Source organism: Myotis myotis, unplaced genomic scaffold (assembly GCF_014108235.1).
Source record: "Myotis myotis isolate mMyoMyo1 unplaced genomic scaffold, mMyoMyo1.p scaffold_m19_p_14, whole genome shotgun sequence".
In the NCBI taxonomy this organism is placed as follows: Eukaryota; Metazoa; Chordata; class Mammalia; order Chiroptera; family Vespertilionidae; genus Myotis; species Myotis myotis.
Window position 1 is genome coordinate 165,199 of NW_023416318.1, and position 143,515 is coordinate 308,713.

Consider the following 143,515-nt stretch of genomic DNA (forward strand, 5'->3'; position numbering starts at 1 on the left):
TCCCAGACCTAAAGGTGGCTGGTTCAATTCCCAGTCAGGGCACATGTGGGAGGCAACCAAGTGATGTTTCTCTCTCACATCAAAGTTTCTCTCTCTCTCTCTCCAATAAAACAATAAAATAATACATTTATATTAAAAAAAGAACGTGCACCTATGTTCATAGCAGCACAATTTACAATAGCTAAGATTTGGAAACAGCCTAAACGCCCATCAGCAGATGAATGGATTAGAAAACTGTGGTACATCTATACAATGGAATACTATGCTGCTATATAAAAAAAGGAATTCTTACCATTTGCAGCAGCATGGATGGAACTGGAGAGCATTATGCTAAGTGAAATAAGCCAGTCGGAGAAAGATAAATATCACATGATCTCACTCATTTATGGATAATAAAGAACATTATAACCTGATGAACAAAAAGATAGATACAGAGGCAGAGAAGCATCGAACAGACTGTCAAACTACAGCAGGAAGGCTGGGGAGGGTTCAGGGGGGAGGTAAGAGATCAACCGAAGGACTTGTACGCATGCATATAAGCATAACCAATGGACACAAGAGACGCAGGGGGTGGAGTGAGGGCATGTGCCAGGCGGGTAGGGGAGGCCGGGGGAAGGTCAATGGGGGGAAAAAAAGGAGACATATGTACTACTATCTGTAATACTTTAAACAATAAAGTAAATTTTTTTAAAAAAAGGAAAGAAAAAGAAAGTGCACCCACCCTCCAAAACAAGAGAGCAGTGGGGTCAGAAAAGGCAGGAGAACAAAGGAGGCTGGCGCTGAGGGGTTAGCGGTGGGAAGGGAGGTCCAGGACGCAGGAGGCGTGAGTAGGCACAGCCTGGCGACAGGATTCTCCCTGGGAGAGAGGACTGCTTGCTGTGGGGCTTCCCCTCACCTCGGCAGGGGCTTGCTAAAAGCGAAACTCTGACTTTCCAAGGGTTCTGAAGGGGTTTGCCCTGGGGGCGAAGATGTTCCACTTGGGGGTCCACACTGACTTCAAAACAATCCCCACGTACTGTTAGGCCCTGCTGCCCTGGGCCCATCCGGCTCTGCACTGCAGCCTGGGCCAGGGAGTGAGGGAGCCCTGCCGTGTCTGACAACGCCAACACATCTACTCCTCACCACCACACATGACCACCTCACATGACCACCACGTATAACCACCATGCATGACCACCTCACATGACCACCTCGCATGACCACCACGCATAACCACCATGCATGACCACCTCACATGACCACCTCGCATGACCACCTCACATAAACACCACACATGACCACCTCACATATACACCACACATGACCACCTCACATGACCACCATGCATGACCACCACGCATGACCACCTCACATGACAACCTCACATAACCACCACGCATGACCACCTCACATGACCACCACGCATGACCACCTCACATAACCACCACGCATGATCACCTCACATGACCACCACGCATGACCACCTCACATGACCACCACGCATGACCACCATGCATGACCACCACACATGACCACCACGCATGACCACCTCACATGACCACCTCGCATGACCACCATGCATGACCACCACACATGACCACCACGCATGACCACCTCACATGACCACCACGTATGACCACCTCACATGACCATCACACATGACCACCACGCATGACCACCACACATGACCACCACGCATGACCATCTCACATGACATCACACATGACCACCATGCATGAACACCACACATGACCACCACACACGACCACGACACATGACCACCTCACATGACCACCACATGTGACCACCTCACATGACCACCACACATGACATCACACATGACCACCTCACATGACCACCACATGTGACCACCTCACATGACCACAACACATGACATCACACATGACCACCTCACATGACCACCACATGTGACCACCTCACATGACCACAACACAAGAGCATAATATAGCTCCCATTTTCCCAGTGCTTCCCAGGCACCAGCACCATCCAGGAAGCTGTGCATTTCTTTTTCATTAGCTTCTTTAAATATATATATATATATATATATATATATATATATATATATATATATATATATATTAATTATTGATTTTTAGAGAAAAAGGAAGGGAGAGGGAGAGAAAGGTCAATGAAACATCCATCGGCTGCCTTCCGCATAGCCCCTAACTGGGATCGAGCCCTACCCAGGAATGGAGCCCACAACCTGGGCATGTGCCCTGATTGGGAATTGAGCCAGTGTGACCTCTTGGTGCATGGGACAATGCTCAACCAACTGAGCCACACCGGCCAGGGCTTTGTTTCTTCACAGCCAGATTAGGCAGATATTAGTGGCCCCTTTAACAGGTGAGAAAAAGTCTCAGAGTGGCTCTGTGGCATGATGGAAATCACAAAGCATTTAATAAACTGGAGAGCTAGGACTCAGTCCCAGGCTGCCTGACCCCAGCACCTGACCCACTCCCCACCCAGGAGCCAGAAATAACCCAGCTGTTGCTCCATGACTCTTCGAGGAAAAACAAGTCTGTGAGTTTAGAGAAAAACTTAGGGGATGGCCTGTGTACCCTGATAAAAAGTCTGAGTTATTGGACTATTTGAGGAGGGGAAAAACAAATAAGTAAAGTTGGTTCTTTCAGGCCAAATAAACCCAACTACACAGGAGTAGAGGTGAGGCTGGAGGAGGTTGGGGGCACCAAGTGGACAGACATGATACTCAGTAGTTAGGGCAAAGGCTGGCATCTGGCATCCGTTTTATTGAGATATAATTGACATACAGCATTGTATTAGTTTAAGATGCACAACATAGTAATTTGATATATGTATATATTGCAAAATGATTACCACAAGTCTGATTAATATCCATCACCTCACATACCATATTTTTCCATGTATAAGATGCTATTTTTTTTAAATCATTGGACTGAAAATCTAGCGGCATCTTATACATGGAAGTCAGCCAAGGAGGGGGCCCCGTGGGTGCGTAGCTGCCCGTATCTTGTCAAACAGGCTTCCTTCAATCAAGAGCCTTATTGTTACTGATGTCAGCTGATGCTCTAATTGGAGGTGGAGGTGGAGGTGGAGAGTGTGCAGATGCAACAAGGACCAGAGCTTTCTGAGCCCATAAAGATGTCAAAAAATAAAAAGTTAAATACCTGTAAGCGATTGTCTTACTCTGCAAAATTCAAACTGAATGTAATGAGCTATGCGAAAGAGCATGGAAATAGAGCTGCAGAGAGACAATTTGGACCTCCTCGCACTGAGTGTATGATCAGACAGTGGAGAAAACAGGAAGAACAACTCCTTAAGATGCCAAGAAAAAAGAAGGCCTTAAGAGGAAAACCAGCAAAATGGGCAAACTTGGAGCAGAGGCTTAAGACTTGGATTATGGAGCAGCGCCAGAGTGGCTTATGTGTGTCAACCAAGCTTATTCAGTGTCAGGCAAGAATGTTTGCAAGCGAAATGAACATTGTTGATCTTATAGGAAAGGCAAAATGGTGCTTCAAATTCATGAGGAGAGAAGGGTTGGCCATGAGAACACGAACAAAGTTAGCTCAGAAAATGCCACCAGTTTATGAGGATGATCTCACATACACAGACAGGATTCAGAAGACAGCAGTGCTACAATAGAAGTTGAAGAAATCGATACATCTGGAACTACGGTAATAGAGATGAAGAAGAGAGCAGTGATGCAACAGAGGCTGAATAAAGTGATATGCTGCATAGTATCATAGTACTGGTATGTAAACATTACCTACGGCAATTACTAAATAAAAATGTGTTCTGTTTCATGTTTAAAATATTGATTTCTTAATTTTGGGTTGGAAGAGTGGGGGGGGCGTCTTATACATGGAAAAATATGGTAGTTACCATATTTTTCTTGTGACGATGACTTTTAAGATCTACTCTTCTTACCGACTTTCAAATATGCAGTCCAGTATTATTAACCGTAACCACCATGCTGTACATTACATCACCAGGACCTACTTACTTTATAACTGGGAGTTTGTACCTATCAACCCCCTTCACCTATTTCCCTCACCGCCCCCCACTGTCACCTCGGGCAACCACGATCTGTGACCTGTTTCTATGAGTTCAACTTTTTTCAGATTCCACAAATAAGTGAGATCACGCAGTGTTTGTCTTTCTCGGTTTGACTTGTTTCACTTAGCATAATGCCCTCAAAGTTCATCCATGTTGTTGCAAATGGCGGGACTGCCTTATTTATGTGGCTGAATAGTGTTCCGTTGTCCATATGTGCCACTTCTTTATCCAGTCATCGATCGATGAACACTAAGGTAAGTTTCCATTTCTTTGCTGGTTTAAATAATGCTGCAATAAATATGGGGCTGCAGATATCTCTTTGAGATAGTGATTTTGTTTCCTTTGAGTATATGCCCAGAAGTGAAATTGATGAATCACATAATCGTTCTTTCAATTATCTGAGGAACCAGCACAGTAGCTGTACCAGTTTACATTCCCGCAACAAAGATTCCCTTCTCTCCACATCCTCCCCAGCACTTATCTCGTGTTTCTCATGACAACCATTCTACCATTTCTGAGGTACCATCTCGTTGGGGTTTTGATTTGCATTTCCCTGGAGATTAGTGATGTTGAGCACCTTTCCATGGACCTGTTGGTTATGTGTGTGTCTCCTTTTGGGAAATATCTATTCAGTTCTTCTGCCCAGCTTATGATTAGAATTTTTTGGTGGTTTGTTTTTTGTTTGTTTGTTCATTTTTTGCTATTGAGTTGTATGAGTCCTTTATAACTTTTGGATACTAACCTCTTATCCGATATACGGTTTGCCTGACTTTTTCATTAACAATCTAAATTTCACTCTCACTCAAGACCAATAAAAGAATGTTTCATTAACCTGGGAAATTCTACTACTGTTGATCCTTGAACAATGCAGGGAATATAGGGCACCAATCCCACACGGAGCCGAAAATCTGAGTGCAACTAGCACTTTGGCGGTGCCTGGAATACAGCGGGTGCTCATTACATGTAATGATTCTAGGAACCTTCTAAAGAGAACAGAGTTTTAAATCTTTTCTTTAAACTATGAAATATGTCAGATATAAAGAAAGTACTGAACATTATATAATAGATACTCAGATACTCCCGTGTGATTTACAAATTTTAGCGTCTTGTCAAATTGTCTTCAGTTTTTTAATTTCATAAAAAATAAAATGCTGATACTTACTTCACCTTCATTCCATCCTGCACTACCCCTCACCACCCTGGGAACCCCTATCCTGAAGTTTGTGTATTCTACCTGTTCAGGTTTTTATGCTTTTATATCTGTAATACTTTTATTAAATAACCATGTACTTATAAATAATGAGAGTAATAAATAATATGCAGCATTATTTTGTATGTCATTTTACTTTTTTATAAGTGATGTCAGGTTGCATGTACACTTAAGTACTTTGCTTCTGTCATTGAACACCACACTTTTAAGATCTATCCATTGATACCTGTGGATTTAGTGTATTCCTTGTGTTACTTAATGTATCACCATTGACGTATTCATCTGTCTAATTTTTTCTTAAAACATTCTTACCCACAGTGTTGTATGAAGTCTAATTTCTAATTACATTTTGAGAATCTGACCCAGAGAGTTTGTAATATAATATACATAAGATAGATAGGTTTATTACTATAACACACACCAGATAGATTTTACAGCTACAGAAAGAATATCAGAGCATCAACTATGAGTATTTAATGAAGGCTAATGTGCTAAGGGAAAATACATTGAATCAATGTTTAACAAACAAGTATTTTACTGACGACATGAAGAATTCAGAATTATGGTCTCAAATAATGAGTTTCTTGATATCTACCCCTTCCTTTGTATATACACCAAATTCTAATAAAAGATAAAAATGGAAGTTGTAAACTTACCGACTAGCCAAAGTCATGCATATTCCAACTTTAACTTAAATATTTTCTATTCAGATATATGCTGCAGAATTCATGGACTGTAAACTAAGGGCCTTTCCCTTTTTTCTTACTTCAATTAATCTGTACATCATAAAAGTTCTAAACACAATACTTTCCTATCATGTAAGTTAGCAAAATAAAACCAAACAGCCAAGAAACTTCATTCCATATCCTTGCTATATGTAGTAATAAATAAATGAAATTAATCATCACTCATTCTCATGATGTCTTTCAACTGGCAGCCTCTAGACAAGGCAAGACTAGACCAGGAGTGGGGAATGTCCCACCCACAGGCCATATAAGGCCCGAGAAATCATTGGGTCTGGCCCTGCCAAGGCATTAGGGTGAGTTAATTAAATGTTTGATCAAATGCACCAGGCTAATTTTTAAGTTGATAATTTTGTATGGCCCTCAATTGATGTTATAAATATCCAAATGGCCCTTGGCAGAAAAAAGGTTCCCGCCCCTGCTCTAGGCAAACTGATACATCTTTTCATTCTTAGGGAATAAAAAATATATGTTGATTCTTCTCTAAGAAAATATATGTTAATAAACATATTCTCAGGGAATATATGTTAATAAAGAGTGTGTGCTATTCTTTAAAATACTTTTTATTGATTTTAGAGAGGGAGAAAGAGATAGAAACATTAATGATGAGGGAATCATTGATGGGCTGCCTCCTGCACGCCCCGCACTGGGGACCGAGCCCGCAACCCAGGCATGTGCCCTGGACCGGAATCAAACCCACGATTCTTCAGTCTGCAGGCTGACACTCTATCCACTGAGCCAAACCAGCTAGGGCCATGCTAATTTTCTAAGTATGTTTTATTGATTTGAAAGAGAGAAAGAAAGAAAGAGGGAGAGAGAGAGAGAGAGAGAGAGATCAATGTGAGAGAAACATCAATCAGTTGCCTCTAGTACACACTCCAACCAGGGACCAAACGCACAACCCAGGCATGTGTCCTGATCTGAAATCAAACCGCTGACTTTTCAGTGCATGGGATGACAATCAACTGAGCCACACTGGCCAGGGCTATGCTAATTTTTAATATAAGGCACATTTTTAAATACAATAAGCCTATGCTTACTATACCCAAAAAACTAAGTTTGTGTTAGACACATTTATGACTAATTTTTTGGGGATTTACCCATTTATTACCCTTTTCCTCTCCCAAAGCATGCACAGAGGTGTTCTTATTCTCAGCTTCACAAAATGGCTAAGTGGCTGGTCCAAGGTCACAAGCGATGAAGTCAAGATTTTAACTCAATCTGCCTGACACCAAGCTTTATTCTAATTCTTTATGAATATAAAGAATTTACTCCCTTTTTTAGATGCAGGGGATGAACAGAAAGTCACTGACTGGACTCTGGTACCAGCTCTCACAGTAACGATGCTCCTCTTCCCCTCCTGGAACCTCAGTTTCTCTATCTGTAAAATGGGAAGATTCAACTGAATGATCTTTAAATTTGCCCCGGCCCAATCATGCTCTGAGCCTTTGCTTATCAGAGAAGGATTCTTAACCAGATACCTTAGACAAAAGCAGGCTTGGTCCAACTGTGCACTCATGCTCCCCCTCTTTAAAAACTTCCATGTAACTGGCTTTACATTTCAAATAATGCTAAAAGGCATGTAATTACAAAAAGAGTCCCTTGCTCTGTACACTCTCTTCTATCCCTAAAAGAAAATCTGGTGACCAAAGCTAATGCTTTCCAACCCATTAGGTTTTTTTGTTGTTTTTGTTTTTTATTGCTTAAAGTATTACAAAGGGTATTACATATGTGTCCTTTTTCCCCCCACCCTTGACAATCCCCTAGCCTCCCCTATCCCCCAGTGTCTTATGTCCATTGGTTATGCTTATATGCATGCATACAAGTCCTTTGGTTGATCTCTTACCCCCCTCCCTCCTGCCCCCCAACCCTCCCCGGCCTTCCCGCTGCAGTTTGACAATCTGTTTGAGGCAGCTCTGCCTCTGTATCTATTATTGTCCAAAAGTTTATAATGGTCTCTATTATCCATGAATGAGTGAGATCATGTGGTATTTTTCCTTCATTGACTGGCGTATTTCACTTAGCATAATGCTCTCCAGTTCCATCCATGCTGTTGCAAATGGTAAGAGTTCCTTCCTTTTTAGAGCAGCATAGTATTCCATCGTGTAGATGTACCACAGTTTTCTAATCCATTCATCTACTGATGGGCACTTAGGCTGTTTCCAGATCTTAGCTATGGTGAATTGTGCTGCTATGAACATAGGGGTGCATATATCCTTTCTGATTGGTGTTTCTGGTTTCTTGGGATATATTCCTAGAAGTGGGATCACAGGGTCAAATGGGAGTTCCATTTTCAGTTTTTTAAGGAAACTCCATACTGTCTTCCATAGTGGCTGCACGCCAACCTATTAGTTTTACTTCCTGAAATCCATCTGTTTTTCTGTATCATAAATGTATATTGTTATTTCTTGATTTATAACTATTAGACATTACCTGTTGATTTTCTGTTATGGGAAGTGAGGGTTTCTTTTGCACATGTATACAGCCTTTTCCTTCTCTCACTCTCTTAATATAATCATCTCCAGTTTTTAGCTGTGTCCATGCGATGTTTTTATTGTCATTGCTTTGTATACGCTGTTCACTGTTAAGTGTGCTGTACAGTTTTTTAAACATCAAGACTTTCCCTACCCCCTCTTGTGTTGGATACTACTTATTTCTTTTTCTATTTTGCTCTCTTGTTTGGTGTGGCAAATCTTCTAGTAGTTTCCTGACCTGAATTTTTCTGAAACCTTGAGCTTTCATTACTTTCACATGTGATTGATGTATAGAATTTCACATGTGATCAGGTATAGAATTTTAGACTTCACCTCACTTTCTTCCACGTTGCTATTGAGAAGTATGATGGCATTCTGATTGCAAATTTTTGTCTATGGCCTTTTCTTCATTCTCTGGAAACTGTTAGAAACTACTTTTCACCCTTGGTGCTCTGACATTTCTCAACAATGTGCCTTGGTATAGATCATGTTTCAATTGAAAGAAAGACATTATTTTTTGACACGCTTTCTTCTATTAGTTTTTTTATATATATTTTTTTTCCTCCCCACCATTTTGTCTGTTTTCTCTTTCTGTTCCTCCTCTTACTGAAGTTTTGGATTCCATGGACTGAATCTCTAATTTTTGTTGTTGTTAATCCTCACCCGAAGATATTTCTTTCATTGATTTTTAGAGAGAGTGGAAGGGAGAGGGAGAGACAGAGACAGAGAAACATCGATGCGAGAGAGACACATCCATTGGTTGCCTCCTGCACGAGGCCCCAACCAGGGCCAAGGATGGAACCTGCAACCGAGGTACGTGCCCTTGCCCGGAATGGAACCCGGGACCCTTCAGTCAGTGAGCAGATGCTCTAGCCACTAAGCTAAACCGGCTAGGGCATGAATCTCTAGTTTTTTTCAAAAATAACTTTTTTCTAGTTCCTATTGCTTTGTCTTTTGGGGGATTTTTTTTGGTGTTTTTTTTTTCTTCTATTTTTTTTTCAGGTAATGTTCTACATTTCATTTTTAGGTTCCTACGTTTTTATTTTGTGCCATCCATCTATTATTAACTATTGAAGTTTTTTCCAATTTTTGTTATTACAAATTTGCAGTTTCTGTTCTCTGCATCTCGTGAGCATTCCCATACTTCAAACTTCCTCTGAGAGATGAACCTACAAGTGAAAGCGCTGGGGTTGGGAGTCTGTAGAAATTGAGCATATTCATTTCCTTTCTTTTTTTTTTTAACATCTTCATTTTCACTAGATATTGCCAAATTGTCTCCAATGTGGTTACATTTACATTCCCATCAAGTGTACAGAAAAGTTCTTTGCCCATTTCCTCACTCGTGCTGGATATTATTAGTCTTGTTCATTTTTGCTCATCTGGGTATGAAGCTGTTGTTTTCATTTTCATTTTCCTTATTTAAATAACGTGTAGTGTCCTATTATATGGATATTGACTTGTTCATGTACTTTGCTCCTTTTTAATTGTTATTAGTGTTTATCTTATCAATTTGTAATGGTCTTATATATTATAGGTAACGATCTTTTGTTGTTTCCATGCATTGCAAATATCTTTTACTAATTTGAGATTTGTTCTTTAGCTTTGTACTTACTGGGTTTTGTCCCACATTCTTTTTCTTTTCTTTTTTTATTTTTTAATATGTTTGCCACTGGTGTGGCTCAGTTGGTTGAGCGTCATCCCGTGCACTGAAAGGTCATTGGTTCGATTCCCGGTCAGGGCACATACCCAGGTTGCAGGTTCAGTTCCCATAGGTTGTGTGCTAGACAACCGATCGATGCTTCTCTCTCACACTGATGTTTCTCTCTCTCTCTCCCTCTCCCTTTCTTTCTCTCTAAATCAATAAAAAACGTATCTCAAACTTTTAATATGATAACATATTATCAGACCTTTGTGGTTTATATTTTCTGTTTGATCAAGAAATTCTGCTCTTATGTCATAAAGATCTTTTTTCACAAAGTTAAAGCTTTGCTTTTCACATTCAGCCTCTATTCTCCCTGGAATACTGGCATGAACGGCTGAGGGCGAGGTCGAGTCTTAGATTTTCCCCACACGGAAAGCCGGTGTTTACAGCACCGCAGACCAAACCCATCCCCACTGACAGGGACAGCCGCCGCCAACATTTTCATGTTTGTCTTCTGAGCTCCCCTCTCTCTTCCAGTGTCTATTACTGTTTAAATTACTGCAATTTACAAACCATGGTATTTGCCCCCTTACCCTTCAGCAAAATTACCTTCGCTATTTTAGGTCTTTTCCTTTCATATACATTTGATAATCAGCTTGTCAAGAATACGTGGTGGACATTTAGAGTGCACTGCATCTGTGTGTTACCTGGGGAAGCTGACAGCTTGAAGTTTGAGCCCTCCCGTCCAGTTTCCATCGGAACAAACTCACGAACATTTGGGCCAGACAGGCCTGTCCTCCAACTGAGCTGACAATATCAACCCTCCTCACAACTCCACTGGGAGAAATTTAAAAAGTAGTGAGGCTGTATCCTGCAGCTATAGACCCTCACACCCTTGATTCCAAACGTCAGGAGCCTAACTTATAGGTCACGAGCTACTGAAGTTCACCTTGACTAACCACAGCGACAAAATCCAGAATGATACCCAAGCGGGAGGGGGAGAACGCTCAGCCCACTTCCCCTGATGAGCTTCACTTGCTTAATTTGGGGGCATAATTACAGGAAGTGATTCTGTGTGTGCAATTTCCTCTGTCTGAGGATAATTCAAAAGAAACAGAGTTTTCTGTCTTCAGGGTCCCGAACTAAATGAGCTGGATCTCATTGTAACCCTGGGCCTAGTAAATGCGATAATCCTGGCTCTTTCTATGTGTAAATCGACACAACGTCTGACTAGTCAACTGTGTAACCGAGAAGATCATCTATCCTGTGACCAACAGACTGTCGCCGACTCGGTGCATGTACTGAAGCCCTCTGGTCTTGGCAGGGCCTCGAAGGGAAGGTATTTCATTAACTCCTGTCCCTGCTGCTGCCTGGAAAGCACACCAGAGCTGCTTGGCCCCTGGGCCCCTGAGAATCAGGGCGAGAAGCACAGGCCCACATGAGTGAGCTTTCACACTTGGGCCAGATGCCCTCCCTCTCCCATCAGGGGTCCTCCAGCCTGTCCTGTCACCACCACCCCAAATCCTAGGAGGCTCTCCCTCCGCCCTGGCGAGCCCTGTCTTTGTGAACTACAGGGTGTCCACCTTGACTCAGGTGCCCCAAGTCCCAGAGAATGAGGAAAAGGGCAGCAGTGGCATTGGCAAGAGCTTGGGAGCATCTCCGCTCCCTGCACCTCTGGCCTGGACCCCCAGAGCTGTGGTGCCCCCCTTTCAGATGAGCAGTCCCAACACTGAGGTCAGAAGGTTGCTCATGTCAGACACCTCCTTCAGAGGAAAAGCACTTTTAAGCTGCTTTTATTTTTTTAAGAGTTTAATAAACACCTGAGTGCCATATTGTCAGGGGGGGAAAGTAGTCGTTTTTTGCCTTCCCAAACCCAGCATCACCACAGCTGTTTGCAGACCAGAGCTTTCTCTGTGCATGTGCACACAGACATGCACTTTTTATGTAAAAGAAGTATAATGTCTATATTACTCTGCACCTTATTTTCCACTTAACAAGTGTTAGAGTTTGTCTTATTCCAGGACATGTGAATGTATTGGCTTACTTTTATCTTCTGCATAGTATTCCTTTTGGTCAATGAACCATCATTTAAATTCCCACTGCCCCATTGATGAACACTGGCTTTTCTCCCAAAGTTCATTTTATAGGCAGTGTCGCATGCACATGTTTGTCCCTGCCTCATTGTGTACAGATGCGTATTTTGAAGCATAGAGCTACACACAATGTCGCTCAGGCAAGGACTGGAAAAATATTGATAAACAATCATTTATATGGATGGAGCAGACAGGAAAAAGAAACAAATAACCCAATTATAACTATAACAAATAGAAAACAGCTACAAACCTGATAGAAATTAATCCAACTACATCAATACTCACTTTTTTTCTAGTATTTGATTTCTTTTTTTCCTTTTTTTGTTTCTTTGTTTGTTAATCCTCACCCAAGGACTTTTTTCCATTGATTTTTAAAATATATGTATATTTTTATTGATCTCAGGGAGGAAGGGAGAGGGAGAAAGATAGAAACATCAATGATGAGAGAAAATCATTGATCGGCTGCCTCCTGCACGCCCCACACTGGAGACTGAGCCTGCAACCCGGGCATGTGCCCTGACCTAGAATGGAACGGTGACCTTCTAGCTCGTAGGTTAACGCTCAACCACGGAGCCACCCCGGCCAAGCCTGAACAATCCTTAGCAGAGGCTTTAATCGACATTTTAGAGTATGCCACTCAACAGCAGCAACACACACATCCTTCCCCAGCTCACGTGGAACAGGTACCAAAACAGATTACATTCTGGGCCATAACACCCACCTTCACAACTTTAAGAGACTATAAATCACACAAAGTGTTCTTACACCAAGTGGAATTGAGCTAGAAATCAATGACAGAAAAATATCAGGGAAAACCCCATATTTGGAGATTAAACAATGTATTTCTAAATAACACATGGGTCAAAAAGAAAATACAGCTCAAGAAGAATTTTAAAAGGTTTTGAACTAAATGAAAAGGAACACACAACTTACCACAACTTGTAAGATGCAACAAAAGCAGTGCTCAGAGGAAAATTTATAGTATTAAATGCATATGTTGAAAAGGATGGATGATATAAAATCAATAAGCTAAGCTTCCACCTTAGGAAATAAGAGAAAGAAGAGCAGCTTGAGCCTAAAGCAAGCAGGAAAAGAAGAAGAAATAAAAATTAGAACAGAAACCAATGAAATTGAAGACAGGGAAACAAGAGAGAGAATCAATGAAACGAAAAGCTGGTTCTTAGGAAATAGCAATACAATTGACAAATTTCTAGCCAGAGTAACCAAGACAAAAGGCGAGAAGGCACAAAGTACTCATATCAGAAATGAAAGAAGGGCCACCGCCACTGATCGCATGAACACTGAAAGGAAACTGTAAGAGAATGGGCGGCGTGTGTGTGAAAAGGTGGGGCAGTTCTCCTCTCTCTTAGTCCTGAAAATAGCAGAGACTTCAGCATCCCACACCGTATCCTCTCCTCCTTCCCACCACACTCCCTTTATCTGACCAAACAATCATGTGATCTCACTGGGCATCACTTTCCCCCATACTTCAACCCAATCTCCCTAAATTCTTCGCACTCTAAACATAGAGTTAAGGAAGCCCCAATTTTATAAGCTTTAGACCCCTCCAGCCCCTTCCTTCTTTGGGGGTCACACCGAAAGGTCTGCTCAGGTCCAGGGGCAGCAGAGAGAAATGCAGTCAGGGTGAATTTCAAGTACCTAGTTGGATGGGCTAATTTTTTTTCTTTTTGACTAATGTGTTTTATGGTAGAATAAACATAAACATAATTCCTAGAATGTAAGAACTAGAAGAGATGAACCTCCTCAAGTTAAAAGTTAGAAAACAGAAGCACAAAAGTACAAGAACAGACAATCCAAACCTAAAAAAAATTCAACTGATTATCAGACCTTCGGGGGCGGGGGTCAACTTCAATAAACATCAAAGAAAAATTTTAAAAGTATCCCCATTTCCTACATCTCAAAACAACACTGTCTTGTTTCTGTTTTTCATTTTATATTTTATACTCCTGATGGCCAGGGTTCCGTGAAGCAAGCAGTCTCAGGTGGCAACAAACAGTGGGCATTCTTAAGAGGCCAATTTGACTTTCAAAGCTATTTCCTTCTGAAGATCCAGTTCAAAAAAATAATTCAAAGTGCATAAAAAGATATATATTCCAATATGTTTGTTTGTTTTTATCACCTTAACAGCCTTATGGTTTTTACACTTTACAATATCACTTCAAAATATGGAAATAAATGGTCAAAGGTTCACACTTCCCATTATAAGATGTGATGTCAGCATGGGTGACGATAGCCAGCAATACTGTATTGCATGTTTGAAAGGTGCTAAGAAAGAAGATCTTAAATGTTCTCAAGTCACACACACACACAGAAATGTAACTATGTGAGGTGGTGAATACGTTAACTAACCTTATTGTGGTAATCATTTTGCAATATACATGTATATTAAATAATCAAGGTGTATACTTCTTAAATTTATTCAATGTTACATGTCAATTACATCTCAATAAAGCTGAAACATTTTAATAAATAAATAATGTAAAACACAAACTGTTACAAATATAACAGTTAATGGAATAATAAAGAAAATGGTAAATCTACAAACATATTCTGAAAACTTTTACAATTCTTTCAGAAATTAACAGATCAAGTAGATAAAAATAAAGAACATAGCAGGTTTGGATAATATATTTTACCAAGCTTTATCTAATATATAGAATTTTATACTCAGTTATGCATTCAAAACTATGCTTAAAGTTATATACAAAATCAAAAGCTCAACACATTACAAAAAAAACATAAATACAGTCCACATTCTCAGACCACAGGGCAATACAATTAAAAGCAAATGGGGAAAATCTATTCACCTAAAAAACTGAACACCTTTTAAGAACTCTTAGGGTAGATCCTCTATAATAAAAGCCTAACATGCAAATCGACCGAACTGTGGAACGACCAGTGGAACAACCGGTCGCTATGATGCACACTGACCACCAGGGGTCAGACGCTCAACACAGGAGCTGCCCCCAGCCTGCAGGCCCCAGGCCAGCCAAGGCGGGTGTCAGCGGCCCTCTCCCCACCCCCCCCATCACCCCGTCAGTCGCCCCACATATCGGCCCTGATCGCCAGCCAGGCGTAGGGGCCCTACCCATGCACAAATTTCATGCACCAGGCCTCTAGTAAGAAATAAAAAACTAAAATTACATTCTATTTAGAAATCACTGTGTCATAATGAAAAAGTAAATATGACCTAAATGTCTAACTAATTGGGAATTAAATGGGCAAAATATGAACAGAATGCTATGCAGATACCAGGTGAGGCTACTGAAGAACATGTTACATGTAAGAGAATTGTATATGATGGAAGGATTTTTTAAATTTTTATTGATTAAGTTTTTACATATGTGTCCTTATCCCCACATTACCCCCCATCCCTCCCACTCATGCCCTCACTCCCCTGCTGTCTGGGTCCATTGTTAGGCCTATATGCTTGCATATAAGTCCTTTGGTTGATCTCTCCCCCTTACCCCCACCCTCCCCTACCTTCCCTCTGAGGTTTGACGGTCTGATTGATGCTTCTCTGTCTCTAGATCTGTTTTTGTTCATCAGTTTATGTTGTTCATTATATTCCACAAATGAGTGAGATCATGTGATATTTATCTTTCTCTGACTGGCTTATTTCACTTAGCATAATGCTCTCCAATTCCATCCATGCTGTTGCAAATGATAAGAACTCCTTTTTTACTGCAGCGTAGTATTCCATTGTGTAGATGTACCAGAGTTTTTTAATCCACTCATCTATTGATGGACACTTAGGCTCTTTCCAAATCTTAGCTATGGTGAATTGTGCTGCTATGAACATAGGGGTGCATATATCCTTTCTAATTGGTGTTTCTAGTTTCTTGGGATATATTCTTAGAAGTGGGATCACTGGGTCAAATGGGAGTTCCATTTTTAGTTTTTTGAGGAAACTCCATACTGTCTTCCATAGTGGCTGCACCAGTCTGCATTCCCACCAGCAGTGCACGAGCGTTCCTTTTTCTCCACATCCTCTCCAGCACTTGTCGTTTGTTGATTTCTTGATGATAGCCATTCTGACAGGTGTGAGATGGTACCTCATTGTTGTTTTGATTTTCATCTCTCGGGTGATTAGTGACTTTGAACATGTTTTCATATGTCTTTTGGCCTTTCTTCTGTCTTCTTTCGAAAAGTATCTATTTAGGTCGGTTGCCCATTTTTTGATTGGGTTGTCTATCTTCCTTTTGTTAATTTGTATGAGTTCCCTGTAAATGTTGGAGATTAAACCAGCCGTGGGCAAACTACGGCCCGAGGGCCGGATCCGGCCCGTTTGAAATGAATAAAACTGAAAAAAAAAAAAAAGACCGTACCCTTTTATGTAATGATGTTTACTTTGGATTTATATTAGTTCACACAAACACTCCATCCATGCTTTTGTTCCGGCCCTCCGGTCCAGTTTAAGAACCCATTGTGGCCCTCGAGTCAAAAAGTTTGCCCACCCCTGGATTAAACCCTTATCGGTGATAACATTTGCAAATATGTTCTCCCATGCAGTGGGCTTTCTTGTTGTTTTGTTGATGGTTTCCTTTGCTGTGCAGAAGCTTTTTATTTTGATGTAGTCCCATTTGTTTATTTTCTCTTTAGTTTCCATTGCCCTAGGAGCAGTATCAGTGAAGAAATTGCTTTGGCATATGTCTGAGATTTTTCTGCCTGTGGATTCCTCTAGTATTTTTATGGTTTCCCGTCTTATGTTTAAGTCCTTTATGCATTTTGAGTTTTTTTGTGTGTATGGTGTAAGTTGGTGGTCTAGTTTCATTTTTTTGCATGTATCTGTCCAATTTTCCTAACACCATTTATTGAAGAGGCTGTCTTGACTCCACTGTATGTTCATGCCTCCTTTATCGAATATTAATTTAATAGAGCATAGTGGTTTGGGTCGATTTCTGGGTTCTCTATTCTATTCCATTGATCTATATGTCTGTTCTTGTGCCAGTACCAGGCTGTTTTGAGAATAGTGGCTTTGTAATACAGCTTGATATCTGGTATTGAGATCCCACCTACTTTGTTCTTCTTTCTCAGGATTGCTGCAGCTATTCAGGGTCTTTATTTATTCCAGATGAATTTTTGGAAAGTTTGTTTTAGGTCTGTGAAATATGCCATTGGTATTTTGATATAAGGACTTTAAAAAGCACATGAATAGGAAATATAACAATGATGAAAAAGATGTAAGTTTAGGATTGAAACAAAAAATAATACAAAATAAATACACCCAAATGTTAGTTAAGAGTGATTATAGCCCCAGCTGGGTGGCTCCATTGGTGGGGAGTCCTCTCCTGCACTGAAAAGGTTGTAGGTTCCATTTCCGTCAGGGTCAGCGCCCATACCTAGGTTGTGGGTTCCACCCCCGGTCCGCCCCTAATGGAGGCAACGCATAGATGTTTGTTTCTCTAAGTAAACAAACAAACAAACAAACATACATATCCTCTGGCGAGATTTTTTAAAGCAATGATAGTTCCATATTGCCACTGTGAGCAATTATTTTTTCTTTTCTGTTTTCCAAAATATGTTTAACCTAAAAACAAGGCGAACGTTTTTAGGTTAAATATCGACTCTACACAACCTGAGGCGGAGAGGGATTTAGGGATTTGCTAAAATCACAAATTCCGTGCAGGTCCCAGGCACCCACTGCACCCCCACCCGACCCCCACCCACCTCCACTGCTGTGTCTAACGAGCTCAGGGCTCCTATGAACCACCGACATCCGCGATTCATATCAGCAGGAGGAGAGGCTGGGCTCCATGGCTTCTAGTGGGTGACAGCAGGACGCGGTTTGACCAAGGGGCTTTAATCCCAAGCACCACCGGGGTCAGCACAGGGCGGGTGACAGCCGTGCGAGACCAAAGGGACCTCAGAGGGGCCCGGCCCCTGTACGTCCGAGCTGCCCCTCAGCCAGGCCCGCCGGCCCGCAGCGCGCGAGGCTGGACCCGCCTGGCACCTTGCTCTTCGCAGCACGATCAGGGCCGGACACTCCACCTGCCCCTGGGGCACCCGACCCCGTCAGCTTCTTGCCGATGCTCCCCTCTTGCTCCCCAGGCCCCCGCCCCAGGGTCCCACTCTCGGGGTTGCAGGTCCGGATGATGGAGGGAGAGGACCCGGCTCGTTCGAGCGCCCCCGCCGGGGGACCCGCAGACCGCGACCGGATCAGCCCGCGCGGGGCTCCAGACGCCCGGGGACACATCTGCAGTCCGGTCGCCCCGCATCCTCAGTGGGTGCCTTGTGGTTTCTGAGAAGTGACGGGGCGGGGGCGGGGGGGAGGTGGGAGAACTCCCAGCCTGGCCAGGGAAGAGTCCCACAACTGGGGACTCGTCCACCAGGAGAGCGCTGACATTCTCCTATCTCCACGGATGGGGCGCGCACAGGCGCTTTAGGGCTGATCGTCAGAGACCGAGGGCTTGGGGGAGGTTGGGAGTCTACCCGAAATATCCTCCCGCCCTCTCTTGGGCCAGAAATCCCAGTTTTTTATTAAAGTCCTTGGATCCCGTCAAAATGAAAATCCCGTTCTATCCCACCCCCATCCCACCAACAGTCAGCTCGGCCGCCAAAGAAAAGTTGGACTCCCCGGGGCGTAATGGGACAGGAGCGGGGAACCTGAGAACTCAGGCCCGCGCCCCGCCAGGTGGGGAGCGAACGCGGCAGGTGCCAGGGCCCGGGGGCGGGACTGGGGGCGCGGGGGGCGGGGGTGCTGGGAAAGGACCTGCACGCGCTGCAGTTCGGCCTGGGCTCGGGCGCCGACTGCTTTCCGATTCCTCCGCACCTCGCGGGGCCCAAACTGGAGCGACGGCGCCACCTGCTGGGCGGACCGCGCTTTCCTTTGACTCAGCGCGGGCACGGGGTGTGGTCGGCGCGTCCCGGGCAGCTAGTCCCCCTCGGTCAGGGCCTCCCGAGAAACTTGCCAACGGCTCCCCCTGCCTGGGCCGCCGTTTCTCTTCCTCTAACATGCAGGTGTCGGGCTGAGCTTCTCTAAATTCAGTGCCAAGTCCCGATTCCAGATCCCTCCTTGCCCTCCCCCTGCCAGGGGCCCTCGGGCGCTTCTTCCTCTTTCCCCGCACCCCGTGGCCCTGCCCACCCCACTCCGGGACCCCAGCTTCTGCCTCGGTGCTGCACGCTGAGCTCTGTGCCCTGCGGGCGCAGCACCGTTTCCTGGGGTGAGAGAGGAAATGCTCGGGCTGCCGCCGGCCGCTGGTCGGGGGCTTGCCCTGCACAGAAAAATAACTTCCAGGGCGAGCGGTGGGAGAGACGCAAGCCTTGGGTCCACCGGGGTGGGCACTGCAGACCGGTGCCAAGGCTGGCCCGCAGGGCGGTGCAGAAGGAGCGGCTGAGCGGGGAAGGGAGTGTACGCCCCTTACGTGGGCTGCGGGGAACCGGCCCCCACCCCCCTCCAGCATCAGCCAGCCGCATCGGTGCTGTTCCCCGAACACACTGCGTGGCTTCTGGCCCTCGCGCCTTCTCAACAATGCCGGGCTGCAGCCTGGCTCCCCACCATTCCTCCTCCAGGCCTCCTTTAAGACTGAGTTCAGCTCTAGCCGGTTTGGCTCCGTGGATAGAGCGTCAGCCTGCGGACTGAAGGGTCCCAGGTTCGAGTCAGGTCAAGGGCATGTACCTTGGTTGCGGGCACATCCCCAGTGGGGTGTGTGCAGGAGGCAGCTGATCGATATTTCTCATTGATGTTTCTAACTCTCTACCCCTCTCTCTTCCTCTCTGTAAAAAATCAATAAAATATATTTTTTAAAAAAAAAAAAAAGACTGCCTGACCGGTTTGGCTCAGTGGATAGAGCGTCGGCCTGCGGACTCAAGGGTCCCAGGTTCCACTCTGGTCAAGAGCATGTACCTTGGTTGCGGGCACATCCCCAGTGGGGAGTGTGCAGGAGGCAGCTGATCGATGTTTCTAACTCTCTATCCCTCTCCCTTCCTCTCTGTAAAAAGTCATTAAAATATATATATTTTAAAAAAAAGACTGAGTTCAGCCACAGTGGCTCTAGTCGCCCGCCCCCCCTTCGCCCCTGAGGGTGTCAACCTGGGCTGGGCTCCTTTTGTGCTTGTCCTAGCTGCCCCACCACATCCTGGCATCCCTGGGCGGGTGGTATCACGTGTACCCTTGTCTGCCCCCACTGCCTCCACCCCCCTTCCGCACTGGCACCTGCAGAGTGGAATCGGCTGGCCATGAAGTAGGACACCAACTGCAAACCCCACCCGGCACCCAGCTCCGCGGGCTGCTCTCCACCTCACATCCGCGGGGTGGGGTGGGGGGTGTGGAAACTATTCTGTGCGTCCGGGTGGGAAGCTGTGGGGATACAGGAGATCCCGGTTCATGGCTCTGCTCTGGGCACATGTAGGAACATTCCAGATGGGCAGTGTGCCTGGGGGTCCGGGGTATGGGGGAAGCAGCTCAGTTCTCTCCTTGGCTAACTGGGAAAAGTGGGTATCATCCTGAGAAAGTCTCTAACGCCCTCATCCCACCCCGCCCAAAGAGGGAGAGGGGGGAGCTGCAGGACTAGCTGAGGGGGGAGGGAGGGGCAAGGGCTTGGCTTCTCCACCTTCTCTTCTTTCCTTCCCAGTTGCTCCTTTTCTGCCCTCCTTGCTCCAGGGCCACCGCCCCTCCTCCTCTTCCAGCGGTGAAAGCTCCGAAGTGGGTCGCTGTGCTGGGGAGAGCCGGAGCCCTTCCGCCGCCCGGGGCCCTGGCGGTTAGCCGGTGGAAACAATTGCTCTCCCCTCTTGCAATGTTTCCATTGCTGCGTCCTCCAGCTTCCACGCTCGCCCCACCGGCTCCAGAAGAGAACGGCTCAGATCCCCTCAGAAAGTTGCGCGGGGTGGGGAGGGGGAGGGGGGAGGGGAGGGGGGAGGGGGAGAGCTTCCCACCTGCAAGGCCACAGTTTATAAAATGTGCGGGTAAAAACCTTAAAAGCTTTATGGTTGACTTGAAATTACGTCATGGCTCCTCAGCCAGCACCCACTACAGAATGAAATATTTTGTGTAAAATATATGTATATCTATTTCCACTGACTTTTCTATTTGGGGTAAACTGTTTCAAGACAAACTCTGAATCTCTCTCTCTCTCTCTCTCTCTCTCTCTCTCTCTCTCTCTCTCTCTCTCTCTCACACACACACACACACACACACACACACACACACACACTAAAAAGATGAAAGAAATGAGCCTTTTGACAGGTTTATTTTATTTTGTCTCATGATACTTTTGCCAGAGCCTTACCTGTAAATACAACAGGACTCAGGATGGCTCATGAACAAAAAGAGTGGAGGCTCATTTGGTTGTTGAAATTAGTAGTGCACACTCAGGAGCACATGAAAGTGTGGGCATATTTTTTTAAAGGTTTAATACTAAGTTAGTCTTCCCCCTCTGCTTTCTGGAAAACTTACAGAGCTGCTGGCTGGTGAGTACGGGCCAAACCTGGACTTCCTCTTGCACAGATGTGAGCAGGGAAAAGCATCGCTCAGCTAGCCCCGCTGGGGCAGGACTTTCCAAAACTGGGGTAATTCTTTATAGAAATGTGAGCACTGAATTTATATTTTTAATAATAAGAATTTTAATTTTAAAAAAAACTGGAAGAAAACTTACATGTATATCCATCTTAAAGTGAGTGAAGTGGCTGCATACTTTTCTTCTTCTTTTGGTTTGGTTTTTCTTTTTTGTAGAAGAGGTTTGAGATGGTACTCTATTCTAATCAAAAATAACCTCTTGCCCCAGCTGGTTTGGCTCAGTGCATAGAGCGGCCTCTGGACAGAGGGGTCTCGGGTTCGATTCTGATCGGTCGAGGGCATGTACCTGGGTTGCGGGCTTGATCCCCAGTGTGGGGCATGCAGGAGGCAGCCAATCAATGATTCTCTCTCATCATTGATGTCTCTCTCCCTCTCTCTCTCTCTCTCTCTCTCTATCTCTATCTCTATCTCTATCTCTATCTCTCTCTCTCCCCTTTCTTCTCTGAAATTGATAAAAATACATTTTTTAAAAATAATAGTAATAATCTCTTGGCCCTGGACGGTTTTTCCCAGTGGTTAGATCTTCATCCCCTACCCGACTGAAGGGTCTCAGGTTTGATTCTTGCTTGGGTTGCAGGCCTGATCCCCAGTCTCATTCGGGGCGAGTTCAGAAGACAACCAACCTATGTGTCTCTCTCACATCCATGTTTCTCTCTGTGTGTCTTTCCCCCTCCCTTCCACTCTCTCTAAAAAAAAAAAAAAAAAAAAAAATCAATGGAAAAAATATCCTTGGGTGATGATTAACAACAACAACAAATTATAATCAGACCACCCCAACCCCTACCCCATCCCAACCTGATTCTACTCGATTGAAAGTCCCAGACCTGCTGTCAGGTCTTCTGCTTGTCAGACCACCTGGTGCCCTTGCTGCAAAATGCAGAATGTGCAGCCATGAACTGAGGGCGAGCCTGCAAGCCCTGAAGTGCAGGCCCCACCCCAGGGGAGCCGGCAGGTCCAGCACCCAGGGATCAGTGGTCAACAAACTCATTAGTCAACAGAGCCAAATATCAACAGTACAACGACTGAAATTTCTTTTGAGAGCCAAATTTTTTAAACTTAAACTATATAGGTAGGTACATTGTTATTAACTTATTTAGGGTACTCCTAAGGCTTAGAAAGAGCCGCACTCAAGGGGCCAAAGAACCGCATGTGGCTCGCGAACCGTAGTTTGCCGACCACGGATCTAGGCTAAAAGCAAAGTTTTCATCTCAGCTATGAAGGCAGGAGGAGTAGGTAGTGGACGGATTCTCACTCTCTGCTAATCTGCCATGACCTGGGTCTCCGGACAGACCCTCGTGGTCCCAGGTAAATGTGAATGGAGATAGGTGTGTGAGCCTGTCCTCAACCTTGCCGTCCCCAGCCCCCACCCCACCCACCCCAGGTCAGGGCATGCTACCTAAGAAAGTCTCCCCCCCTTCCTGTCACCCGCCCCCCCCGCCCCCCCCCCCCCCCCCCCCCGGCCCACACTTCCCTGGTCAGTGATCATCAAATTGGAGGAGGGTCCCATAGAGCATGTCAATGTGAGATAAAATGTCTTGATTGAACCTGTTTGTAGTTTCGCTTTGTATTTTTTAAAAAGGAAATAAACTTGAAAATTATTTGTTACCATAAAAATAAAACAAAAATTAAAACATTTCTTGCCAGGTGAGAAAAAGAAATTGGTAATGCAGTTGTTGGGAAGAAATCAGGTTCTCTAAGCACCAATAAAGTTTGTATTTCAAATGATGTGAGATCTGGTGTGTGGAAGTTACGTTGCTGATGCCCAACATGAAGGAGAGGGCAAAGGGTACACACAGGCACTTTGCAGAGAGGCGAGCTGAATGGCCAGCATGTGACAAGATGCTCACTCTCGGCCTTAATTGGGGAGATGCAAGTTTAAGCAACAGTGAGATACCACGAACACCTATCAGACTGGAAGAATTGAAAAGACCGACAAAACCAAGAGTGATAAACCGTGTGGGCAAATAGTAACTCAGTAGCTACAGGTTTGTTTGGTTGGTTGGTTGTTTCATCTCCTTGTTTTATTAATTAGGCACAGGCCACCTAGGTGAGAAAGTTAGTCTATTCCTGTCAGTTTAGTTTTTAAAAAGTATGATTACCATAACCTAGCTAAGTACCAGCTACGTACGTACATTAATATATTCCTTTCCATAGGCTTCTGTGTTTTAAAGGTTACTGAAGTATACTACAACCAGAATCTGTGATTCCATAATAATTCCCAGGTCAGAAAATACATTCTCCTTCCAACATCACGATCAATACACAAATAGTAAACGCAGGCTGTTTAGCAAAAAGTTTCCCTGTAAAATCCAAACAGCTATGCCAAGGTCGATCTCTGGTTTGGTTCTGCTTATGTAAAATGTTACCCTGGGGGGAAGCTGGGCAAAAGGCACAACGGATGTCCTGTATTATTTTCCCAGTTTACTCTGAGACTATAATTATTTCAAAATAATTTAAAATAAAAACAAAAAATGTTACTCATGAAAATGAGAGTATAAATTGCAGCTCAGAATTTAAAAAGAAGCCCTAACCGGTTTGGCTCAGTGGATGGAGCATCGGCCTGCGGACTGAAGGGTCCCAGGTTCGATTCTGGTCAAGGGCATGAACCTTGGTTGCAGGCACATACCCAGTAGGAGGTGTGCAGGAGGCAGCTGATCGATGTTTCTCTCTCATCGATGTTTCTAACTCTCTATCCCTCTCCCTTCCTCTCTGTAAAAAAATCAATAAAATATATTTTTTTTAAAAAGAAGAAGAAAGAAAACCTGTCTGGCTGTAGGAGAGCTTGGGAATCACCTCACAGACAGGATGCCTCAGTGAGGGGACCGTGAGGCCCAATGAAAAGGCTTGTTTATGGATAACGCTCATCACTGACTCTGGCAGGGACACACGTACATGGTCCTGTGCTCTGCTCTCCCCACTCCCAGAACAAGAAGGCTCTGGATTCGCTCCAGCTGCCAAGGAACAATGTGAGAGGGAGAAAGGCCCCCTAATTGTGTGGAAACCCAGCGAGAACCCTCTGCATATGATTTATTTCAGTTACTCTGCGCTTGAGGCTCATTCACACCAATTACACACTCCCAGGCGAACAGTCCGCCAGGCACCGGCCAGGGCTGGGAGCTGGGCGGGACCTGGGCCTCACTGGGTTTCATCTGGGGCCCTGCGGACTGACTGCCCCAACGAGTCGGGCCTGGCTCGGACCAGCTTGTCCTTCTCCCTCTGCAAGGCCTGCTCCTTCCATAGCACCTGGTCGTCAGTGAGCACCACGGGCTGATACTTCTCATGGAAGACCGCTCATAGGCCTCCGCGTGCGGCCAGGGGGCCCACGTGCAAATGTGCGGGCAGGTGGAGGAACTCACCCACCAGCGGCCAACAGAGCCCACGTCCAGGATCCGGTCCGGGATCTCGGCCCGGGGCTGCAGGTAGCGGCGGCGGGGCTGGGAGAGGCTGGCCGGGGCGTCTTAGGGCGCCGAGTGCACCGGTGAGCAGGGCGCACGTGGCGCGGGCGCCCGCGGCCCCGCAGCCGGGCATCTGCTGTAGGGACACTTCGGAGTCGCGTTTCGCGTGGCCCGCGCCAGCAGCGGGAGGGTCCCCAACGCATCGAGCCGCGCCTCCTCCAAAGCGCCGCGCCGCTCAGCAACCCCAAGTGCACGGCCGCCGCCGCCGCCGCGTCCCCTGCAGCCGGGCGGGCATAGTCCCAGGAGCGCGCGCCCAGGGACCCAACCGCGCCCACACGCCTGGCATCGGGGCTGCCGCGTCCCCGCCTCCCCGCAGCTTCGCTACCAAGGAATCTCAACAGCTACAGGTTTGAAGAAAACTGTATGGACTCGTTATGCATCATTCTTTTTACTCCTTAAACTTATGGATCCTACCCCATTTCCTCCACAGAATTTTACTCTAATGTAATAGGTTCCTTTTTTAATGTTTTTCTTTATTTTAGAGGGACGAGGAGAGAGAGAGAGAGAGAGAGAGAGAGAGAGAGAGAGAGAGAGAGAGAGAGAGAGAGAGAGAGAGAGAGAGAGAAATCTGTTGGCTGCCTCCTGCACATCCCCTACTGGGGACTGAGCCCGAAACCCAGGCATGTGCCCTGACAGGGAATCGAACTGGTGACCTCTTGGTTCAAAGTTGATGCTCAACCACTGAACCACCCCCAGCTGGGCTGTAATAGGTCCTTATGCTTGAAGATCTTTTATTATTCATGCTTGTCTGCCAAAAATGTATATAAGTTGAAATTTTAATTTCCTGTAACCATAAATTTCTAAGTTTTAAAAAGTTATTTAGATTGCACCATCATTACCACTATTAGTAGTGCACAACTGTTTAAAAATAGCATACATTAAGAATCTCAAAAGTTAATTATTAAACATAAAAAGTAACCTTTGGTGATATTGCACTGTAGTTAAGCAAGATGTTACCATTGGGGGGAACTTCAGGATCTCTCTGTACAATGCTTATAACTACAATGTTAACCTACGATTACCTCAAAATAAGGGATTTCAGTTAAAAAGTAACTGAGGAGAAAGTCAGCTCTTAGAGAGTTGGATAGGGCTGGGTCGGGATGAGTGGTAGAGGGACGGAGACCACTTTGGGCAGTGCGGACGCCACGGCACCAAGGACAAGAAGAGGGACTCGCTGGGGACCATTATCAAGGATCTGGGAGAAATTCATTCAAGGCTGTTAGGTCACAGATAAGCTTTTCAAGGTGTCACCCATTATTTTGTGAAAGAATTTGAAGAAAAACAGGGTCTTCGCGAAATGTGAGTTCTTAAAAATTTGAAGAATATAATCCATGAAACAAATGAACCTACTCTTCCCTAATGTAGAGAAACAACGCAAGACAACTTAAACCTTGCTCCAGCTGGTTTGGCCCAGTGCATGGAGCGCGGGCCTGCAGCCTGAAGGGTCACGGGTTCAATTTTGGTCAAGAGCACATGCCCAGGTTGCCAGCTCGATCCCCAGTAGGGGGTGTGCAGGAGGCAGCCGATCAGTGGTTCTCTCTCATCATTGAGGTTTCTAGCTCTCTCTCCCTCTCTCTTCCTCTCTGAAATCAATAAAAAAAAAATTTTAAATCTACATTCAACAGTCTCATTGAGGAACTAAGTTGACTTTTTATTTGCTATAAACAAAGCAAAATTAAATGCAATAATTTCAAGAGGTTTATGGCACATGGATTTGAGGTATGGATAAGCCTTTCAAAAATTTCTTATTGCTCCTCAATGAAGAAGGCACAAGAAGGAAAACATACAACTCTCTCACGTCTCTCAGTGTGGCTGGTGCAGAAAGGGACAGTGCTCGCTCATTTGAATGCCTGGCTTACTGTCACAGCCGCATCCGTGGCCGCATGGTGAAAATCTGTCTACAGTTAACAGAGCAGATGAAAAAGGGAGCTGAATAGATCCAATTCGTTAATGAATCCACGGCATAAAGTTATCCCAGCTTTCTCTGACATTCTGGGATGCCTTTCTCTCTTTGCTTTTGATGTCTTGTGGTTCACTTTGGAATGTTCTAGAAATGGATATATTTTCACTTATTCTATTTGGCACTCTGAGAACACTTGTGTCTTTAATTGTGGAGAGTCTTCAGCCATGATCTCTTCCAATAGTCCTTCTCTAAATTCCCTTTATTCCCCTTTTTCTGAAACCCCACTACACATTTCACAGTGCTGAGCACATCTCAACAGCTTCACAAACTGCTCTGTCTTCACTGCTTCTGCGTGTACCACCCTGCTTTGCGTTCTCTGTGAATTCCTCAGTGCTAGCTCCCATTTTACTCATTCTCCCTTCAACTCTGTCCAATGTGGAGTGCATGTTTATAGCTAAAGTTCTCATTCCCAGTATGCTCAATATTTATCATCCTTCAATTGTTCCTGTTTGATTCCTGCATTTTCTACATGCTACTCTCTTTATTTTAAACTCTGTTCAGACTGTTACATCATTTGCATCTCTTCTGGAGTGAATTCACATCCGAATTTGAGTTACATATCCTTTTATACGCTATTAATGCATCTACCTTCTCCTCTTCCTCCTTCTTTTTCTTTCAACCATGTCATGACTATGTATTAAAGCATCGTATCGGCACCATCTTGACCAAGTCCCATGCCTCATTCTAACCAACCTCTCTCCTAATTCTAACCTTATCTCCAAACCAGACACTTTGTAAAGCCTTTCATGACCCCACTCACCTGAAGCCGACCACCTCTACCTCCTCTGGCTCGCTGCACCTTCTTTTGCTCTCATTTAGCATTTACCAAACAAGGGTTTCTCTGAGACCAAGAGGGTGCCACACCCTCTGTTAGGCACCACTGTACATATATGAGCAGGACAAGGTCTCTTCCTCGAGGAACCAAGGGTCTGGTCATCAAGATGATGAACAAAGAAACCGTTGCTATGCAGCATAAGTGCTGCAGTCCAGGGATGCCCGAGGTCCAGGCAGTCTATACCGCACAGGGGCGGGGGCAGGGACAAGGAGCTGAGCCCCGTAGAGAGCAGAGGCTTGAGCTGGGTCTTACTGAGCAGAGCTGAGGGCGCTCCTGGCTTAGAGAACAGCTTGCACAGCGGCATTGAAATGGAAAGGAAAAAGGACCCTTTCAAAAACACCAAGACGCCACACCCACTACACGTGAAGAAGGCGAGTGGGAAAGGATGGCGTTAGGGCTGGAGAGGGAGCATGCAGGGCCTCGGGCAGCTTTGGGGACCACCCCATGTTCCCCTAGGGCCTGTGAAGCCCTTGCAGGTTGAAGCAGGGGGTTGGCAGGACAGGGTTTCCACTGGAAAGGACCAGAAGCAATGGAAGGGACCAGAGTAAAAGTGGGGTGGCCGGTTAGGAGACCACTGCAGAAGTCCAGGCAAGAGATGGCAGCAGCCTGCCTGAGCTTGGAGGTTCCCAGGGTGGAGGGAAGTGCGAGTGGCAAAAGTGAGATAGAGTTGACAGGTACATATTTATGGCCGAGATAAAGCAAGGCCTTTTAAAGCCTTTGTAGGGCCCAACAAGCATCTCCTTAGGCAAGGGGAGAGAGACAGCAGGCAAGTTAGCCATCGGTTCCAGGTTGTCCGTCAGCATCTTAGGGACTGTGACACTGAGCCCTGATTACTTTCCTACCACTGCCCCACCCAGTTGTGCATTCTGAATATGTCTTAAAGTTGTGTAAATTAAAGTTATTTTATTTCCATGTTTTAAGAACAAACACCTTGAAAAAAACGAAGACCTGTTTCAATTCAGCACAGAAACTGATTTCTCTCTCTCTCTCTCTCTCTCTCTCTCTCTCTCTCTCTCTCTCTCTCTCTCTCGATGCTTTTCAAAAATAAGGGGCTTGCTGGGCGAGTGCAGCTGCTCTCATCTCTTCACGCCACCCCGGGTGAGTGCTGCAGTGTGGGGGTGGGAGCTCACCTGGAGGCGAGAGGCAGGCCAAATCCAGCCCTCTGCACACCTGGCCCCAGCGCAAGCAAGCACCCCCAAAACTTTCGCAATTGCATCTGCTCTTCTGCCTGATACACAGCGGATGTCGTTGTGGTTACACTGAAAATCCACCACGTTCTGTGAAAAATATCATTGGGGTCACAAAGCCTCCTTGGTGGGTTTGACATGCTGCCTTGGCATCCCCCCCCCCCCACATCCCTCCGTTGCTCTGTACAAAGGGGGCTGCCTCTCCCAGGGCTCATGCTCTGCTTAGCCACAGGCTGGAAGGCCTCCAAGTCTCGTTTCCTGGAGATTGAGAGGGGACTACTCTATTTTCATGCATTGCACCCCAAATCTGACCATCATCGTACCCAAGGGCATCGTTTCCAAGGTCCAAATATCTGCAGGTGGACCCTGGCTCCCCTCCATGCTTCCTCCCCTGGAGGAGGAATACTTCCATAGCTGTCTGTCCTCTTCACCATCCCCCCAGTTGCATCCTTTGGCCAGCAGGGCCATCTGACACCCTTGCGGTGGGAACAGAGAAGAGGCAAAATGGCAAGCTGCGCCCTACAGAGTTGCTCAGTGGTTGCAGGAGTGGGCAAACTTTTTGACTCGAGGGCCACAATGGGTTCTTAAATTGGACCGGAGGGCCGGAACAAAAGCATGGATGGAGTGTTTGTGTGAACTAATATAAATTCAAAGTAAACATCATTACATAAAAGGGTACGGTCTTTTTTTTCAATAGTTTTATTCATTTCAAACAGGCCGGATCCGGCCTGCGGGCTGTAGTTTGCCCACGGCTGGGTTAGAGCATTGGCCCTCGGTTGGCGGGCTTGATTCCGGTCAAGGGCACCTACCTCGGTTGCAGGCTTAATTTTCTATTTGAAACTGTTTTTAAAGTGTCTTTTAATTTACAAGAATCACATATTCTTGAAAAACTTCAGATAATACAAAAAAGAATAGAAAAATATCATTGGGGTATTTCTGGCCCGGCTTGGTTGTGTGAGGGAGGCAACCAATCGGTGTGTCTCTCTCACATCAATGTTTCTCTCTCTTTGTCTCTCCCCCTCCCTTCCACTCTCTCTAAAAATCATGGGGAAAATGTATCCTCCGGTGAGGATTAACAAAAAATTAGATAAACAAATAAAAACGGCAAGCTGCTATCTAAAATGAGGATTGCCACATCCCTGGCCTGTCTGGACTTAGCTGTTACGTTCACTTACGTGAATTAAGGCCCAGCCCTGTGTCTATACACCCAGGGACACACACACACACACACACACACACACACACACACACACACATCCGTATGCCAGGGGATCCATTTCGGTGTACCCTTTCATAACCATAATTATAAAGGGTTTCCTTCCCAACCTCTCTTATCTTTAATGTGTAAATATTACATGTACCAGTGCAAGTCCTCAAGGATACAGATACATTATATCTACTACAGCCTTGCTAGTAATTACAAAAATTGAGAAACTGCTTAAATGAAAATGCACCCACTTAGAAGAATGGGGTAACTCTACATAAGCTTACATGAAAATCTTTCCTTCTACTGTTGGATAAAAAAGGTGAGTTGCATATATATATGGTACAACTGCATGTATCTCAAACAATATCTAAATATCTGTCTATGAACAGATAATATCTGAGGGACACACTCAAAAGTAACAGTGATTTTCTCTTGAGAATGGATGACTATGAGGAAAGTTGAGACAGAGCTTTCCCTCTATTCTTTTTTGTATTATCTGAAGTTTTTCAAGAATATGTGATTCTTGTAAGTTAAAAGACACGTTAAAAACAGTTTCAAATAGAAAATGTAAAAGGCTCCATGTTTTAGTAAGCATCTTGATGCTTTGAGAAGGGGAAGGGGAGCATGGAAATCAAAGTCATTTTTTTTTTTTAAAGTCCATTCGACACTTGTTAGGATTCCACAAAGGGAGTACCGTTCATAAACACAGCTCAGCCCAAGCTGAGATCTGGGACATGGTCCCCACCAGACAGAACTCACAGGTCGGGCAGACACATAGAACAGATAATGCCAGGTGGCTTGGCTCCAGAATTAAGCAAAGTCTGAAGTGCCCCCAATATAGGGTTCGAAGTGGGCAGGTCTGGAAGCCACAAAGAACTGGGAGGAGGGCACCCCCTGGGTCTGGAAGGTTTCAGTACCGCAATGGACAAAGGGAAAGGGGCCACGTGTGCCAGGGCAGAGAGGGAAAACTGCCTGCATTCACCCGGCTACACCCATATCTCTCCCAGCACCCAGGACCAGGTATACAGAGAAATGGGGTCCAGGTCTCACAGCCCGGGAGCTGGCCCCAGGGCTGACGCAGAAAGTCTTCCAAGCATAGGGAACAGCAAAGGCAAGAGGAGTTCAGACAATCTCAAGGCCTGTGAGAGAGAACGCATTGGGGGGTGGGGGGCAGGGAAGAACTGGGCAGAGGCTGGGGGAAGCCAGCACTCAAAGCCTCTGAGCTGGGCCAGGGTTAAGCTTTCATCCGGTCAGTCCTGCAGGTCACAGGAGGTGCAGGAGTGACACTATCAGATCCTGCTATCAGATTCATGAGACTAATGTTCACAACTGGAGGACAGGCCAGGAGAGAGCCAGGGTGTGGTCCACGGGGAACCGCCTGCCCCATGGTCCCTCCTGGGCGAACACCTGGCTCCCCTGACCCAGTGCCGAGAAGTGGGCAAGCCATTAACCCGCTTCCCTCTCAGCCCCCGATGCCCTTCATGCAGACCAAGCCCCAAGGTGACCGCGCTAGAAACACTGAGAGAGGGCAAACGAAGGGGACTCTCTGATTTCTGCTCGCTCCCGCCCTGGGTTTTTGAAGCCTCTAACCTCGCATCACTCTCCCACCCCCACAGAAGTGCCATTTCCGAGGGCCGTGTCCCAGCCCTTTCCTTCAGCCTCAACCCTGCGGTTCTCAGCTGCCCCAGCCCCCGCCAGGCTGCCCCGACGGCTCCTACCCAAGGGCCCCAGCCCCCTCGCTGGGCTGGAAGGTGACAACCGCAAAAAGCGGGGCGACGGGTGACATCACATCCTCCGAAGGTGGAATCGGTCCGAAGAGAGCAACTTCTCCCCTCGGCGTCCCACCCCGTCTCTTCGCTCGCATCTGAGCCGGGAGCGGAGCCGCGCCGCGGGAGCGCGCCATGACCTCGCCGGGGGCCGGGTGGCTCCTGCCACTGGGCCTGCTGCTCCGTGAGTTCGCGCCCCTCGGGGGTGGCAGCGGGCGGGGGTCGGGGGGCAGGAAGACGCGGGAGGCGCTGGGCTCCGGGCTCAGCCTCTCCGTCCGCATCCCCGCAGACGCCGCCGGGGCCCTGGGGGCCAGCGAGTTCCGGATGACGCCGCGGGAGACGACGGCGGCCCTGGGCCAGCGGGTGGAGCTGCACTGCGAGGTGCTGCTGTCCACGTCGGGCTCGGGCTGCTCCTGGCTGTTCCTGGAGCCCGGCGCCGCCCGCAGCCCCACCTTCCTCACGTTCATCTCCAAGGTCCGCGGCAAGGCCGTCCCGGACTCCAGCCGGTTCTCGGGCGCGAAGGTGGGGAACGACCGCTACAGCCTCACCCTGAACAGCTTCCGCAAGGAGAACGAAGGCTACTATTTCTGCTCGGTCCTGAGCAACTCGATCATGTACTTCAGCCCCTTCGTGCCCGTCTTCCTGCCAGGTCCGGGCGCCGCTCGGGGTGGGGGTGGGCACTCGCCTCCGAACCCGTTTTTCCCAGGGACGCGCCCCGCTTTCGAGCCTCTTAGCGCCCCTGGGGAGCTCATTAGATCCTGTACCCATTTCACAGACCGGGAAACTGAGGCTGACGGGCAGCCGGGTAGGGACTGAAGATAGCTTTCTGGGTCCGGCCGGTCTGGGTTCGAGTTCCGGTGCCCGTGTGGGCCTGGGCACGGGACTTAAGTTCTCTGAGTCTCCGTTTCCTCGTCAGTGGAGCGTGGGTACCCACCCGCGCCCACGAGGCAGCGCCCCCCGGGCGGGGACGAGCCCCGGAGAGAGGCGGATGGAGGGGAGCGAGCTCCCGCGACCCAGCTGGGGGCGCCGGGGGCACCTTCGCGGAACCCGGGGAGCAGCAGGGGCCGCCGCAGGGCCGGCACCGGGACGCGAGGGTTCCTGGCAAAGCCCCCGCCCGGCCCCAGCTCCGCTCTGTCGCTCCCGCAGCCAAGCCCACCACCACGCCCGCGCCGCGACCCCCCACGCGGCCGCCGCCCACCAACGCGTCGCGGCTAGTGTCCCCGCGCCCGGAGGCCTGCCGGCCGGCAGCAGACCCCACAGGTGAGGCGGCGCGGGGTCCCGGGGCGGGGCAGGGACGGTCCTGACCACCGAGGGAGGACGGAGACGAGCCCGGGCGGCAGGGGTAGGGAGGGGGGGACCCCGGCCCGCTCCTAAACGTTGGCGTCCTCGGTGTGGCCAGTGGACACCAGGGAGCTGCACTTCGCCTGCGTCATCTACATCTGGGCGCCGCTGGCGGGGACCTGCGCGGTCCTCCTCCTGTCGCTGATCGTCACTGTCATCTGCAGCTACAGTGAGTCCGGGGCTGGGGGGGGGGGTCCTCGGGGAGCCGTCCGCTCCTCTACCGCCCGCTGCGCAGCCTGCTCCCGGCGATCCTTGGCTGGGAGGTGACCCTGTGCTGGGAGGTGACCCTGTGCTGGGAGGCGACCCTGTGCTGGGAGGTGACCCTTTGCTGGGAGGCGACCCTGTGCTGGGAGGCGACCCTTTGCTGGGAGGCGACCCTGTGCTGGGAGGTGACCCTGTGCTGGGAGGTGACCCTGTGCTGGGAGGTGACCCTTTGCTGGGAGGTGACCCTGTGCTGGGAGGTGACCCTTTGCTGGGAGGCGACCCTGTGCTGGGAGGCGACCCTGTGCTGGGAGGTGAGCCTTTGCTGGGAGGTGACCCTTTGCTAGGAGGTGACCCTGTGCTGGGAGGCGACCCTGTGCTGGGAGGTGACCCTTTGCTGGGAGGTGACCCTGTGCTGGGAGGCGACCCTGTGCTGGGAGGTGACCCTGTGCTGGGAGGCGACCCTGTGCTGGGAGGTGACCCTGTGCTGGGAGGCGACCCTTTGCTGGGAGCGACCCTTTGCTGGGAGGTGACCCTTGGCTGGGAGCGACCCTTTGCTGGGAGGTGACCCTGTGCTGGGAGGTGACCTTGTGCTGGGAGGTGACCCTTTGCTGGGAGGCGACCCTTGGCTGGGAGGTGACCCTGTGCTGGGAGGCGACCCTGTGCTGGGAGGCGACCCTGTGCTGGGAGGTGACCCTGTGCTGGGAGGCGACCCTTTACTGGGAGGCGACCCTTTGCTGGGAGGTGACCCTTGGCTGGGAACGACCCTTTGCTGGGAGGTGACCCTGGCTGGGAGGTGACCCTGGCTTGGAGGTGACTCTGGCTGGGAGTGGGATGGAGATGTCTGGGACTCTGAGCTGCACCGCAGGGCCAGTCACAGCCAGTTTCTCCCAGGAGATCGGACTCGGGAAAGCCCCTCCCCTCCCGTCTTCCATTCCCCGGGAAGGTTCTGCTGGAACACAGATCCCTACCAATCTCCTAGCGGCCGCAGTGGGTGGTTCCCTCCGCGCAGCGGGTAGTGAATGCGCGGACCCGGTTTATCACAAACGACCGCGGGCGAGGCCGCCTCTGGGCCCTGGGACCCATGCCCTTGAGGCGGGGTCAAAACCACCAGGGATGGAGGTTCAACCTTGACCCTCTCCCCATGGGCCCCCTACCCGGCTTTGGTTCCCATGAAGGCAAACCACATCTGTATTTGCAATGTTGGTGCTGTTTTTGCGGGGGGGGGGGGGGGGGTGTAGTTTGCTTTCTTTTCATTGTTGAGAAGAAGGATGGAAAAGAAGCCCTCACCTGGGCTCCCAAGAGTTAGAAACCTAAGGAAACAGGAAAAGGGAAGAAGAAACCACACTTGGGGCCTATTGGGCGGCAGTCACTCCACCTCTTCTTTTTCCTTATCCAGGGAACCGAAGGCGCGTTTGCAAATGTCCCAGGTGAGTCTCCTAACGGTTGGGCCTGCTAACCCGCTGGGCAGCCCTGGGCTCAGGTTCTAGCTCCCCAGGCAGCAGACGATAGGAACCCGCCTGAGAGGCCTTAGCAGTGGAGTCCGGGGGACAGGGACTAGGCCTGGTGCCTGAGCAAATGGAGGAAACACAGGCCCAGGCTGGGCTGATGGGGAGCACCGTGGCTTCAGGAAATCTGCATCTTGTTTGGCCTAGCGCCAAAAAATAAAAAATCCGAATGGTCTCCCCCTTTACTCCAGCTCCTCAAAAAAACCTGAGGTCTTTTTATCTGGATGATTACTGCTGCGGTTTGGTGTTTTCATAAGAAAGCTTTACTTATTTTTTTTTTTTTCCCGACTTGCTCTATCTAGTTTCTTGAGCGCCCATCTTTTATCACCTGAACCAAATAAGTAAGGGCCTTGGTCCCTAATGTCCCTGTGCCATGCAGGGCCCGGACTGGCTGCCAAGAACGAGGGAAAGAAAGGGGGCACCAGAGGCAGCTCTCTGGCAGCTCAAGTGACTGCCCATCCAGGCTCAGCCCAGGGTCCTTCTGAAATGATCACAGAGAGGACAAGGCCTCCGTCTCCGCTCTCCTTCCCGGCCGAGGCCGAGGCAGCCCCGTGCTCATGTCTAACAAGCACCCATTCCAGCCCCGCGCTGCCATGCAGGTTACACTCAGGATCCCTCTTATCCTCACAGCAACCCCAGGTGATAGGTGGACCCCGTGGTCCCATCTCACAGACCACTGCTCAGAGGCCAGAAAACCTACCCAAGGGGGCAGAGACATGTACACTCAGATTATCGACAACAATAGCCACTGTCGGATGAAAGCCTCCAGTGTACCCAGGACTTGGCTTATAATTATATTGGGTGTCTTCCCGGAAATGTGCACACACTTCGAATAATTGTTAATTCCCATGTTTCTCCTCAGATTTAACCCACGGGGATTAGTAATTATTCAAAGTGTGTATACATTGGGGGGGGGGACACCCTGTATAGGTAGACATATTTAAATTTCAGGTTTCATAACAACCTTTAAAGCAGTCACTGTGGCCACTGTTTTGCGGTGGGGAAGCTGAGGCCCACCACGCAGTGACTTGTTCAAGGCCATCATGCCAGCAAGTAGCAGCGCCAGCTCCTTCCTGTGCTCTGGGGCTACGAAAGCAGGGGGTTAAGGAAAACCAACCACATTCACCAGTTCCTTTCAGTAGATGAAAGCATTTCAGACTTTAAACCTGGGGCGTGCACTTCACACTCCTTGATATTTCTCTGCAGGGATGCCAGTTCAAGATCTTACACATCCTTATTTCTAACCACGGAAGTGTAATGAATTTTCAATGCATATATTGTAGGTGATAAACTAAGAGGATAAAGACTTTAAAAACAGAGAATTTTAGCAAGCTCAATCCTTGGGGTTCAGTTGGGAGCTTTTGGAGGAGAATCATCCCTTTTCTCTTTCTGAAAATTCCCGTGTTGAAATGAGTAGCTGAGAATAAAACACAACGCTATGCAGATGAAAGGTAGCTGAGGAGTCCACACGTTCGCCTGAGCGAACACACGCGGTGATGACTGTGGGCAGAGTTTTGGAGCATGGCGTGTGCAGACAGGGGGCGCTAGCCCAGTACTGAATTCGCACACATTTCTAGTGTGGTTATCAAGGGGACTTTTTATTTTTTAAAAAATGCATTTGAAAACTTTATTGGGATTGCCAGCGTTGAAGGTTAGAGACACAGCCCAGGAGACAGCAGGCTAGAGGGGTTGAGTTGAGGCAAACACGTCCACTGTGCAACAGCTGGGCAGTGGCAGGTGACATGGGGTGTTCTGCACGTGGGGGTCTTCAGGTGATGGCGCAGGGAGGGACCCGAGAGGGGGTCCCGCTGAAGACTGTTGGGGGTCAAGGGGACTTTTAAATAAAGTAGCTCCACTCGGCTGATGGTGGTGGTTTGCTCACGTCCTCCCCTGTGACCCTGTCGGGGCCTGAGAATCAGGTCAACTGCTGATTTGATTATCAGCTTCCTTCTCTCACCTCCATGGGGATCTTTGACAGAGGTCCTGTGTTCAGATCCTGGCTCCACCACCTGCTAGTTCTGTGCCCTTGGGCACGCATGCTCTCTAGCCCTCATTACCAGTGCCTGCCCCTCAGTTTGCTGAGGGTTAAACAGACAAGGTGGCACAAGTCAGGCACTTGGTAGGTTGCTGAGGTCACTCCGCCAGTCCTGTGCTGTGTCCCAGGGACAGGTCCTCAGACCCTGACGAGGCTGGGAGGCCGGGGAGGGCGGGTGGACATGGATGCTGCTGCACTGCGCTCGCCGCAATGATGGTTGTCTCTCTTTCAGGCCCGTGGTCAGGCCCACAGGCAAGCCCAGCCCTTCAGAGAGATACGTCTAAGATGGTGAGGGGCCCTGCGCAACAGCCACTACAGGACTTCACACTGAGAACTCCCCTCACAAGGGGAGCAACAGCCCTTCCCTTAGGTTTTTTCCGCCTTCTTTATGTATTCATTCTCGTTATTACTTCTTTCGTTGGGTGGAGGGATGGGGGGTTACTTTTTTTTGTCTTTAATTGACACAAAACAAAACTGTAGTCTACCTACCATATGGGTTGCAATACTATCGCGCACACGTATTGGGGGGAAGGGCCGGCTGTGCTCTCAGCACCGGCTGTTAGAGCTGTGAGGGCCTCCCCATCACTTGGTCCAGACCTTCTCCCTGGCCATTTTGCAGAGGAGGTTGAGGTTCAGGGAGGAGGGAGGCTTGATCAGAGTCACGGCTGGGCTGGGCCCCTCCTCCACACCCTTCAGATCGTCCTTCTGGAGGCCTCTGGCTCAGCATGCGGTGTGTCTCCAACCGCAAGGGAGCAAGTCATTTCTTGAGAAACCCACCACTGCACGCAGGACCCTGAGAAGATCATGCAATAAGAGTACAACTGCCTTCCGCTGAGTGCTATAATGTGGCTGAAAAGTATGTGGGCTTTTACAGCCAAGTTGTAGAGACACTAGGGATTCCTCAAATGAAGTGGAAGAGGTGAGCCAAGTCCTGGAAAATGAATTAACTCGATCTCTAAAGAAAATCTCTGTGAAAGATTAAAAAAGAAAGAAAGAAAACCTCTGTGAAACCCTAAGTGGATGCAAAACTGTTCTCCCAGCTCTTCATTGCAGAGGGACCCATGAACGAGGAGCAGCCACCCCTTTACCGACGTGGTTTGAGCATCAGGAAAGTTGAATGGAGATCCTCTTGGATCTCTGAACTTCAGAGGCCGTATTTGAACATGCTCCTGGGGTCCCTGCTGACTTCTCGGTCTGTAAAGGCAGAATCGTTAGAGAGCTGGTCTCCCCTAGATCAGGTGAGGATGTGGCAGGACAGACTGCCCTGGTGAGAAGTGAGAAGGCTAATTGCCTAACCGTGGTCAGCAGACTGCGGTTCGCCAGCCACATGCGGCTCTTTGGCCCCTTGAGTGTGGCTCTTCCTAAGCCTTAGGAGTACCCTAATTAAGTTAATAACAATGTACCTACCCATATAGTTTAAGATTAAAAAATTTGGCTCTCAAAAGAAATTTCAATCATTGTACTGTTGATATTTGGCTCTGTTGACTAATGAGTTTGCTGACCACTGGTAAACTGTTGCATTCACACGCATTTCCTCTCTCACGGTGTTGCACAGAAATGTGCTCTCGTTGGAAGAAAAAACTTAAATAGACAGGGAAATAAGAATCATCCATAATTCTGTACCTTTGGTATAATCCACTGTTAATATTAGGGTATACTTCTTCTGATTATTTTCTATGCATATATGTAAAATATATATACTATGCTTTTTACAAAAAATGGGATTGCACTATGCTTTAATAAAAAAACATTTATGGCATACTTTTTAGTGGCAAAATATTCCATTTTTGGTTGTGCAAAATAATAGTCCATCTACTACTCGCCATCTAATTGTTTGCAATTTTTCACTACTGTGATTCTGCTAAAACTTTGTGTACATCTTTGTTTCTTTAAGATAAATGCCAAAAGTAAAATTACTGAGTCAGTCTACACTTTCACCTTGGACTCCCCATTTCACAGCAATTAAGACAAATTAGGCTTTGGCCGGGTGGCTCAGTTGGTTGGAGCATCTGAACCAAGGTGGTGGGTTCAATCCCTGGTTGGGGTGCATACGAGCAGCAATAGATGTCTCACTCTCTCTCTCTTCCTCTTCCTCTAAAGTCAATAGAAACATATCCTCGGGTGAGGATTTAAAAAAATGAGCCTCTCCTTCCATCGCCTTCTTTTCTTGTATTCTTCCTCGGTAACAGATGAGCTGCTACGCCTCTCATAATAATCACAAGATACTGTTGTCGTTGGGGTAAAATACACATACAGAAAAACACGCCAATCCTAAGTGCAGAGCCGGAGACACCATTAACTGAACACGCTCTGCCAGTACCTGGTCAAAGACAGGGCCTTCCTGCTCTCCAGCACTACCTCCACAACCTTCATTTGCAAAACCCAAAAACTTTTACAGAACAGAAAGCGAGGGGAAAACGTACCCCAAGTGTGGGAAAGCAGAAGTGAAAGCTGAAAAACTTCTGACAAGAAAAAGGTCTAAGATGTCCTAAATTAAGTTACAGCAGGCCAGAGACGGGAGGAAAACAAGAGTCATTCCCCCGTTGGTAGCTGTGGGCCAGCGAACAAAAGTCGGCGTGGGGTCCTGAGTGGATGTAGCTCTGCCTCAGCATAGGATGGCGACCCAACAGGAGCAGCCCGCCGGCCGCGGTGCCCACACCAATCCCCAGTAAATGCTTCTCCCTCAGGAACAGGGCACCATCCTAGAACTTCCCCACTTCACCTTTCCCCTCCTCTAGAGCCAGTGTCAAGTCTTTCAAAACGACTTCCATATTTTTACCCCCAAACATCTATACTAATAAAAGGGCAATATGCTAATTAGATCAGATGTCCTTCCAGACAAAACCATGGTGGCGGGGCCAAGGAAGAGGCAGTTAGGGGGATCAGGCCGGCAGGGGAGGGCAGTTAGGGGGATCAGGCTGGCAGGGGAGGGCAGCTAGGGGGATCAGGCTGGCAGGGGAGAGCAGTTAGGGGGATCAGGCTGGCAGGGGAGAGCAGTTAGGGGGATCAGGTCAGTGTGGGATCGGGCTGGCAGGCAGGAGAGTGGTTAGGAGCCAGCAGTCCTGGATTGTGAGAGGGATGTTGGACTGCCGGCAGTCAGACATCCCCCAAGGGGTCCCGTACTAGAGAGGGTGCAGGCCGGGCTGAGGGACACCCCTCCTCCCGTGCATGAATTTCATGCACTGGGCCTCTAGTAATATATAAAAAAGCCCTCCGCTCTAGGACAGCAGACGTGTCTTCTCCATCCAGGCCTGCTGTTGGTGGTTCCAACTTCGTGTCCCGGGGCCTGGTTATTTGTCTGGCTAGCATGTGGCTCAAAAAACCCTTTTTTCCAGAAAAGCTTCTGGCTATGCAAGTTTAGCATTTCTTATGAGACAAAGTCTGGGTCTTACCCCCTCCTCCCTGAATCTATCCAGCCGGCCAGACCCGGGCACTGAAGCTCAGCTCGGAGCAGGCTCTGAGGCCTCGAGTGGAAGCAGGGCCTGGGCTCGGGGCAGCTCTCCAGGTTCCCTGGACAGGGTGAGGAGGGACATCCTGCAACAGGCCCGCCCCTCCTCAAGGGGGAAACGGATGAGGAAGGCTGTGGACATGAACCTGGGCCAGGTGAAGACAGGAAAAGGGCACTTCTATCTCATGCAGCATTTTCCTCCTCAACCTGCAGCTCAGGCGTGAGCAGCTGGGGAGCCGCACTGCAGAGGCTACAAAGTGAGTGAAGTACTTACTGATTTTTTCATATCCCCTAAAAAAGGGTTTCGCTTACCATAAATAAAATAGTAAACAATAATTTGGAGATTTAAAATATCAACACCGGAAAAAGTATGTATTAGATTGGCCTTCAGGACCAGGGAGAATCTAGACAAGGGATCTGCAGGCCCTGAGGCCTAAAGCATGCGAACAGTGGGCTGTGAACTTCGTGAACTTCGGCTGGGGGGCTTGCTGGTGACCACAGACCCGTGCAGAAGGAGCACCCCACAGTGCAAAGCCAGAAGCCTCGGGTCCAACAATAGCATTCCACTTGCCAATCTCTAGCCTCAAGCACTGTTTCTACAAATGCTTCTCCGGGGGAGATGCCCACAACACATGTTTTGGACCCTGAAAAACAGGAAGTAGAGAAATGACTTCTCTACTATGCCATCAGCTTGGTACCGGTTAGCTGAAATCCAGCCTCAGTGTGCTTGGTTCATTTAACAAACATTCATTCATTTAACAAAAACATATCCTATTGATGGAAGAAATAAAACAGATAAATTTGTCATTTCTTTCTCTGGCTGTTAAACTTTAGTGCTTAAGAGAGCCCACCCTACACTTGGGAAATCCCTGCAACTCTTCAACCGCAGAGTCAGCAATGGGCCTCCCTTTTCTACCAGCAAGAAGCTGCTCGTCCCTTCTGCCCCCCACCCATGTGCAAATCCTTCCCTGCATATGATGTTCAGATGCCACTAACCCACTCCTAAAAGTACGGTTTCTCCACCAAAGGGAACTAAAGGAGGCCCTGATTGCCTTAGATTAGGTTTCAATATAGAGGCTCTGAAACCAGCTTCCAGACTCTACATTAACTGTGTCCTCTGGCAAGTGACCTAATATTAGTCTTGATACCTCAGTGTCCCCACCTGTAAAATGGGGGTAATAATAGTCTCTACCTCTAAGGGTTGGTGGAAAGGACATATGAACCGTATATGTATTTTCCTAAGTGCTTAGAACAGCTCCTGGAACATAGTAACAAATAATGCTGAATAAATGAACTTGTACTGAATTTGTCACCACCAGTGTTGTACCAAGTACAATGAATGCAGCCACCTGGGTCTGATTCTTTCCATTTTTATTCTCAAAAAGAGTAACCACTCAAGATTCAGCAGAATGAGGAACATAAATAGTTAAAGCAGAGCCCATAGCTCTGAGTCTTTCAGTTAATCAGCAGCCCATCTGTTTGTTTGCACAGCACGGCTGTAGCAGAGATGGTCCTTATGCTACTGAGTCTAACTGCTGACTGTAACATCCTATAGGTCTATGATGATCTCTATGTTTCTAAGTTAGAACTCCTAAAACATTTCCTTTATTTTCATGTCTAAAAAAGAAAGGAAGTTTATAATTAGAGTGTCCCAAAGTGGCAGCTTTGGAAAATTCTTTCTTTAGAGCTTTCACAACTTGTTTCCCTCCAGGGTTCCACTGAATTGGATCGGGCTGATCTGATTTTAAGAAGACATATAGAGGTCGGCTCGTTAATAAAAAGCTTGGAACCCCATTGTGACAGTATCCAGTCAGACCCAGGAATCCTCTAAGCTGTTTTGTTTTTGGAAGAGGAAAGGAGAGGATCCCTCTGAGTCAGAGTTCATCAGTAGCCCACCTTTTGATAGGAGATGGCCAAGGTATTTTACTTGGGGCAAACAAAATGGAAGCTTGTCCTTTGAGGCCTGCGACTCTTTTATAGCAGTGGTTCTCAAGCTTGGCTGCACATTAGAAACACCTGGGAATCTTTTTAAAATCCTGATTTCTGGGCCTCACCCTCCAGAAATTCTGTTTCTTTGTTATGGGGTGAGGCCACAACATTAGTAACAAAGAAACAGAATTTCTGGAGGGTGAGGCCCAGAAATCAGGATTTTAAGAAGATTCCCAGGTGATTCTAATGTGCAGCCAAGGTTGAGAACCACTGTTTTATAACTAGCTGTTGTGTCCTTTCAAGAGTCTGGTAATATCCTAGAGCAGTGGTTCTCAACCTATGGGTCGCAACCCCTTTGGCGGTCAAAGGACCCTTTCACAGGGGTCGCCTAAGACCATCCTGCATATCAGATATTTACATTATGATTCATAACAGTAGCAACATTACAGTTATGAAGTAGCAACGAAAATAATTTTATGGTTGGGTCACAACATGAGGAACTGTATTTAAAGGGCCAGGAGGTTGAGAACAACTGTCCTAAAGCCTAACAGTGAATCATCCAAGTATTGGATTGCAGTGGAATCTCAGGGAAACTAACAGCATTAAATCAGTTGTTTTTTTTGAGGCCCAGAAATCAGGATTTTATTTATTTAATTTTTTTCTTAAAGTATTACAAAGAGTATTACACATGTCTCCTTTTTCGCCGCCCCCCCCTCCCGCCGACATTCCCCTGGCCTCCCCCACCCCCCAGTGTCTTGTGTCCATTAGTTGTTCTCATATGCATGCATATAAGTCCTTCGGTTGATCTCCTACCCACCCCCAACCCTCCCCAGGCTTCCCACTGTAGTTTGACATTCTGCTTAATGCTGCTCTGCCTCTGTATCCATTTTTGTTCATCAGTCTATAATGGTCCTTATTATCCATAAATGAGTGAGTTCATGTGGTATTTTTCTCAGCTTCCCAGGGACCATCTCAGTCTCACAGGGGCCATCTCAGCCTCACGGGGGCTGTCTCAACCTCACCAGGGCCGTCTCAACCACACTGGTGCCGTCTCAGCCTCACCAGGGCCGATTCAACCTCACTAGAGCCATCTCGACTTCACCAGGGCCTTCTTGACCTCACCGGGGCCGTCTCAACCTCACCGGTGCATTAAATCAGCTTTTAGTGTCTGAGAGAAACAGTTGGGACTCTCTCTATATCCCTGAGGCACTACAGTCCCAGTAAATTAGCGATCTGCCCAGGCAAAGGCAATGAGACGGTAACTGTCTTTTTCTAAAGGAATGCTGAAATGCCATGTCATAAATTTATTACTGAAAAATGTTGGCAGTCCACGGGAATGGCTGGTAACAGGGTAGTATATGGATTTGGAGCCAAAGGATGTCTGGAAATAACTGTTTTATATGGAGCTCTGAGATCCTGTATAAACCGCCATCCTTTCCCATTCGGCTTCTTTACTGAAAGGAGAATTACAGGGGCTCATACGTGAAATTATAAGCCAGTTTTAAAGTAATCTTGTGTAATGGGCTTAATTCCAGCTAGTGCAGTGGTTTTCAACCTTCTGGCCCTTTAAATGCAGTTCCTCATGTTGTGACCCAACCATAAAAATATTTTCGTTGCTACTTCATAACTGTAATGTTGCTACTGTTATGAATCGTAATGTAGATATCTGATATGTAGAATGGTCTTAGGCGACCCCTGTGAAAGGGTCGTTCAACCGCCAAAGGGGTCGCGACCCACAGGTTGAGAACCGCTGAGCTAGTGCATCAGATCTTAAAGGATATTGATGAATGTTAGGTGGAGGCAAAGTATATAATAGGAGTGGCTTAGTCTTATCAATATCTGTACTGGAAAAGGCCCAAAGTTGGTTTAGTATCTCATTCATTTAGTTCTAAATATATTTCACTGTCTGGGAAAAGGATATCTCGGAATCATGGGTTTCAAGAAAATCTCTCCTGAAAGACAAATATCACATGATCTCACTTATTTGTAGAATCTAATGAACAAAATGAATTGATTGACAAAATAAAACCCAAAGCATGGAGGCATGGAACAGATGGACATACCTTGATGTGGGGTGACAAGAAGAAATAAACCAAAGAACTTATATACTTGCTAGAGGCCTGTGCACAACATTCATGCACTAGGGGGAAGGGAGAGTCCTTCAGCCCAATCTGTGCCCTCTCACAGTCTGGGACCCTTCCTCCGAGGGGAGCAGGCCTAAGCTGGCAGTCGGACATCCCCAGAGGGTCCTTAGCACTGCCACTGAGGCGGAAGAGGCTCCCACTCGCCAGCGGTGAGCCCAGCTTCTGGTGAGCGGCGCTCCCCCTCCCTGTGGGAGCACACTGACCACCAGGGGGCAGCTCCTGCATTGAGTGTCTGCCCCCTGGTGGTCAGTGCATGTCATAGTGACTGGTCATTTCGCCCTTTGGTTGATTTGCATATTAGCCTTTTATAATATAGGATTAGAGGCCCGGTGCACAAAAATTTGTGCACTCGGGGGGAGGGGGTGGTCCCTCAGCCCGGCCTGTGCCCTCTTGCAGTCTGGGACCCCTCGTGAGATAATGACCTGCTCGCTTAGGCCTGCTCCCAGGTGGCAGAGGGCAGGCCCAATCCTTAGGTGCAGCCCCTGGTCGGGCTCAGAGCAGGGCCGATTGGAGAGTTGGGGCACCGCCCCGTCATTCACAGAGCAGGGCGGATCGGGAGGTTGTGATGCCACCCTCAGTCACGCTCAGGGTAGGGCTGATTGGGGGTTGGGGCACCGCCCCCTGTCACACTCAAGGCAGGGTCGATGGGGAGGTTGCGGCGCCACCCCGTCACACACAGAACAGGGCCAATCAGGGGGTTGGGGCACTGCCCCCTGTCACTCACAGAGCAGGGCCCATCAGGGGGGTTGAGGCTCCATACCCTGTCACGCACAGAGCAGGGCCGATCAGGGGGTTGAGAAGCTCCCCTCTGTCACTCACAGAGTAGGGCCAATAGGGGAGTTGGGGCACTGCCCCCTGTCATTCACAGAGCAGGGCAGATCAGGGGGTTTGGGCGCTGCCCCCTGTCATGCTGATCCCGGTGCTGGGAGGCATATTACCCTGTTACTATATAGGATAGAGGCCTGGTGCACGGGTTGGGGATGGCTGGTTTGCCCTGAAGGGTGTCCTGGATCAGGGTGGGGGTCCCAACTGGGGTGCCTGGCCAGCCTGGATGAAGCGCTGATGGCTGTTTGCAGCCGGTCACACACCCTTCAGGGTGGGGGTCCCCACTGGGGTGCCTGGCCAGTCTGGGTGAGGGGCTGAGGGCTGTTTTCAGGCTGGTGGGTGACTGAAGCTCCCAACCACTCCTTTTTTTCTTTCTTTTTTTTATTCTGGGCCAGCTTTAGCTCTGGCTCCAGCTCTGAGGCCTCTGCTGCTGAAAGCAGGTATCTGGTTTGTTTGGGTTCTATAATCGAAACACTGTATCAACTCCAGCTCTGAGATCCCGGCTCGCTGAAAGCAGGTTTCTGGGGTTTTGTTTAGCTTCTATATTTGTAACAATGTTTCAAACTGCAAGCTGCAAGCTGAGAGGCCAGCAAGGCAGGCGGGGAACGTTGGTTTCCTCCGTCACTGAAGCAAGCAAGCCTCATGTTAGCTTCCAGCTGCCTGGCTGCAGGCCACCATCTTGGCTGGCAGTTAATTTGCATATCGCCCTGATTAGCCAATGGGAAGGGTAGTGAAAGTATGCTAATTACCATGTTTCTCTTTTATTAGATAGGATATGCATAGCCTGTGGAACCCAGCAATAGGGTAGTGAAGACTTGGGGGGCAGGGTTAGGGTCTGGGAGGAGAGGGGCACAGGGGAGGAAATGGGAGACATCTGTAATACTATCAACAATAAAAACCATATTTAAAGAAATATCTCCGTATCAGATGAATTGGGGCAGATTTGACTAGTAAAATATGTTGCCCAGTAACATCCCCTAGTTAGAAGGAAACAGGTTCTGACTTTAAAAGACATTGGTTGATTAGATATCCCTACCATTTGTACAGAGCTTTACTCTGAGGGAGAGGGAACTAAATTGGGTAAGGTTAAGAAAAGATCAAGTAGCCTCAGTAATTTCCCCTTTTAGGATAATTTCAATTTCTCCTCAAGTATTAGTAAGGAGAAGGGGAAATGCCCTCTCCCAGTCCTCAGAGCAGCCCTACGCTTGCTTCTGTTTTTTTCTAAATCCCATGTCTGTTTTCTACAATCCCTCTTAGGGTGACCTGGTTTTCTACAATAAAAACACACTCCTCTCCCTTGTCTAAAAGCCCTTTGGTTGCTTCATTGGGGGAGTGTGTGTCAAGCACTCCACCCCAGGCCTGGTTAGAAGCTTCTAACTTCCAATCAAGATGAGCTTCCCAGTCGTTCAGTTCAACTTTAGAACAGGCCGTTTCCAATTGAGCGCACAGAAAAATCAATTTGGAGATGTCAAAAGCTCCCCACTTTAGCCATCTCAAGCTGGTATCATTTTTAGTTAAATTTTCCCATCTCTGTAGGTACTTGCAGATTGAGGTTCCATAGAAATTACACATATAGCCTGTGGGGTAGTAACAAGGTACTGGGGTTCTTGAGGTTTATTGACTTCACAGGCACGATTTCCTATGTTAACTTGTTTTCTTTGGCGATCTGGGGAGTCTGAACAAATTTCTAGAGAAACTGGGTGGTGGGTTACAGTGTGCTGCTTACAGGTTGGGCTCCAAGCAGCTGTCGCCCCCCAAATCACTTCCATCCTCTTATGTGTCTCGGTTTCTCTCCCAGCTGCCTAATATAGCTGTGAGGACTCTGAGTGCTAGGTAGCCAGCCTGTATTGTATATATCCCTGGACAAGCCCATTATTTCCTTATAGTTGTGTTGGAATTGCCTACAGGTACCCTTTCTTGCAGGGTACCCTTAGACACCTCCACAAACATTTTTAATCACCTAAGAAAACCCAAAATTCAAGCTGGAGGGAGTAAATGCCCCTTATCTTCAGAGCTGAACACATTTGGACTCTTATTTATCCAGCAAAAGGATTTACTCAAGACTCACAGTAAGCAGTTCTAACTGAAAAGCAGAAATTAAAAAAGCAGCTGCCTATTTCAACTCCTAACCTTTAGTGCCACCCGAAGGGTTTTCTAAGAACAGCTCAAATAAAGTCAGACCCTCTACCACAAGCAAAGAGGAGCTGTCCTGGATTCCAACAGATAACTCACCCAGGTTCACCTGATGTGAAGCAGGAGCTGGGCCCTGGCCGGTGCCTAGCATGGGGTCTGGGTCCACAGGGTGATCCTGGGTGAGCTACACTGGAATCTTCACCTGCCCACTATGCAAGTAACTGTTGAATTTTTAAAAATCCAGCTTAAGACGTCCTTGAAGAGTTTGAGACAAACTGAAGACAATTGCTGGGAAGCAAAATCTCAACGGATTGAGAAAATGCCCCCCAAAATGGCAGTTGTATAGCTTATTTTATACATTAGAATCAAGGAGGAGGTGTACAGAGAATTACATGGAAGTCATTGGTGGCAGATTAAGGAGGTGGAAGAAAGCAAAGTGGGGAAATCTCTGAGACTGGACAAAGAGTAAAACGGAGAGAAACGCACTTCTTTTACACTGGTGGTTCCAGGGTAGTTAGCATTTACCGCACACAGAGATGGTATGTGGGCAACAAGATAACAACGTGGTCGCGTGCTCTGGTGCTGGTGGTTGTGCCTTTGAGAGGTCTGGGAAAGATTACTCTGACCTTTCCAAGTTATGTTACCTTAGAAGCACAAAGACAATAGACAATTTCAAAAGTAAAGACTGGCCTTTGTCAAGAAAGCTACAGGCCAGGGTGTGACTTCCCACCATGATCTGCTTTTAGTTAGGAATTTCACGTTCAGACCACCTTTCAGTCTCTGGGTTTATAAGGCTTACCACGCAGGCCCCTCCTGAGCTTGTCAGGTTTAGCATGAGGTCCCTTTTTCATCCACAGGCCCATAGACCAAATTCTATACTATTTTCAACGTAGCTCTGCTAATAATATTGAGTATTTTATAGTCTGTTTCTAATTTCTAAAATCAGGCAAATAAGACATTTTAAGATCCTCTAAAAATCTATAAACATCTCAAAAACAAAGATACTTTTAACCTATGCAACCCAGATAGAAAGCAAAGGTCACTACCGGTGGTGAGATCACATAGAAAGGAGTATATTCTGGAGCAAGAGTGGAGCAGGGGTCCTGTCGGAAGCTTGGCCAAGGCACTCACTTCTTTTTTTTTTAAATTGTTTTATTGCTTAAAGTATTACAAAGAGTATTATATATGTCTTTTTTTTCTCCCCTTGACCCTCCCCTAGCCTCCCATGCCCCCCAGTGTCTTGTGTCCATTGGTTATGCTCGTATGCATGCATACAAGTCCTTAGGTTGACCTCTTACCATCCCCCCCCAACCAACCCTCCCCAGCCTTTCCGCTGTAGTATGACAGTCTGTTCGATGTTGCTCTGCCTCTGTACCTATTTTTGCTCATCAGTTTATAATGGTCTTAATTATCCATAAATGAGTGAGATCATGTGTTATTTTTCTTTCATTGACTGGCTTGTTTCACTTAGCAAGGGCACTCACTTCTAACACAAATACCACTAGGGCCTAAGAAATGCAGCTGGAGACATGTCAGTGAGCTAACATCATTTGTTTATCTGAGGGCAGGTGAAAAGCTGCATCGACTTATATGAGTGAAATGTCATGTTTCGTGGCTGAGATGCATATTTAAATGTGGCAAAGACCGCAAGTTGCTTTGCTAAGAATCATTCTTCGCTTCTTCCTAACAGAACACTCCTTTTGTTACAGGACAATACTTCTGATGTTTGGCTATATTATATTTACTAACATAGTAGACTCACAGGAGCCTAAAGAAAAAACACTCTCTATCACACATATGTTGACAGAGATTCAAAGTAGCTTTGTGAATGGACTGTTTCATCACTGTCCCCTAATGCAAGGTTTTTAAAATTGTGGATCCTGACCCATTAGTGAGTCATGAAATCCATTCAGTCTTGATGAGCATTAAGTAGAGTGGGAAAATATCAGAGAGCACCACACATTTATCTAGGTGCAGTTTCTGTCTTTATTTTGCCATTACAAAGTCCTATTACATTGCACCTCTGGTGCTCATCCTTCCCCATTTTAGAGGTGGGGGCGTGGAAAATACATTTTTTCATGCTGCAAATATAACACTTCAATTACCCAGATGCTCAAAGAAATACACTGATTTTAAAAATAACTGCACTAAAAATTTTCTCAAAGTACACTAATTTTAACTTTTCTTGATGACTCAGGACTTGGTCATCAAGAAAAGGGAAAACATGTACTCCTCATGGTCAGTACATGTGATCCTTACCTGCCACATTTAAGGAGGATACTTCATAAAATAGGGACCACCAGGAGGCTCCTTGAGGGCGATCCAGTTTGCTCACAAACATGCAGTCTGATTCAGCATCTGCATCTGCAAATGGACTGAGCTCACAGGTGATGCCAGTGCTGCTACGGAGACTCCTTGAGTCCCAGGGAGCCCACATGCTGCAGGGACAGGTGGTGGGATCTTTGGCCTGTCCTGCCAGGCCTTGTCTAGACTGGGCCACTACCTCCAAATATGACTGGGTATGACCTACAGTGGTTCCCATAGGTAGGAAACCTAAAATCTCAGATAAGAATGTACATTAAAAATACACACACACACACACACACACACACACACACACACACAGGCACCACAAACATTATTAGTCTCTCTTACCTTTAGCTTGTCACGAGTAGGAGGGACAACTCAGCCTCTGTCCCTCCCTGGTAATGCTGAGGGTTAGCCCCACTCCTCCACAGCCTGGACAGAGCAGTTCGGGCCTTATCACTCTGGTCCGAGGGTGGGGCAGGGCCCTAGCTGTCCACAGCGTGGGTGTTTGTGGAAACACTAAGGTAAACACCTACTTAGGAACTGGGGACTGTGTCCAGCAACCCCCTCTCTTCACACTGCTAGTGATGCAGAAACAGGATGAGATGGTGACAAAAGATATTTTAAATTATTTATATGCAGCCCCTTAGCAAAGGCATTCAGCAATGCTCTCTTCTCACCACGGCACCTATATACTCCCTCCCTCATATCTCTGTCATATTTATACAAACTGGTTCCGTAAGATTTTTAAATGTCTATTTCTTTAATTTTTAAAAATACACACAGGAGAAGCCATGTGTTTGATATAGAAATACACACATTGACAAAGTATTTCTTACAGTTCCCAAAACTCTATCAGTCTGAAATTTATAAATTAAATATATCAGAACTTTTTAAAATGAAATCCCTGAAACTACTAGATATGCAAATGCTAGATTTTCTCCAAAATCAAATGAACAGAGAATATGAATATGGTTTGTGTTAAATAAGGTTTATTTTTAGCTTTATTGCCTATTGTCTATAATATGCAACTTTATTGTGCCTTTGCAAACAGGATACATTGCTTAAAAAACTGATCAAAATTTTCCATACATATAGCTCTATATAATAGATTACAGTGCAACACTATTCTTGTTACATAATTATAGAAATACTATAGAACCCAAGAGCACAGGGTAAGCAAAAGAAATACAATCCTGAGCCATCTGAACAAGATGATTTGATGAGTCCTTTTAGTGTAAGTTAGAGAACACAGAGGGGAACATGCACACTGCAGTCATGAGCAAAATACATTAAATACCTGCTCCTTGCTAGACACAGGTGGGGGTCATGGTGAATTTCAGAGACATGCACACTCACTCACACTCACATTTTTTTTCTCCTGCTTCCCTCCCATCCCCAATACATTCACTCCCACCCCTTCCCAAAAGAAAAGATCAGGCACTAAATCCTAGCGAACCCCACATCTGCCTCGTTGGAGAATGTTACGTGACTGCTAAAACAAGAATAGGTCCTCACCCATATCATGAAACAAAGCATGTGCTATTGAGTCAACTCCAGCTGCTTTTGCCTCTTTGGAAGTAAATGAAGCATATGCTCACTACGGTTAAAACTGTGTGGAGGGAAATGTCCTGAAAACAGAACTGCGTTTTCTCTCCGTGTGTGTAGTCAACAGTGGAAAACTCGCCTACAACTTAGCTGCCTCATCTGCTATTAAAATACATTTGTCATTCTATTTTTGGTATCTACTCCATTACAGTTCAATAAACAGTCCATGAAGTTTGTACCTGCTTATGGCGAACACTATTGTACCACATAAAACGCCCGCAGCTGGCCAGGCTATGAAGTACCGAGGTGCGTATCCTTGCCATCACTCCCTCACGACCGCAGCATCCTAGTGTTACCAAAGAGAATGTATGTAGTTAAGTAATGAGAGATATTTGGTTTGTGTCTTTACCTTACACATCCTAGTGATGAATTTAACCAAGTCATGCCTCCACGTCTTCCCTGAAAATAACCTGAGTCTTCTGACTAAGAAAGCTGACCAGCTTGGCTGGCAGTCCACTCGGTCAGAGGTTGGGCTGGAAAACCAGAGGGCTAACGCCTACCAGCAGCTTGCCGTGTGCGGGTAACCAAGAGTTCTTGGTTTCTGTCGTCTCTCCCATCCCAAAGCGGAAGTCACTGAGGTGGGAATAACTCACAGCATGAAGAATACTGAGCGCCAACGGCATAACCTGTGGGGCTCTCTGGAGACAAAGAAGGATCCTCGTTCCCCACAAACCTGGTGTGGGTCTTAGTGTCTCTGTGTACAAAGCTGCTTCAGAAAAATCAAAACAAAAGGCTGACTTCATAATGTTCTCATTTTCAATTAAATGCTCATGCACTCATAAAAGACTCACACATCCTATGAATGTGAGGTGGCTCTTTTCTCAAAATTTTAAAATCAAGAGGCACCAATACCCGTTCATTTATGTATTAGAAGTCTCACATTATCACCATTAAAACAACAGAAATGGCATCTGTGATGATCACACCACCGAGAAAGAAGACTGAAAGACAACTTCAGCCGCTGTGCTTCAGACTGGGAAGCACAGATGCTCTGGCTGAAGCAGACTCTAAGGACCTAGTAAGGTTTTATTGGTTTAGTATAGTCCATGACTGATAAATGGAAATGGCTCCTATAGGAATTTAAACAACCACTCTGAATTGGTTTTCAATGTACATTATTTTAAAGAGTCTGACTGTAAGAAACCTTGGTTTTATCGTGACCTTTTGCAAGTGGAAGGCAGAGTGTGGCGAAGGGCGTCCTCCAGCACCGCTGACCTCCGCAGCCCCGGTGACATGGTGCTGCCAGCTCTGGTGAAGGTGTTACTGGAGTAGGAAGGACAGCATACTGTATTTCAGTATCTTTGGTTAAGATTTGGCCTCTTCAAGGCCACCTCTCCTTCACATTTAATCACTAGTAAATTTTAAGTCCATGCATTTAGTTAAGGATCACAAAACATAATTTTCATGTTAAATAATCAGATCAAGAGTTTCAAATTATTGGCCCTAACCCTGTCCAGTAGGACTACAAGGACCTTGCACGGAAACTGTCAACAGGATTCCCAACACCGGGAGAGGGACAAAGCAGAGCTCTGGCTTTTGTCCCCGAAAGTGGCCTGAGACAACTGAGTCCCTGGCTGCCAAAAATATTTACCACCAGGCTCTAGTCTTAGAGCAATGTGTCTGTACTGTTCAAACCTTGTGTGAAGCCTAAATGCCGTGTAGGTGTCTGAGATGGTAGATGAGAATAAAGCTAAATCTGGCCTAGAAAAGCTAAAAAAAGACACTCTGGGTTTTAAGTCAAAAGAAAAAATAAACCAGTTTTACGTCCTCAACCAGAGTACTGCCTTGAATTTTCTACCTTCTTTTGGAGTCCAAGGAGCTTCTCCCCACTTTCCTCCTTCACTGCGCTAGTGGAGAGAAGGGAACTTTAGGGAGGGTTGTAACAGGAAAGCAGAAACACCGCGCAAGAGTTGCTGTGGGGATAAGTTTCGGGTCGAACAAAGCAAGCACTTGAGCAGGCTAAGCACGATTCCTGGCTCACCTACACAGCTCACAGTGGTCCTCCACCTACGCCTGGCCACACACGCCAGTCAGGCAGGGCTCTCTGTAATACCCCCCGACTTTATAAACAAAACCCAACTCTCCAAGGTACACACTTCAGGACAAACCAGCCAGGCTGGTGTATTACTGCAAGTGCTGCCACCTTCCAATTAACTTAGCACCAAATCCATTCCCCCTCCCCCCCAACCTAAGTCAATCTGTAGTTTAAAAAGTGAAGTGTCATGGTTCTCTTTGCTTGTTTTCTTCTTTTTTCGTTTTCTCATGAAAGTTTTCCTATACTGATGTTCAGTTCCATGTCAGATGAAATAAAGTTGCAAAATATTTGGTGATATCCATATACCATTCTTCTTATAATGAAGTAACATAACAGGTTTGTCAGAATTATGTCCTCGGAAGTCTTTTCCATGTAGTTCATCATACAGAGAAAGACTCGTACACATGGCTATTTCTGGAAAGTGCATTAAATGAAGATACCACACAAGAGAAAAGGTCATTGTGTATCCATTAGAATAATATACAGGTTCACAGTCAATGAGATGATACACACTGCAGGAGAGGCATTGAACAGTATACTATTCAAATACAAAAACAGCAATAAACATATTCTGCACTACAGAAAATTCGCTAGATTCTAACTTTAAGGATTTAAAGTAATGACTCTGGTGGCTGCATTTTAGGACTGGAACATGCTTCTCCCCTTCCAGATGCACAATGTTTGATGCTGGTGCACATCTACACACACACAATACTGTGTCTGCATGGTATACAAATGCAATGGACAGCCAAGTCCTGAAGGCAAATTTCAGAGCACAGGGCTACTAAGACCAAGGGAGCAAATATCAACTTAACACTTCTAACTTCAGAATTTCATTTTATTGAACACACTTTTAAAACAAGCACCTCTTGGCAATAAAAGCATAGAAACAATAGTGCTCCTTCCGCTCTATTCTAGCGGAAGACTTCTCACATCAACCTGCTAAATTCATGATGGGATTTGAAAAACAGGCAGCCAGGCTACCAGCAGAACTCAAATGCAGGTCTGCTGACTTTTCAGTGAGAACAGGAGCAGAGAAAAAGTTCAAAAAGCAAACTTGAAATCTATCACAGCTTTCTTCCTTAAGCAAAAAAAAAAAAAAAAAAAAAAAAAAAAAGCAAATTAGTTTTATAGCCACAATTCAGTTTTCCAAACTTTTTCTGAAGAATTTTCATTTAATTATGTACACATAACAGGAAATAAAACTTCTTCACAAACATTCCCAAAGCTTACAATTATCAAGAAAATGACAAAAGTAAAAGCAGGAAAAATACTAATCACATGGTGGGGAGGTCAATTTCTGTTTCTGCTCTTAAAAAGTAAAAAAATCACCATATAATTAAGTACAAAAACCTGCATTGAATGACAACTGCTGGTGTAGTTACTTGATCGGAAATAAAGACCAAGAATATAATAAAGCCCTATGATAATATTCGTCTGGAACACTCCCTCGGTGTGTGTGCACTAAAATGTTGGCAAAGTTTTTGGAGCATTAGCTTATATAAACACGGGAGTCCTTGGGTAGCTGCATTAAATGGAACATTCTCTTCTGAAATGCACCCACAATTCAGTTTCACTTACAAACTGCAAATTAAAATTATTTCTTCAGAAAAATATCTGTTTGGCATCTCCTGGACTTTGTTCCATTGGACAATATGGACACTTTAATCTAAAGAGAAGTGGGGAAAAAACACTGAATGAGGGAACATGATCAGTACTGAGCATTCAACTTCACATAGTTATAACGTCTTTCTAACAATTACATACACAGAGACTGACAAACACACACAGACGTGTCTGTATTTTGAGGATGAGCTGTGCTTTCTCTTAATATAACAGCCAAGCTTTGGAGGGTCACAAATAAACTCCACCTAAGCCAGACCCTAAACTGAAAGGCTCTCCTTCAGTGGAAATCAGTAAAAACTGTTTTGTACACAAAGAAAAGACAACTGTTCTGCATAATGCTTTGGGAATTTTCAGAAGTAAATCCAATTTTTCTTCTCCAAGATTTAGGCTGCACCTATCTGTCTCGAAATGAGTTTCAAATCTATTGGTCACACAACCCACTCAAGTGCAGCAAATCTGATGCCAGCTGCTGAGCCTACAAAGTATGTAGCTACCAAGAGCAGCTGACATGCCCTGCAGTGGGGCACACAGCCAGCATGGCTGCATGGGCTGGGAAGGGCACAAATGCCTGTGGTGCATGCCAGAGTCTCCCCTTAAAGAAAGACTTCACCACAATGGGTCTGAAATAAACTCCAGTGAGCAATTTTCTAGCTGCCTACGCTAGAAATAAGCTTTTGAAATGTTTTTAATAAAAAGTTGGACTCATAATGTATAAAAAGCCTAAGTATATCTACCCTTTGAAGCAGCAATTTCAATTCTGTGAATTTATATACAGCGTATAGATAAGGTAATTCACTTTACAGTAACAAAAGTTAAATGCTCATCAATAAGGAATTGGTTTCATGATCATTATTTCCACATGGTAGATTAATCTGCAGTTTTAAAGGGAGAATGAGGACTCTTTCAATAGCATATTCTAGTATAAGATCTACAGGACACAGCACTGACAGAACAGTATATAGTATGCTACATGCTACCATTTGTGTAAAAGGGGGATGAGGAGTTGACATTGTATCACCTACCCAAAAGGCACTAAAGATCATGCTTATTAATCTGGTCACCAAATTCATCAACATATTAAAAAGACTGACAAAAAAATCAGATGCCACCCACTACGCCAAATGAGTACTGATTAAATCTATTTACTTTTAAATTCTAGCAGCATTTATTTACCCTCATTACTTCACTTCCCACTAAGTTACAAAAGAAAAAATTTCACTAACGTTTAAAAAGTCAGATACTTACTTGCTACCATTAAACATTTTATTCAGGGCATCTCTTGATATGATATGACCACAGACCAATTTCATGGGTGGGTTGCTATCTGTTGTTTGCTGACGAAGAATGGGACAGGCGAATATGGAGTGATACCAGCACTTTTTACCGAGGTCCACTTCAATCTGTTAAAGAAAAGTGAAAGGCTCATTACAGCTCAAACACCTTAACGTGAGTATGCACTGTGCAGCCAAGAACACTGCTAACACCTACCCCTCTGATCCTGCCTCTCACAACACTCTTCTAACTCGAGAGGGACAGTCTTAAGGATTCTAGCATTATTCATAATTCTATATTAACCTTCAAAATTACCTTTTTATCACAGAATTTTTATGAGTTTATTTGAGCCAAATTGATGACAACGGCAGGGAAGCAAAATCTCAACGGACTGAGAAAATGCTTCCATCTTAAATTATATAAAACACTACTTTTAAGCTAAATTCTGATGTCTGAGAGTTAAGAGTTAAAGGCAAATCAATGTTCTAGAAGTTAAACACTCTTGGAAATTCATTAGATGCACCTAACAGTAAAACCCATCAGAAATCCTGACTGTTTTGCAGCACACTTAGCTAGATGATAAAATTCAGTGTATTCACTCCTTTAAAAGCAAATTAAATATGGTTTGCTTCCATGTGAGTTTCAGGTCCAAGTCTTCCCCGTTTTGTGCAGAATGGCCGAGAGAAACCACCTGCAACAAGGGCTTGCAGCTGAAGTTCAGCAGGACTTTTCACAATCACAGCCCCAGGATTGCTCTCTGAGTGAACAAAACAAACGAAAGCTACGAAGTTACCTAACAGGGGTTGATATTTGGCAGGGGCTCCACAAACGGTTACTCTGTTTTCTTCCTTCTCAATCGACAATGGCTATCAATATAAAAGTCTATTACCCGGACTCTTTCAAAAAAGTTGACAAAGTATAACAGAAGAATCCTGAGAAAAAATGGCCAGACCATCACTTCCAAGTGCTGTATTACCCTGACACACAGGCCTTAGGTGAATTCAGACTTTGGCAGGCTCTTTCCTAGCGCACAAGCATCAGAGGGGCTTACAGGTAACTTGGGAAACTCCCAGCATCCTGCGGGCACTTGCCTCAGCAAAGCAAGCGAAGGCTCAATTCTCTCCACTTGCTCCAATGTGCAGCAGTCAAACAGAGGTGCTGCTGGTGCCCTGACCACATGCAGGGCTGGGAATGCACCTGTGTTTCAAATCAAACCAGATCTCCGAGGAGAAGCTGGGCAACCAACCAACAGTTACCAGCTGGAAGAGCAGGGTAACTGCAGATAAACCTGTGCACAGGTGGCAGAAAAGAGACAAAAGCCAAAAGCACGTTTTTGCCCTTCAGGGTCTTGACAGAACCATGCAGGGATATTTCCAAAGTTGTAGTATCTGTCAGAGGCCGGTGGAAATACCACTACAGTGACCTCTGTCACTCCCTATAGGCAAAACGTGAGTACCTACTACATGTCCCATGTTATTCTAAGTATATCTATGTTGTCTCTAGCCTTTAATAGTCCCATAGTCCCAAAAGAGAAGGACAGTCCCCATTTCAGAAATGGAAAAACTACGTGAGGAAGGTGGAAAGCTGGCAAGGGACTAAAATTGAGGCTTAAAACCACAGCCTGCTCCAGGCATCAGAGGACACACGGCACTGAAGGGCCACTGAGGACTGCAGAGGTCACAAGGACGACCTTTAATCTAATAGCTATGTACTTATTTTGAATGGTATTAGACCAATATAACCAGCTCAAACCCATGATTTCATCAATATCAATGCTTAAGATAAAACTAAATCCAATCAAAATGACTCACTGCGCTTATATTTAAAAGAAAACTGTAGCACCACTGGCTTGCCATGTGCAGAGCACTCTGCATGCTACAGTATATCCCGCCCTCCCCACTTCTGACGTCTCCTTCATTAGCTTTCTTTTCTAAAGAATCGTGTACTGATTTTAGAGAGGGGGAGGGAGAAGAGAGAAAACATTGATATGAGGGCATAACATCAATCCACTGCCTCCTGCATGACCCCCCCACCAGAGATCGAGCTGGAAACCCGGGTATGTGCCCTGACCGGGAACTGAAGGAGCGACCTTTAGGTGCATGGCACAACGCCCAACCAACTGAGCCACACTGGCCAGGGCCTTCATTAGCTTTCACTGCCAAAGTCAAAATTTTAAGAAAACTCCTCCAGTGCCTCCAAAACGTACTTGCTCCCATTTCTATTATTTAATCATGTCACCATATGCATAAAAGCATCCCTGTCAAATGGCTACAATAATGTTCCCCAGTTAAAAGGCAAGACTGGCATTCTAAACCTTTAACATTCACATTCTTCTAATGACAGGAAAAGTAAACAATCAAGAGAAAATGGAACTCACGGGCAATTCATCTTTCTGGTTCCAAACTCCAGTGCACTGCCTCTGCTCAATCACAGCTTTAATGTTAATTAAAGCTGGCAGCGCCACGCAACCTGCTGAGAAACTGGGAGACAGAAGAGGAAATGTCAATGCCAGGCCAGTGCCAGACAGCTTGGTCCATGAAACGTCAATTCCTCCAGACTCTGTGCAGAGGGCCCTGGCGTTTGGCAGGGCACAGAGCCTTCTGCTCTGCTAAATTAGTGTGTGTGCGCATGTACACACATAAATAGGTTTTAAATTGTACAGAACCACCCGATTTAATGGGCCCTACCTATCCGTCATTAATGACACTCCTAACATTAATGACATTCTAAGACATTTTCTTTTTTTTTTTGTGCCAAGCTAGTAGGTATTTATTTTTATTTTTTATTTTTTTTTTTTTTTATTGCTTAAAGTATTACAAAGGGTATTACATATGTGTCCATTTTATCCCCCCGCCCTAGACAGTCCCCTAGCCTCCCCTATCCCCCAATGTCTTATGTCCACTGGTTATGCTTATATGCATGCATACAAGTCCTTTAGTTGATCTCTTACCCCCCTACCTCCTGCCCCGCAACCCTCCCCGGCCTTCCTGCTGCAGTTTGACAATCTGTTTGAGGCAGCTCTGCCTCTGTATCTATTATTGTTCAAAAGTTTATAATGGTCTCTATTATCCATGAATGAGTGAGATCATGTGGTATTTTTCCTTCATTGACTGGCTTATTTCACTTAGCATAATGCTCTCCAGTTCCATCCATGACGTTGCAAATGGTAAGAGTTCCTTCCTTTTTAGAGCAGCATAGTATTCCATCGTGTAGATGTACCACAGTTTTCTAATCCATTCATCTACTGATGGGCACTTAGGCTGTTTCCAGATCTTAGCTATGGTGAATTGTGCTGCTATGAACATAGGGGTGCATATATCCTTTCTGATTGTTTCTGGTTTCTTGGGATATATTCCTAGGAGTGGGATCGCAGGGTCAAATGGGAGTTCCATTTTCAGTTTTTTAAGGAAACTCCATAGTGCTAAGACATTTTCTTACACTGTTCCTCCTAGACCCAGATCACCCCCGTTTAGGGCACAAGTGTTGGCAGTCAGTTCTCAGCTGGCCCTCTTCAGGACTCCCCTAAGCTGACGAAAGCCACCTGACGAGGGTCATATTTAATGAATGCTCCGCATGGACACAATGCTCCAACTCCACAGGCCCACCAGAGCTCCAGAGCTCTTCAAGGATGGCTGAGGCCTTTGGTCAGCCTGCACCACATACATCCCAACTTTCCCTCTGCCTAATCATGCTGCTTTCACCCCCCAACAGGGGCTGACCCCAATAAACTTCTTCATGTCAATCTCTACCCACTGCAGAGTCTGTTCCCCAGACAACCTGACCTGTAGCATGGCCATGCATTAGAGTTAATTGCACAAGTGTCTCCTACACTCAGATGGTACACCCTATGGAGCGCAGATTGTGCCTTATTTATCTCTGTGTCCCACACATTACCTGGCACATAACAGGATTAAAAACACTTGAGGAGGCCGGCTGGTGTGGCTCAGTGGTTGAGCGCCAACCTATGAACCAGGAAGTCATGGTTCAATTCCCAGTCAGCACATGCCCAGGTTTCAGGCTCAATCTCCAGTATGAGTCATGTAGGAGACAGCTGATCAATGATTCTCTCACATCATTGATGTTCCTATCTCTCTCTCCCTCTCCCTTCCTCTCTGAAATCAATAAAAATCACTTGAGGAATTAAATGAAAAGAAGAGCTAAAAAAGTTATTTTCTTAAAATAGGTTCTTGCCAAAACCGGTTTGGCTCAGTGGATAGAGCGTCGGCTTGGGGACTGAAAGGTCCCAGGTTCGATTCCGGTCAAGGGCATGTACCTGGGTTTCGGGCACATCCCCCAGTGGGAGATGTGCAGGAGGCAGCTGATCGATGTTCCTCTCTCATCGATGTTTCTAACTCTCTATCTCTCTCCCTTCCTCTCTGTGAAAAATCAATAAAATATATTTAAAAAAAAAATAGGTTCTTAAGCTTTTTGGTTTCAGATCCTCTTTACATGCTTAAATATAAAGGATATGAAAGAGCATTTTTTTGTGGATTATATCTATCATCACTTAGAATATCAGAAATTAAAATCAAGAAAAAAATTTTTTTTTTAATATATGTTATTGATTTTTCTTACAGAGAGGAAGGGAGAGGGACAGAGAGCCAGAAACATCGATGAGAGAGAAACATCGATCAGCTGCCTCCTGCACACCCCCGACTGGGGATGCGCCCGCAACCCAGGCACATGCCCTTGACCGGAACCGAACCTGGGACCCTTGAGTCCGCAGGCCGACGCTCTATCCACTGAGCCAAACCGGTCAGGGCAAAAATTTTAAAATATTAATTCATTTAAAAGTAAAAAACTTATTATGCTATAAATAACATCTTTACCCCAACCCCCCATTTCCAAGCTAAAAGTCCGTCTGTGAGAAGAGCGGCATTGCTGTACACTTTTACAAACCTCTTTACTGACTGGTTTAACAGAAGGCAACTGAATTCTTAACTCTTCCTCTGCACGCAATCTGTGGCAAAGGGTTCTTCTGGTTGAAATAAATGATCAAGCCTCAACAGACATGTAGTAATTTAATTGGCTTTTCAGATCAGTGTGGATATTCTTCTTTAATGCCACACAAAACTCAACAAGCAGTAGTTTCTTAATGGTCAGCTGTACCGTCAAATCTGAATCCTTACCAATGAATTTTTTATACTGAGCTACATTCAAATCCAATGGTATGTCTTGTACTCAGAGTGATTCGTTTACTCAATGTATGACTTTGTAAACTCATACTGAATTAAGATCTTCAAAGTATTAATTCATCTAATTACATAATATTAAAAAAAACCAACTTTATTAATATCACCACAAATCTCATCAGAAACATCCTTAAGTACCAGAAAGCTGTCAAGCTCAGTATAACACAAGTTTTCAAAAATTTATATTTTAGCTCAAAATCGTGAATTTTATCATTATGGCAAAGATGCTGTCAGCTGCTTCCTCTGATGCTTCACGCTCCTTTGCTCACTCTGTAGTTTGCTGTCTAGTGAGTCTTTTAAGCAAAAACTGTCCCATGAAAAACAAACCACACACAGAAAGATGCTTTTTCTGGGGAGTCGCCACACCTGGCACGAAGCTGAGTGCTTTATGTGAACCTCTTATTCTGTCATCCAGAATATTAAAGATGTGTACTCAAAGGTCAAGATTTAATAAAACTAATCATTTTTAACGTTTTATCGAGAACATTCTTACGTAAAAGTAGCATTTCAATTGCAAGTGTGTGGAGTGAGGAATACGGTGGGTCCTGAGGCCACTGCTCTGACCTGTGCTCAGGCTCCAGCAATTTCACTCACCATGTTCCTGCACCATCAGGAAAAATGTCAGCCCGTGCAAAGGGCTCTCAGACCCCCAGAGGTCCACGACTGCACCGAGAACTGCTGCCCTAACACTGTCACTGTCAATTGTGACAATCTCTTGAAATACCAACTACACTCTTTTTCAGAAAGACAGACAATCTCTCAGCTTTAAACATCAAGAACTAGGCAACTAATTAAGAACAACTAAAAAACGTGATGCACATTTTAGTAATAGGACCAATTTCCGTACCTGACACTGAGAGGGGACTCCACGGAGAGCCCCAGGAGGGCACAGGCATCCCGCGTAAAGATGTCACAGATGTCAGCCCACTGATTCGCATCAAGCAGGTGGACATATGGTGAGTTCTCAATCCCTTGTCTCAGGTACACGAGGCTGCCCATCAAAACCTGAATGTCTAAACAAAAAGCAGCAGCTATTTAGAGGTGAATGATTACATCTGAAATAGAGCTGGCTTACAGGTAATAGGCTGAGAAAGGCAAGAATACCCCCAACTGACACAGCCTAAAATCCTTCATTCACAATGTCTTTTAAAATTCTTTTCTTTAAGCTGGGTTTCTCCCTTCACCTTAAAGAAACAGCAGAAATAGAGAAAGGGAGAAAAAAAGAAAGCACTAAATGTTGAACTTGCAGTTATTTTACTATTATAATTAGCACAGTATAATTACCATTATCTTGAGGAGTGATAACTATGCTATAAAAGGAGCCATTACGAATATTTGACTATCCAGTTCTCCAACACTGACACTTGGGGTTAACTGCTGCCACCTGCTGCACCCTGAAACACTTTGTTGTGGCACTAACAGTAGCATGGGGGGTGCAAGAGCATACTTCAACTCTTTCTCATGTCTCCTTTCAGTTTACTAAGAAATCACCAAAAATGCAAGGTTTATGACTTTTCATTTATGAGTCTTCAATATTTTATTTTTGTACTAGAGCCCATCACAGCTTTGTCTATAAGTGATTATCACCTATAACTGTTTTCATTTATTAGCAAATGTGTATTGATCTAGTTAAGAGAAGCTTCAATCCCAGTGGTGACTTTAGGCCTGTTGTAAACATTGATAATATGTGACTCCAGACTCACCTTTTTGATGATTTAGGGCAAATGGCTGAAAATTTTTAGCATATTGCAATGCCTCTCGCTGATTTGTAGTTCCACCCATTAACAAGCTAATAAAATACAGTCTATGTAGCTTAAATTCCAAGGAGCTGTTTTGGGCTATAAGCATTTCTCGATTTGATACCGCCCACCTAAAGAAAAAGCAAAAAAGATTTTAACAATAATTAAGAGCCTAGGAAAAGTGTTAAAAATTGTTTGAAACCTAGTAACATGGGAAAAAAAAGTGTTTGGTCTGCCATCTTGTGGAAGTTGCTGGTAACATCAATCCCTAGGCCCAGAGACTTGTTAAAAAAGAAAAAAAAAGTAAAATATAACAATTACGCCCTAACTGGTTTGGCTCAGTAGATAGAGCGTTGGCCTGCGGACTGAAAGGTCCTAGGTTCAATTCCAGTCAAGGGCATGTACCTTGGTTGCCGGCACATCCCCAGTAGGAGGTGTGCAGGAGGCAGCTGATTGATGTTTCTCTTTCATCGATGCTTCTAACTCTCTATCCCTCTCCCTTCCTCTCTGTAAAAAATCAATAAAATATATTTAAAAAAATATATATATATATGTATATAACAATTACAACAAAGAGGCTTTTCAACCACTGGGAAAAAAATGTTGTTAGGTGACAATTACATATTTAGTACAGTTTTACACTAAGGCAAGATCAACTCTGAAGAATGACATAATAGATTTGTAATCATGCAAGGCCATACTTTGAAGCAAGTGGCAGCTATGAGATTCACTATCCCATTGCCCAGATCAGTGATGGCGAACCTATGACAGGCGTGTCTGAGGTGACAGGCGAACTCATCTTTTTGGTTGATTTTTCCTTGTTAAATGGCATTTAAATATATAAGATAAATATCAAAAATATAAGTTTTTGTTTTACTATGGTTGCAAATATCAAAAAATTTCTATATGTGACACTGCACCAGAGTTAAGTTAGGGTTTTTCAAAATGCTGACACGCCGAGCTCAAAAGATTCGCCATCACTGGCCTAAATCCACGACTCTTTTCCTGTTAAACTGGCATGTTTATAAATGAATCACAAGATTTGGAAAGAGAAGCATCTATCTTTAAACTTTTGTTAGGAGCAAGATTTTGTGCTACTCACTTTGGAATTAAAAACAGAAACATCAGTATACTCTCAAGGTGCCTTCAGTCTAATCAGGCAGACAGAGCCACATAAACATCATATAGTATATTATATTGTGCCAAAACAATTTGTACAAACGTAGTGCTAACGAGAAAAAATTTTTTGAATGATCCAAGCTACAGTGACTCGGGCCTCTATCGTACAGTTGCAATAACCAATCTTGAGCTGGAACTACCAGTTCAGGTGAACACTAAAGCAAAGTATATCGGCCAGCAGTTAAATTCAATTTTGCAATCAAGTGATAATAGCACTACTTTGTTTCTTTGCACATAAGACGTACAAGCTGTTAGTATCATATTCTTCTTTAATCTGACCTTTAGTTGGACAAATATTCCCCACCTAACCCAATTCACTAAGGACCACTGGAATTTGAAGTGGGTATGAACATAACTGAGTATCTCTACAACTGTACAAATAAATGCTTCAAGTTATTCATAATGAATCAGCTGACAGAGATGAGACTTCACAGAGCTGCACTTTCACAGGATCCCACCCTTCCCAAAAAGGGCTGCTGGTGCACACACATACTCATCAATTTGCTGATCACCCACACCTTAGAGTCCAATCATGAAGCTTTTCTAACATGAACATCTAAGTATTTTTTAAAATATTAATTACCTGGACCTTGGAAATATTTACTTAAATTTAAGCAAGCCTTGGATCCTTGCCTGGCACTAAGATGAATGCAGTCAAGTTGCAACACCAAGCCTGATAAATCGTGCTCCCAACAAGATACTTCCAGCAGCTATCTCTGGTGAATGCCCAACACCAACCATCAGTACCAAAAGAACTGTGCTCCTGGCAGCTCTAGTCTGTCAGGCAATTCCTGACTTCAGATCCAAGAGTGCATTTAAATTAGGTCACTTACTTAAAGCTTATCCTACCCCTTCTCACTCACAAAAACATGAGTATGTTTTCCTATTAACAAGTGAGAGAGGTAGTAAGCTTTTCACTTGTTCTGTTTCTGATCTGAGGTATATGTGCAAAAGTTTCTAGAGTCAAATAAAAACTACAAATTTTAATAAATGATGAAAAACCAACAGAAAGAGGGCAAAATCCATACTGGGCTATTCACAAAAGAAGACAATAGCCTATTTTGTTTCCACAGGCAAATGTTCATGATATAATGTTAAAAGTGTGATACATAGAAAAAAGTAACTTCCAGTTACCAGAATTGTTTTTTTTTTTAATTAAATCTTTATTGTTCAGATTATTACATTTGTTCCTCTTTTTTCCCCCCATAACTCCCCTCCTCCCAGTTCCCGCCCCACCCTCCGCCCTCACTCCCCACCCACTGTCCTCATCCATAGGTGCACGATTTTTGTCCAGTCTCTTCCCGCATCTCCCACACCCCTTTCCCCCGCAAGAATAGTCAGTCCATTCCCTTTCTATGTCCCTGATTCTATTATAATCACCAGTTCATTCTGTTCATCAGATTATTTATTCACTTGATTCTTAGATTCACTTGTTGATAGATGCATATTTGTTGTTCATAATTTGTATCTTTACCTTTTTCTTCTTCTTCCTCTTCTTTTTTTTTTTTTTAAATATATTTTATTGATTCTTTACAGAGAGGAAGGGAGAGGGATAGAGAGTTAGAAACATCGATGAGAGAGAAACATCGATCAGCTGCCTCCTGCACATCTCCTACTGGAGATGTGCCCGCAACCCAGGTACATGCCCTTGACCGGAATCGAACCTGGGACCTTTCAGTCCGCAAGCCGACGCTCTATCCACTGAGCCAAACCGGTTTCGGCTCTTCTTCCTCTTCTTAAAGGATACCTTTCAGCATTTCATATAATCCTGGTTTGGTGGTGATGAACTCCTTTAGCTTTTCCTTATCTGTGAAGCTCTTTATCTGACCTTCAATTCTGAATGATAGCTTTGCTGGATAAAGTAGTCTTGGTTGTAGGTTCTTGGTATTCATCACTTTGAATATTTATTGCCACTCCCTTTTGGCCTGCAAAGTATCTGTTGAGAAATCAGCTGACAGTCGTATTTGTATTCCCTTGTAGGTAACTGAGTTTCTTTCTCTTGCTGCTTTTAAGATTCTCTCTTTGTCTTTTGCTCTTGGCATTTTAATTATGATGTGTCTTGGTGTGGTCCTCTTTGGATTCCTTTTGTTTGGGGTTCTCCGCGCTTCCTGGACCTGTAAGTCCATTTCTTTCACCAGGTAGGGGAAGTTTTCTGTCATTATTTCTTCAAATAGGTTTTCAATATCTTGCTCTCTCTCATCTTCTGGCACCCCTATAATTCTGATGTTGGTACGCTTGAAGCTGTCCCAGAGGCTCCTTACACTATCCTCGCATTTTTGGATTCTTTTTTCATTCCGCCCCTCCGGTTGGGTGTTTTTTGCTTCCTCGCATTTCAAATCATTGACTTGATTCTTGCGTTCCTCTGGTCTGCTGTCGGGAGTCTGTATAATATTCGTTATTTCAGTCCGTGTATGCTTAATTTCTAGTTGGTTCCCCATCATAACATCGAGGGTCTCATTAGTTTTCTTGTAGATCTCATTAAGTTTATCGGCGGCTTCTAAACAGTTCTTGAGAGACCTTAAAAGTGTGGTTCTGAACTCTATATCTTCCATTGACAATTTTGTCCTGTTTCTTTGTCTCCGCATTTTGTTATGCTTTCTTGGTGCACCCCCTAGTGGTCTTTGTGCGCAGTCTTGTAGTTAAGCCTTGATTGTTGTAGCTTATACCAGGGAGGGTTTGACCTCCAGGCCAAGTGGCTGTGAGAATCAGCTGTGTCTGCAGTGAGAGAACTTCTGTCCTCTAGGGAGGTGCTAATCTAGCCTTTGCCTGAGGCTATCCGGCAAATGCCTCTGTGCAGGGCTTGGGCGGGGCGGGTCGCACAGGATCAACAGGGTAGGCCGGAGAGAGCAGTTATGGCGGCTCTCAGTCCTGTCCCCAGAGGCTCTGCCTCTCTGAGTCCCAGCAACCGCTGCAAACCTCGGAGAGAAAGCTGCACTCGCTCTGACTGAAGCCAGACAGTCCCGCTTCTCCCGTTTGAGTCTGGGTCCCTAAAGACTTGCCCGTATCTGGAGCTCAGAGTCTGCAACTCCCTCCCGATTGAAAACGCCAACCGCGCCCTCTGCCGCCAGCCCACTCCGCGCACTCCGCACCTCAGAATTTGACTTCAGCACTGCGCCTCCTCTGAGTGTCCGTATGCATTTCTCTTTCCTCCTAGTTGTAGGACTTCCACTCAGCCAGCGTTCCTGTGGTTCTGGGTGATGTCCGTTCAGTCTTTTAGTTTCACTTTTGAAGTAGTTGTTCAAGGCAGCAAACTCCGGCGTTAACCTATGCCGCCATCTTGGTTCTCCCAGTTACCAGAACTGTTAACATGAATGACTCCGGAAAAGTTGGATTTCACGCATTATTTATCAGCCACACAGCATTGGCTATGACGCATCAGAACAGGACATCAACTATTAGAGCAGCACCAAGGGGCTGAAACAACCAACCTTGTGGACACACCAATGAGCAGCAGCTAACAGTACTCCAGGTGACAATGATTTTTGAAATAGTCCATGTTGTCCTATGACTTCTAAGTTTTCTACTGTAAACATATATTACTTTTATACATAAAAAGGTAACACATTTTTAAATTAATGCAAAAGTAAAACAAAATTTCTTATCCTCTGAATATTACATTAAGCCTAAATCTCACAAGACAAGGATTTAAATTACTATTCTGAACATCTCTCTCCCTGGCAAACTGTCATTTTCTAACCTAAGGATACCCCCAAATATGTAAGCACACTTAAGCAATAAGGTAAAACCCTTGCCTGATAGGACCTCTGCCTCAAACCGCCAGCACTGTACCCAGGCAGCCACATATATATTTTCTTAACCCCCTAATTCCTCTCCCACAATTAGCTGTCCAGATAAGCATAGGTTTTGAAGTCACTGTGTTGCCTCTTATTAAGAAAGTTCATATATCTTTATCTCCTTTATGACCACTTTGTGACTCTACATCTTTTGTGTGTAAGTTCCTGGTTGTATTCCTTGACAATCATAACATCCACCTTAACTAATCTTTGAGATCTGGGTACAAATTTCACAGCAACATTCTGATACACAGTAGCAGCTTCCCCAGATAACTTTAGTGAATTCACGATGACTTCTGAGATGATGAAACTATCTTTTATTGGCAGTAAAGTTCTTCAATCTCCTTGCAATTACTATTTGCTTTCAATGAGGCAACTAACTTCAACACTTTGGCCTGAATATTAGCCAAGCTGATGGAAGTTTTTTTTAAAACAGTTTTCAATCCAAAGCAGAAGTAAACGTTCCATCATTTAAACTGTAAGCTTTTTCATTCTCCGTGCAATTTTTTTTATTTCTTTTAAATATATTTTTTACTGATTTCAGAGAGGAAGAGAGATGGAGAGAAAGAAAGAAACATCAATGATGAGACAGAATCATTGATTGGCTGCTGCCTGCACTCCCCTCATTGGGAATCAAGCCCGCAACCCAGGCATATCCCCTTGACCAGAATCGAACCTGGGACCCTTCAGTCCACAGGCCGACGCTCTATCCACTGAGCCAAACCAGCCAGGGCTCTCCATGCTCTCCAATTTAAATTACAAGATGCTGAAGCAACTTTACCTTGATTTTTATGTTCATAGAACTTTTTCATGTACTTTGTACCATAATTTTATGTAAGGCCTAGGTCTTGGCATAGCTGCTGTCATTTTCAAACCTTTCTAATCACATTCAATTTCACTTCTAGCAATTCCCAGTCAGGGCACATGCCTGGGTTGTGGGATCAATCCCAAGTGGGAGGCGTGCAGGAGACAGCCAATCAATGATTCTGTCTCATCATTCATGTTTCTCTCTCTCTCTCTCTCTCTCTCCCTCTCCCTTCCTCTCTGAAGTAAAAAAAAAAAAAAAGAAAGAAAGAAAGAAAGGAGGAAATAGGCCCACTGAGAAGAGAATTAAGATAGAGAGGTGCTAGCCAAGAAAAACATACGAACATGTTCAGATAATCTGATTTAGCAATTCACATTACCATCAATAGTGATATGTCCAGGTGAATTAAAGCTAGTCCAGATAGAAGATTTGTTTCCTCTAATTGGAAGCCTTTCTCCCAACGTAAGTGCTAGTTAATTTTTTGCAAAAGTACAAACACAAATTGAAGAGTTGAGAATAGAGATGAAAAATTCAAGGCCCAGGCTCAATTGCCATATTGTCTACAATTTTCCTAATACAGTAAAACCTCAATATAATAGACTAATTCGGGTGAGGGGGGTGTCTGTCAAAGCTCAAAGTCTGTTAAACAATAAAGTGGGTTTTCTGAATGCATATGTTAAAAAAATTGACAAATTAGTGAGTTTGCCTGTTTTTACTTACACAGACTTATTTGAGTAATTAAAATTAAGTATGTATGAAAGGTTTAATTTCACAGAAGAGTTTTCTGTATGTATTACCGTAATTTTAAACTTATACTGAGCAGGTCTAGTAAATGCGTGCATTCACCGGTCACCTCGAGGAAACAAACGCACACAATGGGGCACGTGGGAACACCGGCTAGCCATTAAGACTGCTGCAGTCACACCAGATGACAACAGGACCAATTAGCAAGCGAGATGCGTGTGATCAAGTGCTAGTCATTCGCCAAACACTGTTTACGAGCGGTGACTCCTGGATTTAAATATGTAGACTATAATTACAGATATGCAATATTTATTTAAGTCAGTGAAATTACTACAATGTTTTTTTCCAACATATGGACTATTCGCTAAAATTTCTTAAAAACTAACGGTGAACTAATAACAACAACAAAACCTGTTAATTTAATTACAAGCAAATCTTGGTTAAAAGCATTTTAGAATTAACATGGTATTAATTTTCACATATGACATACTGACCGGAAATTCTGTCCATTAAATCTGGTCTGTTAAATTGAAGTCCGCAAAATTGAGGATTTACTGTAATCCCTCCACTCGCTGACTTAGATGTTCTTTATCTGAACCTCTCACATGGCTCATTCCACAGTCTATTTGGTAGAATAGTTTCTGGTCTCTTATGCTGGGGCTGTGTCTTGCTCATTCTGGCACTCCCCTACTTTGAATGGGGTATTCAGACAAGGAGCACAGGTTGGTAGAGTCAACTATGTGTGGACTTAAATCTGGCTCTGCTGTGTGAATTTAGGCAATCTGTTACTTAATTCTCTAAAAACCTGTTTCCTTATTATAAAATGGGACACTTCAAAGGGTTGTGGGCATTAAGGAGGGGACTAGTTCAAGCACTGTGCACAGAGACTGACACAAATAGGCGTTCAATAAAAAGCTACTTAGTGTGTGTTTACTGAATGGATGAAAAGTTACCATTCTTCAAAGTCATAATTTCATTAAGAAAATTGTATTTAAAATTATATTCAAAAGAATTACTTGGGCACTGCCATGTAACACTTAGTGCCACTTTGAATTTTTTAGAAGCAACTGGGTAGGAATATGACAATATACATGTATCCATTAATCCCCTTCAGAAATGTTTTATATTTTCTTAGCTAGCAATTCACACTGAATACTTAGGCATTTAATTCAAGGACCAGGAATAGGGGTAGAAGACAGTCACGGCCTTAATTAACTTGATAGCAACCAAATCTAAAACCTACAAAGCACATGAAACTACAAAACACAAGACTATAATCAACACTAAAAACTTAGCCCCGTGTCTACAAAGCAGAAGACATAAAACCAGAAAGAGAACGCCTAGTTAGAGGCATTAGGATATGGGTTGCTGTACTCTGGGATAATGGCATTTCCAGCAGAAACTTTTGATTTTTATTATATTTTAAATATATTTTATTGATTTTTTACAGAGAGGAAGGGAGAGGTAGAATTAGAAACATCGATAAGAGAGAAACATCGATCAGCTGCCTCTTGCACACCCTCCACTGGGGATGTGCGCGCAACCAAGGTACATGCCCTTGACCGGAATCGAACCTGGGAACCTTGAGTCCACAGCCAGCGCTCTATCCACTAAGCCAAACCGGTTAGGGCAAAACTTTTGACTTTTAATTTTTAAAAACCAACTACCACTGTACCACAACCAGCAAACTAATAAGCATTCGGTTACATTACAACTTTCCTGTGTCTCTTAAAAAGACATTCTGCTCTCCAATCTCCAGTGCAGGCAAGGCGAGCACTGTCAGCTTTGGAACCAGGTTGTTTGGAGAAATACTGTGGACAAAAGGTGACATCTAGTCACAGCGCAAGGTCAAGTCATCTCTGGTCATTGCCCTGCATCCGGCAGACCTTCAGGGCCTCTTCAACAAAAAGACCCCAAACAATAACACTTACTTATCAGCCCAATTATCCCACAGAAACGTGGAGCGTTAATTATTCTACTTATCAGGCATCTGAAAAGACTTGGCACCTTGTTAGCTCCACTTTTAGAATTTCCATATTATTCCAAAAATAATTAAAACAAGATTTTACCTTCATAGTTAACGTTCTCCCCCAGGAAACTAACTGATAGGATTAGTCTGTTTATCTCACTCCTCTCACAATTTTGCCAATCTGCACTGATGTCTATTTCTGGTAATATTAAAATAAGAATGCCTCTTGCCAATTCCCACAGCACACTCCACTACAACCGTCATAGCATTTTTCAAGGCTCATGAATACTGGGAAATGGCTGACATTTATTTACTCCATAGGTGTGGACTTGGCTGAGCGTTATTGGTGACTGAATGACTGAATCAAGTGCTTAAAAATTCAGAGTGGCAAAAATGACAAAAATCAAAGTTCAGCCAAAAGTTAAGAACCATATAAGCTTTGCAATGGAGACTGAAATGGATAGCTAACATGTTATTTCCGAGATATTTTCAAATGATAATTTCTTATACAAGGGTTGAGCTCATTGTTGGAACTCCTAACATTTTACTCATCTCAGAACTGGTGTGAATCTTTGTCTTTCTTTCTTTTCTTTTTTTAAATATATTTTATTGATTTTTACAGAGAGGAAGGAAGAGGGATAGAGAGTTAGAAACATCGATGAGAGAGAAACATCGATTCAGCTGCCTCCTGCACACTCCCTGCTGGGAATGTGGCCGCAACCAAGGTACATGCCCTTGACTGGAATCGAACCTGGGACCCTTCAGTCTGCAGGCCGACACTCTACCCACTGAGCCAAACCAGTCAGGATTCTTTGTCTTTCTTAACATGGTATTTAAGAAACCATACACGAGAAACCAAGATGGCAGCATGTAGGTAAACACCGGAAATTGCTGCCTCACACAACCACTTCAAAAATACAACTAAAAGACAAAACAGACATCATCCAGAACCATAGAAAGGCTGGCTGAGTGGAAATTCTACAACTAGAAGGAAAGAGAAAAGCACACTGACTCGGAGGAGGTGTGGAAGTAAAAAAGTACAGAGCTGGGCCTCATCTGGGCACCTCCAAACTCCAAACAAAGAAGAGGAATCTGCAGATCTCTCTGTAGCTCCTGCTGGGTAGCCTCAGACAGAGGCTAAATTAGCACCTCCTTAGAGATCAAGAGCCAGTGTACCCAGTGGTCAGAGTGGGACCGTCCAGATTACAACTCCTCAGATCCATAAGGGACACACTCAAGGCGCAGACTCAGTGAGCACCAAAGCCCCACTGAAGCAAGTCTTGCCCCAGAAGGGTGTCTCCAACACAGAAGTTCTCCCACTGTAGACACAGCTGATTCTCACAGCCAATTGGCCTGGAGGTCAATTCCTCCCAGTGATACCAAACAACAATCAAGGCTTAACTACAAGACTGTGCACAAAGCCCACAAAGGGGTGCACCAAGAGTGTTCACCTCAGGTAATTGGGGAGGCTGAGCCACTGGGCCCAATAGGACACCTAGCACAGAAAACCACTCTATCAACACGGAAGCAGCCAAAATGCAGAGACAAAGAAACAGGTCACAAATGACAGAAATGGAGGAAAGCAAACTACTGGATATAGAGTTCAAAACCACAGTTATAAGGTTTTTCAAGAATTTTCTAGAAACTGCCGATAAATTTAGTGAGACCCTCGAGGTTATGAAAAAGGACCAACTAGAAATTAAGTATACACTGACTGAAATAAAAGATATTATATAGAGATCCAACAGCAGACTAGAGGATCACAAGAATCAAGTCAAAGATTTGAAATACGAAGAAGCAAAAAACACCCAACCGGAAAAACAAAAAGAAAAAAGAATCCAAAAATATGAAGATAGTGTAAGGAGCCTCTGGGACAACTTCAAGCCTACCAACATCCGCATTATAGGGGTGCCAGAAGAAGAGAGAGAGCAAGATATTGAAAACCTATTTGAAGAAATAATGACAGAAAACTTCCCCTACCTAGTGAAAGAAATAGACGTTACAAGTCCAGGAAGCACAGAGAACCCCAAACAAGGAATCCAAAGAGGACCACACCAAGACACATCATAATTAAAATGCCAAGAGCAAAAGACAAAGAGAGAATCTTAAAAGCAGCAAGAGAAAGACAGTGTTACCTACAAGGGAGTACCCACACAACTGTCAGCTGATTTCTCAACAGAAACTTTGCAGGCCAGAAGGAAGTGGCAAGAAATATTCAAAGTGATGAATACCAAGAACCTACAACCAAGATTACTTTACCCAGCAAAGCTATCATTCAGAACTGAAGGTCAGATAAAGAGCTTCACAGATAAGAAAAAGCTAAAGGAGCTCATCACCACCAAACCAGAATTATATGAAATGCTGAAAGGTATCCTTTAAGAAGAGGAAGAAGAAGAAAAAGGTAAAGATACAAATTATGAACAACAAATACGTATCTATCAACAAGTGAATCTAAAAATCAAGTGAATAAATAATCTGATGAACAGAATACACTGGTGAATATAATAGAATCAGGGGTATAGAAAGGGAGTGGACTGACAATTCTTGAGGGGGAAAGGGGTGTGGGGGGTGCGGGAAGAGACTGGAAAAAAAAATCATACACCTATGGATGAGGACAGTGGGGGGAAGGTAAGGGCAGAGGGTGGGATGGGAACCGGGTGGAGGGGAGTTATGAGGGGAAAAAAGAGGGGCAACTGTAATAATCTGAACAATAAAGATTTAATTTTAAAAAAAGACACAAACCTTAAAAGAAAAAAAAAAGAAACCATACAGCCTATAGAATTACACATTTGAATCTACCTAAAAACACAATACACACACTTCCAACTTTACATAAGTTTCTCAGAAATACAGTTTAGTATGTGTGCCCAATAGTGAGATGTGGCAGGGGCCACCATATTGAACAGCACAGTTCTATACAGACTGGTGGTTTTTAATGAAATACATAATATAACATTGCCTTATTATTGCTAGTTCCCTACCACAAAACCAAGAGATCTATTATAAACCAAGTTAACAATAGATCTGCATTTTACAAGCAAACTCCAGAATCTTTCCTCTTAGTTTCTCCCTCCTGGCCTAGTTGAACAACTCCTTTAAAAAATATGTTTTTAGTGATTTTTTTTTGGGGGGGGGGGGCAGCAGAGGGAGAGAGAGAAACATCGATGAGAGAGAAACATCGATAGGCTGCCTCCTGCGTGCCCCCTACTGGGGATCAAGCCCCTGATCTGGGTATGTGCCCTGACAGAGAATCAAATAGCAATTTCTCAGTGCACAGCAACCTTTCAGTACATGGGAGGACGCCCAACAAACCAAGCCACACTGGCCAGGGCTCTCTTCCTTTTTATGAAGACTCTCAATTTTCCTACAGTCCTGGCTTGCCCACTCAATTCCTTGGTGAGAATGTATTCAGGTAAGAGATGGCTATGTCTACTCGTCCTCCTGAGGACTACCTACTGTCTTGAGACTTCATGTACATGGAAACTATCCATGGAAACCAGAGTGGCAATGATTAAGCAGTTTCTGGTGTCTTGTTTTGTTTTAGTTGTTTCCCCTAGGTGCAGTCTTGCTGACTCAGGCTTTTTAAATAGCCACACAGAAGAACCACAGAAGACTCTTCATAGATATACCATTGGAGAAAAGGAATGAAGTTTTGAATAAGTGGGATTTCCCCCCCATAGTTTGAATTTTTGTTTTGTTGTTGTTTTGTTGGGGTTCTTAATTCTGAAAAGGCAGAAGAGATGCGTAGAGGGATACATGTTTAACTCACTGTGCCCATACGCTAAGTCTGGTGGAGAAAGAGCCACATATTGTTCATGGCCTGTCTAATATAAAACCTTTCTATGGTGTAACTAATAAAATACTTTTTCTCCCTTCTTCTGTGAAAATTCTGGAACTTCTCCCCCTTCCTCCTCCTCCCTCTCTTCTCTCATAACCATTCAGTTATTTTCTGTTCCCTCTTGTCATATGGAGGCACTGCAAAAAGAACTGCAAATTCTAAAGGGCTAGGAGGCCCCAGGCATGCTATGAATATTGAAAAAAAACAGGTTTCCAAATCTGCAAGGTTGAAAGTCAGATTCTAGACTAGCCGTGGGCAAACTACGGGCCGGATCCGGCCTGTTTGAAATGAATAAAACTAAAAAAAAAAAAAAGACCGTACCCTTTTATGTAATGATGTTTACTTTGAATTTATATTAGTTCACACAAACACTCCATCCATGCTTTTGTTCCGGCCCTCCGGTCCAGTTTAAGAACTCATTGTGGCCCTCTTTGCCCACCCCTGTTCTAGACTGTGGCAAGTCCACCAATGTAACATTATTGTGAAACACCTTTAGAAAGGCAGCCAACTGGCTTCCCCTAAAGACAAGCACTTTCTTTCAAAATGCTGACACCAGCTACAAGGACAGTTTCTGTTTTTCTATTATTTCTCCGTCTCTTTGTATTAAATTACTGTTATCTTCTTGTTGACACCACAGATGGTCTCTGACTTATAATGGACTGACTACTGATTTCTTTTTAACTTGACGATGGTACAAAAGCAATACACATTCAGTAGAAGCTGTACTTAGATTTTTGAAATTTGATCTTTTCCAGATTAGCGACATGTGATACTCTCTCGTGATGCTGGGCAGTGGCAACGAGATGATTTCACCCAACTGTAGGCTAATGTAAGTGTTCGTAGCACATTTAAGGTACGTTAGGCTAAGCTATGATGTTTGTTAGGTTAGGTGTATTAAATGCATTTTCAACTTACAATCTTTTCAACTTATGATGGGTTTACTGGGATGTAACCCCAGTGAAAGTCAAAGAGCACGTGCAGTTATTTTTGGCTTTGCTTTTATCTACCATATGAAGGAGGAGGTCCTGTTTGTTCCAAGTTCTCCTTCAAACTATTCCAGCACTTATTTGAATGCCTTCTATGAAAATAAGCACTATGGTGGGTGCCCAGAGAACTTTAAAAAAAGATACAGTAATCTGGATAAAGATAAAAATCTGTACACAAACTCAGAAATATAAGGACAAGAACAAAAAGCAGGCAGTGTCCTGAACAGATCTGTAAGTGCAATAAGCTGTTCTGCCACTTCTCTCCCCCATCTCACATTCTTTTCTGCCTTTTTTCCTTTGACTCGTATTATTTGCAATTACTAGCTAACACTCTCCAGACGTCCTTCTCATCTAGTCCTTCCATGGCCTCTGTTCGTATTAATTATTTTTTGGGGGGGTGGGGGAGGGAGGTTAGGGGTTGGCCTGCTCAACTGCCTAGGTTGCCTGGAGGTGAACTGTAGCCTCTTCCCCTCATGGGTGGTTGCACATGCTTCCTCCCACAATGTACAAACAGAAGGTGCCACACAACTGAAAGGTATTTTCCCTTTGTATCTGAACCAGAGATCCCCAAACTGATGTCCTTCATTTTTCAACTTTTGCTACAAGCAGAATGAATTTTCTATACCTTGCCCATAAATGATGCTGATTAATATCTGCTTACATTTACCAGTAATAGGTAAAACTTGGAGAAGTTTGAGTTGTTGTAATAGATTTCTATTAAACTACCATTTTCCAAACATATGTTCCACAGAACTCCAATTTTGTGGGTTTAATAGGTGGATGTGGGGTGAACAAGGATTCTTTGGTCCAACATGCATGGGAAACATTGTGTTTTACAAGTTAAATGAGTTTCTTTAGGATTGCTGATGGAGCCTCTCATATGCTAAAGTAAATCTCTTACAGGAGAATATTAAGGAAATATCATGAGAAGCATTTATTACATAACAACCTTTAACTCCATATCCAGGTGTGTCACAATCTAAAATTTGCTTTAAAAAAAAAATAAAAAAAATTACAAAGGTGCTATATCCATCAAGCACAATGGTACTGTTTAGGTGATATCTATCTTGTAAACTATAGTCCATACCTACCTCATATTTATAATTTATACAGGAATTTAGAATTTATCAATTTACACAGAAACCTATCTCTCTCTACCTATCCATCTGGGCTGGTTTTAGAACTCTACAAAAATTTCTGAGAACTGAGAAATGATCAGAAACAGGAAATTATGGTATAAAAATTAAGTAGGTCAGTAGAAGAAAAAAATGTGCATTTTATAAAATCAATAAGGATCTTCCAATTATTTTTCTGGTAACAGTGATCTCAAATACTGCCAACTTTAAAATACCAGGATCCTACGGCTATGATCTCACAACAATCACTGTTTCTATCATCCATCTCTTCCTTTAATAAGTTTTTCTCTCTCCTCCTTCTCTTTCTCCTATCTGCATCTCTTCTCCCTCCCTTCCTCCCCCTCCTTCCTTCCTTCCTAATAACTAATCCAGTAATCCTCACATTTAAAAAATTCTAGAACAGGGGTCACAAACTATGGGCAAGGGACAAATATGGCTTGCTCGTTTTGTGTGGCAGAAGACCAAGATGGTATTTTACATTTTTAAAGGGTTATAAAATAAGACAAGAATATGTGCGATAGAGCCTTATGTGGCTTTCAAAGTCTAAAATATTTACTACCTGGACTTTTACAAAAATATTTGCTGGCTCTGCTCTAGGATGATATTTATCACAGCTTACTCAGTAATTCAGATAATGCACAGCAATGACAAGTGCACAGTAAATAATTAAATTTTACAGTGGCAATTAGAACTCCATCATACATACCACTTAGTTCCAATTATGTTGTTTTTTAGATACTAGCATAGAACTCAGCACATTACAGAAGTTCAAATATCAAGCTCTGCCTGCCTGAACAATAGTACTTCAGTTATGAAGCTAGTCTAAAGTGGTGGTATAGCCTGGATACAAGAAACCCTTCTCTCATGGGAATTCAGATCAACTGATAAGTGAAGTAAGCTCTAACCATTTCTCGTATTACACATCCCCCATATTCACTTAGCTAAAAGAAATAAAATAATTCTTCTTGATTTCTCTGAAGTCTATCCCAGGTGAGATATATATCTCAAAATCTTTAATGTGTTTTCTAATTACATTTTCTTACAGAGTTCTCTCCAAGTATTCAAAATAAAACAAACTCAGTAACTTACTCCAGAGCAGGTCTCAGAACTCTGACTTTTAATGCTTCTAATATTCGATTTAACTCCACAAATGGTTCTTTCTGACTGGGGTCTACAGAAAGACCAGATTCCTGTGAAAACAAAAAGAACTGTTATTAGCACTAATCAGGATAAAGGGATATAGTAAAAGCATATTCTAAATTTAATATGGGACAAACCTTAAAGATATTTCTTTTTAACATGTATTTCTATGGCAGAGACTGATGGTTGAGCCCTAATATCACTCTTTCTCCTTTTCCAAAGTAGTGAATTTAAGCTGGGCATATAGCCATATGGAATAAAGCTGGGTATGACTACAAGATGTAAGTTCTGGCCAATGAAACATAAGCATGAACTCTTTGCCCCTTCCTGGAATACCAAAAGGTATTATAGAGCTTTCACTGGTATCCTGGACCATGAGGACAGGGGACGCCCTAGCAATAGGAGAGCTACAAAGAGCCTAGGTCCTAAAGAGACTCATGGGCACAGCTACACTGTATATGCTGTTAATGGCTTACTACCTCCTATTTCTGTGCAAGAAAAAGAAACTTCATTTTTGTTTAAGCCATTAGTATTTGGGGTCTTTGTTATTTGTAAATGAACTTAGTACTAAATAACACAATTTAGAAACTTTATATGGACACATACACAATTCCCATAAGGTACAGAGAAAGACCCAAGTTATAGTTTATCTGTTAAAATAGAAAAGGCTTATTGACCAACCTAATGTTACAACTATTTAGAGGTGGCCAAATGTAAACTAAAGCTTTAATTGAAGTGGTGCAATTTTGTATAACTTAGCATCAGTAGTTCAATAAATTTGGGTTTCCATGCAAAAAAAAAAAAAAAAAAAAAGGCTTAACGGTTTTGTTTACAGACTCGCTTTAAATTATTTAATTCTTATAGCCCTTAAAAAATAGCACATGGTAGCCAAGGACAAAATTTGAATACACATAAATCTGGTACTGAATCCTACCCAGTTCCTTTACTAAGAACCCGTACAGCCTTGGGAAATTTACTGTTCCAGACCTCAGATTCCGGGAGAAATAATTTCCATCTCCCAGGATTGCAGTGAAAATTAAAGGCGGGGCTTGACTTGTGGTAACGACTCATATGTGTGGCAGCTGCTACCATTATGATTAAGTGGTATTTGGTAAACTGTTCTGAAATCCTTACACTTATGTCTAATAGAAAGAAAAAACAAGTAATACTCATCTGAAATAAATTTTAGCTTGAAATTCATTTGATAAGAAAAATTCTACCAGCTGGGCCAGAAGAGACGAGCAACCATAAATCTCTGTCCTTTTCTATACTAACCTTCCCTATCAAAAGAGGAGGAAATGAAGAAAGTAGCATCACTTCAGACCCCTTCACTGAGGACCTGGGACCAACGTTTTGGGGCAGGAATAAGGAAATACTCCAATTAAGAAGTTCTAGGGTTATAATTCTCACCAATTAAAAAAAGATTTCCTAGTAAAATTAGGTCAGCCCTGATAATTAAAATATTAAAAATCTAACTATAGCTAGAAGACTCAGGAGCTCGAAGGCTGTTCTTTTTCATCTTCTTGCAGTTGGCACACTGTTACCTGGCAGAGCTCCTCAGCGACATCCAGCATTCCTTGTCGGAAGAAGTGTTCCACCATCACCTCATTGAGAAGCCGCTGGCTGTCCGCCTGCCAGCAGCCATCGATTCCCACACTGCTAATGTCAGAGTCAAAATTCTGGGGGTGGGAAGGACACATAAATAAATAAATAAATAAATAAATAAATAAATCACTCATGAATTGATTAGGATGCATCACTGTATATTATTTTCAACCCATCTAAAAGAAAGATTGGCCTTCACTTCACTCTGAGATACCCCTAAATAAATATCCAATTCAAATTCATCTGTAGTCTATGACAGGGAGTAGTTTTTCCACTGCTCCTTTTAAAACTTGTCACTCTCTTTGATTATTGTTGGAAGAGTAAACAGGTGATATTTTAGAGAGCATCCTGCAAAAATATATATATTTAACAGTGATTTATGTAAATAAATTGATTTTTTGACACTATACAACAGCAATTATTTTCAGAGTTGTACCTGTAAAAGCATTTTCAACACAACATTGTCTAATAGGAAAAAAAGCAAAAATCCGTATGCTTAACATAGAATCAGTTAAATAATCCATGACACATCCCAACAACTGCAGTGCCAAGGTGGGGGGTGGATCCACGGTGGGAGCATGGCCAGGTGGTTAAGAGAGCAGGCTCTGGGGCCAATCTACCTGGGTTTGAATCCTGGCTCTATCTCCTACTAGCTGTGTGATCTTGACCAAATTATAAGGCCTTTGAGCCTCAGCTTCCTTACCTTAAGTAGAAAAAATCAACACTACCTGGCCCCATTTGGGCTGAATTGCATCCTCTCAAAATTCCTATGTTAATGAAACCCTAAATCCCAGTATAGATCATAAGTTAAAATGAGATTTTAGGGTCGGTGCTAATCCATTAAGACTGGTATCCTTATAAAAAGAGGAAATTAGGACACAGACAGGTACAGAGGGAAGACCATGTGCAATGGACTGAATGTCTGCACCCTGCCCTCCAAATTCCCGCACTGGAGGCCTAACTGCATGACTGTCTGTCTGTGAGGAGGTGATAAAGGTTAAATGAAGTCATAAGGGTAGGGACCTACTCTTAGAAGATAAGGAAGAAACACCAGAGTACAATGTTTATGTTCTCTCTCTCTCTCCACCTCCCTCCCTTCCTCCTTCCCTCCCTGCCTCCTTCTCCCCACCCCTCCCCATCATATGATACAGCGAGAAGGCAGTCATCAGCATGTCAGAAAGGAGGTTGCCCATCCTCAATAGGACATGAATTGGCTAGGACCTTGATCTTGGACTTCCTGGTCTCCAGAATTGTGAGGAAATAAATTTTTGTTGTTTAAACTACCCAGTCTGTGGTATTGTGTAATGGGAACACAAGCTGACTAAGAACCACGTGAAGATGAAGCAAGAAGATGGCTATCTATAAGCCAAGGAGAGAGGCCTCAGAAAAGCAACCCTGCTAACACCTTGATCCTGAACTTCCACTCTCCAGAATTACAGGGAAATAAACATGTTTATGCCACCTAGTTTGTATAGCAGCCCTAGCAAGTTAAAACACTCTCTTACTGGTTAAATAAAATGGTAGTTGCTACTATTCTAGTATTACCATTCACAATTAAAAGGTGAGGCTCATTACTGTGTATCTATTAACATGGAAAAATGTCCCTAATACCTTAGGCAAAAAAAAAATTAAAAACTTCTACAAAGTTATGACCCCATTTAAAATTTTTTTTTTGTAATTGATTTCAGAGAGGAAGGGAGAGGGAGACAGAAACAACAGTGATGAGAGAATCGCTGCCTCCTGCACACCCCCTACTGAGGACAGAGCCTACTACCTGGGCATGTGCCCTAACCAGGAATTGAACTGTGATCTTTTGGTTCACAGGTTGATGCTCAGCCACTGAACCACACTAGCTGGGCAACCCCATTGTTTAAAAAAAAAAAGAATATCTGCCCTGGCCAGTGTCCTCAGTGGTTAGTGCATCAGCCCATGAACTGAAGGGCTGCAGGTCCAATCTCGGTTGCAAGTTTGATCCCCGGCCTTGGTTGGCACAAGTAGAGGAGGCAAATGATGGATGTGTCCCTTTCACCTCTCTCTTTCTTTCCCCCTTTCTCCCTCCCTTCCACTCTCTAAAAGTCAATGGAAGAAATATCCTCAGGTGAGAATAAAAATATAAAATAAAGAATACTGTACCTTCAAATATTTAGGGGGAAAAAATCTAAAAACATGTGCACAAAAGTATTAGTAGATTGCCAATGAAAACTACCATGCTCCACACAAAGAACAAAATTCTTTTCATAATTAACAAATTAACCCAGTTCTAGGTAAAAGTAAGTAAACACACTCCACCTTGTCTTTACCACTGGATGCAGCTATAAAATCAGGACACAATAAATGGGGCAGCTATTTGGGGACACTTAAAAGCGAGGAGGAGTAAGCAGACTGAGGAAGAAGGTCACAGTGGTGATGAGTTTACTAGTTTTCTCTCCCCAGTATCTCTCAGCCTGGATGCAATGCAGCCAAAATCCAGAAATGGGCACCTGGAATGAAAAGCCCTTTAGTTCTGCCATAAGGAATAGGAATGGGCTTTCCTACCATTCAGAGAATAGGGAGAATCAGATGCTTTTTTCCTCCTCCCTCCATCTTCTTTCACCTCTAGTTCAAGGCAGTCTGCAGGTTTTCTATTGCAACTTAAAACCACACTTTATTTTATTTTTAAAAAATGTTTTTATTGATTTTTAGGTAGAGAGGAAGGGTGAGAGACAGAAATATCAATGAGACACATCAATCAGCTGCCTCTTGCACACCCCCTACTGAGGACTGAACCCGCAACCCGGGCATGTGCCCTGACCGGGAATAATGACACTCAATCCACTGAACCACACCAGCCAGGCAACAACACAATTTTATTATCTCACAGCTCTATAGGTCAGAAGTCCTTTATTCAAATGACTAAAGGAAAGGGGATCTGAAGATGACAGAATGTATTATAAACTCAGCAATCTGCCAATAAATAACTCTCTAAATGTCTAAGTGCACCCTTGAGCAAGAATCATTGAGACTAATTACAAGAGTCCTCACAGATCTATCAGCCTCATTCAATACAAATACAACGTTGAGATTTATTCTTGTTCATTTAATGATTATTCTCCAATCCCATCAACTCCCAACCAATTTATCAGGTGTCTGTTCTGCAGGAAAGAAAGAAAACAACTTTGCCCTGGCCGGGTGGCTCAGTTAGTTGGAGCATCATCCTGTACACCAAAAGTTTTTGAGTTCAGTCTCTGATCAGGGTGCTTATGGGAAGCAACTGATCAATGTTTTATTTGGCAGTATGAATTAAAAGTCAGAATTTTAATAACTACCACCAGATCAAGCTGCTCAGATCAAGCAGAAGAATTCCTTCAAATCTTTCCTTTACATACCACAAGGATATTTTGATCATCTAGGAAACTCTAAAATATAAGAGTCTAATATTTCAACAAATTGAAACAGTTTTACAATGATGTTTTAAATCTTTTAAAAAATATTTATTGTTGAGAATATTACAGAAGTCCCCACAATGATGCTTTTCATGGACCTTTATTTCCAATGGTAACTTTCTGTACCACTGTCACTACTATACAGGTAAGAAAAATCATACAGGATATCCCTACTACATTCAAATAATATAACTTACCTCTCTGTCTTGGGAAACACAACTAAAATGTAAATAAGCAATGCATTTGATGAAAATTACTGAACTTCCATCATTCTGATATTCTAGTTAAAACCACTGAGGTAGATAAGTACATTTTTTTCATAGATTACTTTCTGTTCACCTATAGTAAAATTTAAAGTTAAAATTATAAAAAGAAGGTTGAAGAAATGCAATACAGTTTCAGAACTCCTTTTGTTATAACTGCACGTTCTTACTATTGCATCAGAGCTAGGATCAGTTAGTTCCAGGCTCTGTTGCTAGGCAACCAAACTGGTTTGCAAGGCTGCCCAGAAAATAAGCAGCACTGCAAACCAGCCAAGAAGTGGCTAATGAAGAGAAATATCTATTATTAGCACTACTGTTTTACTATAGTTTTTCCTTTTAAGAAAAGAAAACTTGGAAAGATGTTCTTAAATGTGAAGTCAAGATTCAAAGAAGAATCAAAAGCAAAACACACATTCAAGTGTGTCTGCCTGGAGATGTTATGGCTTGGAAAGAGAAACACTAATTCATAAGTCATTTCATGTGCTTCTAGCATCAGTCGCTTCTTTTTTAATCCTCACCAAGGACGTATTTTTATTGATTTTTTTTTTTTTTAGAGAGAAAGGAAGGAGGGGGTGAGAAGAAGGGAGAGAGGGAAGGAAGGAGGGCGGGAGGGAGGGAGGGAGAGATCCATAGGAGAGAAACATCCATCAGTTGCCTCCTGTACACATCCCGACCCACAACCTTTCGGTGCACAAGACTATGCTCCAACCAAACAGCCACCCAGCAAGGACAAGTCATTCACATTTTTGATGAATTAAAAGTTTTAAAATCTGGAAGCTGAAGCAGAGGAGGGATAAATTTATCAAACTGCCTAAACAGACCATCCTGTTGCTTTAGCTATAACATGAGCACGCTTACAAACTGGGTAGACTTTAATGACTGGCTTTTTTGTTCACTATCCCAAACTAATCCATTTCTGAAATACACTGTATGAAATTAGAATCATTGAGCACAATGATAGCAGTATAGGACAAAATCCAGTGTGTCCTGAGCAGGAATTGAACTGCGACCTCCTGGTTCATAGGTCGACCGGCCAGGCCAGTATTTGCTTTAAACATAAGTGCCAATTCTTTAATACTGTAATTTTTTAAACTGCCCCATCTACTTTTGAAGAAAACTTGTTGGGCTGCTGTTGCACCTACCAGGAATCAATTTCCCTTCTAGGCATCCAGTTATTCTGGTTTAGGAGTGAGAGGTAATATCACACAGAATAATTAACAGAATAAAAAGATCTGTATTCTAGTTCCACTCAGTTTGAAATAACATCTACTTCACATATAACCCACAAAAGATTAGTCTCCAAAAGTTGTTTTTTCATCATAAATTCCTACCAATTAAAATTAAAGACCAACAACCTAATATTAAAAAAATGGGCAGAAAATAAGCAAGAAACTCACCAAGGAGTAAATTCTAACCATCAAATATAGAAAAAGAGGCTCAAAAGATGATGAAGGAGTTCAGCAGCTTGATTCATTGGTTGAGCATCGACCCATGAACCAAGAGGTTACCAGTTCAATTCCCAGTCAGGGCACACAAGTGGGTTATGGGCTTGATCCCCAGAATGAGTCATGCAGGAGGCACAATTGATGTGTTTCTCTCTCATCAGTGTTTCTATCTCTATATGCCTCTCCCTTCCTCTCTCTCTAAAATCAATAAAAGTATATTTTTTGAAAAAGAAAAAAAAGATGATGGAAACACAAATTAATACTAGATACCATTTAATATCCATGTGATTAATTTAAAATTTTTTAAAAGCTGATAAAACCAAGTGTACCTGAGAATCTAAGAAATAGGAACTCATACATAAGGACAAAATTGCCAATTGATTCAAAAAGTTAGCAAGCCCAGTAAAGCTAATGATGAGGCACATGCCTTATGATGAAATAATCCATATTTAGGCATAGACAAACAGCAGTGCTTTGCAGACTATGCACTAGAAAATATATTTAGTAGTGTATCATGATCAGCATTTATAAATATATTTTAGATGTAGACGATACCTTTTTAGACATTCCATTCCTCCACTGTATTATATTCATATCTCTATTTGGTTTTCAAAGTTAAAAGCAGGTTTTGCCTGATCAAGAAAAGGGGGTGGGGAGGGAAAATAAAGCCAAACTGCTAAGTTTTTACTTTGTAAACAAAGGGGAGGAACGGGGCATGGTCAGAGATATAACGAACTACTCTGCTGGGCCTTAAGATCCTTAAAATCCTTCATAATGTAACCATCTGTCACACTTGCATCCTATCTTCTCACAAGTATTTTGCATATTATTTTATACTGGAGGCCCAGTGCACAAAATTTATGCACTCGGGGAGGGGATGGTGGAGGGGGGGTAGAGGGGTGGGGGAGTGGGTGGGTAGTGGTGGTGGTGGTGGTGGTGTAGGGGTGGGGGGGGAGCAGGGGGTGGTGTCCCTCAGCCCAACCTGCGCCCTCTCACAATCCAGGAGCTCTCACAGGGGGTGTCTGACTAACTGAGTCGAGTATCCTTAGCATTGCCACAGAAAAGGGAGAGGCCCCTGTCACTGCCACTGCACTTGCCAGGTGTGAGCTTGGCTTCTGGCTGAGCGGCACTCCCCCTGTGGGAGCACACTGACGGGTTGTTCCACCACCGTGCAGTTGATTTGCATATTATACTTTTATTATATAGGATACCTTTCCGTTCTGGTGAGCTGCTTCTATCTGAGCAAACTACAGAAATCCGAGTGACTATTTTACTAATTCTCCCAAAAATGGCACATACCTCTTACCATTTAGATGCACAGGAGAGAAATTCAGCTCACTGGGGATTAATTCCCTCAAGAAATTCAAATTCAGAAAAGCTCAAAATCTTAAAATCTGGGTTTTCATCCCAGTTGCTTCCATTTGCTTTTTAGTTCTGTGATCTCAGGCAGGCTACTGAATCAGTCTTAGTTTTCACATCTATATCTGCAGACAGTAATCCCTCCCTTACAAAGCCTTCGTAAAGACTAAATTAAATAAGGAACATGAAACTCTACCAGGACCTATCCCAGTGTAAGCCTCCAATTACAGTAACTGAATCTGAGAGGCAGGTCTTGCCACCAAATCTTCTATTCTACATTTAAAAGAATATTCATTTAAAAAAAAACATAAATAAAAACAAAAATACAAAATCATATTAACAAAGGCATTAATAATAAATTCATTAATCTATTAAAATCACTTGAATACAATTACAGGCTGGATTAGTTGACACAGCTTAATAGGTGGAAGGTCCTTTTCCCCTCTCAACCCAACCTGACTTGGATGCTAAACCACACCAGCCATTCCATTTTATAGCCTCAGACCAAAATGGGTCTGTACCACCTCCAGGTCTAGCAGGATCCTCGGATCTGATTGCAAAGGTCCAGGCTTTCCTCTGAGGACTGGACTATATAATTCAACAAATAATTACCATTGTCAACTAAATAATGTCATTTCATTCTGCTCAGAGCAGTAGTAGTAAGAATAATACAGGCCCATAGCTTAGAGCTAATGGTGTAGTGTGACAGACAGCAGAGAAAGCAGAACTCATCTTCTCTTTTGAGAATGCTCTTAGGACTGAAAAAGGCAAAACCAATATTGTTTCACAGACACTGAAGCCCAATACAAGTGGAGTCAGGACTCTTGGTTGCTACAAAGGGAAATCTCTTTTGCCCAAACAAGCCAGGTTTAAAGAAAGGCTCTGTTAACTAGGGTCTCTCAGATTCTCGCCAGGGCTACTAATCACTCCAAGGCTCACACATTCCAGCCCTCCTTTCTGCAAGAGCTCTACTAAGAAAGATACCAAGGAAAGACCCTGAGACGCCCACCTTGCAACAAATAACTGTGGCCGAGCAACAACTGTGGCCTTGCAAAAATTTAGACACATTGTCTACTTTATTTTCTTGAATTACTAGCTACTAATTCTGAGGGGAGAGGGAGGGGATTTAGTTGGATGTTTTATTTTATTTTCAGGGAACATGTTATGTTCTTGGCTTTTTAATCACTGTTGTCTCTTGATGACTTTGTTAATTATTCCTTTTCAATAATTCTAAAAATTCCACCCAAAATATGTATCAAAGTATCTGTCTATATTTCAGAAATCAGCAATTTTTCTTCTTAAGCAGAGTCAATGTTCTATCATTTTTATTTCCTTTTCCCTTCATTAATAGTAACACCTCTCTACATTAGGATTTATCCATTACATTAATAACAGAACTTTAGAGCTAGTACACATCTGACCCCACCCACATAGTCTACCTAAACTACTATTTAAGGCTAAACTAAAGACATTATCTCCCACTGCTATCTTTTTTCTCCTCCCATACCCCAACCATACCTACATAAAAGGCAGTTCTACATAAACTGCTCACCAGAACTACCTTAAAATATTCTATATTTTATTTTTTATAGCATTACTCCATTTGCTTTTTAAGAGTCAGCATTTGCCTTACCAGTGTAGGTGCTCCAACTAGTGGCAGAAGATCAGTTAGGGCAGTGGTTCTCAACCTTGGCTGCACATTAGAATCACCTGGGAATCTTTTTAAAATCCTGATTTCTGGGCCTCATCCTCCGGAAATTCTGTTTCTTTGTTACTAATGTTGTGGCCTCACCCCATAAGAAAGAAACAGAATTTCCAGAAGATGAGGCCCAGAAATCAGGATTTTAAAAAGATTCCCAGGTGATTCTAATGTGCAGCCAAGGTTGAGAACCACTGAGTTAGGGCAATGTGGTTTTAAAAATATATTTAACCATTATTTTCTCCCTTAAAACATTACCAACCCTGCAATGGCCTAATTTCCTAATTTCCTAACCTTGGTTGCAGGATCAATCCCTGGCCTGGGTTGGGGTATGTGCCAAAGGCAAGCAGTGAGTGTGGGAAACAACCAACTGATGTGTCTCTCTCACATCAATGTTTCTCCCTCTTCCCCCTCCTCTACCTCCCCTCCCTTTCACTCTCTAAAAAATGATCAATTGAAAAAATATCCTCAGGTAAGGATTAAACAATAAAAATAAAATGCCCTAAACAGGAGAGGGTCCTACATTTTCTTAAAATGGGGGAGAAAATTAAAAATAGACTAACAAATGATTTGTTTTTACCAAAAAAACTGCCACAGGCTCTGGCCAGTATGCTCAGTGGTTACAGAATCAGCTCACGGACCAAAGGGTCATGGGTTCAATTCCTGGTCAAGGTCACATACCTCGGTTGCAGGCTTGATTCCCTAACCCGGGTTGGGGCATGTGCAGGAAGTAACCAATCTCTCTCTCTCTCTCTCTCTCTCTCTCTCTCTCTCTCTCTCTCTCTCTCTCTCTCTCTCTCCCCCTCCCTCCCTCCCTCCCTCCTCCCTCTTCCCTCCTCTCCACTCCCTCTAAAAATCAATGGGAAACTATCCTTGAGTGAGGATTAAAAACAGATTTGCCACAGAACTCAATAGCTGATATTATGTGTTTTAAACAGTGATTGCAATACTTTGGACATCTGAAAATAGTCAACAGATTAAAGCAGAAATCTTCAAATTTTATGTTTATAATAAAAAGCCATAAAACACCTTGGTTAATACCACAAACTTCTTTTCTGCTTACATTTTCAGAGAAGTGATAACTAGAGAATTTTAAAACACAAGAAGCATTAAAACACTAAAGGAACAAACATCATTTAGCAAATTTACTGAAGTTCCTCACTCAGAACCAGCCAGCTCACAAAGGAGTCACAGTTTCTTTGATTGCCTCCTCTTGGGAGGGTGGGAACAAGTGTCCATGGTGCTCACAGGCTGCTGAACAACATTCCAGCTTATTACTCAAGTCTGTTTGTTGTGGTTTTTAAAGGTTTGTGTCACAATGGCTTCAGCTTCATCCTGTTCTCACCACCCATCCACATAAGTCTACCAAGCCTTTATAACAGGTGGCCCTGAAAGCTTATACAAACTGACTAGGTCAAAACTAAAGAAAAAAAAACCTTACAAGTCAATGGTGTTTTATATGACAACAGCCTACACAGAATTCGTCTATGTGAGAAGCTCGTGCACAATGTCTATGTTGTTCTAGGGGGTAATAGCTTCCTCCACAGCTGAGGCCAAGTAGATGAAAAAAAAAAAAAAAAAAAAACAAAAAAAAAAAAAACAAAAACGAGAGAGAGAGAAAGAATGCACTAGATTAGAAGATGCTAGAGAACTGGGCTAAGAGATCCAGGGGTCTGTTTGTGTGTGTGTGTGTGTGTGCGCGCGCGCGCACACACACACACACACACACACACACACACACACGCTAAGACTATAATTCACTAAATACTGATCAGTATCAACTTAGTAACATAGTTTCATATAATGGATCAGGAGAATCTAGGTCACCTAGAAATTAAACTACTTTCACAAGAACATAAAACTACCAAAATGAAAAATTACTTGAAAAGGTCCTTGCAACTTCCAAGTACATGAAAAAAAAAAATGTCCTCCAAAGAGAAATGAGTAAATTAAAAGTATATAATTAGGAACATTCACCTCAAACCCATCCCCACACAAAAAGCCAGAATTTAGATTGCTCGCTATGTGTTCCCTCGGTATCCATTCTCAAAGAGGTACTGCAATTCCAGCACCAAATATATTAAAATGCTTTGTCTCAAAGATGGGCCAAAATATCTGACAACCCTTATGAATATGTGTAAAGATTTGCTAAATCAGGTGGCAGGCATGCTCAGCAAATTGCCAGTAGGGGGGACAAGAGTAAAAGAGGGTCCAGATGACAATTAGGACCAGACAACAGACACACACTAGGAAATGGAGAAACCAGTGCTAGAATGCTAGGCTGGTGACTCTGCCCAAATGCTCCTGACCCTGGGAGGCGGCAGTCCACACACGGGAGGCGGTTGCTGAGGCTGCCCCGCCTCCTCCCACAATCTGTGATCTCTTCTCAGATACTTTTTCTGACTGGCTGCTTTGGGAGCTTCAGCTCTTTTCATTCCAATCATCTTCTGCATGCAACATGGTGGTCAAACAAATCTTGACCACCTCACAGGGGTTGAACTGTCAAAGTCACTAGAATGCCTTGGTCACTGGCAGCCACTGAAATCTGAGGCTTCCAGGTTACTTCACCCTAGAGCAGGGGTGGGCAAACTTTTTGACTCGAGGGCCACAATGGGTTCTTAAACTGGACCGGAGGGCCAGAACAAAAGCATGGATGGAGTGTTTGTGTGAACTAATATAAATTCGAAGTAAACATCATTACATAAAAGAGTAAGGTCTTTTTTTTCAATAGTTTTATTCATTTCAAACGGGCCGGATCCAGCCCGTGGGCCGTAGTTTGCCCATGACTGCTCTAGAGAAACGGAGGGTTTTCTCTAGGTGCCTCACCACCATTCAAGTAAGTCCTTGGGCTAACATACAGCAATAATCACTGCAAGTAATAACTGAAGACTTGCAATGCCATTGCCCCAGAAGGTCTGAGCCAAAGCCTGCTCCCAAGCTGTGTTCACTCCCTCAGAGTCACCAAACAGGCATACCAGCCTCAAAGCTCTATCGGAAAATAGGCACAGCTTTCCCACCCTTTGCTGGCAACAGCCATCACTGATCCAGAAATGGGGCTGCTGCCACCAACACCACTTCTCTGACTTCTTTTGCTGAGTTGAAGCCCTCGGCACTATGAAATGTCACTAACACTTCTGTAGCTCACAGCTACCCAAAGAGTTCCCAGAGCCCCTGCCACTCATGGTCCTGACATACTGCACCTACCAGTTAATGATGTCTCCTTAGAAGCATACAGTTCTGACTTAGGCTGCCTCAAGTTTAGCCTTCAATACTACTGTTCCATAGGAAAATTTCTAACAGGTTTATCCATGAGTTAGAGCCATTCTCTGGATTCCATGAGTTTATATCTACATAACAGGTATTGCTCTTGTGTACAGACTAAGCAACTCACAGGACTGGTTACAAAATGACTTTGCTACAAAGAGTTCTCCCCAAAAGTTCTTCCAACTATCCCAGAATTTTGCAATGTGTGAACAAAAATGTCCATTACCAGTCACAAACTTCCCAGTGGCTGAGTGGTCAGAAGTATCACACCGTAGGGCCCACTAGGACTATGAACTCTAGCACTGGCCCAGTGCTAGAAATGATATTGCTTATCAGTAAGCCACGAAGTCAAAGATTGAAGAGATGCTACAAGAAAAATCACCCAACACAAGTGACGGGCCTTGCTGGCTATTCACACATAAAGCAACCTGAGGAAAGGCAATCAGCATGCACACAGAAAGACATGAGTTAGAATGGTACAGAGGAGGTGAATACAACGGTTGTTTTCTCTTTTTAAAAATATGTTTTATTGATTTTAGAGAGAAAGGGGTAGGGAGTTAGAAACACCAATGAGAGAGAAACATCAACTGGCTGCCTCCTGCATGCCCCCCACTGGGTATGGAGCCCGCAACCTGGGCATGTGCTCCAACCTGGAACGAAACCGGTGACCTCTTGGTTCATGAGTCGACGATCAACCACTGAGCCACACTGGCCAGGCCACAGGGTGTTTTCTTAATCATCCCATTACACAGCTAGAATCATAGCCAGGAAATTACTCAGGAAGTAGGGAAAGTTACTTCTGTAAACAAACTCCTTCATAGGAGGTTAAACATTTCTTAAATTTTATTTGCTATATTCATATAAGAAATGGATAAATAACAAGGCTGTAAGAAGAGGTGTTTTTTGGTTTGTTTTTATTTTTTATTTTTAAATAATAGCAACAGGGAATTAAGAATAACATAGTTAAAAAAAAACATCTGCAAAAGTTATTAAAAGCAGGAATGAAAGGAACATCATAGAATAATTTGAGAAAGTTAATGTTATCAAAGCAGTGACAGGAGATGAAGGATGATGCTTAACAATACCAAACACTCCCTTCAACACCATACCTTATCAATGGCTTTTCCAACCCGGGAAACACTGCTGTGGATGTCTTTGTGGTCTGAGGCCAATTTTTGAACAGTATCCTTTATCCTTTTACAGCACTGTGTCAATACAAGTGAAAGTGTCCCTGACAACTCAGCATCTTGGCCTATAAAAAAAAAAAAAAAAAGAGGGGGAAAAGGTTGGTTACAAGAACAAACCCAAAGATGGCACGTTTCAAACAGGCCCTTCAGACTAAAAATGGAAGTGAAGAAAATTCAGTGTCTGCTTTGGAGCAGAGGGCTACATCCGTGATAATATTTTTCAAGTGAAAACTAAGAACGTTACCTTAATATTTTTTATTTTATGGAATACCTAAGAAAAATTTGCCATGAAGTAAACCACTTTTGTAGTTACTGAAGTCAGCATAAACTGGGAATAATATTTCCAGGGCATTTTTCAGAAAATGTCTCAATAAATAAGCTCATTTATTCAATCTGCTTAAACTGTTCGACTCATTCTCAAAACATTTTGATTGTTACTAAATTTCCTAAAGAGAGATTATTTAGTCTAAATGTTTTATATTCTATATAAAGAAATAGAAGAAAAAGTGAACTCCTTTGGATATCATGATGTGCACAAATAAGTGAACGTGACACGGCTGAGTCTGCTCTCCTTAGAAAGGCCTGCTTGCAAGGTTGACCCTTGGCTGGCATCTGGGAACTTGAACTTCAGGAAGGTTCCCACCACTAACTGAAAAGAATGGTTCACTGTGCCTAAACTGATGGTACAAAGTGGTTTACTCTAAACTCCTACTTTCCTCCAGAGTTCAGAATTTTGGTGTATGGTAGGCGGAGCATGACCAGTTCTCAATAAAACACCCTCACTCAGTACAATGTCTCTAATGAGCTTCCCTGGTAGAAAACACTTAACACGTTACAATTTGATGCTGGAGGAATTAAATGTGTCCTGTGTGACTCCACTGCAAGAGGACTCTTAGAAGATTGCTCCTGGGTTCCTCCCAGTGGTCGGCAAACTGCGGCTCGCGAGCCACATGCGGCTCTTTGGCCCCTTGATTGTGGCTCTTCCACAAAATACCGACTTCTGCACATGGGCCACGAAGTTTCAATCACACTGTACGTGCACGGCCGCACATGGTATTTTGTGGAAGAGCCACACTCAAGGGGCCAAAGAGCTGCAAGTGACTCTCGAGCCGCAGTTTGCCGACCACTACCTAGACCAGTGGTTCTCAACCTTGGCTGCACATTATAATCACCTGGAAATCTTTTTAAAATCCTGATTTCTGGGCCTCATCCTCCGGAAATTCTGTTTCTTTGTTATGGGGTGGGGCCACAACATTAGTAACAAAGAAACAGAATTTCTGGAGGATGAGGCCCAGAAATCAGGATTTTAAAAACATTCCCAGATGATTCTAATGTGCAGCCAAGGTTGAGAACCACTGCTTTAGAGGGAGGGAGGCCAAATTCGGAAATATTTGTCAATTACCTCAAATATCTACATATCACCACCGCCATGCAAAAGGCCTGGCTTCTGAAATCCTACTCGATATTACAAAACAGTGGTTCTTAAACTTTAATTTATTTGCATCAGAATCACCTGGAGACCTAGTTAAAACAAAATAGTTGGACCTCATTTCCAGAGTTTCTAATTCAAGAAGTCTGGGAGGATGGGGCCCAAAAATTTGAACAAGAACAAGCTCAAAAGTACAGTAGCCCTAGTATGTGCATTCATTCAACAATTTTTTGTTGAGCACTCATTACGTGATAGATATGGCAGTGAAACAAAACCACCAAAAGTCCCCACCCTAAACTTACCTTCTAGTGACAAGATAAACAGTACACAAAATAAGTCAGTTATATAGTATGACAAAAGATTATGCATACTACTAGGGGTGGGAAGTGTGGAAAGCAGAGTAAAAGATGGGAGTATATGTGGGTTAAGCAATTATAATCTTTAAATGAGTGGTTATGGCAGGCCTCACTGAGAAAATGACATTTGAGCAAAGATTGAAAGAATCAGCTATTTGGCTACCTAAAGGTGAAGGGTGGTAAAATATGCCATTCCAAAATATGTTTCTTTAGCATATGGATTACTTTGAGAAATAACAAAGGAAAAGCTATGAAAACAGAATGCAAGTTACCCTTTTATAAGGGAATTTTACATTTATAAACGAAATCTCCATTTGTATGGTAAGGGTGTGCCAAAACAAAAGAAACTTTATCTACTTCAGTCAACCTGGAGGAGTAGGTAAACTCTGTACTCACTTCCTCCCACAACCACTTCAATATTACAACTAAATTACAGAAACATCAATGAGAACCACCTGAAATCTAGCTAAACAGAAATCCCATAACTAAGGTTATACAGAAGAAGCCATGTCAAGACGGGGGGGGGGGGGGGGGGGGGCGGGGGGGACGGGGGACATAGACACCGAACTGGCTGGTCTAACACCTACCAGTAATCAGGACAGATATCTCAGCTGGAGAGGACCCCCTGAGGAGCAAGGGGTTCCCGCCCCACACTAGGCTTCCAGTCCATAGTTCCAGTGCTGGGAAGAGAAGTCCCCATAACTTCTGGCTGTAAAAACCAGTGGAGATAGAGGCTGAGTGAGATGGAGGGCTGAGTGCTGCTGGAGTCCCAGGCACTCCTCTTCAAGGGTCCGTGACAAACTTACCCGGACTCATTCACTCTGAGCTCCAGCACTGGGGCAGCAGCTCAAAAGGAACATATAAGGAGGGACTGAATTGTCTGGCTTCAGGGCAAGGGCTGGAGGGGCAGTTTTCTCCCAGACAGAAGTGCTGGCAGGGGCCACTGTTTCTTTTCTGAGCCCTTCTCTGTGAGCCAAGCAGCAGACAGACACCATATCTGAGCCTCCATCACCCTGGCAAAGTGTTCACCCTGCCCTGGTGATTCCCAGAAACCCCGCTCCACTCAACTTGCAGACCCACCCAAGCCACTTCCAGTGGCTTTTCCATACAAACAGCCTGTCTTAGCTCATGCTGCAGACGTTCCTAAAATCTCTCAAAGGTCCCCAAACAAGTAGCATTGGGCCTTGGCATACCCTGTACCTCTTTCTGGGCAACCCCAAACCTGGCACTAGTGGCAGCCAGCTTCAGTTCACAGTTTAGCCTCTCCCAGGCACCTCCAAGCCCAACACAAGTGGCCACCATCTACAGATCACTTTGTAGCTCATATCAAGTGGCCCCTAGAAGGGCACAGGCAGCAGTTGACCTTGGCCTGCACCTCCCAAGAAGCCCAATACCAACCCACCCAATGGCCAGTTTCAGACCACACTAGAGCACCACCCAACCACACCCAAATGACACACTGAAAGGACAGGCTCAGCATGCACCAACCAAAGAGCCTCAATAAAGCAAACCCTGCTCCGAAGGGTCAGTCTCTGCACAACAGCTCCTCACAACCAATCAGCTCAAGGGTAAAACTCCTCCCCCCCTTCCCCCCCATTGAGGTGCCAATAGCAATCAAGACTCAAATACAACAAGAGGGCACACACAACCCACACAAGGACACTTCGGGAGCACCCAGCTCAGGCGATCAGGCCCCACAGAGGTCACTTTATCAAGACCGAGAGACACAGCATCTCTACAGAAACAAACACAAGGAGGCAGCCTAAATGAAGAGACAAAGAAACATATCGCAAATGAATGAACAGAACAGAACTCCAGAAAAAGAACTAAACAAAATGGAGACAAACTACCAGAGTTCAAAACACTTGTTATAAGAACGCTCAATGACTCCAATAGAACTTCAACAAAGATATAAGAAACATAAAAATGGAGATAAAAAAAAAACACGAAAAAGAACCAGTTAGAAATGAAGAATACAGTAGAGCCCTACAAGTAGCTCAGTTGGTTCAAGTGTCATCACGATATGCAAGGTTGCAAGTTCAATCCCTGGTCAGGACACATACAAGAATCAACTAATGAATGCATAGAGTGGAACAGCAAATCAATCTCAATCTCTCTCTCTCTCTCTCTCTCTCTTTCAAAAAAACAACAACTATGTTTTAAAAAAAGAAAGAATACATTAGAGCAGTGGTTCTCAACCTTCTGGCCCTTTAAATACAGTTCCTCATGTTGCGACCCAACCATAAGATTATTTTCGTTGCTACTTCATAACTGTAATGTTACTACTGTTATGAATCATAATGTAAATATCTGACATGCAGGATGGTCTTAGGCGACCCCTGTGAAAGGGTCGTTCAACCCCCAAAGGGGTCGCGACCCACAGGTTGAGAACCACTGCATTAGAGGGAATCAACAGCAGAGGATGGAATCAGAGATTTGGAAAATAGGATACCAGAAAACACTCAATCATAACAGCAAAAAGACAAAAAAAAATTTTTAAATGAGGATAGTTTAAGGTGCCTTTAGGATATCATCAACTGTACCAACATTTGCATATTAAGGGTACCAGAAGGAGAAAAGAAAGAGCAAAGAATTGAAAACCTATTTGAAGAAATAATGATGAAAAACTTCCTTAGGTGAAGGAAATAGACATACAAGACCAGGAAGCACAGTGAGTCCCAAACAAGGTGAAACCAAAGAAGCCCACACCAAGATAAATAATTAAAATGCCAAAGGTTAAGACAAAGAGAATTTAAAAGCATCAAGAAGAAAAACAATTAGTTTCTTTGTGTTGAGTAATCATCTGACAGTCTTATGGGGCCTCCCTTATATGAAAACTAACTGCTTTTCCATAAGACTTCCAGTTGATTTCTCAACAGAAACTTCGCAGGCCAGAAGGGATTGGTACAAAATATTCAAAGTGATGAAAAGCAAGGACCTACAACCAAGATTACTCTACCCAGCAAAGCTATAATTTAGAATTGAAGGACAGATAAAGAGCTTCTCAGACAAGAAAAAGCTAAAGCCAGTTCATCACCACCAAACCAATATTATAAGAAATGTTAAAGGGATGTCTTTAAGAAGAATATTTAATAAAATATGAATAAAGGAACAATAACTACATATCTATCAGCATTACTTCAAAAGTAAATGGGGTAAATGCTCCAATTAAAAGACATAGAATGGCTGAATGGATAATGAAACTGTCTACAAGAGACTTCAAATTCAAAGACACAGACTGAAAGTAAAGGTATGGAAAAAGATATTTCATGAAAATGGAAATGGAAAGAAAAAAAAAAAGCTGTGGTAGCAATACTTATACCAGACAAAACAGACTGTAAATATATGACAAACCTACAGCCAACATAATACTCAATGGGCAAAAACTAAAAGCATTTTCCTTTAAGAACAGGAACAAGACAAGAATATCCTCTTTCACCACTCTTATTCAACACTAGCAGTGGGGTCCCTTGACCTGGCCTGTGCCTTCTCACAATCCGGGACACCCCTCGGGGGATGTCAGACTGCCGGTTTTGGCCTGGTCCCTGCAGGCCAGGCAAAGGGACCCCACTGGTGCACGGGGCCTCTAGTATGCATATAAGATCTTCGGTTAATCTCTTCCTATCCTCCCCCCGCCCCCCCTTCACTCTGAGATTCATCAGTCTGCTCCATGTTTCCATGCCTGTGCATTGAGCATCTTCCCCCTGGTGGTCAGTGCATGTCATAGCTACCGGTTGAACGGTCACTTGGGCTTTTATATATATATAGACTAGAAGCCCGGTGCACAAAGATTTGTGCACTGACGGGGGAGGGAGGGAGGGTGGGTGTCCCTCAGCCCCACTTGTGCCCTCTCACAGTCTGGGACCCCTTGGGAGATAACCACCTGCTGGCTTAGGCCCGCTCCCTGGGTGGCAGATGGCAGGCCCGATCCCTCGGTGCCTGCCCCGCCTCCCCAGGTTGTGCACACGGCAGGGCCGATCCAGGGGTTGGGGCGCCACCCTGGGTCGTGTGGCACACGGGACGCCCAGGCGGGACGGCAGATCGCTGCTGCCCCGCCCGGCCGCCCCAGGTCGGGTCGCACAGGGACGCCCGCAGATAGCGCTGTCCCACCCTGCCTGGAGTATGCAAATTAGCCACCATCTTTGTTGGCTGTTAATTTGCATATCATGCTGATTAGCCAATGGGAGGCGTAGCGAAGGTATGGTCAATTACTATGTTTGTCTATTATTAGATAGGACAGTACTGGAAGTCTTAGCCAAAGCAATCAGACAAGAAGAAGAGATAAAAGGCATCCAAATTGGAGAGGAGGAAGTAAAACTGTCATTACTCACAGATGACATGATATTGTACATAGAAAACCCTAAAGACCACCAGGAAACTACTAGACTTAATAAATTAATTCAGTAAGGTAGCAGGATACAAAACCAACATCCAGAAATCTACGGCATTTTTATACACCAATAATGAACTCTCAGAAAGAGAAACTAAAAACAAACAAAAAAAAATCCCATTTATCATTGCAACAACAACAAATAAGACACCTTGAAATAAACTTAATCAAGGAGGTAAGACCTGTACTTGGAAAACTATAGGGCATTGAAAAAAGAAATTGAGGAAGATACTTTTTTTAAATGGAAAAGTATACCATGTTCATGGATTGAAAGAAGTAACATCATTAAAATGTCTATATTACCCAAAGCAATCTATAGATTCAATGCAATCTCTATTAAAATACCAACAACATACTTCCCAGAACTAGAATACTCCAAAAATTTATATGAAACCATAAAAGACCCTGAACAGCTGCAGCAATCTTGAGAAAGAACAATACTGGATATCAAACTATACTACAAAGCCATTATAACCAAAACAGCCTCGTACTGGCACAAGAACAGGCATATAGACCAATGGATCAGAACAAAGATGCCAGAAACAGACCCACACCATTACGGTCAATTAATATTTGACAAAGGAGGCAAGTACATGCAATGGAGCAAAGACAGTCTCTTCAATAAATGTTGTTGGGAAAACTGGACAGACTTATACAAAAAGATGAAACTAGACCACCAACTTACACCATACATAAGAATAAACTTAAAATGGATAAAAGACTTAAATATAAAACATGAAACCATAAAAATCTTAGAAGAAAACATAGGCAGTAAAATCTCAGACATCTCACATAGCAGAATTTTTGCCAATACATCTCCAAGGGCAAAGGAAACTAAGAAAAAAAATAAACAAATGGGACTATATCAAAATAAAAAGCTTCTGCACAGCAAAAGAAATCACCATCAAAATGAAAAGGAAGCCCACTGTATGGGAGAACATATTTGCCAATGATACATCTGATAAGGGGTTAATCTCCAAAATATATACTCATACAACTCAACAAAAAGAAGACAAACAATCCAATTAAAAAATGGGCAGAAGACGTGAATAGACATTTTTCCAAAGAAGATATACAAATGGCCAAGAGACATATGAAAAAATGCTCAAAGTCACTAATAATCAGAAAACTGCAAATTAAAACCACAATGAGATATCACCTCACTCCTGTCAGAATAGCTACCATCAAAAAATCAATAAACAACTAGTGCTGGCGAGGATGTGGAGAAAAGGGAACACTAGTTCACTGCTGGTGGGAATGCAAACTGGTGCAGCCACTATGGAAAACAGTATGGAGTTTCCTCAAAAAAAGTGGAACTCCCATTTGACCCAGCAATCCCACTTCTGGGAATATATACTAAAAAATCCAAAACACCAATCAGAAAAATATATGCACCCCCTGTGTTCATAGCAGTGTTATTGACAATAGCTAAAATTTGGAAACAGCCCATCAGTAGATGAATAAAAAAGCCGTGGGACATTTACGAGTGGAGTACTATAAAGTGGTAAAAAAGAGGGATCTCTTACCCTTTGGGACAGCATGGGTGGGCCTGGAGGATATTATGCTACGTGAAATAAGCCAATCCGAGAAAGACATATATCACAGGCTTTTACTTATTTGTGGAATCTAATGAACAAAATGAACTGACCAACAAAATAACACCCGAAGCACAGAGGCATAAAACAGACTGACATTCCTCGATGTGGGGATGGGAAGATGAGAACAGATAAACCAAAGAACTTATATACTATGTGCATAGCCCATGGGCACGGGCAATAAATAAAGTGGTGAAGACCTGGGGGGGGTGGATAGGGGCTGGGAGGAAGGAGGTAAAGGGAAGGAAAATGGGAGACATCTATAATACTATCAACAATAAAAAACATATTTAAAAAAAAATAAAACACAGGTTATAACAAGAGACAAACAAGGACCAGTAATTCCACTTCTGAGTACTTATCTGAAGAAACCTAAAACACTAATTCAAAAAGACATATGCATCCGTATGTCCATTGCAGCATTATGTATAACAGCCAAGATATGCATACAACCTAAGTGTCCATCAATAGATCAATGGATAAAAAAGAAGAGGTGCATATATACAATGAAATATGACTCAGCCATAAAAAAAAAAAAACTTAAATCTTGTCATCTGCAACAACATGGATGGATTTAGAGCAGGGGTCCTCAAACTGCGGCCCGCGGGCCACATGCAGCCCGCCAAAAACATTTATCTGGCCCGCCGGGTGTTTTTGCCGCCGCTGTGTGCATAGGAATTTGTTCACAGGTTTTTTTTTTTAAACTATAGTCCGGCCCTCCAACGGTCTGAGGGACAGTGAACTGGCCCCCTGTTTAAAAAGTTTGAGGACCCCTGATTTAGAGGATACTGTGCTGAGTAAAATAAGGCAGAGAAAGACAAATGCTGTATGATTTCACTTATATGTGGAATCTAAAAAGCAAAGTAAGCTAACAAAACAGAAGCAAACTCACAGATACAGAGAACATTTTGATGGTTTCTAGATGGAAGGAGTGTTGAGGGGATGGGTGAAAAGGAGGAATTAAGGAGTACAAATTGGTAGTTACAAAATAGTCATGGAGATGTAAAATATAGCCCAGGGAATATAGTTAGTAATCTTGTAATAACTATGTATGGTATCAGATGGGTACTAGATTTATCAGGGTGATCACTTCGTAAGTTATATAAATGTCTAACCACTATGTTATACTCCTGAAAATAATATAACATTGCATGTCAATAAACCTTGTCATATTTTATTTGGAAAAAATTATTTAAAAAAACAAAAACTTTTATAGCCCTTGCTGGTGTGGTTCAGTTTGTTGGGCATCATTTGGCACACTTAAACGTTGCCAGTTCAATTCTTGGTCAGGGCACATGCCCAGGTTATGGGCTTTATCCCTGGTAGGGGGCTGGATATACTAATTTGTGAATCACTGGCATGTGACTAAATGAAATTACCTAGAGAGTCAGTGTAGAAAGAAGTAGTAAAAGGAGCAAATCCAAGGAACTAACTCCAAGTTTATGAGACCAGGATGAAGTGGGATTGAAAAAGAACAAGCCCGGCCGGTACGGCTCAGTGGGTGAGCGTCAACCTATGAACCAGGAGGTCACGGTTTGATTCCTGGTCAGGGCACATGCCCAGGTTTCAGGCTCAATTCCCAATGGGGAGGAGGGTGTGTACAGAGGCAGCTGATCGATGATTTTCTCTCATCACTGATGTTTCTCTTTCTCCCTCTCCATTCCTCTCTGAAATCAACAAAAATATTTTTTTAAAAAGAACAACCAAGACTACTGAAACACTAACTGTGACATAAGAGGAAAATCAAGAAAGCATGGTGTTGGGAAAGCAAGTGAAGAAAATGTATCAATGAAGAGGGAGTAACCAACTGTGTTAAGTGCACTGCTATGTCAGGTAAATGGTGGACTGAGGACTGGCCACTGGATTTACAATGTGGATGTTATCAGTTAACATAACAAGAACAGTTTCTCTAGAGTTTCTCTGCCCGTATCTCTAAGTAAAATTGCACAAAATATTTTCCAAAGAAGTTGCAAGGACTGTGAAGCTGGAATATAGAAAATCCGACTCAATGACAACCACTGAAAAAGAATATAGTGCCTACTAGGAGCCCAGTGCATGAATTCATGCACCTTGAAAGGAACTGTGGGACACAAAGCTGCAGTGGGCACAGGGACGGGTCTCAGCCCGTCTGCTGCTCCCACGCACTGACAGCGCCGGCCCTGCTCACACCTGCTGACAGCACAGAGCGATTAGGGCCGGCACCAGCAGCGGGTGCGAGCAATGGCTCCAGCACCGGTAGCAGGTGCAAGCAGGGCCGGTGCCAGCAGCAGATACAAACACTGGGCAGGACCGTGTCGTGCAGGAGCAAAGAATTTTCAGTAAGCACCAGAGGCTCGCCCCAATGATAGTGACTGGCACCTGGTCTTGGTCTGATGCACCTGCTCACCTGCTCCACCAACTCCCCGCGGCCGATGCCCACCATGTCCCACGCTCTGCCTCCTGCTGCCGACGCCTGCCATGTTCCATGCACGTCCCCTGGTGGTCAGTGCACGTCATAGTGACCAGTTGTTCAGTTGTTCGATCGTTTGGTCTATTTGCATATTAGGGTTTTATATATATAGATAAGGTGCCCAATCCAATATGGGGTAGCCAAAATAGAAATTGCCCTTATCTCTAAGTAAAATTGCACAAAGTATGTATTAGATGCTTCCTACTTCTAACAACGTAATTTATGCTGAGGAAACGTGGTAATTCAGGCAAAAAATAATTAAATTGGACTTCAATAAAACTAAAACCTTCTGAGTTTCAAACAATACCAAGAAGACAACCCACAGAATGGGAGAAAATATTTGCAAATCATATATCAGATAAGAGCTTAACATCCAGAATCAATAGAAAGGAGAAACCAAGATGGCAGCATAGGTTAACGCCGGAGATTGCTGCCTCGAACAACCAATTCAAGGGTACACCTAAAAGACGGAACGGACATCATCCAGAACCACAGGAAGGCTGGCTGAGTGGAAATTCTACAACTAGGAGGAAAGAGAATATCATACCCAGACTCAGAGGAGGCGCAGTGCTGAAGTGAAATACTCAGGTGCGGAGTGCGTGCAGAGCGGGCTGGCGGTGGAGGGCGCGGTTGTTGTTTTCAATCGGGAGGGAGTTTCAGACTCTGAGCTCCAGATCCGGGCGAGTCTCTAGGGACCCAGACTCAAACGGGAGAAGCGGGACTGTCTGGCTTCGGTCGGAACTCGAAGGCAGCTTTCTCTCCGAGGTTTGCAGCGGTTGCTGGGACTCTGTGAGGCAGAGCCCTAGGGACGGAACTGAGAGCAGCCATAACTGCTCGCTCTGCCCGCCCTATAGATCCCCGGGGACCGGCCCCGCCCAACCCCTGCACAGAGCCATTTGCCGGATAGCCTCAGGCAAAGGCTAGATTAGCACCGCCCTAGAGATCCAGCACAGAAGCTCTCCCACTGCAGACACAGTAGACTCTCATAGCCAGTTAGCCTAAGGTCAAATCACCCCCGGTAACAATCAAGGCTTAACTACAACAAGACTGCGCACAAAGACCACTAGGGGGTGCACCAAGAAAGCATAAAAAATGCGGAGACAAAGAAACAGGACAAAACTGTCAATGGAAGATATAGAGTTCAGAGCCACACTTTTAAGGTCTCTCAAGAACTGTCTAGAAGCTGCCGATAAACTTAATGAGATCTACAAGAAATCTAATGAGACCCTCGATGTTATGATAAAGAACCAACTAGAAATTAAGCATACACTGACTGAAATAAAGAATACTATACAGACTCCCAACAGCAGACCAGAGGAGCGCAAGAATCAAGTCAAAGATTTGAAATGCAAAGAAGCAAAAAACACCCAACTGGAAAAGTAAAATGAAAAAAGAATCCGAAAATACAAAGATAGTGTAAGGAGCCTCTGGGACAGCTTCAAGCGTACCAACATCAGAATTATAGGGGTGCCAGAAGATGAGAGAGAGCAAGATATTGAAAACCTATTTGAAGAAATAATGACAGAAAACTTCCCCCACCTGGTGAAAGAAATAGACCTACAGGTCCAGGAAGCGCAGAGAACCCCAAACATAAGGAATCCAAAGAGGACCACACCAAGACACATCATAATTAAAATGCCAAGAGCAAAAGACAAAGAGAAAATCCTAAAAGCAGCAAGAGAAAGAAACTCAGTTACCTACAAGGGAATACAAATACGACTGTCAGCTGATTTCTCAACAGAAACTTTGCAGGCCAGAAGGGAATGGCAAGAAATATTCAAAGTGATGAATACCAAGAACCTACAACCAAGATTACTTTATCCAGCAAAGCTATCATTCAGAACTGAAGGTCAGATAAAGAGCTTCACAGATAAGGAAAAGCTAAAGGAGTTCATCACCACCAAACCAGTATTATATGAAATGCTGAAAGGTATCCTTTAAGAAGAGGAAGAAGAAGAAAAAGGTAAAGATACAAATTATGAACAACAAACATGCATCTATCAACAAGTGAATCTAAGAATCAAGTGAACAAATAATCTGGTGATCATAATAGAATCAGGGACATAGAAAGGGAATGGACTGACTATTCTTGGGGGGGAAAGAGGTGTGGGAGATGCGGGAAGAGACTGGACAAAAATCGTGCACCTATGGATGAGGACAGTGGGTGGGGAGTGAGGGCGGAGGGTGGGGCAGGAACTGGGAGGAGGGGAGTTATGGGGGAAAAAAGAGGAACAAATGTAATAATCTGAACAAGAAAGATTTAATTAAAAAAAAAAAAAGAGCTTAACATCCAGAATATATACCAGTAAATAACTCTTACAACTCAAAAATAACAAGACAAATTTTAAAAATGAACAAAGAATCTGAATAGAAATATTTTTCAAAGAAGTTGCACAAATAACCAATAAGCGCAGGGAAAGATGCTCCACATCATTAGTTAGTAGGGTAATGCAAATCAAAACTATAATGAGAGCCCTGCAAGTGTGGCTCAGTGACTGAGCATCATCCTATGAACCAGGAGATTATGGTTCGATTCCTAGTTAGGGCACATGCCTGGATTGGGGGCTCCATCCCCAATGGGGGGCATGCAGGAAGCAGATGATCAATGATTCTCTCCAATCACTGATGTTTCTATCTCTCTCCCTCTCCCTTCCTCTCTGAAATCAATAAAAAAATATATATTTTTTAAAAACTATGAGAAACTACTTCAGACCCACTGGGATAGCTACACTGAAAAAGATGGATGACAACAAGAAGGGTTGGCAAGGAAGTAGAGAATTTAAGAAACCTCAAACATTGCTAGGTTGTAAAATGATGCAGCTGCTATAGAAACACTTTCACAGTTCCTCAGAAAGTTAAACATAGTTACCATACGACCCAGGAATTCCACCCCTAGGTATATACCCAAGATAACTGAACACATATGTCCACACACAAACTTGTACATGAAGCATTATTCAAAACAGCCAAAAGTGGAAACCATCCAAATGATTAATGAATAAACAAAATGTAGCATATCCATACAATGGAATGTGGTTCAACCGTAAAAAGAAACAAAGCATTGATACATGCTACAACATGGATGAACCCTGAAAACATGATATTAAGTGAAGTAAGCCATATACAAAAGGCCACATATTATGTGATTCTATATATGACTTGTCCAGAATAGGCAAATCTACAGACAGAAGTAGACTCGTGGTTGCCAAGGGGCTAAGGAAGAGGGGAATGGAGAGTGACTGTTAATGAGCAAGAGGTTTCTTTGGGGAGTAATGAAAATGTTCTGGTTATGGTTGTACAACTCTGAATATACTAAAAGCTAGTTAATTGTATACTTTAAAAGGGTGAAATTTATGATATTAAAAAAAAGCTTTAAAAAGCCATAACTCCTATCCATCCAGACATGTTTGTTTCTACAGTCAATAGACAACAAAGTAAACAACAAATTAAAGAACATAAAAGCAGACACCAAACTACAAGAGAGAGGTTATTTGGAATTTATCAACTATAATTCCATGCCCCAACCTTGACATCCATAGATATTTTCAAATCTTAACAACTTACGGATTTTGATGTCACTGTTATCTCTTCTTCCTTTACCATCTACAAGTCCCTATAGTTTTTGGTTTTCAAGTTTATAAATTATACTAGTAATTTAATTAACACTGAGAGTTCTTGGTATGCCCCAAGAAAAAATAACTTCTACAAAGTATATGGAAGCATAAGAAAAGTATAGTAATCTGACAGAGAACCCTGGGAAAACCCTGTTCAGAGAGAAAGAGTCCACTAATGCATTTTCAGTGGAAAACAGCCAAAGGTAAAAACTGGTTTAAAAATCACTGTAGTAACCAAACTGAGTGAAACCAAACTTCAGTCCTAAAGAGAGAGTTTTAATGGTCTGCTGACTTCTCTGTCTGAAAACAAAACCTGCTTCTAAGAGAACCTTTCTGTGAAAGAAATCTAACTGGGTTCAGTTCCTAGAAGTAAAGCTGGAGGGGGGTGGGGGTGGGGCGGGGGGGGGGGGTTGGTTACTGTGACAGCTGTCTTTACCATAACTAAACTAGATCTGAAGGGAAACACTGGAATCCAGGTTGGCCGCTGCGGTGGTCACTTTTTACCCAGGATGAAGTCCTGCTTTTTCAATGTAATAAGCCTCCCCTGGACTCAGGCCCCTACATAATAATGAAAGAAATAGTTCTGAGACAGTGCCCATCACTTCCAGTCACCACAATATTTTATATACAGCAGTTTTAGGTTTACAACAAAATTGAGAGGGAGGTACAGAGATTTCCCATATACACTTTGCCCCCACACATGCATAGCCTCCCCCATTATCAACACTTTCTGTTATTTTTTTGCAAAGGACAAACTTACACTGACACATCATACTCACCCAACACCTATAGTGTACCTTAGGGTTCACTCTTGGTGTTGCACATTCTATGGGTTTTGACAAATGTACAGACACAGGTATATCCTTCATTATAATATCATACAGAGCACTTTCACGGCCCTAAAAATCCTGTGTCCTGCCTATCTCTCCCGTCCACCCTATTCCTGGCAACTGCTGATCTTTTTATTGTCTCCATAGTTCTGCCTTTCTCAGAAAGTCAAGTAGTGGTATCACACAGTATATAACCTTTCAGGCTGGGTTCTTTCACTCAGTAATATGCATTTTCAACATACACCAATTTCCAAATAAAACACATTCACAAAATGGAGCCACTGCAGTTATAAGTTTCTTCTCTCTTCCAAATAATGACCTCCCCAAAAGAAAAAAATCAGCTTTAAACTCAGAATGAGAATTTACAGGCTTGTGTTTTGAGCCCGTTTCCTTAATTGTAAAAGAAAATTATCCTAAGGTTTAAAGAAATGAAATTCACCTCAACCTTAATACATAAAGTATTCCTATAAAAGGGTATTCCAAGCCAGAATGTAGGAAGGTAGAACATACTTAATAGTAAAAGAGGTGTCTAGGTCTCACAAAGTGAAAAATCCTTAAAAAATTCCTAGTTATACAGTAGTTTTGTAAATAATATTCAATACAGTTTAGCATTTTGTGTGTGAGCACATGTCTATATATATTTATGTATATGTATATATGTATATATATTGAATATATATTCAATTATTTTCCTACATTACTGATCACATAGTTTAAGATAATCATATGTCCAACCATGTAACAAGATTTACTCATCATTTCAGGCCATCTAATACAATCAGGAAAAATATATCATTACTACTGAAAACTATGTTTCTCATCCTTACTCAGTATTTGCATTTTCAATTTTGTTTGATACTTGTTTTTATGATATGGGTGGGGGACCTCAAATAATTGTACACACACTATTAAAGACAGTGTTACTAAAACGAAACAGCTGGTTGATAGGCAGCACTACAATGCTGTAGCTTGATATGTCTGCACATTGGCAGATAATCATACATTTTAATTTGGTCTATAAAAGGCAATGTAAAAGTGTCAATTACACCAAGAAGTACATGCTGCCTAAAAGTCAAACACATGAGATGAGACCAACTATAACTGAGAGCACTCTATAAAAAATGGTGAGGCACAACACAGAAAGGTATTGCTATAATAATAATTATTCAGATTTCCAAAAAGGCTGAAAACCTTACTACCTAGGACTAGGATACTTTGGTGTAAATAGGTAACAGGGTACCCCAGAAATCACTAATACCTGACTTATCATTGTTAAGAATATCCTGGAAGCAGAGAACAATTTTAATATACAAGTTTATAAATATCTACTTATATAAAAACCCTGGGTGTAACATCACGGCTAGAAGTGCAACCAACCGGAAGGAAGTCAGTCCTGCAGGGGTCGTCCTGGAAATGACTGCGCCCTCCCCCAGCTGTTTCCTGGAGGGCAAGGTTTCAGGCAGGAACCCACTCTTGGCGTGGAGCATGGGAGTGCTGAGTCCTGGGTTGCCTTGCCAAGGGTGCGCCCTCCCCGAGCTGTTTCCCACGAGGCCTGAGGGAAGAACCCACCCTCGGAGCGCCAGGAGCGCCCAGCAGCAGTAAGTCCTGGGTTGCTGAGGCGGAGGCCACAGCGTGGTAGAACTCTGGGTCTGGCCCAACAGGGGGCATGGCCAGCCTTCAAACCAGACCCTGACAGTAGGGAGGAGGCAGCCCCATTCCTCACACAATCTGCTGTTGGATAGCTTGCTGTCAGTGGCCTGCCAGCTAGGAATCCTATTTACTTGCATATCTGTATAAAGTTTTAATACATTATATTAGAGGTCGTGGTGGTACTGTTTTACCCACAGCATCTACAGGAATTGCTGCAAATTTACTTCTCGGTGGAAGCACCTTTCATTCCCAATATAAATTACCAATTTCATTAAATGAAACTTCAATTTCTAGACTCAATATAAAGAGTGAAGTTGCTAAAACTATTAAAAAGGCCCAACTTCTCATTATTGATGAATGCACCATGGCATCCAGTCATGCTATAAACGCCATAGACAAATTACTAAGAGAAATTATGAGTCTGAATGTTGTATTTGGTGGGAAAGTTCTCCTTCTTGGAGGAGATTTTCGACAATGTCTCCATATTGTACTGCATACTATGTGATCAGCCACAGTACAAACGAGTTTAAAGTACTGCAATGTTTGGGGATGTTTCAGAAAGTTGTCTCTTACAAAAAATATGAGATCAGAGGATTCTGCTTATAGTGGATGGTTAGTAAAACTTGGAGATGGCAAACTTGATAGCAGTTTTCATTTAGGAATGGATATTATTGAAATCTCCTGTGAAATGATTTGTAATGGATCTATTATTGAAGCTACCTTTGGAAGTACTGTATCTATAGGTAATATGAAAAATATATCTAAACGTGCAATCTTTGTCCAAAAAAATGAGCATGTTCAAAAATTAAATGAAGAAATTTTGGATATATTCAATGGAGATTTTCACACATATTTGAGTGATGATTCCATTGATTCCACAGATGATGCTGAAAAGGAACATTTTCCCATTGAATTTCTTAATAGTATTACTCCTTCGGGAATGCCGTGTCATAAATTAAAATTGAAAGTGGGTGCAATCATCATGCTATTGAGAAATCTCAATAGTAAATGGGGTCTTTGTAATGGTACCAGATTTATTATCAAAAGATTACTACCTAACATTTCAAAGCTGAAGTATTAACAGGATATGTAGAAGGAGAAGTTGTTCTGATTCCAAGAATTGATTTGTTCCCATCTGACACTGGCCTCCCATTTAAATTGATTTGACGACGGTTTCCCATGATGCCAGCATTTGTGATGACTATTAATAAATCACAAGGACAAACTCTAGACAGAGTAGGCATATTCCTACCTGAACCCATTTTCACACATGGTCAGTTATACGTTGCTTTCTCTTGAGTTTGAAGAGCATGTGACGTTACAGTTAAAGTTCTAAATACTTCAGCACAAGGGAAATTAGTCAAGCACTCTGAAAGCATTTTCACTCTTAATGTGGTGTACAGGGAGATATTAGAATAAGTTTAATCACTTTATCAGTCATTGTTTGCATCACTGTTGTTTTGATAACATGTTTTTGTTGTTTTCATATAATGTTTTCGCCGTTTTTATATCATGCCTCTGTTGTTATATTCTTTTGTTACTGTTTAATTATTAATAAATTTATATATTATTTTCATATACATTTTACTAATTTCCTTTCCTCTCTCACACTTCTATTATAAAGGGCAAGTAGCAATATTAAAATATCTCTGCTAATTAATTCCCTTTTTAAAAAAATATATATATATTTTATTGGTTTTTTACAGAGAGGAAGGGAGAGGGATAGAGAGTTAGAAACATCGATGAGAGAGAAACATCGATCAGCTGCCTCCTGCACACTCCCCACTGGAGATGTGCCCACAACCAAGGTACATGCCCTTGACCTGAATCGAACCTGGGACCCTTGAGTCCGCAGGCCGATGCTCTATCCACTGAGCCAAACCAGTTAGGGCAATTAATTCCCTTTTAATGTGCACGAATTTCATGCACCAGGCTACTAGTTACATATACTACATTTCAGCTCTTTTGAGTTATTAACTCCCCCCCCACCCCAAAAAAAGTTAACTCCACTTTCATAAAATGGAACAGAGAGCTTACATCTGGAATTAAGTGAAAAGCAAAATGATGCACACTCTTGATGTAGATAAATACAAAGAACCCCATATAGTAAACATAATCCTAACTGTACCTAAAAGAAAAGTTAGATCTCACAGAGGAAATAATACACTCCAGAGACTATCCTACATTAGTTCCTTTAAAAAAATTTTTTTAAATAGAAAAAGACAAAGGATTAGACATTACTAAGAAAGCAACAAGGGGAAAAATTTTCTACCTTATCACATTCTTATAAAAAAAATTTTATACCTTAAAATAAACAAAATGAAACCAAAGACAACACAGAAAAAAACAAACACTAAAGTCAAAAGAAAGGGAGAACCATGACATTTAGATTGAATGGACATTTACTGAGCACTGAATGCATGTGTCAACAGCGTTCAGGGTACAGACTAGACAGATTAACCGCTAGAGTGCCGGGGAGCGCGATCGTGCTCCTCCTGTCTTTCGCCAAAAATGCCGGGAACACTATCAAAGCTTCGAAATGGCATCCAGTTCTAAGTCTGCTTTTATTAGTGATGATGGATATTGCTAAATATGTCAATGTAGTAAAGGTTTCCTTAAGTGTTTGAATATGTAACTTCATTTACTTGCGATTCATAATTTTTTTCCTAAACTGCTGTAAAATCAGCAAAAATGCCTTGGCAATTTTAGCATAGTTCCTAGGGTATTGGTTGGCACTCAAAGGGTTAAGAAATTTAGGATGGGAGTATAAGGAGACCAAGATAAGAGTCTAAACTAGAGTCTGAAAAAACTGTTGATAAGGTGAGCATGGATATGCTTGCAAAGTAATAAAATACAAAAACTTGAAAAGGTAAGGCTGGTATTAAAAAACAATATGAGACTATTTCATACTGTGAGTAGCAAACTAAAATTGGCCTATTAAAGTTTTATGCTTCTCATGAACTATCTCAGCACCTAGAACACAGTAGCTGCTCAGAAGAGACTTAGAGGGGGAAGGAAAAGGCATAAATAGAACATGCTCATTTTCCTTCTACAGGCAGTACACACTGAAAACAAAACAAACTTGTTTCAGTATATTAATAGCTAGCGAATCTGTCGGTCAACTCCTGACAGAACAGAACAGTGGATTCAATAGGTATTGTGATCCACTGCACCAAATCACAGCCCAGTGTGCTTGCTACAAAACCAAGCATGGAGGCAGGGGGGCAGGGAGGGAGTTTATATTTAAGGGCTAAATTACATGGTACAGACTAATAGTGCTCCTGAAGCAGAGAGCTAGACCAGAATGACTGGCATAAGAAAGAAAAGGAAGGCTTCAAAAAAGAGACTAGGCCCTAGCCCAGTGATGGCAAACCTTTTGAGCTCGGTGTGTCAGCATTTTGAAAAACCCTAACTTAACTCTGGTGCCGTGTCACATATAGAAATTTTTTGATATTTGCAACCATCGTAAAACAAAGACTTATATTTTTGATATTTATTTTATATATTTAAATGCCATTTAACAAAGAAAAATCAACCAACAAAATGAGTTCATAGGTTTGCCATCACTTCCCTAGCTGGTAAGGGTCCTGGGTTCAATTCCAGTTAAGGGTACATGCCTGGGTTACAGGCTCGAGCCCTAGTAGGGGGCGTGCAGGAGGCAGCTGGTCAATGATTCTCTCTCATCATTGATGTTTCTCTCTCTCTCTCCCTCTCCCTTCCTTCTGAAATTAATAAAAATATATTTGGGCGGGGGTGGGGGGGGCGGCTAGGAGACAAGAACTGGAGAGAGAAAGACAAAAAAGAGGATGTACGTGCAAATTTTTAAATGCTAGATAGTCTGACTTTAAAAATGTAGAGAATTATTTCTAGGCATCTCTTTTTATCTTTGAAATAAATGGCTGAACCCCATAAGGTTTACTTTAGCATTAAAATGGGGCTTTCATATTTAAAAACCACACTCAAATTTCTACCTTCCCCTCACTTAAACTTCCTTTTTTCTTCCTGGTTCCACCTGCCACTCAGGCTCAAAACCTTAGATTAGCCCGGCCGGTGTGGCCCAGTGGTTGAGCTTCGACCCATGAACCGGCAGGTCACAACTGATTCTCGGTCAGGGCACATGCACAGATTTCGACTCAATTCCCAGTATAGGGCCTGCAGGAGGTGGCGGATCAATGATTCTCTCTATCACTGATGCTTCTTTCTCTCCCTGCAGGAGGTGGCAGATCAATGATTCTATCACCGATGCTTCTTTCTCTCCCTTCCTCTCTAAAATCAATAAAAAATCACATTAAAAAAACACACACCTCAGATTACCTTTGATTTTTCCAGCCCCTCTATCACACTCTGCCAGACTCCATCCATTCCATGTACCAACTCCTGGAAATTTCTTTCTTCAGGAATTCTGGGCATGTTCCTTTCATATCTCTACCAACCATATACAGGTGCCTATTTCATCAGATCTTAAACTTAACTATTCTTGCCAAACTTCACTCCCCACTCCAACCAACTTACATGCTACTGACAATTGGTCTCTGATAATGCCTCTCCCTGTTCAAAAAGCCCCTCCCAACCCACGTCATTCAATACTTTCTCCTGGTCTACCACTTTCCCGGGTATCCACGACTACAGAAAACCTATTCCAACTTAATCTTCATTCTTTTACCTCATTTCTCCCCACCCTGATCCTCCACAGTTCCCAGAATGCCTCTTGTCCTCTCACTCCTCTGCACTTTTGTTCTTACCAACTACTTCTCCTGGCACCCCCTCCTATCTTCCTACTACCCACATTCAGTCTCTACTGAAACCTCCCACACGTTAGAAGAGGCTCCTTGTCTCAAGTCTTACTCCTTCTTGTCTGTACCTCAATCAGCACTTGGCCTATATACAGCAGCTCCTTGACTTACGTTGGGGTTAAGTTGAAAATATTGTAAGTCAAAAATGCATTTAATACATCTACCCTACTAAACATCATAGCTTTAGCCTAGCCTACTTAACCATGCTCTCAAGACTTACATCCAGTGTTTACCCTAAGTGCTGGCATGGCTGAGTGGAGCTGGGGCTTGCTGCACTGTCCAGCATCATGTATCGTACCATGTATCACCAGCCCAGAGAAGACCAAAATTTAAAACTTAAAGTATGGTTTCTATTGAATGCATATCATCTGTACACCATCGTAAAGTCAGAAAATCATAAGTCAAACCACTGTAAGTTGGGAACTGTCTGTATATGGTCTTGCATTACAAGGATTGTTTGTGTTTGTTAAAAACATGCCTGTCTCATCCCTAACTAGAGCTTGAGAATGATTGCTTGTCCTCTGTAACTCTCAAAAGACAGCTTAGTTCCACATATAATTGGTGATTAACTACTATTTGACCAGATGCTCTCAAGTTCACTGAAATACCTCTCCTCCCCAAGCAGTTCTTTCCAAGGGTTCCTGCTCTTCCCATTTCTCTGAACTGCTAATACTTGTACCAACCAGAAGCACTGTTATATATTGAGCCCACGGCCTTGGTTTTTGTCCTTCTCAAATATAAAAGTCTGATCTCATTATGCCACTGAAGTTTCTTGAAGACTCTTTCTTATACGCTTTGAGTATCCTTATAGTATTGAGCAGATAGATCCCTGGTCACAGAATGGTATTTCATATACACCAGTAATAAATACATCTAGAGTCAAAGCGCCTCAAATAAAACAGTGCTTAACACTGATTAAAGGCACGGACCTTCAAAATAACAAATATACTTTGTCTTACAGATTTCAAAGCCAGTTCACAACTATTATCTATTTAATTCCCATAACTCTGTGATATTATCAGTTTACTGAAAAGGAAACAGGCTAGGCAAGATTGTAGAACCAGCCCTGGCCAGTGTTGCTCGGTGGTTAGTGTCCACCCATCACCAAAGGGTCTCGGGTTTGATTCCCAGTCAAGGGCATGTACCTGGATTGCGGGTTCACTCTCCGCCCCCTTGGGGTGTGTTCAGAAGGCAACCAGTCCATTTTCTCTCTCCCCCTCCCTCCCTTCCACTTTCTCTGAAAAGCAATAGAAAAAATATCCTCGGGTGAGGATTAACAACAACAAAAAGATTATAGAACCAGTAAATGGCAGAGCAAGCACTCAAACTCACATCTCCTGAGCTCAAGGACAAAAGTGTGTTTTATTCCACCAAGTGCAGACTCATCCTATCTCCTTAATTGGCCGCCAAGCTCCCGGAGGACTGAGGCCTTTTTTTCTTAAAAAATAAGTCTCTCCCAAATAGAAAAAATAATAATAAGTCTCTCCTTATCTCCACCCAAATGTCTTTATATATCCGTAAGACAGTAAATCTATATGAATTCCATAAATATTGAAAACGTATCAAAGTAACACACGGTGCTCTAGTATAAAAAGAAATTACTATTTAGGCCTTAATTTTAAGTGGAGAAAGGCTTTGGTAATATAAGACTTACTATGGACTCCCCAATGTTCCCGAAGAATTGTGAGCTCCGCTGAGCAATCACCAAACCCAAATAAAGTGAAAGCATATTTCTAAAAGCATCAAGTCTTACCGGAGACTCTAGTCCCTATTCTTGAGGCATCAGGCTAGCACCTAATCTAAGAGGAAGGGCAGAGTTTCTGCCACTCTCCTACAAATTATTGGAGCTTTCTAAGAAACGCCCAGTTAGAGATCATCTCCTGGTATCTACCAACTTGCGGGAGTTACATGGAGTACCACAGGGCTCAAAGTACATACCTCAGCGTCAGGGCCCTCCACAACTCTCCCCTAAACTGCCTTTTCGGGGTGATTTTCAAATATTTTACAGATGAATAGGCAGGACACCAAATAAAAACAGTTTTAATACCCCAAGTGAATAGTTTGCTACACCATTTTCACCATCCTAATAGCTAACAGAATAAAACATGAAAACAATGGAAATTTGTCTATTAGCTGTAGTATGATACTATCACAGCAGTGCTGGCATGTTTCCCCTGTTATTATCTGAAGTTATAAACTACTTAAAAGATAAAATAACTTTAGGAAAATAATTTTATCATGTCAAGTACTGAAGTGATGCCAAATAAGTTCCCAAAGGTAACATGAATCAAGTTGTTTTCTCTAGTCTTCAGATTGTCATACTAATAATTCAGTATTTGAATTATACAAACATTACTGTGAAGAAGCAAGGCAAAAACTGAGAAATAAAGGTTGGGCTGGTCAAGAAAACATCTCAAAGATGTTTTGATGTAACTGCCATTGATGTAATTCATATGATGTAACAATGATAATACAAGAATGGGCAATAGTAAGTTTACAGGTGTGAGTACTCGAAAGTTTATTCTGGTATTATTTATTGTATTATTTTCCATACAAATAATTGTAAACCTACTTTTGCCCACCCCTGTGTATATCTATAATAGACACCTATCCCTTTTGTCTTGGGTGCAAATTGTTCTTTCTAGAACTCTGTCCTCTAGTTGATCAACAAGGGATCACATGATCATACATCTACTGACACATGGTAAGCACAGACCAGGATGGCCAGTGGACTCCATGCCCTAGCCCCAGTTACTGATTCAGGGAGAGGCTCATATGACCCTAACAAGACAAGAAGGGTATTTCCTGGTAATTTTGTTGGAAGTGCAGACAAAAGACACACTCCTGTCTTTGGGGACCCTAGCAGCAAGGACGACATGAGCTCCCCTGGACATCTTTACCTCCATATGGAGAAAGCTCCTTTGAGAAAAAACCAACCATGGAAAGCACAGCTGAGAGGAGGAGAACACAAGTCCTGTCTTTATGACATGCTTTGTGCCCCTGAAGCCAGCCTGGCTTAGCCTCAGCCTAGTTATGAGTCAACAAATTCCATTTTAATTTAAAGGATTCTGCAACCAAAAGAATCAAGGGTAGCATACTAGTGTGAATGAGTAAGGTGCCTAATAACAAAGAATTATCTCCGAAATGAGCCAGGAAAGGAATGGCTGACAAAGTTAAATCTGCTTCTAAACCCACTAGAAACACCAACAATGACCTCTTCTCACCATCTAAAATAGCTCAAGTAGTTTGGTTGCTAGTCTATTCTCCTCTTAGAGTATTTGAACAATGGCTACTGTTATCCACCCAAACTCTGCTGGCCTACTTATTTGCTACTTTTCAGATTAGACACTAAACTAGATATCGAATTTTATTCAATTCAAAACTTAGTCATTATCCTCATAACAGTATCCTTTATACAAATCACAGAAATAAAAAAAAAATGTGACCACCATAATTTGTTTTTTCTTTCATGCTTAATTGCCTACTTACCTACTCATTTGCCACCCTCAGATTACTTTAAACAAAGAAAAAGAAAAAAGTAGCAGTTCTTCTGCAAATAGTAACTAAATTCTCTTTGATTCACCAAAGAAATAAATAAAGATAGAGGATCATGATTTAAAAGAGTTTTACTACCAGGATTCAGACCACACACCACACAAAAGGAACTTTAGATAGTTCCCACAAATACAGCTGTCTCTACCAACGTGCAAATTGAGATAATACTAAGCCTAAATCACAGTAAAAATAATGACAAATTATTATTTACCTGAATGCTCTTAAAATTTTTTCTGGAAATAAGCATCTTTGTGAACTAGCCAATTAAGTGTTCAATGAATAAGAAGGGGGGAGGTTTTACTGGGTATCCTTTTTGTCATTTGAATGTACTATTTACCTCAAATAAATAAAATTTAAATTTAGAAAATCCTTAAGAATCACTTTCAGAAGCCACATTAGAACTCCCTTTAATAATAGCCTAAAACTAATAATAAAAAATACTGTACAGCCCAGCAGGCATGGCTCAGTGGGTGAGCCTCAACCTATGAACCAGGAGGTCTTGGTTTGATTCCCAATCAGGGCACATACCCAGGTTGTGGGCTCAATCCCCAGTGTGGGGTGTGCAGGAGGCAGCCAACTGATGATTCTCTCTCATCACTGATGTTTCTATCTCTCTCCCTCTTCTTCCTCTCTGAAATCAATAAAAATCTATTTTTAAAAAAATGCTGTACAGACTTTACTCTTACAAAGGTTGTCATTTTCCCAAATACACTTTAAACATGTCATAAAACTGTTTATCTATTCTTCTTTCACCAAATGTGAATTTAGAATATCAGCAACACAAGCTATATAATTCTTTCCTGTTGTCCCTTCCACCACAAATGAAAATATATAAATATATTTGCCAATAGAAAAAAAGTGCTACTTGTATGCATGCATATAAGCATATCCAACGGACATAAGACACTGGGGGATAGGGGAGGCTAGGGGACTGTCTAGGGCGGGGGGATAAAATGGACACATACGTAATACCATTTGAAATACTTTAAGCAATAAATTAAAAAAAAAGAAAAAGAAAAAAAGTGCTAAAAAGCATATAAATAATCACAAATCAAACCACCAAAATGTATCCATACTATTTATCTGTCAATCAATGGTTGTCCAAAGTGTGGTTCCCATACCATTGATGTGAATGGTGCTTTTACCTGTATGTAAAATATTTTAATAGCTACGAATTTATTTTTAATATGTAGTTTATTATACCAAACACACCAAAGACTGTGACTTCACAAATATCACTGCCTAGAACGAGGACAAACTTACTTAAGTGAAATCATGAATCCATCTGAAAAATAAGAGTGCATATGTGAGTGAGGTTTGAGAAGCACCAGTGCATTATCCAAATTAGACCAAAAGCACAGTAAGAATGATCAAATGGCACCTACTGAACCTTAAATTAGACCAAACTTCATTACAAGGCGGGTACAACTCAATGGCAACAGTGCTCTCCCCTTCCCTCAGAGTTGGGGAAGTTAAGACAACCTAAAGTTTAATTTAAATGATTAAGGAAAAGAATCAGGGCTCAGTACAATCCTTGAACTTGTGGCAAATTAAGCTAAAAAATAGTCCTTTTCCGGACCAACACCATCTATACATCTTCAGCCACCAGTAAACATTAAGCGCTGGACTCTCTCTTCATGAGCCCTTTGCTTTTGCTTTCTCTCTCATGACCAAAACCAAACGCAGCAGACCCTCCCCAGGACTCCCAGCCTGCTCCACCTCCGTTCCCCTTCACAGGCAACCATCTAGGTCTGCTCGTTGTCCCATATGAACATTTCTACTCCTACCCCCACGAGGGTTGCAGGTTGCTTCTTCCCAGGAGCTCAAAAGTGATGCTGAGTCCAGAAGGAGATGTTGTTCAGACTCCCTGCCCACGGACTAGCACTAACTCTCATCTCAAAGCCACCTGGGAGAGGAAGGTGTAGAATAACGAAGGAGAGAAGGAAGGGAGGAGGACAGAAGCTCCAGGAGCGCCACTGCCCTCATCTCAGCCTCCGCAAGCACCTGCACTGCACCCCAGCTGCCATACCTTCCTCTACGCAAATTTCTGTCCAGCTGACGATTTGAAAAGGCCCCCGTCCCTACATCCAGAATAAGCCTATTAAATAAAGTCCTTGACATCCTGACCAGAAGGAATCATCACTGTGACTGTTTTGATGTAAGCATAGACAGATCTTTAATGTTACTTAAAAAAAGAAAAGAAAAAAAAAAAACCCTTCTCAACCAGCTACCACAAGTTAACTCTGGCAAAGTGTCTGCCTCCAGGGCTAGGGCAATACTGAAATAACCCAGACAAAACGCCTTCTCTAGAAAATGGGTTTGCTAAAAAGAAAACAAGTAAAAACTCGATTTAGGCAAATAACCAAAAATTTCTTCCACAATTTGCTTCAGGAAGAACGATGTGCCTGTTCTCCCCCCGTCTCAGCACTGGCTACACTGGGAGGGCGGGCCAGTTTAATTCAGCTAATTCTGTAGGAATCATGTCAGCGCGAAGAGCTGCTTCCACCAACAGTCAAATTATGAACTTGCAGGGGCCACTGTTTCACCCACAGCTAAGAATAACACTGGACTTTCTAATTAAAAAAAAAAAGAAAGAAAGAAAGAAAGAAGAAGTGAGTCCCCAGCCAAGGATGGGGAGCAGGGGCAGGAAAAGGGCCCAACGCAATTCGCCCCTCGGGGCGGGGCGGGGCGGGGGGCGCCACCCGGGAGCGCAGCTGCTCGCAGGTGCGGCGGGCCGACCCCACGCGCGCGCGGAACATGGCTGAAGCACGAGGCTCCGGGTGGGCTTCTGCACGGACTCGCGCTCGCTCTCAATGAGCAACCAGGTCGGGCAGGTTCGAGGCAAAGCGGCCGCGATGAGGAGGGAAAGTCACAGGGGAGGCGGGGAACGAACTCCGAGGGCACCCCTCCCGCCCCGCCGGGGCCTGGGGGCGCGGGCGGTGGGCCGGGCCGGGCCCCGCGTGCCCACCCGGGCCGCCCTACCGTGGCTCTGCAGGATCTCGTGCTTGAGGCCGCCCGTGTAGTCGATGAGCTCCTCCAGGCCGCGCTCGCACAGCTGCCCGTAGCCCGAGAACTTGTGCAGCACCTTCTCCAGCTCGCGCTCCACGGTCACGCACTGATCCATCTCGGAGGCGGCGGCGGCGGCGCTCGGCTCCCCGGCGCCCGGGCGTCCACAGCCGTTCGACCCGGGCCCGGCCGAGGCCGCGTCCTCCTCCTCGTCCCCCAGGCGGGCGGCGCGGGCGGCTGAGGCGGCGGGCACGCTAGCCCCGGCGCCGGGGAAGCCCCGCGAAGCCCGTGCCCGGCTGCCCCATGGCGCACGGCCTCTGGCGCGTCGCAACCGCGCCGGCTCGCTGCCCCACCCGGCCCCGCGTCTCCGGTCCCCCCGCTCGCCGCGTTCGGCTACCCGCCGATTGTTTTTGTTTTTACGGGAACCGGCCGATGACCTGGTTCTCCTGGGCGGCACCAAAAGCCGCCGACCCGGGATGGGGGGGGCGGAGGGGGGGTGAGGGGAGAAGCCACCCCAGCGAAGGAAGGAGGCGGCGCGGGCCGTACCAAGAGCTCCCGCGAGGGGGAGCAGCCCGGCGAGCGAGGGCGGAGGGAGGCGGCGGGCGTCCGCTCGCGCCGCCGCTCTCCAGGTGAGGGCCGTCCCACGCGGGAGAGGGCGCGTGGAGCCGGGACCCAATTGGTCCGAGGAGCTACATGGGGAACTTTGGGGACAGCCCCGGCACTCTGACAGCGCCGCCACTACGCGCTTCGTAAACAAGAGGGTGGAAACCGTCCCCAACCCCTCCTCCCAGAAACCGGGCGAACGAGCCTATGGGAGCGAGGAATACGGAAGGAACCAACGTCCTCCAATCCCGGGCCGAGGCGTAAACCTCCAGCCAATCCAGGTCGAGGGGCCAAACCAAGAGTCTTGCTGTTGGAGGGGGTAACCTGGAGAGCAAAGCGGAAAGCCAGTGGTCCTGCAAAGCCGTGTGATAAAACCAGGCAGAAGTGAAACGGGCTGTTTTCCCTGGCAGCTCTTCCTAGCCATCCGTCAGTCCATCTCCCTGTCATTCGTGGGTACTGTCATTTCCGGAGTTTTGGAAGACGAACTCACCGCCGCGGTCGGAAAACCAAGCCAGGCCGGGCAGGGGGCGCCCTACCAGAATTAACGGCGGGGTGACTCGGGGGGCCGTGGCCGGAGCTACCTGCCGGCCGCGCGGGATCCCCGCCAGGAAAGACCAGGCGCGGCGGGCGGTGCTGCCTTGCCGCCTGCGACACCACTAGGTCCCATTCTGCACCCGCCCCCAGCCCCCAGCCCCCGCGGGCCTCTGCCCTTTGGCCCCAGTCCTGGAACCTTTCCTGATGGGTTGCCTCACCCCCCCTGCCATGCACTCGCAGCTTCGCGGAATGGAGATTTCGTCCAAAAGCCGGACAGCCTGGCCTCTGCCTCTTAGGTGGCTTATTCCATTGAATGGGATCGACGTCCCCCTTTGTGTAAGTCCTTCCCCTGATTTGGTGTCGTCTCCAACCTCCCCTTGCTCGCTAAGCTTCATATAGTTGCACCGACCTTAACGTGGACTCAGTAGCCCAGCAAGGACTGCCGCAGGGCCTCTGCCGTCTTACCCTTTTCCGTGGCCTGGAAAACTTCCATCTTTCCCCTCCTGAAGTTCTCAGCTCACTTGTCCCCCCTCAGAGGGTCCTCCCCTGACCCCACTAACGTAGCTTCTACCCTCTCGCACACCCTCCTCCATTGCTGTATCATCTTTATTATAATACTAGAGGCCTGATGCACGAAATTCAGCCTGGAAGATCTAATTAGCTTATTACGCTTTTATTATTATAGATAAACTATACCACTAATTTTAAAAATGTATATATATTATTGATTTTTTTACAGAGAGGAAGGAAGAGGGATAGAGAGTTAGAAACATCGATGAGAGAAACATCGATCAGCTGCCTCCTGCACACCCCCTATTGGGGATGTGCCCACAACCAAGGTACATGCCCTTGACCGGAATCGAACCTGGGAACCTTCAGTCCGCATGCTGACACTCTATCCACTAAGCCAAACCGATTAGGGCTATATCACTAATTTTATTATTTTCTCGCCGCTTATTAAATCTGAAGTGATCTGCTTCATTTATTCACTTGCTTTTTTTTTTCTGTCTGCGCCTCATCCATAAAAGCTCCATGAAAGCAGGCCCCTTGACTGTCTTATTCTGTGCCCAGAACAGAGTTTGGCAGCATAGTAGGCAATCGTTTTTACTTAATTATGACAAAACCTTTTTGAGCTCCAACTTCCATTTTTATAATTGGAATTAATAATACTTAACTAGATTCTTAGGAAAATTAAGTGAGATAATATATATAAACTAGAGGCCCAGTGCACGAATTCGTGCACCAGTGGGGTCCCTCAGCCTGGCCTGTGGGATCTGGCTGAAACAGCTCTCCAACATCCCCCAATGGGTCCTGGATTGCAAGAGGGCACAGACCAGGCTGAGGGACCCCACTGGTACACAACCGGAGCTGGGGAGGGACGCAGGAGGTTGGCCATCCTAGAGAGGGACTACGGGAGGGCTCCAGGGCGTGTCTGGCCTTCTTGCTCAGTCCCAATCAGTGGACCCCAGCAGCAAGTTAAACTACCAGTTGGAGCGTCTGCCCTCTGGTTGTCAGTGCACGTCATGGCGAGCAGTTGAGCAGCCTTAGCATATCATTAGCGTATTACGCTTTGATTGGTTGAAAGGCCAACTGGTTGACTGGACACTTAGCATATTAGGCTTTTATTATATAGGATGCCCGTAAAAAGCACATGATAGTCACAGGATAAATGGTGGTGATGGTGGTTGTTAATGATTGTAAGTCCCCATTTAGCCTTCTTAGATGGATGGTTCTATCCCCAGGTTATATCTTCAACCTTCTCTTTTCCCTTTACCTACTGTCCTGGCAGAAAAAAAATTGACCCTCTCCAGCCCTGATCTGCCTCATAAACTCCAACTTCACATTCCCTCCAACCAGCAAGACATCATCGTCCAGAGGACTGGTTACCTCCAACCAACATGCCAAAAGAAGAATTTGTATTTCCCCTCCAAAACCAACTGTCCTCCACTTGATGCCTCAGTTCTTGTCAGCTTTGCCTTAACTCTCCAGGTTTCTCTGACACTTCTTCATCCTCATCTTTAACTTACCTACCTATAGGATTCTTGAAAAGCTTTTCTCTACCAGATTGCTCAACTCCGCTAAGCTCTTTCCATTGCCACTCACCTACATCCTTTCCAATATCTCTTTGCTAAGTCAGCTGCCTTCATTCACCCCACAATCGTATGTGTTCCCCAGAATTCTGACCTCATGAGTATCTCTAGAGAGAGATTGTCTTGCTCCCTTTTTCATTCACCCTTCCTCTGTAGTCAGACATCAAGTTCTATTGAGTATAACTTCCTAATGTCTTAAGTGGGGTTTTTTTAATTTCTACCTCCTTACCTTGATTAGTACCTTTGACATGTCTCCAAGATTATAATCGCTTCACTTACCTGCCTTTGATCTCTTACCCTTACAGGGCCAACAAATGAATCTTCATTTCCCTGAAAAGGTTGTTATAATAATTAGAGTCATGGCCAGTGTGGCTCAGTTGGTTGCAGCCTCGTCCCACCACTGGAAGGTCATGTGTTTGATTTCCAGTCAGAGCACATACCTAGGTTGAGAGTGATTGGGGCGTGTACCAGAGGCAACCGAGTGATGTTTCTTCCCTCCCACCCCCCTTTTTCTTTCTCTCTCTGCCATCTTCCCTCTCTAGAATCAATTAAAAATAATAATTGCATGAGATAATACATGTAAGCCACTCAATAATGCCTGATCAGAAATAATTATACAAATACCATTGTTATGTTGTACATATGAAACTAACATTATATGTCAATTATACCTCAGTTTTTTAAGAAAAAGAAGTAACCAATGACTTCCCATCCTAGCTCTCAGAGGTATGGTCTGTACAAGTGTAACAACCCATCACAATTCCTCATCCAAACACTGGGCACTTTCACACACCCGTGTCCAAACACTCATACTTTCAGTGTGAATTGAGCATAACTCATTTATGCTTTTTCTTCTCCTGGAATGCTTTTCTTTATTAGCTATTCAAATCCTCCCCTTTCTTAAAGTCACAGAAAAAAGTCCCACCTCCAGTTTTATACCTCCTAGAGCTTGGCCTGCACTCTTCAGTATGGTGATTACTAATTATATATAGCTATTCAAATTAAATCAAAAATTCAATACCTCAGTCATACTAACCATATTTCAAGTGCTCAGGAACCACATGTGGCTAGTGGCTGCTGTGCCAATCAGCACAGAAGGAGCATTTCCATCACGGTACAAAGTTCTGTCAAACAGTGCGGACCTAAGCCATGACCACACAGTAAAGTTAGCAGCCACCCCTTGGACTGCTTCTAGGACTTCTCTATGTTAAGTCATTTATCGCCGAGGGGAACACTGCCCCTCTATTTTTTGTTAACTTTTTAAGTATTTGCCTTAGCTCAATTCGATTGTTAGCTCCTAGGCCAGGACTGACTTTTCTTTTTAACCCCCATGATCTAATTAGCATAGAAAATGTGTTAAAGGAAAGAGAATAGACAAGGAAGAGAAGGGACCTCAAACTTAAGTGAGGGGAGAAAAAAATAGTACCTGTATGGGCAGAGATCTTTGTGTTCCCTCCTTCACTTGTACTGGCCTTTTCTACCCAGTGCATAATTGCTTCAAGCCTAAACCTTGATTTGTCAGAGAAGGTCTCTTGAAACAAGAGGGGGGAAATTTAGTTTTCAGAACAACTATAAATTATATTGTTATGATCGTCTTTCAGTACACAACGAAAAAGAATTTGCACACACAACACAGACAAACACCACTCCAATGGACTCCTGCCCACATTCTGTTCAACCTAGAGAACTTTTCATTTGCAATCATTCTGGACCTTGCTCTTGTCTTCCCTCCACTCCAGATTCAATCCTCTGTAACATTTAAATAAACATTTTTAAAAAGGAGACCAAAATACATATTCACTGTAAAAAAAAAAAAAAAAAAAAAAAACACTTAGAAAATGAAAAAAAAATTTAAAAACATAAAAAAAAAAATCATAATCCCATGAAATCCCAAAACCCAGGCAGAAATTCAGTTTTAACATTTAGGGTGAATTTCCAGAGTTTTTCCTGTGTCTATACATATATATCCATATGTGCATTTTTATAAAAGATTGCTCTCATTATATATAACTATTTTGTAAACTGTTTTTGATGTCCAAACAAAATTAACAACAGAAAAATTTATAGAGCTGCTTTTGACATCTTTTTGAAATGTTTAATAGCCATTACACATAACTATACCTTAGCACACCCTTATTCAATATATCTTATGTATTCTTTTCTTATTTAGTTATTTAGTTAGTTATTTAGTTACTTACTAGAGGCCCAGTGCACGGATTTGTGCAATGGAAGGTGCCTCAGCCTGGCCTGCAGAGATCGGGCTGAAACTGGCTCTCTGACATCCCCTGAGGGGTTCTGGATTGTGAGAGGGCACAGGCCAGGCCGAGGGACCCCACTGGTGCATGATCAGGGCCAGGAGGGACCTCGGGAGGGCTCCAGGGCATGTCCGGCCCATCTCACCCAGTCCCAATCGGCCAGACCCCAGCAACAAGCTAACCTACCAGTTGGAGCATCTGCCCCCTGGTGGTCAGTATGCATCATAATGACTGGTAGAACGGTTGAATGAATGGTTGGACACTTAGCATATTAGGCTTTTATTATATAGGATTACTTAGTTACTTATCTTTTCATGCTTACCCAAGGAGTGAGGTTTTTTTTCCTGTTGATTTTTAGAGAGAGTGGAAGGGAGCGGGAGGGGTGAAAAGAGAGACTGAAAAAGAAACATTGATGCCCTGACCAGTTTGGCTCAGTGGATAGAGCACCAGCCTGCGGACCGAAGGGTCCCAGGTTCGATTCCAGTCAAGGGCATGTACCTTGGTTGCAGGCATATCCCCAGTGGGAGGTATGCAGGAGGCAGCTGATCGATGTTCCTCTCTCATCGATGTTTCTAATTCTCTATCCCTCTCCCTTCCTTGCTGTAAAAAATCAATAAAATATATTTTTTTAAAAAAGGAAGAAACATTGATGTGAGAGAGACACATCAATTGGTTGTCTCCCACATGCACCCCAACTAGGGCCAGGGATCCGACCTGCAACCCAAGTACATACCCTTGACCGGGAATCAAACCCAAGAACTTCCTGTGGGCAGCCCAGTGCTCTAACCACTAAGCACACCAGCCAGGGCTTATTTTGATTTATTTTTAGAACCCTGAAACTAGACAGAGGCTAGATAGAAAGTGTCAAAATGTCATCTTTTTAGATTTGAGAATTTATAAAATATTGCTTTGGAAATGTAATTTTATGCTAAACACACTTTCAGATAAGGGGAAGAAAGGTTATATTTATAATTATAATTGTAAAAAAAAGACCATGTGGAGCCCTAGCTGGTTTGGCTCAGTGGGAAGGGTCCTGGATTTGATTCTGGTCAAGGGCACGTCCCTCAGTTGCAGGCTCCTCCCTAACTCGAGCCCTGGTCAGGGGTGTGCAGGAGACAACCAATCGATGTGTTTCTCTCACATCGATGTTTCTGTCTTTCCCTCTCACTTCCACTCTCTTTAAAATCAATGGGGAAATATCCTTGGGTGAGGATTAAAAAAAGAAAAGAAAAGACCTTGCTAAGTTACTGACTATTCCAGCTGACAGCCAATATAAAAGCAAGGATCAACTGACAAAATGTGTTATTATGAAATATTGAATTATAAAAATACCATTCCTTCTTATTTTTCAAATTAAACTTTCTTTATTTTCAAGCCAATAAAATAAAATCTCCACATGAGACATTTCTCAAAATTGCTACTAAGATCAGTTTAAGAAATGGTTGAAAACACAACTACTACCAAAAAATATTAAAGTGAGTGTTTTCTGCTTCTTTTATAGCTCCTGTGTGGTTTGGGGCAAATGGCCACTTAAATGACTGTTTGATGACTAGCTGAATGACACTTGCCCCCATTAAGACCTACTAATAGGAATTGGATAGGCAGTGTCGACAATAATGCCTTTTCTTCTACATCTACCGCCCCCTTCCTACAGCCGCACTAATGTCTGCAGAAGACAGCCTTTCTCACCAGCAAAGCCCTGCTGGTGTCGCCTTCACACCTGAAGGCCAGGCACTTCCAGTTGGCTGCCTACCAGTAAAGCACTTCCCTCATGGATGGTGTCCAGCCTGCAGGGGGCATTTACACCTTTGGACCCACTCCCTCCGGTGTTATTGGTCTGAATCTCTTTCTTCCTGGAGTCTCGGTGTTGTTGTATACTTGTTTTCTGCCTACTCCTTGGTGTGCTTTACCAGGTATAGCAGGAAGGGCACTAGCACTGTAACCCCGAAGTAATTCATTCAACCTCGCCCAGCCTCAGTTTCCTTATCTATAAAATGGGAGGCTTGAGACAGATGGCCTTTAAGTCCCTTCCAGTTAAAATTACAGAGATGCCAGTGTTTATTAAGCAACATGTGAGGTGCCGCACAACCAAACAGGAATGGACAGGTGCACACGCCCTGCTTCTGAAAGCTTGGAGCCTGAATCATTACTTCCTCATCATGGAAATGCAATGGGGATTTATTTTTTTGCTTTGTTTATATTTAAGAATAATAATAACAGCTACCATTTATTAAGCCAGGCACTTTGCTTTAAATGTGTGATTATCCGAAAGAATCTTTGAAAGTAAATATTGTTATCCCCATTTTACAGATGAAGAAATTGAGGCACAGAAGGGTTAAGTAATTTTTCCAAGGTTACACAACTTAGACATGGTGGAGTTGGAACTTGAATTTGAATCTATCTGATTTCAAAACCCATAAAATACTGTACCTCGAAAAGACAAAACCATGCTCCATGATTATTTGTCAAGCATGGGATGGCTAATAGAACAAATGCTCATTTACCCTAGGTAGTGTGGTTTGGTAATAGGAGCCCAGGGCTAAAATTCACAAAATCATAGCACTTCTACTGACCAGCTTTTCAACCTTAGGCAAGAACCTTAACCAATCAGCTCCCTTTAAAAAAACACACACACACACAAAAAACAATACCTACTCCACCTACCTTGCAACATTGTTGAAATATATATAATAGTAAATGCATACATTTAATTAGTAAATGTATAGAGAATATGTATATAGAAAGTGCTCTGTAAATAATGAATCCTTATATAAATTTAGCATGTTATTATTTCTTTTTATTAGATATGCATTTGATTTGTCTGTTTACTTAATTTACTATGCATCTGTTCAGGGCAGAGTCTAGGTTGTAAATTGCTAAAATACAAGATTCACGACTTTTGACAACCTGGGGGAGACTCCAGGTAGTAAATTAAGCAAGTGTTTGAAAAATGGCTTTCTGAGGAGACTTCCAGTTCCTCTAACATGAAGTAATTCCATTGCTCCAGCTCATTCCTAAAAACCCTGGACATAGCATGGGAATTTTTTTTACCTGCTAAATATAACCTCTGAGTCATTTGTGGGTCTGCTTCTATTGTTTGTATTTCTTTTAACTTATCAGTCATAGTCACTTGTCGCATCATATGTCTCGTTAAGCATGGGACTATTTTCAAAGCTAGAAAGAGGTTGGGCTACATAGGGATCTTGGCACTTGAGAAATGACACCGTGGTAAGTTCCTGGGTTTCTTTATTTTCTGTCTTATCTCAGACTGGAAAAGCCTCAACCCCAAGAAAATAAAAGCCCCAAGAAAAGCCTGTTTTCCCTGGCTCCACCATGAGGGGGAAAGGGTGACCTTATAATAGAAAACCTTATTAGCAATATCTGTCTTACTCCAGCCAAACACAGAAAAACAAACAAACAAACAAACAAAAAACCCCTACACCCTCTCCCCAGCATGATTTCGGCAGAACTGCACAGGGAGTGATTTTCCACTCAGTCCCTCTCATCCACGACGGGAGAGGCAGCACTCCAGTGCTTCTGCAGAATGGTTTGGGAAGAGCTGAATGGGGAACTGACCTTCCATCTTCTGCCTGGCAAAAGCAGTCGGTGCTCCCATTCCCCCAGCAGGTGGGATCAGCAGATTGAACATGGAGCTGAGTCCACACCCCCACTCAGAGGCAACAAGACAATGGGCGCTGAGGCTCCACTTTTACTGGGAGGGTGTCCGTGGACCAGGGGCGAGCTGAACTTGCACCTCACCCATTTGCAACAAGGCAGTGTGATGCAGCGCTCCACTTTTGCCAAAGTGGTTTTGGAATGGACCAGAGAAAATCTAAAACACACACCCAACAGCCCATGTGTTAAATCTCAACAGGGGACTGCCTGCTAAAAGACCATGAAGATTAAATAGTATCCAGAGCCTTATAATATACTAAAATGTCCAGGATATAATAAAAAAATCACTCATTTGAGAACCAGGAAAATGACAGCATGAATGAGAAAAGACACTCGATGGATGCCAACAATGAGATGAATCAAATGTTGGAATTATCTGATAATTATGTTAAAGCAATTATCATAAAAACCTTCAGCAATCATTTACAAATTCTCTTGAAACAACTTGAAGGTAAATAATTCAGCAAAGAAATAGAAATTATCAAAAAGAACTAAATGGAAATTAAAGAACTGAAAAGATACGTAAGTAAAATACAATCTTGCTGTATGAGCTCAATAATAGAGTAAAAATAAGAGAGATAAAATCAATGAACTTGAAGAACAGATCAATAGAACTTACCAAACCTGAACAACAGAGAAAAAATAGTCTGAAATAAAAGGAACAGGGTCTTAAGGACTATAGGATTTTTAAAAGATAATAATTATATCATTTCAGTCACAAAATGAAAAGAGTATGAAAACGTACTCAAAGAAAAATAGCTGAAAACATCCCTAACTTGGTAAAAAAAGTAAATAAATAAACCTACAAATTCAAGAAGTTAAGCAAATCTCAAATGAAATAAACTCAAAGAAATACACTCCAAGACATATGACAATTAAACTTCCGAAAACTAAAGATCAAGAAAATACCTTAGAAGCAGCCAGGGAGAAATAATACCTTAAAGCAGAACACAAATATGAATTACAGCAGATTTCTCATCTGAACCATGAGGGCCAGAAAGAAGTGGCACAACATTTTTCAAGTACCAAAAGGAAAGAATTGTCAACCGAGTATCCTATGTCCAGTGAAAATAATTTTTTCACTGTCTTTGATTAGGTTTTTATTCAAAATGAGTTGTCCAAAGTGATTTTTTTTTAATATATATTTTTATTGATTTCAGAGAGGAAGGGAGAGGGAGATAGAAACATCAATGATGAGAATCATTGATTGGCTGCCTCCTGCACGCGCACAGACACACACACACACACACACACACACACACACACACACACACACACACACACACGGGGGATGGAGCCTGCAACCCAGGCACGTGCCCTTGACCGGAATCGAACCTGGGACCCTTCAGTCCCCAGGTTGACACTCTATCCACTGAGCCAAGTCGGCTGGAGCTGTCTGAAGTGATTTGACCAAATTTAACTTTATGTTACAGGCTTCTTTTCTTCTGTGGTGGGTTTCTCTTCTGTGGGCTGGTTTCTTGGTAGCTGTAGCCTTTTTTCCCCACCAAAGGTTTCTTTTGCTTCCTAACACCAACAGCCTTCTTTCCTTTCTTCCCTACCACAGGCTTCTTGCCTGGAACCCCCTTCTCTTCTGATTTGGCGTCTAGAACTGCTGCTTTATCCATCTGGAGCTTGTGGTTCTTGGCCCCTGGAGAACGATGTTTGGCTCATGGTCTTTGCCTATGGGTTCAGCTTCAACATGACTCCCAGGTTTTTCAGTGGATTTTTCTTCAGGACTCTGCGGTGAATCTTCTTGCGCGGTGCTCAGAGGGCTCTTTGGGTCTCTAGGGTTTTCAAGATTCTGCTCAGGTCTGTACTGAGCACCCTGTGCATGGGAAGGCTGTAGTTACTCTTGAGGGAGGCTGCTTTCCACCAGGTGCCATACAGACCGCCTAACTCGCGGAAAAGCCCTTTCAGTCCAAACACAGAAACGGCTCACATGCTCCTGGGAGGAAGGTTCAAAATGTTCACTTTGCTTACATTAAGCAGACTAATTCCATCACCAAATCTCAGCATTATTTTCTCCTTTCTTGGCTTCCTGTTTTCTATAAAAACCTCATCAATATAAGAAACATAAAAACCTGTTGATAATTTTCATATGTTTATTTGAAAACATTTTTTTATTTAAAAATTAAAAAGAGTCAATTTTAGCCAAACGCATGGGAGCAAAATCTCAAATGCTCCCTCAGGGATGTTTCTCGGTTTTTGATGATACCGTTGTCCCCGTGTTACAGATAATGCAAGGTCTCTGCGCCGGATGGCTTCTCATTTTGCTTTGCCAGCCCTCATTCGCTGAGAGGCATAGACCTTTTTGATACCATTCCAGGCCTTAAGTTTCTTAAGAAACAAAACAGCCTCTTGGTCTTCTCATAGCCTTCAGCTTTATCTTCAAGTACCAAGAGAAGCTCAGGAACTTCCTCAATATGATGACCTTTAGACATGACCAGCGCTGGTAAGGCCGAGGCAGCCAGGGCAGAGCAGATGGCATATCGCTGCTGTATTGTGTTCACTCTGCATTGCCAATGGCGCCAGGTTTTGGTGCAAATGTGCAGCCCCCACACGCATATGTCCAAAAGCATTCTGGCCAGAACAATGATTTCCCCCACCTCAAACTCTAGGAATTCGAGCCACAGTTCTGCCAGTACCCCAAGACTCAACATTGGTTTGATGACCTGCCTATTCACGTCCAGCATAGGGCTGTCTATTGTTTTTGCACAAGTTGGTGTGAAAGTGACATTTTTGCCAGATGACTCCCTCTTTTCAGAGCACACTGATATCTGTGGCCACACTTCTCTCAAGCTGGTGGCTTCCATAGGAAAAGGGAAAATAGCTACTTATATAAAAACCCTGGGTGTAACATCACCTCCAGAAGCGCAACCAACCGGAAAGAAGTCAGTCCTGCAGGGGTCGTCTTGGAAACGGCTGCGCCCTCCCCCAGCTGTTTCCCAGAGGGGGAGGTTTCAGGCAGGAACCCGCCCTCAGGGCAAGACTTCAGGCAGGAACCCGCCAGAGCGAGGCATGGAAGTACTGAGTCCGACCTTCAAACCAGACCCTGACAGTAGGGAGGAGGCAGCCCCATTCCTCACACAATCTGCTGTTGGATAGGTTGCTGTCAGTGGCCTGCCAGCCAGGAACCCCATTCACCTGCACCTCAGACCCTTACAGGAGGGAGAAGGGAGCCCCATTCCTCACAGAATCCACAGGTGGCCAGCTTGCTGTCAGGGGCCTGCCAGCTAGGAATCCTATTCACCTGCATATCTGTATAAAGTTTTGATACATTATATTAGAGGTCATGGTAGTATTGTTTTATCCACAGTGTCTACAGGAATTGCTGCAAATTTACTTCTCGGTGGAAGCACCTTTCATTCCCAATATAAATTACTGATTCCATTAAATCAGTGGTTCTCAACCTTCTGGCCCTTTAAATACAGTTCTTCATGTTGTGACCCCCCAACCATAAAATTATTTTCGTTGCTACTTCATAACTGTAATGTTACTACTGTTATGAATCGTAATGTAAATATCTGATATGCAGGATGGTCTTAGGCGACCCCTATGAAAGGGTCCCTCAACCCCCAAAGGGGTCGCGACCCACAGGTTGAGAACCGCTGCATTAAATGAAGCTTCAATTTCTAAACTCAATGTAAAGAGTGAAGTTGCTAAAACTATTAAAAAGGCCCAACTTCTCATTATTGATGAAGGCACCATGGCATCCAGTCATGCTATAAACACCATAGACAGATTACTAAGAGGAATTTGAATGTTGTATTTGGTGGGAAAGTTCTCCTTCTTGGAGGGGATTTTCGACAATGTCTCAGTATTGTACCGCATGCTATGTGATCGGCCACAGTACAAACGAGTTTAAAGTACTGCAATGTTTGGGGATGTTTCAGAAAGTTGTCTCTTACAACAAATATGAGATCAGAGGATTCTGCTTATAGTGGATGGTTAGTAAAACTTGGAGATGGCAAACTTGATAGCAGTTTTCATTTAGGAATGGATATTATTGAAATCTCCTGTGAAATGATTTGTAATGGATCTATTATTGAAGCTACCTTTGGAAATACTATATCTATAGATAATATGAAAAATATATCTAAACATGCAATTCTTTGTCCAAAAAATGAGCATGTTCAAAAATTAAATGAAGAAATTTTGGATATACTCGATGGAGATTTTCACACATATTTGAGTGATGATTCCATTGATTCCACAGATGATGCTGAAAAGGAACATTTTCCCATTGAATTTCTTAATAGTATTACTCCTTCGGGAATGCCGTGTCATAAGTTAAAATTGAAAGTGGGTGCAATCATCATGCTATTGAGAAATCTCAATAGTAAATGGGGTCTTTGTAATGGTACCAGCTTTATTATCAAAAGATTACTACCTAACATTATCAAAGCTGAAGTATAAACAGGATATGCAGAGGGAGAGGTTGTTCTGATTCCAAGAATTGATTTGTTCCCACCTGACACTGGCCTCCCATTTAAATTGATTCGATGATGGTTTCCTGTGATGCCAGCATTTGTGATGACTATTAACAAATCACAAGGACAAAGTCTAGACAGAGTAGGCATATTCCTACCTGAACTCGTTTTTGCACATGGTCAGTTATATGTTGCTTTCTCTTGAGTTTGAAGAGCATGTGACGTTACAGTTAAAGTTCTAAATACTTCAGCACAATGGAAATTAGTCAAGCACTCTGAAATTGTTTTCACTCTTAATGTGCTGTACAGGGAGATATTAGAATAAGTTTAATCACTTTATCAGTCATTGTTTGCATCACTGTTGTTTTTATATCATGTTTTTGTTGTTTTCATATCATGTTTTTGTCATTTTTAAATCATGCCTCTGTTGTTATATCCTTTTGTTACTGTTTAATTATTAATAAATTTATATATTATTTTCATATACATTTTACTAATTTCCTTTCCTCTCTCACACTTCTATTATAGAGAAAAGGCAAATAACAATATTAAAATATCTCCACTAATTAATTCCCTTTTAATGTGCATGAATTTTGTGCACCAGGCTACTAGTTCTTTAATAATGAAAATGAAGTCAAGATATCCCCAGCTGAAGGAAAACTAAGAGAATTTCTCAGAGGCAGACCTACCAGAAACAATGTTTTCTAACAGAAAGAAAATAATAAAAGAAAGAAACTTGTAACATCAAGAAGAAAGAAATAACATAATAACCAAAAATATTAGTGTATATAATACAGTTTCCTTCTCCTCTTGAATTTTCTAAATTTCTAAATTAACAGTGAAAGCAAGAACTATAACAATGTTGTATGTAGAGTAAGTATGTTGACATAAGAATGTCCATACCTGTAGAGAATTTTTATAAAACTTTATTTGAATCAAACAGAGGGTACACGTGGAAGCAAGATCTCAACAGATTGAGATAAGTGCTACCAAGAATATGACAGTTGTCAGCTTCTTTTGTGCATTTGAAATTAAGGAGGGAGTATAAGGAAGATTACAGGAAAGTGGGAGAAAGCAAGGCAGGGATCTGATTTCAGAAAGGTTAATATTATGTTCTCTCTTGAAGGTGGTCAGGCTTTAGTAAGAGGGCTCTGAGAAGAAGCATTTCAAAGGTGTGTTAACCTAGATGTGCAGAAACAATGGACAGGGCTTGCTTAAGGCAAAGATAAGCCTTTTACTAAAGAAGTTATACTAGTATACCTGGGGCATGACTACCTACCATGACCTGCTCAATTAGGAATTTATGATCAAATCACCCTGTGAGGTTACTTTCCATAGAGCCCCTTTTATATTATACTAGAGGCCCAGTGCATGAAATTCGTCATGTGGGGAGGGAGGGGGGGATCCCTCAGCCTGGCCTGCACCCTCTCACAATCTGGGACCTCTGGCTTCTAACCACTCTGCCTGCCTGATCGTGCCCCTAACGGCTTACTCCCCCAAGCCAGTCTGATCTCGCCCCTAACTGCTTGCTCCTCCACCAGCCTGATCGCCCCTAACTGCTTGCTCCCCTGCCGGCCTGATTTCCCCTAACTGCCTCTACCTTGGCCAGGCCACCGTGGCTTTGTCCGGAAGGAAGCCAGACATCTGGAAGATGTCCAGTCAATCCAGTCTAATTAGCATATTACCCTTCTATTAGTATAGATTATAAACAGAGAGAACAAAGATGTAAATGAAGGTAAGATTTCTATACTTAACTTGAACTAGTAAAATGGTGGCAGGAGTTGATTGTGACAAGTATACATAATGTAATACCTAGAGCAACCACTACAAAAAACTATACAGGGGTAAAATTTGGAAATACTATGGATAAGGGGGAAATGGTGAGTTACTGTTCAAGAAGTACAGGTTTTATGTTTGGGACAATGAAAAAGTTCTGGAAATGGATAGAGTGGAGATGGTTGCACAACATTGTTAATGTATTTAATCCCACTGATTTGTACACTTAAAATGGTTAAAGCCCAGCCAGCATGGCTCAGTGGTTGAGCATCAACCTATGAACCAGGAGGTCACAGTCCAATTCCCAATCAGGGCACATGCCTGGGTTGCAGCTTGATCCCAGTATGGGGCATGCAGGAGGCAGCCAATCAATGATTCTCTCTCATCATTGATGTTTCCAGCTTTCTCTCTCTCTCTTCCTTCCTCTCTGAAGTCAATAAAAAAATATTTTTTTAAAAAGGTTAAAATGGTAAATTTTATGTTATGTATATTTTACCAAAAATTTAAAAATCCTATATACTAAAACCCTAATATGCAAATCAACTGAACAACAGAACAACTGGTTGCTATGATGCGCACTGACCACCAGGGGGCAGATGCTCAACACAGAAGTTTCCCCCTGGTGGTCAGTGCGCTCCCACAGGGGGAGCACCGCTCAGCTAGAAGCCAGGCTTGCTGCTCCTTAGCCTAGCAGCAGTGGCGGGAGCTTATTTGGCGTCTTATTTTATTCCATGTGAATTTTTGGAGCATTTATTCTAGATCTGTGAAATATGCCCTTGGTATCTTAATGGGGAGTGCATTGAATCTATAGATTGCTTTGGGTAGTAAGGACATTTTAATGATGTTGATTCTGCCAATCCATGAACATGGTATGTTCTTCCATTTGTCTATGTCTTCCTCTATCTCTGTTTTCAATGTCCTGTAGTTCTCCCAGTACAGGTCTTTTACCTCCTTAGTCAAGTTTATTCCTAGGTATCTTAAGTTTTTTGGTGCAATGGTAAATGGGATTTTTTTGTTTGTTTGTTTCTCTTTCTGTGAATTCATTATTGGTGTATAAAAAAGCCACAGATTTCTGGGTGTTATTCTTGTATCCTGCTACATTGCCAAATTCATTTATTAAGTGTAATAGTTTTTTTTTTTTTTTTTTTTCTTTTTTTTTTTTTTTTCTTTTTTTTTTTTTTTAAAATATATTTTATTGATTTTTTTACAGAGAGGAAGGGAGAGAGATAGAGAGTTAGAAACATCGATGAGAGAGAAACATCAATCAGCCGCCTCCTGCACATCTCGTACTGGGGATGTGCCCGCAAACCAGGTACATGCCCTTGACCGGAATCGAACCTGGGACCTTTCAGTCCACAGGCCGACGCTCTATCCACTGAGCCAAACCGGTTTCGGCAAGTGTAATAGTTTTTGATAGAGTTTTTGGGGTTTTCTATGTATGATATCAGGTCGTCTGTGAATAATGACAGTTTTATTTCTTCTTTTCTAATTTGTATGCCTTTTATTTCTTCTTGTTGTTTGATTGCTATGGCTAGCACTTCCAGTACTATATCGAACAGGAGTGGTGAAAGTGGGCACCCTGTCTTGTTCCCGTTCTCAGGAGAAATGAGTTTAGTTTTTGCCCATTGAGTATGATGTTGGCTGTAGGTTTGTCATATAAGGCTTTTATTATGTTGAGGTATGATCCCTCTGTTCCCACTTTGCTGAGAGTTTTTATCAAGAAAGGATGTTGGATTTTGTCAAATGCTTTTTCTGCATCAATTGATATGATTATGTGATTATTGTCTCTCAATTTGTTTATGTGATGTATCACATTTATTGATTTGCGGATATTGTACCATCCTTGCATCCCCAGAATAAATCCCACTTGGTCATGGTGTATGATCTTTCTAATGTAATGCTGAATCTGATTTGCTAGAATTTTGTTGAGGATTTTAGCATCTATGTTCATCAAGGATATTGGCCTGTAGTTCTCTTTTTTTGTGGTGCCTTTATCTGATTTTGGAATTAGGGTAATGCTGGCTTCATAAAAAGAGATTGGAAGTGTTGCTTCCTCTTGAAATTTTTGGAATAGTCTGAGGAGGACAGTTTTTAGTTCTTCTTTGAATACTTGATAGAACTCCCCTGTAAAACCATCCAGACCAGGGCTTTTGTTTGCTGGAAGATTTTTGACCACTGCTTCAATTTCTTCAGTAGTTATCGGCCTACTCAGGTTTTTTTATTCTTCCTGAGCTTTGGGAGCTTGTATTTTTCTAAGAATATGTCCATTTTGTCTAGGTTGTCCATTTTGTTGGAATAGAGTTGTTCATAGTATTTTTTCATCAATCTTGTTTATCCTTTCAAAGAATCAGCTCTTGGTTTTGTTGATCTTTTGTTTTGGGGGTTTTTTTTTTTTTTGGTCTCTATGTCATTTATTTCCACTCTGATCTTTATTATTTCCTTCCTTTCTGCTTACACTGGGCTTTTCATGTGGCTCTCTTTCTAACTCCTTGAGGTGTAGGGTTAGATCATTTATTACCATTTTTTCTTGTTTTTTTGAGGTAGGCATGTAGAGCTATGAACTTCCCTCTCAAGACTGCTTTTACTATGTCCTATAGACTTTAGATTGTGGAATTTTCATTGTCATTTGTTGCCATGATTTTTTTTACTTCTTCTTCGATCTCTTTGGTAACCCAATCATTGTTTAATAGCATGCTATTTTCAAAGTGTATGTTTTAATGGCACAATAATTAAAATCTATTGTTCTTGTTCCCAAACCAGTCAGCCAGAAAATATTTTTTCTCTCCTTTAAAACATTGGGATTTTAAAAACAAACTTAAGTTTTTAGGTTTAAATTCTTGAAATAAAAATAAATAAATAAATAAATACATGTATTCAAGCTACCTTATCTATCAGGGCTAAAGATCTTTACCTTGTTCTGATTTACCCCATCCCCTCCCCCCAAAAAAGCATAAAAATAGGGATATTTAGGATATTAGCATTATTTTTCATGAAAAACTATGAAGAATATTTTTCACACAAAAATCAAACAGGATATTATAAATAATGAATGGGTCTGTCAATTGACCACCTGTCTCCTGAAATAGCACTTCTAGGGATCTCCACGCACTGTCCCCTTATTAACTCCAATAACCTCCCTTGTCCTGCTCACTGCTCACCCACTTGGCCTCAGAACTACTTCCCAGCATGAACCTTCGGTTCTGATCTCAATCAGTCTCATTTTCTCTGCTCACACTGTTCTTGCTTCTGTCCCTTCCCTCTGCGAATCTAATGTCCTTCTCTCAATCTCCTGAAGTCTAACCCTACGCCTCACAGGCCAGCTTACCTCATTTTCCCTCGCAGCCCTCCTGGATCTCTCCCTTTTGTGGATTTCTCTTGTAGATAAAACTTCCAGTATTTAATGTGTTTCTTAACCAAATACTCTAGTTTTACTTATCTTATAACCTTTTCTTGAGTGAGTGTCCACCACAAAGCTGTCACCTTACGATATTTGTTTTGCAATTTTAGACCTTCGGAGATTAAGATGAAGTTTGAGTTAGTCCTACATATGCTGTACAGTGCTACCAAGTGGTGGTAAATAGTACTGCAAATTCTTGAGATTGAAGGGTGCAGGAGCAGAAGAATGTGTCTTTGCTGAATTAAATGGTGGGTTTCTGCATGATCTTTTGTCAACTTAGATTTCTAAATAACACAAAAATACACTTAAACATGAACAGTCACCTAAAGCTGATATATCTTTACAGCATTTTACTATAATAATACGTGTGTGTACATATGAGTGTTCATATATGTGTATGTCTGTAGTATTCTATGCTTCATATGGATTTCTTGCCTTATTGGTTTCTATTTAAAAATTCTTTTAATTTTTCAATTACAATTGGCATACAATATCATATTAGTTTCAGGTGTACAACACAGTGATTAGATATTTCTGTAACTCACAAAGTGATCACCCCAATAAGTCTAATACCATACAGAGTTTTTGCAATATTATTGACCATATTCCCTATGCTATACTTTACATCTTGTTTGGAACTCTATGAGCTTCCTGGGTTTGTCTGTTTCCTTTACCAGGTTAGGGAAGTTTTCAGTCATTATTTCTTCAAATAGGTTTTCAATTTCTTCTCCTTTGGTTCCCCTATGATAAGAATGTTGTTATGCTCCATGTTGTCCCAGAAGCCCCTATCTTCATTATTTTGAATTCTTTATTCTTCTTTTTTTTTTTTATTGATTTGAAGAAGAGACAGAGAGAAAGATTTATGCATTCATGGGTTGCTTCTTGTATGTCTCCTGACTGAATTCTTTATTCTTTTTGCTGTTCTGATTAGGTGTTTTCTGCTACTTGTATTCCAAATCGCTAATTAGATCCTCTAATTCATCTAATCTACTGTTGATTCCCTCTAATGCATTCTTCATTTCAATTACTGTCTTCTTCATTTCTGGCTGGTTCTTTTTTAGTGTTTTCTAATTTACACAGAAACTCTATTTCTTTAACATGACCCATCCTCCTTTCTGTCTTCTTGACTCAGTCTAGTGGCACCATGACTCTCTTTCCTCGTTTCTTTTTTTCCCTTCTACCTTAGAGCCCTTAGAACAGTGGTTCTCAACCTTTGGGTCGCGACCTCTTTGGGGGTCGAACGACCCTTTCCCAGGGGTCACCTAAGACCATCCTGCATATCAGATATTTATATTACGATTCATAACAGTCGCAAAATTACAGTTATGAAGTAGCAACGAAAATAATTTCATGGTTGGGGGTCACCACAACATGAGGAACTGTGTTAAAGGGTCGTGGCATTAGGAAGGTTGAGAACCACTGCCTTAGAACATCAGGTTCTGGCCAGTGTCAGACTGATTTAAGCCTCAAGTCTGTTGATCAAGGGAACCGAGTTTTAGTCAAACTGAAGATAACATCTTGATCTCAGTTGTGTTTCAGCCCCAGGCCCAGGAGAGTGGAATGATGCTACCCACCACACCCTCATGTACCCAGACAGACTGGCGCCATAGCTGACCACGAGACCTGATATAATGATCAACTACCCCAGTGATGGCAAACCTTTTGAGCTCGGCGTGTCAGCATTTTGAAAAACTCTAACTTAACTCTGGTGCCATGTCACATATAGAAATTTTTTTATATTTGCAACCACAGCAAAACAAAGACTTATATTTTTTATATTTATTTTATATATTTAAATGCCATTTAACAAAGAAAAATCAACCAAAAAAATGAGTTCGCTTGTCACCTCTGACATGCGTGTCATAGGTTCGCCATCACTGAACTATTCCCTACCCTGGCTCCAATGAATCAGAAGAGCCTATGACCCCTGCTCCCTTAATCGCCATGAATAATCCCACCCCCCATATATAATCTGTGCCATGCAGGCCAGGAATTGGGGGAACCAGCAATTAGACCACTAGTTCACCTGTGACTCCAGGAATGGCACAATTTCCTTAAATAAACTTTTACTTTGGTTTGCATTTGTTTGGGCTTTAATACAAATAGGGGAACAAACCTGTAACACAAATTCCATTTTTATGTTTCCTATCTTTTTGTTTAAATTTTCACTGAACTTATCGACTCTTCCCATAAGTTCATTGAGCATATTATAACCCATATTTTGAACTCTGTATCTGGTAGATTGCTTCCCTCCATTTCATTTAGGTTTTTTCTGGAGTGTTGTTCTGTTCTTTCATTTGGGACTTGTTTCTTTGTCTTCTCATTGGGCTGCTTCCCCATCTTTGTTTCTATGTATTAAGTGGAGCTGCTATAACTCCCAGTCTTGGTAGAGTGGCCTTTTATAGTAGGTGTCCTGTGAGGCCTAGTCTCCCTGATAAACTGAGCTGAGTGCTCTGGGGTTTCCCTTATGTGGATTGTGTCTGCCCTTCTGTTGTAGTTGAGCCTCGATTGCTATTGCCACAAATGGGAGGGATTCCCTCAGACTGATTGGTTGTCTAATTTAACAGTCGCTGGAGGAGGTGAGTGCAGTGTTTACCTGCTCTGCCATCTTGACTGGAACTCTAGCTCTGAGCACTTTACATGTATTAATGCATATTATTCCCACAAAATCCAACAGGTAGGTACTACTAATCACCCCACTTTATAGATGAAGAAACTGAAGCAAAAAGAAAGGGAAGAAATGAAGAAAGAGAGGAAGGAAGGAAGGAAGGAAGGAAGGAAGGAAGGAAGGAAGGAAGGAAGGAAGGGAGGAAGAGAGGGAGGGAGGGAAAGGGAGAAAGGGAGGAGAACTAAAGAAAGTAAAAAGAGTTTAGGTAATTTCATCAAGATTACATAGACTTTAAGTTAACTAGCTGAAATTTAAACTCCAACAATCTGGCCCTGGCCGGTGTGGCTCAGTTGGTTGAGCATCGTCCCATGCACCAAAATGTCTTTGGTATCATTCCAGTTAGGGCACATGCCCAGGTTGTAGGTTCCATCCCTGGGCAGGGTGCCTATGAGAGGCAAACAGTAAACATTTCTCTCTCACATCGATGTTTCTCTCTCTCTCTGAAAATCAATAAAAACATATCCTCAGAAGAGGATTAAAAAAATAAAAAGCAGCAGCAAATTTCAGAATGAAAAGTACAGTAACATACTAATTTGTTAAAATTATTTAGGCGGTCTCCCTCTGGGAGCAGGCCTGCACCTTTTCCTTTCTCCTCTCCTTCCCCTCAGAAGCATTACCTCTCCCTTCCCTCTCAAAAGCTCCGAGGGCCCTTCTTCTGCCTCTGTAACTTGTTTCCTGAGACTATGCAGCCCAGCTGGCTCATTTCTACTACCTCACTACCTTTCTAAATAAACTTTCTTTTATAATTTGAAAAAAAAGTCTTTCAACATACAAAAAAATGTTTATATAAATTATGGATAATAAATACTTAGTGCAATCCAACGTTAGCTGTATGGGAATGACATATTGCCAGTTCAGGACAGTGGTTACCTCAAAGGAGAAAGGGAGAGAAAGTATGTCAGGCATTTGAATGTATTAGTAATGTTATACTTTTTTAAGAAAAAAAGAACTAATAAAAAATGGCTTTTGCCATTATTTAAAATATTGAAAAACTAGAAACTGTCTCCGTGATCAACAGTAAGCAAATCCAACATTCTATCTACACCAGGTTGCTGAAAACTTCTGGGGCAAACCACACCAGAAAGCAGGGTGGTGTC

At 43.2% G+C, this 143,515-nt stretch overlaps 2 protein-coding genes and 2 pseudogenes across 6 annotated transcripts; 1 reads left to right on the plus strand and 3 right to left on the minus strand.

Moving 5' to 3' along the window:
• Nucleotides 1-24,867: 24,867 nt before the first annotated feature.
• LOC118669379 lies at nucleotides 24,868-28,289 on the minus strand (annotated as a pseudogene).
• Nucleotides 28,290-32,169: 3,880 nt separating this feature from the next.
• CD8A (CD8a molecule) lies at nucleotides 32,170-38,991 on the plus strand. Its single transcript, XM_036333881.1, has 6 exons — nucleotides 32,170-32,329; nucleotides 32,435-32,794; nucleotides 33,292-33,405; nucleotides 33,545-33,655; nucleotides 35,087-35,117; nucleotides 37,463-38,991. Exons 1-6 carry the CDS (start codon nucleotides 32,281-32,283, stop codon nucleotides 37,512-37,514), a joined length of 717 nt encoding a protein of 238 aa, XP_036189774.1. The 5' UTR covers nucleotides 32,170-32,280; the 3' UTR covers nucleotides 37,515-38,991.
• An 11,997-nt stretch (nucleotides 38,992-50,988) lies between these two features.
• On the minus strand, nucleotides 50,989-121,480 carry RMND5A (required for meiotic nuclear division 5 homolog A). Of its 5 annotated transcripts, none has more exons than XM_036333886.1 (10): nucleotides 120,967-121,479; nucleotides 93,246-93,388; nucleotides 80,624-80,758; nucleotides 79,029-79,129; nucleotides 63,453-63,619; nucleotides 62,597-62,762; nucleotides 58,935-59,037; nucleotides 56,531-56,685; nucleotides 55,241-55,328; nucleotides 50,989-54,073 (listed from the first exon to the last, which is right to left on the minus strand). In XM_036333886.1, the coding sequence occupies exons 1-9, from the start codon at nucleotides 121,106-121,108 to the stop codon at nucleotides 55,265-55,267; spliced, it is 1,176 nt and encodes a 391-aa protein (XP_036189779.1). In that variant the 5' UTR covers nucleotides 121,109-121,479; the 3' UTR covers nucleotides 50,989-54,073; nucleotides 55,241-55,264. The 5 variants fall into 5 exon arrangements, with proteins under 5 accessions (XP_036189779.1, XP_036189778.1, XP_036189777.1 ...); XM_036333885.1 differs by having other exon boundaries at nucleotides 50,989-54,736; XM_036333884.1 differs by having other exon boundaries at nucleotides 50,989-54,740.
• A 10,089-nt stretch (nucleotides 121,481-131,569) lies between these two features.
• LOC118669380 lies at nucleotides 131,570-142,358 on the minus strand (annotated as a pseudogene).
• Nucleotides 142,359-143,515: the final 1,157 nt, after the last annotated feature.

Bases quoted from the DNA above. Each gene is read 5' to 3' on its own strand.
- CD8A (XM_036333881.1), top strand. From the start codon at position 32,281: ATGACCTCGCCGGGGGCCGGGTGGCTCCTGCCACTGGGCCTGCTGCTC. The intron at 32,330-32,434 runs GTGAGTTCGCGC...GCATCCCCGCAG, and splicing joins GCCACTGGGCCTGCTGCTCC to ACGCCGCCGGGGCCCTGGGG. The intron at 33,406-33,544 runs GTGAGGCGGCGC...CGGTGTGGCCAG, and splicing joins GCCGGCAGCAGACCCCACAG to TGGACACCAGGGAGCTGCAC.
- RMND5A (XM_036333886.1), bottom strand. From the start codon at position 121,108: ATGGATCAGTGCGTGACCGTGGAGCGCGAGCTGGAGAAGGTGCTGCAC. The intron at 63,620-79,028 runs GTAAGTTACTGA...CTTTTTCTTTAG, and splicing joins GTTCTGAGACCTGCTCTGGA to GTGGGCGGTATCAAATCGAG. The intron at 62,763-63,452 runs GTGAGTCTGGAG...CTTTTTGTTTAG, and splicing joins TGCCCTAAATCATCAAAAAG to ACATTCAGGTTTTGATGGGC.